This window comes from Hypanus sabinus, unplaced genomic scaffold (assembly GCF_030144855.1).
Source record: "Hypanus sabinus isolate sHypSab1 unplaced genomic scaffold, sHypSab1.hap1 scaffold_311, whole genome shotgun sequence".
Lineage (NCBI taxonomy): Eukaryota > Metazoa > Chordata > Chondrichthyes > Myliobatiformes > Dasyatidae > Hypanus > Hypanus sabinus.
Genome location: NW_026781223.1, coordinates 131,505 through 275,683, shown reverse-complemented (window position 1 = coordinate 275,683; position 144,179 = coordinate 131,505). Strand labels below are relative to the sequence as shown.

The following is a 144,179-nucleotide window of genomic DNA, read 5'->3' as shown; positions in this document are numbered from 1 at the left end:
GGGGGAGCACACCCTGATCTCTTTGAGGAGCTTTCCGTGTTAAGCCACATATCCAAGACACATTTTGTAAGGTCAATGAGAGCGGCTGCTGTAAAGTAGGAGGAGCTCACCAGCAGAGTCGCAGAGCAACTTCTACCAAACAGACGGAATGGCTTCAAGCTCCAGGAGTCAGGTACTGCAACCACCAACCGCGACTTCCTAGATTGGTGTGAGTGGGATAGTTTTAGCGCAGCATGCGAAACAAAATGCGGAGTTACCGCTGAGGAAACTGCTAGCTGGGAGGCAAAGGAATGACTCTTGCTGAAGAAAGGGAAGTTGTAAGAAGAGGCCTCACCTATGTCACGGGTGACCGACACAGCAAGGAACCACATTGGCATGCCAGATATCCCTGGTTAGAAGATACAGGTTATTTGAAAAGCAATAAAATGACTGTCGAGGTTGCATTGATCAGGACGGAAAAGCAACCCGAGACAATGAACCCGAGTGGAAAGCTGCCTACACTGTTCAAGTGCATGATATGGTCGATCGAAGGGCTGCAATGAAATTGTCCAAAGACACGGTTATTAACTGGAAGGGGTCAGACTAGTACATCAGTCACCTTCTTGCTCCAAACCCGCACTCTGTCAAGACCCCAGTGAGACTCGTGTGGAACGGCAGCCAAAAGTTCAGAGGCGTGAGCTTGAACGATCTGCTAATGAAAGGTCCAGACCCCCTAAACCAGAATCGATCTGTCCTACTCCGATTTAGTTGTGGAGTTACGCTGCTCTGGGTGACATAAAAAAGATGTACAATTCGGTTATGTTGGAAGACCGAGAAGCGCACCTGAATAGATTCCTCTGGCGAGACTCCGAGGACGAAGAGCAAGGGGAAGATGCAATCACAGGAGTGAACATTGGAGATAAACCAGCAGGGTGCATTGTGCAGCTAGAAATGCTCGATACTGCTAACCTCTCTCATTTTACCCACCGCAAAGAGGAGTAGCAGATGCTCCAACACGGCAGATACGTTGATGACAATCTCACATCCCACAACAACCTTGACCAGCTGAGATCCATCACAGCAAATGTGGAGCAGATCCTGAAGGCCTGAGGTTTCGTGATTAGGCCGTGGGTACTTTCTGGGCAATGTGGGAAGAAAGCGTGCACTGATAAGCTGGAGAAACCCAAGGCAGGAACCATTGTCGTGCCAAACCGTCATAGTCATTGTCGTGCGTGATGATGACAACAAGGCACGTGGACTGGGCTACATAGTAGAAGAGGAGAGTTTCAGGTCGTGATTGCAATCAATTTCTCAAAGAGAAAGAAAAATATGACACTTGACAAATACCTTCTACAAGAGCAGTTGAGAGAGCAGGCGCCAAACCCCCTGACACGAAGAGAACTGCTCATCCAAGTATCAGGGCTGTATGACCCAGTTGTCCTTCTAAGCAGAAGGGAGCTATTCTGGTACGAAAGGCGCTCCGAGAGCAAAAGGGCGAAAGGTGTCCAGTTAAAGACACATGGAACAGAGCACCTCAGGGAGGATGCAATTAAGCACTTCGAGGAATATGTTCAACTTGGCAAGATAAAGTTCACCAGGGCACTGACTCCCCGAAGCTTCACTGAGGAACACTGGACAATCACGTTCTTTGATGGAAGCAAGCATGCCTATGGACCAGTGGTGTAACTAAGTTGGAACTCGGACCAGGGCTCAATCGTCAGGCTAGTGGAGTCTAAAGCAAATTAACTCCATTGGATCACAAAGTTGATGCTGTCAAAGCAGAGATGTGTGGAGTGGTGTTTGCGTTATGCCTGAAAAAGTACTTTGAGCTGCATAGCCGAATCCAAGTTTAGATCTGGTACCATTTCGTTGATAGCTAAACAGTCCTTAAAGCAATACAGCGTGAAAGCTACGGATATCAAACATTCCTTGCGAATAGGATCGGATAGATTCAAAACGGCACAAGGATCCAGGACTGGCGATGGATTCTTGGTTTGCAAAATATTGCTGATGCAATCAACAGAGGAGCCAGCCCTCATTTCCTGGATGAAGACACAGAGTGGCAAAATAGGTCAATGTTCTAGTGTTTGCCAGTAAAAGAGTGGCCGATGAAATCAGCCAAAGAACTTGCAGCCACCGCCCGGGAAAGCAACAACGTTGCAAAATAAGACCTTTTCTTGCTGCTTTGAGAAGGGCCAAGGCAAAGAAACAAGAAGCAGCACAAAAACAGTACCAAGTCGAAACAGAACAACGGAGACCGCCTGCAGCGTCAGCCATCTGTAGCTTTGTGGCCATCAAGCGGTTCAGTGTTCTAACTCGACAAGTCAAAACAGTTGCATGGGTCTGGAGAGCAGCAAAAAAGTTCATTGGACGAAATCAAGCCGTGGACAGTCCAAAGTGGGAGACAGTTTCTTTGGCAGGAGTCACCTCAGTGAGTGAACTGGAAGATGTTCTAAGAGATAGGTTTCTAGCAGCACAAGAGGGCGCAACCTTTCCAGGCTCCATTACAGACAGGCTGGTAATATACAATGACCAAGAATCTGGGCTGTTTGTTTGCGGTAGCCGAGTGCAAATCTTCAAAGAAGATCAAGCTGCCGTCCCCATCTTGCCCTATGATGCTTGGGTGTCCACATTGTTAACTCAGGAGGCTCACAATGAGAGTAATGACGGAGTCGCTAGAACCCTGCTCAGGGTGGGAAGCAGGGCATGCGTCATAAGGGGAAGGGAAATTGCCCAAAATGTTATTGATGGCTGCATGTTCTGCAGGACGGCAAAAGCAAGGAAAAGTCAACAAGTAATGTGTGGCTTGCCGCCAGAAAGAACGGAACTGCTGCACCGTTCCAGTTCACAAATGTGAACTTCTTCAGACCCTATCAGTTAGAAGACGAGGTCAAGAGTAACACTGAAAGTCTGCCGAGTGGTCTTTTGCTACATGGCCAGCAGAGGCATCCACATAGAGATGGTAAACACCCTATCAACCAAACGGTTCCTGATGGCCTATTAAAGGTAAACAGCAATCAGGGGACATCCAAGAAAGATCTGGTCAGAGCCAGGCACCAATTTCATTGGTGCAAAACCGGTCTTGGAGCAGCTGTACAGGTTCTTGGACGGTCTGGACGAAGCAGTCCTGCAGGAGACCGCGGGAAAAAGTGGGACGCAGTTGATGTGGAAAATCCATCCGCTGGATTCTCCAGACAGGAATGGTGCTACAGAAGCCGCTATACGCATTGTGAGGAGAGCGCTCCAGAGTCTTGGGACGGAGTCTGGGCTCAGTTACAGCGAATTCCAGACAACTCGTCACATAGCAGCCAACCTTGCCAATGAACGCCCATTTGACGCCAGGGTACAGAGTGGGGAAGATTGTATTCAGTGTGTCACTCCCAACACTCTTCTACTCGGTCGAGCTTCTCAAAACGGGGATTTCAAAACCTTTGACTTTACCAACTACCCCTACAAAAGACTCTGAGCAATGTAGTCATAGGCGACCAGGTTCTGGAGGTGCTGAAGCCAACCTGCAGATCCTAATTTGTTTGTCAGGAACGGGTGCCATAGAAATGCACAGAGGAACGTCACTGTTGGGGACATTGTCTGGTTATGCGACCAAAATGCACTGAGGGGACATTTCAAGCTTGGCAGAGTCGCCAAGACTAGTCCAGACGGCAAAGGTATCGTGAGAGACGTCAACGTCAGGATCTTCCCAAGCTACAGTGTTCCTATGACAAAAGATTTGAAAGTAACAACATGGAGTCTAATCGCTAATGGGAAAATAAAGACTGGATCGAAGCCACCATCCTTCACAGGGACGTCAGGTGGTTGGTTCCCTTGCTATCTGTTGAGGAACAGATGGAAAGTCAAGTCAACAATATATCGTAAGAACCGCGAATTCGTACCACCAAGTATGCCTTTGAAGCTGGCAATCTCCCCAGTGTTTTCTTGGGGAGATCGAGTGGGAGGTGTCAATTCAAACTTGAGTTTCTAGGAAGTATCAGAACCTCGAGGCAAAATAAATTAAACTTTAAAAGTAAGATCAAGAATTTACTGATAGACTGGACAGAACCTACTGCCTGAGGGCTGCTTCTGCCCGCGCATTTGGGCGGACCCCGCAGCGTCACTGTGGCGATCCAACAGCAGCATCGAAAACCGTGTTAATGGACAACAATAGACAATAGGTGCAGGAGTAGGCCATTCGGTCTTTCTAGCCAACACCGCCATTCACTGTGATCATGGCTGATCATACACAATCAGTACCGCATTCCTGCCCTCTCCCCATATCCCTTGACCCCACTATCTATAAGAGCTCTATCTAACTCTCTCTTGAATGCATACAGAGACTTGGACACTGCTTTCTGTGGCAGAGAATTCCACATATCCACCACTCTCTGGGTGAAAAAGTTTTTCCACATCTCTACTTTAAATGGCCTACCCCATATTCTTAAACTGTGGCTCCAGTTCTGGGCTCTCACCCATCTGCAGTAACATGCTTCCTGCCTCCAGCGTGTCCAATCCCTTAATAATCTTTTATGTCTCAATCAGACCCCCTCTCATTCTTCTAAATTCCAGTGTATACAAGCCCAGTTGCTCCAATCTTTCAACAAATAACAGTCCCGCCATTCCGGGAATTAACGTTGTGAAACTACGCTGCACTCCCTCAATAGCAAGAAGTCCATCCTCAAATTTGGAGACAAAAACTGCACACAATACTCCAGGTGGGGTCTCACCAGGGCCTATACAGCTGCAGAAGGACCTCTTTACTTCTATACTCAATTCCTCTTGTTATATAGGCCAGCATGCCATTAGCTTTCTTCATTGCCTGCTGTACCGGCATGCTTGCTTTCATTGACTGACATACAAGAACACCTGGATCTCGTTGTACTTCCACTTTTTCTAACTTGACTTCATTTAGATAGTAATCTGCCTTTCTGTTCTTGCCAGCAAAGTGGATAACCTCACATTTATCCACGTTACACTGCATCTGCCATACATTTGCCCACTCACCCAACCTGTCAAAGTCACCCTGCATTCTCATAACATCTTCCTGAGATTTCACACAGCCAACCAGAAATGTGTCTTTAGCAAATTTGCTAATGGTACTTTTAATCCCTTCATCTAAATCTGTAATATATATTGTAAACAGCTGCGGTCCCAGCACCGAACCTTGCGGTACTCCACTGGTCACAGCCTGCCATTCCAAAAGGGACCCGTTAATCGCTACTCTCTGTTTCCCGTCAGACAGCCAATTATCAATCCATGTCAGTACTCTGTCCCCAATAACATGTGCCCTAATTTTGCACTCTATTCTCCTATGTGGACTTTACCCAAAGCTTTCTGGAAGTACAAGTCCACTACATTCACTGGATCTCCCTTGTCCATTTTTATAGTTACATCCTCAAAAAACTCCAGAAGATTAGTCAAGCATGATTTTCCCTTCATAAATCCATGCTGACTCGGACTGATCCTTCAACTGCTATCAGAATCTGCCGTAATTGCATCTTTTATAATTGACTCCAGCATCTTTCCCACTACTGACGTCAGACTAACCGGTTTTCTCTCTCCCTCCTTTCTTGAAAAGTGGGACAACATTAGCCACCCTCCAGTCAGCAGGAACTGTTCCTGAATCTATAGAACATTGAAAAATGATTGCCAATGCGTCCACGATTTCCACAGCCACCTCTTTAAGTACCCTGGTATGCAGACCATCAGGTCCCGCGGACTTATGAGCCTTCAGTCACAACAGTCTATGTAACACCGTTTCTTTCCTAATATAGATTTCCTTCAGTTCATCCTTTACCCAAGTTCCGTTGACCCCTATTACATCTGGGAGATTGTTTGTGTCTTCCCTAGTGAAGACAGATCCAAAGTACTTGTTCAAATCATCTGCCATTTCGTTGTTCCCCATAATAAATTCACCCGTTTCTGTCTTCAATGGTCCAATTTTGGTCTTAATTATTTTTTTGCTATTCACATACCTAAAGATGCTTTTACTATCCTCCTTTATATTCTTGGCTAGTTTATCTTCGTACCTCATTTTTTCTTGGCGTATTGCCTTTTTTGTTATCTTCTGTTGCTCTTTAAAAGCATCCCGGTCCTCCGGTTTTCCGCTCATCTTTGCTATGTTATACTTCTTCACTTTTATTTTTATTCTGCCCTATACTTTCCTCGTCAGCCACGTCCGCACTTTACTCCCTTTAGGATTTTTCTTCCGCTTTGGAATGAACCGATCCTGCACCTTCTGCATTATTAACAGAAATACCTGCCATTGTTGTTCCACTGTCTTCCTTGCTAGGGTATTTTTCCATTTAACTTTGGCCAGCTCCTCGCTCATAGCTCCATAGTTCCCTTTGTTCAACTGTAATACTGACACATCCGATTTTCCCTTCTCCTCTCAAATTGTAAGTTAAATCATATCGTATTATGGTCACTACCACTTAATGGTTTCTTTACGTCCAGGTCCCTGATCAAATCCGGATCATTGCATCAGGATCGGTAAGATGCCAAGCTTTAAATAACTTGAGACTGTTACATGGCAAAGAGCACTGCTGTCATTGCGTTTGCGTAAGCACTAACTTCGTCACGGAATCATCGTGGCACTTCCTGGACAAACGGCGCGAGGCTTAAGAAGAGCTCGCGAACCTTCGAGAGGTTTCGACAGGTTTGGAACCATTACGGTCGGAGACCATTAGAGAAAGGGAGGTGCAGGTCCGAATTCCACTACAAAGTCCGAAACCCAGCCAGTTTGTTATCGTAACCTTAACCTAAACCTTACCCTTAACCTAATGCTTATCCTTAACCGTGTGACTTAACCTAATGATAACTTCACCTTAACCTTATGACTAATAACTAAGGACTGAGAATTATCAAACTGCCGCATCTGCGAAAAATAAAAGGAAACGTTGTTTGGTCAATGAGATGAATCCAGTTAAAATCCTTCGGGTAGGTGTATTCGATCCCTTTCAGATGGGGAAGCTGCACATGTTCAAAAACGAACTCTGACTTCACAATGCCTTTACAGTTAAACAGATTGCACCGAATGTCATAGATGTGGGTCGGTCAAGTTATTCACTAAGAAAGGTCAGGGTATTCGTGCCCCATAGCCCATGTGAGTGTGGGGAAGCATTATTCTGCAAACTGTCCACAGCAACTCGCTAATTTCGGAAAGACGCGTACACTTTTCGTGATCTCAGATCCCCTTGAATATCGCTGTGGATTGTTTTTAAAAGTTTCGAGGAACTTAGGTAAATATATTTTATTGCGATATATGCCGCCAGCTGTCACTGCGATATCCATCGTTGATGCCATTAGATATGACGGGAACAACCGAAAGAAAACAGTGAACGAATGTTCTCTATTATCAAAACAATGTTTTCCATTTCATCTGCGGGGCTCAGCTCTCTTCCTCAATGTCAGAGGCGGAGGTGCTCCGCTAAATATTACAAAATAAATCCAGCTCAAGATGATTGCGTATGTAAAACACAACATTGATTTAAAACTGTCACATTTAAGTTGCTGAAGTCAATTGTAATAGAAGTTAACCTGACAACATCAACATTATATTTTGATTTATAGTGCAGAAATTGAAATATCCCTGAGGATTCAAATTCTCTGTATGGTCAAAGAGTGAGTAAAAAAAAAAAAAAAACAGGTTAACTCAAGTGCTCGTGTAGCTGGTTGTCAGTAATGTGGCTGACGTCATAATCACACTAATTGCCTCAGTGGAATTACACTGAATTGTATAAAACTCTGCAAAATCAGATCGCCGGTCCATATGAGCAGCTGGAACGTACCAAACACCTGAACGCTGCTTTTGGCACAATATGGGATATCCAGCGATATACTACATCGCGGCCATTTTCTATCCTGCACTTGTAGCGATTGGTGTCCCTGGTAAGATACTGGAACTGGTCACTATATGTATGGTTCTGTCGTCTTGCTTTTGATCCGCTGCACTGTTCGAACTGATACTCAGCACAAATGCTACCGTTTTCTGAATTGTGTTTCCAGATGGAGGGTTCAACCATCTGATAGGTTAGTTTACGTTTCAGACTGCCTTGCAACAGGAGGCACAGATTCACGCTGGAGACTCGCTCTGTGACTCGCCTCTTAAAATATCCAGCTTTCTCTCCACACAGTGTACGGAGCAAGAGTAATAATGGTACATTGCCCGCTGAACGGGGAAATGAGTCTTCAGCAAGTCGCAGGATTATTAATACAATCCAGAAAAGGAACTCCACTTTATCATATTTAATTCGGCACTGTGTACCGGGTGCACTGATCGTCCAGGCAGCATCTTCAGCCTCTGGAGCAATGACCACAGTACTAGTGAAACCTCGACACCTCAGCGATCCCCTGCGAGTCAGACCATACTTTGCCGAGAAATAAATCTCCATCCATCACTGTTCTTTGGTCAACATCTTTCCGTTCGCTACTTGAAAGGCTACAATCGTACAGAAGAGAAATTATTCGGTTCTATCTGAAGAGCAATTGGAGAGAGATAATAAAGGATGCCTTGGTAACAACAGAGATATCGGAGAAGTAAACAAAACCAGTGCTGGCGTGGATGTATTAACCAATTACTCTGATGCATTGATTAATGGTGCCGCTGGCAATAAAATATCGGAGTAGGAATTCAGTGAACAGCTGTTGCAACAAAGAGAAGCTGTTCACAAGTTATGAATGAAAATAATTCACAAGAAAGGGTGAGTAAAAGGGGGAGACGGGTATAGTCAGTCTCACAAATGGTATTCAAAGTGTAAGAGTGGAAGGCGTGTATCAGCGCTGAGACATTGTCAAATGAGCCGAGGGCCAAGCTGTGGCCGCACCAAGGTGTTGTACAGCTTCACCCTAACGTCCCAACTCCTTCATTCAGTGAAATGATTGCAAAGGTCAATATGATTAGAGCTCAATACAAACTGATCTGCCCGTGACGCTGCTTACCTTCTGCACCTTAAATTCTACCCGTTCAATGAGCTTCTTAACCTGCTGTATCTATCCTCACAAAGCAGACGAACTCGTACTTGTCTCTATTAAATTCCATCGGCCATATTCCAACACATTTTCTAGCCAGTCAACAGCAAACTGCAACCTTGGATAGAGTTCCTTGCTGTATCAGCGCCCCAACCTAGGGTTTGTCCGATTTTTTTTCCCACTGATTCTGTTTTCTTAATCGACATCTAAGATATATCTAAAATACATGATAAGTAACAACAGATTGGACACCAATCCCTGCACTACACTTGTTGCATTCAAAGAATCAACCATCCCCTCGCTGCTAATCCAGAAGAGAACGTTCAACAATCCGTTCACAAGCCGTAGATAAAGTCTGTGGCGCGTAACTTTTTATTATGGAATGTCCCTGGAATATTGCTCTCGATCTCGTTTGTGTGCTTAGACGAACATACATACAGCGTATTTAATTTTGAAACATGTCATCAGATATTTACTGTGACTTTCATCATTCAAATGACTGGAAATGACAAGAACAAGTAAAAAAAAATGTCTTACCTCTCCCTTCAATAACGTGTACTCCATTTCATTTGCCGAGCTGATGTCCCGACACCAACGTTGGAAGCGAATGTGCTCCGCCGAGGTGACAAAACAAATTTAGTAGAAGGTGATCGTCCATGTTCATTGTTCAGGATGATTGTCTATGTTAGATACAAACACTAATCAGAAATTGCCCGATTTCAGCAGCTGAAGCCAGAAATTATATTGTCAATGTTCATATTATCATAGTTTAAAAGTTAGGAACTTGTAACGTCCCGTGGGGATACGTATTCATGGCACTATGACAGAGTGGAAAAAAAAATATATGTGTTTGTGTAGTTGTTTGTCCCTAATGCAACTCATGTAATAACCACGCTCATTGCCTCGGTGGAATTACTCTGAATTACATATAACTCTGTAAAACCGATCACCGGTCCATACGATCCTTTGAACGCGGCTTCAGACGGAATATGGGGCGTCCAGCTATTTACTACATCGCGGCCGTTTTCTATCCTGCAATTGTAGCGTTCGGTGTCCCTGGTAAGAGACTGGAGCCGGTCACTCAATGTTTTGCGCCGTCGTCTTGGTTTTGTTCAGCTGCACTGTTCGGAGAACAGCACAGATGGTTTCACAACTGAATTTTGTTTCCAGAATTGAGGATTCAGGCAGATGTTATATATTTTTTTATTAATTCAGTCTCCATATTTTACCGATGTGATTTTTTTTTCTTCTTTTTTTCTCAAAGATGTTGTTGCCAATAGTTTCGTAGTTGGACCCTGCTCGGCTTTCTGAAGTGACAGTGATCCCTTTTCCAGATCGGAAGCTTTATCGTATGACTGGCCAGTCGAATCATGGCACGTCGGTCTACTCTTCCATAAACCACTAAATTATAATTTATGCTTTAAACCTCCTGAATTTTACTTCAAATAATCCCTTCAGCTGTTTCATCTCTAATAATAGAAAAGGCGTTGTTCATGTTGATGTTTGCTGGAGCGATCGACCGCTCACCGGTAGGTAACTCGTGGAAATCAGAAGCCTCGCTCTAAACGGACGGAAAGTCAGCGGTCCACTGTGGTCCTCCAGCAGGAGTCTTCCGATGAGGCCGGTACACATCGAATTTCTGCTCTTCACTTCGAAAAATAAAACATATCCTGCACAGTATTGAAAGAATGGTAGGCATTCAGACAGTTGCCACTAATGATAATCCTGTTTTGTTTCTAATTTCCTGTAGTTAATATAACTGCAATTGTCATCCTATCTCGGGAAAAATGCGGACTCTCCAACTGCATCACCCGTTACCTGGTTGGAATGGCAACAGCGGATCTGATGGTGGTTATCGTTGTTGCTTTAGTGCAACAAACCAACAGTATCTACATGTATTCAAGATCACTGCTCATCACTCCTGTATGTGCTCTGACAGATATTTGTAGGGGTATAACGATGGACTGTTCTGTTTGGTTTACCGTCAGTTTTACCTTCGATCGTTTCATCGCAATATGTTGTCGAATGCTCGGGGAACGATACTGCACTGAGAGAACAGCAACGGTGGTTATGGTGACCGTGGTTATAGTGAGCTGCGGGAGATGTGCCCCGTTTTACTTTGCCATTGAACCTTACGTCATTATTGACAACATTCCGTGGCATTGCGCCTTCAAAGATGAATATGCTACTTTACCCGTGTGGAGAGGATACGAATTACTGGAGAGTATTTTAACACCTTTGCTACCAATCGGCTTAATTCTAGTGTTCAATTGGTTAACAGTAAGATATATAATTGCGGCAAACAGAGTCCGCAGAGGGCAACGGAACAGCAGTGATAATCAGAAGGATACCGAGGTGGAAAACCGCAGAAAATCGATGATTTTATTGTTTGCAATATCTGCAAATTTCATCTTATTTTGGATGCCCTATGTAGTTCATTCCCTGAAATGGCAAGTGGAAAACTTTTTTTTATGAGGACAAATATTTCAGTTCCCCGGTATATATACTTCAACAATTTGGGTTCATGTTGCAAATTCTGAGTATGTGCACCAATACTTATATCTATACACTGACACAGAGGAAATTCAGAAAAGAATTGAGAAATGGAATGAAGTATGAGTTTACATTAAATGGTCATCTGTGTAGATAACGCCCACTCTAAATGCAATTCAGCCCAGCTTCGAATAAAGTAGTTTTAAAATGAGTAGATTTGGCAAATATGTCATGAATTCAGAATTTCATGTCCCTGATTATCCTCAAATGATTAAATTCCAAAGTATCACAGAGACTTGAAAATCATCCGGGAAAGGGTACCGCAGCATAAATGTCAGGACCAGCAGCCTCCGGGTCAACTTCAGCCATCATGACATCGGTCTGATTAGCTCACGCTGATTTGACTGTTTTTTTTTTCTATGTTGCATTGACTATTCGATTTATTACAATTTAATATAAATGTCTATGATTGCACATTGTATATTTAGACGGAGACGTAAACGAATGATTTTTATTCCTCATGTATGAGCTGCCAAGCTTTTGCCCTTCCCTTGGAAAACATCGGTGTCATGCAGTGGGGAGACTTGCAGCAGGGGCAACTGTCGGTCTTCCATATAAACTTGCCCAGGCCTGCGCTCTGGAGAGGACACCCCAGTAGACATTCCAGGCACAGATCCATGGTCTCGCTAGACTAACGGATGCCACCATGTAGAGGAAATAATGTCAGTCCAATCTCAAGCGGAGCAATGACATCGGGACTTCTTGGAGTTCAAATATATCAATATATTCATAGTAGGGAAAAAGGAAAGCCTTTTTAAATACAGGGAGAGTGTGATAGTATCACAGCTGCGGAAAGGCAAGATACTGTGATGGGACTGCACGTTAATAGACTGTGAGTGGAACTCAGAAGTAGGACGGGAACAAGCACTCGCTTGAGAGTATCCTGTACAGTGTTCCTATCGCGAAAACGAAAACAACAATCAGAGGCAGTGACAGATCGGGGATGAACTTTGGACAGATCCCATATTAGCACGGCTGTTGTCACAGGCAACTTAAACTTCACTAATATTCATGGGCACTTACTCTGTTTACAAAGGATTAGATGAGAGAGAATTTCTCGGTTACCTCCGGGAAGGAGTCCTATCACATTAAGCGGGCAGGCGGACTAGCGAATAGTCCATCATAGAACTAGTACTGGAAAGTGAATCGAGTCAGGTAACAGCATTTCAGAACGATAGCTGAATCGAGTCAGGAAACAGCATTTCAGAACGATGCTGAATGCGGGTCAGCATTTCAGAACGATAGCGCACAGCTATTAGACATTTTGGTAGGACCAATCAAAATAGGACATACAAGGTAACTGGTAGGGTTTTGAAGAATGCAGTAGAACAGAGTGATCAAGGAATAATGGTGCATTGTTCCCTGAAGGTGGAATCTCATTTGGATAGGGTGGTGAAAAAAGCTTTTGTTATGCTGCCCTTTATAAATCAGAGCATTGAGTATAGGAGATGGAATGTAATGTTAGAATTGTACAATGCCAAATTCGTGAGGCCAAATTCGTAGTATTGCGTACAGTTCTGGTCACCGAATTAAAGAAAACATGTCAACAAAACAGAGAGAGTACAGAGGAGATTTACCAGAATGTTACCTGGGTTTCAGCACCTAAGTTACAGAGTAAGTTTGAACAAGTTAGGTCTTTATTCTTTGTGGCGTAGAAGGTTGAGCGGGGACGTGAAAGGGGCATTTAAATTTATGAGGTGGATAGATAGAGTTGACGTGGATAGGCTTTTTTCCGTTGTGAGTAGGGGAGATTCAAGCACGAGTACATGAGTTGAGAGTTAAGGGGCAAAAGATTAGGGGTAACACGAGGGGCAGCTTCTTTACTCAGAGAGTGGTAGCTGTGTGGAACGAGCTTCCTGTAGAAGTGGTAGAGGCAGGTTCAATATTGTGATTAAAAATGGATGGGTGTATAGACAGGAAAGGATTGAAGGGTTATGGGCTGAGTGCAGGTCAGTGGGAATAGGTGAGAGTAAGCGTTCGGCACGGACTTGAAGTGCCGAGATGGCCTGTTCCGTGCTGTAATTTTTATCTAGTTATATGGTTATATGGACGTTTACGAATACACACTGTGATGAGAGCAGGCAATAGGGAATGCATTTAATTGATGCTATTAGGTAGGAAATTAGTAGCCGAATTTGGGACATAATTGGTTCCTTCTAATGCGTAACAGAAATATGACGATTGTTAACGGACCATTAGTTTGCGTTTCAGGAGAAGCGGTTTCAATGAGGCGAGGAACGGATTGCCCCTAAAGTAACCCTGGTTGGTAAGAGATAAGGAACTCCTCTTCAAAAGGAAGAAATAAATAATCTTAAGGTTTGGGAAGAAAGGATCAGGCAGGGCTATGGAACGACACAAGGAAACCAGGAGGAATTTAACAATGGACAGAGAGTTAGAAGGGGACATGAGAAGCCCACGGAAGTGTAAAACAGGAGGACGACGAGATAGAGAGTGGGAGAGATCAGGAATTAAAGAGGATCCATGTGTCTGGACAGCAAGGAGGCAGTGAAAGTCTTTACTGACTCTTTCCTTCGGTATTCACTAGTGAGTGCGACATTGATGACTGTGGATACAAAGAAAAAGGACAGATGTTCTGGGACATGCAGACGCTTAGAACTACGAGCTTGAAATTGGGAAAACATGAAAATAAATCTTTCCCAGGATCTACAAGGTTTGCAATCCAGGTAATGAGAGAAAGCGAGCGAAGATATCACCCCACCAGCCTCCGGATCCAACACATTATCCTCGGCAACTTCCGCCACCTTCAACAGGACCCCACCAAGCACATCCTTCCCTCCCTACCGCTCTCAGCATTTCGCAGGGATCGTTCCCTCCGCGACTACCTGGTCCACACGTTCCTACCCACAGAACTCCCACCCGGCACATCCCTGTAAGCGCAAATGCTACATCTGTCACCACACTTCCACCCTTACCCCCATTCCGGGCCCGAGACAGTCCTTCCAGGTGAGGCAACACTTCCCTGCGAGTCTGCTGGAGTTGTCTATTGCATCTGGAGCTCCCGGTGCGGTCTCCTCTACATCGGCGAGACCGGACGCAGATTGGGGGACCACTTCGTCGAGCACCTCCGCTCCGCCCGTCACTAAAGACAGGACCTCCCGGTTGCTACTCACTTCAACTCTGCCTCTCATTCCCATCTAGATATGTCCATACATGGCATCCTCTACTGCCATAATGAGGCCAAACTCAGGTTGGAGGTGCAGCGCCACATCTACCGTCTGGGTAGCCTCCAGCCTGGTGGTATTAACATTGAATTCTCCAGTTTCCGGTAATTCACTCCCACTCACCTCCCCCTATCCCAGGCCCATCTCTGCCTCTCTGCCCTTTCAACTTTCTACTCCTTTATCTCTACAAGTTCTTTCATGCGTATCCCCTCCCCCCTTTAACTTTCCTCTGATTGGTTTTCCACCTGGCGCCTCTAGGCCCTCCCCCCTCCCCTATCTCTTTTACTGGGCTTCGGCCCTCTCTTCTCCCCATTCCTCATGAAGGGTCTCGGCCCGAAACGTTGGTTATTCTTTTCTCACGACTGCTGCCTGACCTGATTAGTTCTTCCAGCGTTGTGTACGTATTCGAAGATATTGCTGCGCTTCAGGACGTGACATTTGTGTCATCACTGGCCACAGAGAATGGCAAATGTTATTCCTCTTATCAAAAAATATAATGTAGTTCTGAGAGTTACGGGCCCGTGAGGCTGCGGTCAGTTGTGGACAAGGGAAACGAAATGTTTCTTAAAGACAACATTTCTCAGTATCTGGAGAAACGTATCCTGGTTGGGGATAGTCAGCATGGTTCTGTGAGGTCAGGTTGTCCCTTTAAACCAGAATAATTTCCATGAACAAATGCAAAATAGGCAGATGAAGTCTGAAGAGTTGAACTGGGGCATATTAATTGTTAAGGCGTTTGACTGGGCATGAATAAGCTAAGCAAGGGAAAGCGGATGAGGCAGTGCATGGAGATGTTCCCCAAGGAAGGTATAATCTTTAGTACACGCTGCAACTATATCTAGACTCTGCTATTATAGTGTTTTGAGAGTCCGGGATTAATTTAGTCATTCTACAGCATTTGTATAATTTACTGAGTTAAGGCTGATGATGAAAGCAAAATACTGAATCCGGAATGAAACTGTACGCTCACTAAGCTGAATTCTCCTGTTTTTATTACAGGGCAGATGCTGCGATTACATTAAAGCAATCTTTTCCCATGGAACCCTTCAACTCTCAACCAGCGTTTCAAAATCTTCTGCAGCATCCTCTAGTGTTTCCCAAATGAACCAGCTCCGAGAATGCGAATGTCAAATTCACAATTCAAGTACACACGAGTTTGTCTGAATGTCGATTTACCTTTGCACAGCGGGTGTATCTTACCAGGAATAGATACAATCATATCTCGATCATTTTAACCTTGATTTCACACGGCCAGTGTGGAATCTGTGTCTCCCTCTGAAATCAACACCAAAGCAAACAAACAAAAGAACACGATCTAAATACACAGGGAAGGCAAAACAAAAATCTAAACTCGAACGTTTGTTCATTCAAAACTGTCGACGTTAAATGGCGTATATAGAATAAACATTTACTACCTGGAGTGAAAATCCTTATCAAATATTATAAAGAACACAGGGAAACCAGATGTGGTTGAGGGCGGCCCACATACACTAACACATCATACAATTACGGAAAAAGAAGCAGTCTCTTATACTCACATGTTCCTGCAAATTTATTTCAACCGACTACAACAGACATTTATAAGCAGTGAGTTCCCGTTGTGAAAGAAACGATTAATTTAAACAGGTTTTCAATGCAATCCTAAGAATCCCACGACTGCCGTCCGTTTATTCACGTACGTATTACCTGTGTTTCTCTTTCAACTGAACTCACAAATGCCGAGTCCTTGTGAACTATTTAACACTCTCAATGCGTTCATACTTCAAACTATAGCAGAGCATGATATATTTTTCTTGAACAGCGAACAAATAATCTATGATTAGAATCAACCGTTATTTAATAAATCATTTCGAGTCTAAAGCAAAGGGACGCTGATAGTTATGTATCTTACGCAAGTTAATATTTAACAGATCATGACTTCATCACGTGACCAAATCTCCAATGACTTAAACGCCTTCTCACCTCCAATCAGTGACCAAAGATAGGATTGAGACTGAGTGATTGATTTGTTGCATAGTATCTAGCTTCCCACCGTTTAAGTAACAGACTTGCACTACACTGGGACCTATGTCACAAGCACCTCCAATCGGTAATTATTGTCCGTAACGCCTTAGTGATGGAGTGAACGTGTATTCCTTTAGTGTGATACTTCCCATGTGATTATCCTCATGGCAGAGCTGAGGATGATGGAGCCTAACGGAAACTGCATTGCTTGCATTTTCCGAAACAGCTCTATTTCAATCTTTAATATATATTTTCTTCCTTTCCAGGGGTCTTTTGAAGGTTGTGGCCTGGAGTTTCAGGCGATAGGAACATATCACATTATGAAACGGGTGGATACGATAGAGACAGGAAAGTTGTTTCCACTGGTAGATAAGACCAGAACTTAGGGATATAGCATCACCATTTAGATTTTGGACGGAGATGAGAAGGAACTGCTTTTCCCAGAGATTGGTGAATCTGCGGAACTCTCTGCCCAACTTTGTAGTGTAGGCTACCTCAGAGAATATATTTAAGACAAAGTTGGATAGAGTTTAGCATAGTAGCGGATTTAAGGGTTAAGGGGAAAAGACGGGTACGTGGAGATGACACCATGCTGAGATGGGGTAATACATTTTCTCATCATTGACTGTTCATGGTGAGTCAGGGAATCTCATGGGATACACACAGGCAGATAGTTTATGAACCTACGTTGAGACAATCAAAGTCATTTGTCGGTAAATACAGATTCTCTGTACCTGACTGATCATTATTGCACGGTGTGATTCAGACTTTACGTTCCTGGGTAGGCTCGAAGATAATTTTTTTCTTTCAGCAGGGGACTCGAGTCGGACCACACGGGTGAGGCACAAAGCGATCTAGCAGCATCTTTCTAACAGCATGAATTCGGAAACTCTGCAATTTCAAAGGACTTGGATTAATATAATTGGAGTGGATACCTTCAGAAATACGAGTTGGGATAATTGCCGCAGTATGAGGAGATTGTCAGCCACCCTGGCTGTGAAGGGAAAACTGCTGGGTATGCTACTATCGATCAACTATCAGAGAGGGGGCAGCAGGGGGAGCAACTCAAATCAGGACATACATAAACCACACCGTTCTGGGTGCAGTAGCTTAAGAAAATTGCTAAATATATCGGCACATCCTTGAGAGGCTTTCCAATCAACTGGTCATGAGAGAGCAATACATTACCTAGAATAGTACGAAGAAAGGAAATTAACTATAATGTGTTTGCATCCAAATATACACTCAGCTTCACGAGATATACAACGACGTGATGGAGGAACACGTGATGGTTTGAAGAACGCAATGATGATTGCTATGCGTCCTGACAAAGGGGACCCGGTAGAATCATTCGCCAAATATTACGAGGGGAGAAGCGAACGTCGCACTGTATTTGCATTAAGTTGACGGACCGTGTTCCAAGGTAGGTTTAGACCAGCATTAAAGCCGGACCATTTAAAAACAGAACCCTCAAATAGATCGTTGAGGACAGTTGCGTCTCATAGTACCGATGAAAATAGAACGATACTGGAACCCACAAATACTGAGGCGTGGGTGCTGAGGAACATGGGTAGAGCGTGTGAAAAGGAGATAAAAATACCAATAAAACTCTCTAATAGGAAGGTGATGTCTATTAAATATCCGTCGGTCTGGAGAAATGAGGGAAGAGGAATTCCCTGGCAGACAATCAAAGGGCAACTAAGGACAGACGAAATGGAACAGGGCTAGGAATAGGGATAACTAAAGGTGTGGTAATTAAATCCAGCAACAATGTTCAAGGGGGACACCTTAAGAAAGAATGCCCGAACCTGAGAGGTGAAAGAGCAGAGCAAAGCAGTTTGCCCTTGAAAGGGTCAGCAAGACCGAGATTACAAAATAATATGGTTGACAAACGACCATCCATGGAATTGCACGCTGAGGTTCAATAACTGTATCAGACCACACTTATAAGGGTGTGTGACAAAACTTAAGATGAAACCGGATGACCTCTGGTTAGTGGAAGGTTTAGGCCACCCTGTTAACTTGTTATGGACACAGCCAGATCTCGAAAACACCGTCAACACCACTAATGTAAAAAAATGCAAACAGATTGGAAGATACAATGTAATATTATCTCACGTGGATTAATGGGACATACTGTATGAGTGTACCATTGAAAGTTAGAATAGGAGACATAGTGTTGAAGCATTCAATAGTTTTCGTGAAGTTACCCAGGTAGCAGGAACATATAATAGGGGGTGATTATATGGCCAAATCCGGATTTGTTTTGAGCCAGTTAATTGCATGATTTGGAAGATGCAACTAGCATGAATAGATACACAACATCTAGATCGCAGTAGGAGAACATGAGGATAGAATATGCACAATCGTTGAATTGTGGATCAAATCGGAGGAGATGAGCAATGAACAGAAGGTGCAGCATATTAGTGTATAGAACTCAGACACATTTCCAGGGCACTAGCATGACTGCGGAAAGGTGGCCTGCAGCTTGTGCGTTCAAGGTACAGACCCCAAAGAAGCAATATGTGTTTCCCAATGAAAAATAGAGAAAGATATTGGTAAGGTAATACACAAGCTGCTACAACAAGGAGTACTGAAGTCAGTAGCCTCCACTGATACCTCACCCAAATGGCCAGTGAAGAAACCAGATCGTAGCTGCAGGTACACAATAGACACTCGACAGCTTGGAATCAGTGATGAAACTGCCTGTTCGATGAACACAAGAGACAATCTGCCAAAGATGGAGCTGTCCTTCAAGACTAAAAGCTTGTGGTTCCAGGGGAACCACATGGGACACCAGGGATGCAAACGCCCCCAGAAGAGATCCAGGAAGTGCTGGTGGCCGAAGAAGAAGGCTGGTGTTGATATTCCGTGAGGAATTTGCTTAATTTGTGCACAGTATAGTCCTCATTGAAATGTAAAGAAGAGAGGCCTTCAAACACACCTGACCGGTAGAAGTGTCATGGTCTACTTTACAAATAGATTAAATTATTCTCTTGCCGCCCGCCCCAGTAGGGTACAGATATGTCCTGTTAATAATGGATAGCTTTATGGCGTGGGTGGATAAAAATTCACTTACTATGTCTAGCCCGGAGTATCGAAACGGATTATGGCACACAAGCATTCTCAGCTATGACAGACACAGCAAAGGCCATTGCAAAAATCTTTTCGGAAAGGGTCTTTACTTGCTGGTGAAGACGCCGTATTCCAAAAACACACATTTCACGCCCCAGATAATGGAAAATGTAACGGTATTTTTTGCGATCATACAGAGATTTCATAAACCCTGTAGACTGCAATCAAGAGGTCGTGTGTGGAAAGGATGAATCGAACACAGAAAAACTATGATTTAACAATGGTGCAACAGCATGGGACATCATTATGCTTTTATGATAATATGGAATACTTTAGCATTTTCAACAGGTTACTCCCCTTATAAATTTATCACTGGATGGGACATGAAAGGTTTCGAGGAGATGTTTGGACGAAAGTTGTTGAAACACGAAATCAATGGAATTGTGTCATAAATGAGGGTACAACAATGATACAGTCCATGAAAGAGGACTGTTATGTGGCAGCCCACCAAAAAGGGATGATGAAACAACAGAGTAAAACCTACTTTGAATCAGAGGTCAGTCTGGTTTCGGAATTGCTAAGGACAAAGAGTGATGATTAGAATACATTGACCTTCATTATTAAATCGAAGCTTTTGAGGGGCTGGTTGAAATTATAGGCAAACAAAGTCCATCAGTGTACAAATTACTGGCCTTCACAGATCAAACGTGGGTGGTACCATATATTTACCAGCTGAAATATTTGGAGGGGAAACAGGAATGCTATCATCATCGGTACCAGATGTACATGATTGCTCTGACTTGGGTGAATTGAGAATGGAACAACTGTCCAACGAGATTGAGTCAGGTTCTATCAGTGGGGTGATTTTCAATTCACTCATGCTGAAAAAAAGAGCAGTTTTGTTAACAAAAAATCAAAAATAAATGAAAATATCCGAGTGCTTGTGCTCATCCTCTTTTCCGAAACAGATTTGGGTGAGGGAAAACGGAAGCCTTGAGTCCAAAGACAACTGATAGTCCAGATGAGACGGTCTAGAAAAAAATGGACTTAAAGTAATTTGAGATTTCCACTGGAAATAAGATCAGAACCCTCCCCCACCCCCGTTACAGATTTCATTCTACATGAAGAGAATATTGTATTTCGTTACGATGACGTTAACCATGACTGAGACGGAGTACGTTTGTCCCAGAGCCACTACGGCGGACCACTGTGTCAACAGTGATATCACTGCTTGGAAAACACTTAGTGAACAACAAAAACAATAGTATCTTCTCAATGGACACGGGTGATACGATCTGATAAAGGGGTACAGGACTGAAATTTATATTATGCACCGTAATGAGGGAGAACTTCCAGATCCAATGCACTGATACAAATGACTATCTGTGGGAATATGTTGTTACTCAGTTGCCACCAGTCCCTCACTTGACTGCAGCCTGGACATGTGTTGTGCAGGAGGCAAGGGAGACAATGCATCACTGGATGGAGCACACTGGACAAATTGACACATACGCTGGTAAGGCAAATGAAATATTCTGATACCAGGCTTTTGGTGTAAGTTTTGGAATTGTGGGACAAACGTTCAAATATATCCTTGGATAAGAATTGTAACACATGATGCTGTAATTCCAATTTAAAGTAGCCTCATAATTGATTGTTCAGTGTATATCAACCATTAAGATGGAAGGCAGAACTAATGGAAACAAGTCGAGGACAATTCTTTCATGAAATAGCAAAGAATGCGTACAGTATAAATTCCGCGAATTTAGTTAGTGAACGTTAATATTTTATATAGAATTTAATTATTCAATGAGGATCCAGAGGATTCCTCTGGGCAGGCAACTGAATGAGTGGGGAATAATGATTCCAAGATATTAGTCTTTGGGTGAAGAGGAGGCAGATGTTGGCCAGACGAAACTGAAGTCTAATTAAGGACAGGGGAAGCCAACAGGTTGTCTTTGTTTCCACGTTCTGGTGGTCTCTATACTGATACTTGCTCTGGGATAATGGAAATAGAAGGTTCATGGATGAGTAGCTGCAAACTCTGTAAACTGCAATACCAACAAAATAAACAAACTGTAATTTCGTTGGACTGTCTGGTGTCGTCTTTTAACTGGTCTGGACCAGTCAGATTTAAAACAAACAGAAATACGAAAAGCAGGGGTAGTAGGCAGAACCATGATATTATTTTAGCTGCATTCCGGGACAATTATCAGTGAGCTGAGCCAGTAGCTCAGGTGACGTAGAGCCAATGGAATGGAGATCCAACAGTTCAAATTATGAGAAACACTATATGAGCGAGGATTTCCAAATATGCCGGGACGTTAACACTTCAGCAACGAGAGACCGACATCGCAGTTACGGAGGAGTACACGGATATGTGGAAATCGGGAGTGCGAGGAATGTCAGCCAAGAGTAGAGCGCATTTCCCTATAGGGAAAACTGCTGGGGACTCAGTCCAATCCCTGTATAACCGCACTCGTCACCACTTCCAACATCGAAAACGGCCCATTTATTGTGGCTCTCTGTCTTTAACCTACGGATTACTTTGTTGTCCACAAAAGTACATTAACCGCAATCCCAAGTGCTTATCAGAAAAATTCTTACATTACACCTACACCACTTTCTTCATTTGCAATTTTCCATCTGTTTATCATTTTCTGAACCCACGCTAACTCTTCCAACGCTATTGTTGCTGTCCATCCAGCCCCGTGGGTGGGGATGAAGGTTGTGGGCTTGTCTGCCCCTGCCTGTAGCACACTGATGACAGAGTACAATGGAAAGATTGACTGTCTGTGGTTCACTTTAACAGTTGTATTGGAAACGTGTGTCTGAACTTTGGGCTTATTGTGGGACTGAATATCTCTGCTGTCCGTGACTGTGGAACTGATGAGCTGCCGGTCTGTCGGTGCTCTGTAACATACCATATGTTTGAGAGAGGTGCGGTTGTTCCGTATCTTGTCCCTGGACTGAAGGTCATATCGGATTCGAATGAAGTCTTTCCCTGTGGGCAGAAGGAAACTGAGTTAGTGAAGGAGAGCTAGAAGTCAGACGGCTGTGTGGAGCGGACAGTGCAGACAATGCCAGCATAAATCTATCAGTCTGTCAGTCCTTCTCTCTCTCTCTCTCTCTCTCTCTCTCTCTCTCTCTCTCTCTCTCTCTCTCTCTCTGTCCCTCCATCCCTCCCTCCAGTAAGTCGACGATCTCGACGATCTCTCATCGGTACGAGTACCATAATAGTCACCGAATATGTTCTGCACATTCTTAGATTGCTGACGAAAATGAGAAAACACTATTGACACTGCATGGAGAAATTAAAGGGAAATAACCATGGACTGATAGATCATTATGACAGAGAACTGCTTCTTTTTTTTCCACCCATCTAGATCATCCCGCTGTGATCTTGCGCCTTGTCCCACTTAGCAGCACTGTCCGTCTCTCATTCTCGTATCTACACAACCTTCACTGAAATGATACAATTGAATCTGCAACCAGCATATACGCTCACAGTTCCTTCCACAAACGCTCCACCCTCCCAGTGAATAGGATTTACCACCTATCCCTGTTGTATATTTCAACATTCCAGTTGTAGATTCACTCAGAGGATGCAGGAAACCTCCGGGCATTCACCCAGTCTGTATGTGACGCTCACAATTTTATATCCTCCTCTACGATCATCATTAATCTTCCTAAGTTCAATGGAATAAATTCTTAACATATTCAAGCTATCCTTCTAACTCTTGTCCTCAGTCCCTGAACTCCTCCTTTCAATTTACAGCTGCACACTTTCAAGCTTATTGAAATTTCAAAACTGTAGGTAGCGGATCGGAACGAACCTGAATGTTCTATCCACAAACTCGCCAACGTGTTTTACAGCTACAAGATAATGTCTCAACTCCTGTGCTCAGTGATCTGATTGTGAAAGCCACTGTGATTCGAGCTCAGTACGAGACGATCTGCCCGTGATGCTGCTTTCCTGGAATTATCGCTCTGTAGCCCCACATCTCTTTTTTTTTAAATACTGCACACTATTCAATATCTGCTTCTTAACCTGGTGTATCTTTCCTCACAGACCACCCCATACATGCGTGTATTAAATTCTATCTGACATTTTTCAACCCATTTGTCAGCCAGTCAACTTCAAGCTACAAGCTTGGACAGAGATCCTGCCTGTAAAAACCCTCCCAATCTCGGGTTCATCATCAATTCTGCAGATTGTGTTTTCCACATCGTCATCTAAATCATTAAAATACATGATAATTATCAAAGGACCCAGCATGAATCCTGCAGACCCCTTGTTACAGTCAGTCAAACATCCACTCCCTGCTCATCCAGAAATGAACGGTAATCAATCTGTCCACAATCCGCAGCTAAATTCGAGTGGGAGCGTAACCGGAATATTGTTGTCCATCTCTTTTATATGCTTAGAAGACCGCACATGTAGAGTGTTTTATTTTAATACATGTCATCAGTTGCTATCTGTGCCTTTCGAAATGACCAGAACATGCGAAGGAAATAAATGATGCTATCTCCCGTTCAACAAGGTGAACTTAATTTCACCTGCCGAGCTAAAGACAGGTACCCCAATGTCACAGGCGGATGTGTTCGGTTGAATGTGAGAAAATAAATCTGTTTGAATTTTGATTGTCGATGTTAATTGCTTAAGATGGTAGCCTATGTTAGAAAGAAAACTGATCTGAGAATGTTCTGCTTCTGAAGCTGAAGCCACGTGTCTTGGAAATCACATTGGCAATGCTCGTATTATATTTTGGTATAACTTGGAACATCTCTTGAGAAGACAAATTCATGACTCAGTGACAGTGTGAGAAAAAAAAACATTTAATGTCAGTGTCTGTGTGGCTGTTCGTCCCTGATGTGGCTGTCATGGTAACAACACTAATTGCCTCAGTGGAATTCCTCTCAATTGCTTATAAATGTATAAAACCGATCAACAATCCATAAGAGCAGATAGCGTACAAATGAACGCTACTTCTTTCGGAATATGGGATATCCAGCGATTTACTACATCTCGGCCATTTTCCATCCTGTACTTGTAGCCATCGGTGTCCCTGGTAAGATATTGAATCTGGTCGATATATGTCTATCCAACGTCTTGCTTTTGTTCCTCTGCACAGCTCAGACATTCCGCTAACACAAATTCTATCCTCGTCTGCTTTTTTTTCTCTTTAGCATGGAGGGTTCAAGCATCCGGTAGCTTTGTTTTCATCTACCATATTTTTCCATGTATATTTTTTTCCTGTCAATTACGTTGGTGCCGATATTGGCACAGTATCATAACTTAACCTTGATCGGACTTCTGAATCGACCCTGGTCTACGGTTTTCTAGTTCTAAGTCTTTGTCAATACAGACACTTCGACTTTACAACAACAATATGACAGCTTTTTCAAATGATCGGCCAGTCTATTTTCGAGACGCAGTTCTGCTCTTCAATATGTCAGGTAGAGAGAACGTGTGTTTTCTATCTCATTATTTCCACTTTGTTCCCACTGCATATAATCCCTACAGATGTTGTTTATGGAGCGGTTGATCGTTCACGTGTGTGCTGGAAATCAGCTCTGAACTGTCGGAAGGTCGCCAGCCCGCTGTGTCTCCAGTCCATTATAGTCAACTCGCGGTAGTGCACTGACGCAGCCCAGACAGCCTGGATTCCTACTCCCCAATTCCCACAAAATGCATACCCTGCATAACATCGAAAGAATATTGGGAACTCAAACAGTTGTAGCTAACGATGTTTCTGTTTTTTCCCCCTCTCTCCAAATTTCCGTAGTTAATTTAGCCACGATTGTAATCCTATCTCGGGGAAAATGCGGACTCTCCAAATGCATCACCCGTTACCTGGTTGGAATGGCAACAGCGGATCTGATGGTGGTTATCGTTGTTGCTTTAGTGCAACACACCAACAGTATTTACATGTATTCCAGATCCCTGCTCATCACTCCTGTATGCTCTCTGACATTTATCTTTGTTGTTGCAACAATAGATTGTTCTGTTTGGTTTACGGTCAGTTTTACCTTCGATCGTTTCATCGCAATATGTTGTCGAAAGCTGCAGGAAAGATACTGCACTGAGAGAACAGCAACGGTGGTGATTTTGACGATGGTTATAGTGATCTGCGGGAAATGTGTTCCCTTGTACTTTGCCATAGAGCCTTACATGATTATTGACAACATACCGTGGCGTTGCGCCTTCACACACGAATACGCTACTTCACCGCTGTGGAAAATATACGAAACACTGGATAGCATTTTCAGACCGCTGCTACCGATCGGTTTAATTCTAGTTTTCAATGGGTTAACAGTAAGACATATCATTGCAGCAAATAGAATTCGCAGAGGGCTTCGGAACAGCAGTGATAATCTGAACGATATCGAGGTGGAAAAACGCAGAAAATCGATGATTATTTTGTTTGCTATTTCAGCTAATTTCATATTATTGTCGATACCTTTTGTAGTTCGTTCCCTGAAATGGCAAGCGCAAAACTATTTTTATCAGGACAAATATCTCAGTTCTCCTGTATATATACTACAGCAATTTGGCTTCATGTTGGAATTACTCAGTGTGTGCACCAATACTTGTATCTATGCACTGGCTCTGAATAAATTCAGAAACGAGCTAAAAAATGGAATGAAGTACGTATTTACATTAAATGGCCATCTGTGCAGATAACACCTATGTTCAATTGCAATTCAGCAGTCTCCAAATAAAACTGGTTTGGCAAATATGTCATAAATTCAAACAATCGTGTGACTGGCCATCCTTCAATCGCAAAATCCACGGATGATTGCACACGTCATACAGTTAAGGCAGGCCCCTGGGCAATGATTGTTACATTGGTTGATTTGGACCGCACTATCGCAGAGTCTTGACAATCACATGGGCAGGAATGGCTTCTGGACATTTCCCGGTTCAGATGTTTCAAAATGGACAGAGTCGATTAAAAGACGGTAAAGGGAGTACCACTGAAACAGGTGCGTTACCACTTCCATCGTTAAGGCCCCTCCTATTTCACATCCAAAAGCAAAAGCCATTTTTCTGTGAAAGAGCAGGTTGATCCTACTGCTTTTCTGTCTGCTTTACATACATCCTCATGTGATCTCTAGTCTTTTTTTTTCCTGATAATGATTCGGAATTACAGTCAAAATGTGTTTAAGTCAGTGCACAAGTTCCCCAATCCTTCCACTTCGATACAAGCTGATTATCGCTCAGACTTTTTTAGTTTGTTTAATGAAATTAATTCACATGCATCATTTCTACGCTCCTCGCATCCATCACTCCCGTAAAAAATTTGCTTTCGATTTAAGGTCAAGACTTTCTCTTCAAGACGGATTATCACATCATGCAATGCTTGAATGCTTCTTCTAATCAGCCCCGCTCTACTTTAGCTTGCTGGCGACATTAACAACCCCTCTACTCTGGCTTTGTTTAAATTCCACACGGCATACCTACCCGTGATTAATCATCCAAATCTTTATCACAGTATTATAATTTTCCTTTATTCTTCCATGACAGCATTTTCCAAACTGAGAACAATTCAACATTTCCTACGTCTCCATCAGACTTTTAGGAAACAAGTTCTGAGTGCGATGTGATAATTATGGATGACTTCAAATTCTCAAATACTGGTATTAAGAGGGAGAGCCAGTGACGAATGGATCCGAGGAAAAAAGAATTCATTGACAGATTGATAAATTGTTTTCTGACTACTTATGTTAATGCACCAACAAGAGGGAAGTCCTGACAGAATTTGATATTCTGTATCAATTAGGATAGAATTTTGAGTACGGAAGTTGCTGATCCTTTATGAACAAGTAATCATAACGTTGTTAGTTTCGAAGTTTTCAGGTACAGTATAGGAATAAAAATCAAAGCCAGTGAATTGAATTTTAGAAAAGCAAAGATAGTGCATTAGAAAGAAAAAAACTGGGCGTTCAATCAGTTGAGCTACAATGGGGCCGATTTAAAGACGGAATACACGCAATTCAGGAGCCTTTTATACCCATGGTCGGGAGAAATACTATAAGCCACAGATCAAAGTCCAAAGCAAAATTTATTATCAGAATACTTGCATGTCTCCACCTACACCCTGAGATTGTTTTTTTTCTGTGTACATACTTAGCAAATCTATAGAAAAATACATGATGAAAAGACATACATAAAATATCGAAGAAGAGACAGAATTATAAGGGATATAGAACAAATAGTAATGATCTGAACAGTTGAACATATGAAAAATATGAGACCTTTTGCCCTGAGGGACTTTTGGATGGCTAAATGTCAGGTTGAGAACGATATTCCCGATATTCTAACATCGACTCCGACAGATATTTCCAATTATTCAGCAATAAACGAAAAAGTCAATGGTAAAGTTTTGTGTATTAGAATTATAAATTCTAATAATTATAAATTCTAATGCGTAATTCCCTGGACGGCGGTTTATCCACTATTTTGCGTTGTGTTCTCGCTCTTTCTGGTCCCTCCAAGAGCAAACCGCCTTGCTCTTCACTTTCCCGTTTCAGGTTGAGGCATTCTCTCTTAATATTTCTCCTGTGACCACAAAAATACCATTTAATTATTGCACCTTTAGCTCTCCCTGTTTCTCTGCTCTTCATTGCGACATGATAGTGCGGCAGAGAGCTCCCGTCCTCTCATTTCTCCATTCAGACTGATATTTAATAATCACCATCTTCCCATTAGAAAGCGGTGTTGTTCTTAATAGAGTGTTTTGATGGGAGGTTTTTATTTCACAGATATCGATTGGCATCTCTCTCGAGCAATATGTTTAAATAGGGTGGAGATAGTTATCATAATTCTAGTGCATTTACGACAGCATATCGGGGAGAGTTAGTAACAGACAAGTTCGAAAATCGTTTCGTTAGAGTAAGCGAAATTATGAGGCTATGAGGAACGAAATTGGAAGCTTAAATTAGAAACAGATGTTCTCAGGGAAAAGTATGGATGAAATGTGACAAACATTCAGGGGTTGTTTGTGTAGAGCTCTGTATAGGAAGGTTCCAATTAGACAGGGAAGTTATGGTACAGCAACCGTGGTGTACAAACGCTGTAATAAATCTGGTCAAGAAGAAAAGAAAACCTAACAAAAGGTTGAGAGCTAAGCAATGTTAGAGATTTAGAAGATTAAAAGGCTAACAGAAAGGAGCTTAACAAGGAAATTAGGAGAGCCAGAAGGGGGCATGACAAGATCTCGACGGGCGGCATTAAGGAAATCCCCAAGGCATTCTACAAGCATCTGAAGAGCAGGAGAATAAGTCGTGAAGGAATAGGACCTAAAATTTGTGTCAGAGGAAAAATGTTTATGGAACCGGAGGGATTAGCAGCGGTAATTAATGATTTTTTTGCTTCAGTATTCACTATAGAAAAGGATCTAAGAGATAGTAGTCATGGGTTGCAGCAGATTGAAAAGCTGGAGCATATAGATATTAAGAAAGAGGATGTGCTTGAGGTTTGGCAAAGCATCAAGTTGGATGAATCGCCTGGGCTGAATCAGGCTACAGTGGGAGGCGAGGAAGGAGACTATTGAGCCTCTGGCAATGATCTTTGCATCATCAATGGGGACGGGAGTGGTTCCAGAAGATTGGAGTTTGCGGACGTTGATCCTTTATTCGAGAAAGTGGGTAGAGATTTTATGGCCTTTAAGGTATTCGTTTAGTTTATTATATTTTCGCTTTAATAATTCGTTTGTAATTATTCTTAGCTAAAGTTAAGGTTGTTTAAAGTAAATTCGTTTTCTGTGAGATATCGCAGCATGCGATGACGTCACACCCGGTTTCGCCGTTTCCTGTGGGAAAATACCGGTTTGGAGAAACGGGAAGGAGGGAGTTGTGTGTGCAGGATCAGCGCGAGAAAAGTTTTCTTTCTACGCACTAGAAACATCAGAGAAGCAACGCCGTAAGTTCATAAAATAATCAATATGTTGAAGTAAAAATGTTAACGCTGATTCTGTTAAAAATAATGACGGTTGATAAAGTATATGTTCTTTGTTATTAAAAGAGTTGCGGACAGTTTGTGTTGAAGTGTATTTAAAGCCAGTCAATGGCGTAGGTAGATTCTGCCTGTATGTTGCACTTTAATGTAATACAGTTGTTGTAGTTTTACTTTTGCAAGTATTTATAATGTGAATGTGATGCCAACAAGGAAACAAACTGTATATATTTTGTATTGTTTTATCGACAGTTTTCACCATACGTTAATGTGGAAGAGCAAACACTAAACGGTTAATCTTACTGGGACAGCCTCTTTGATTGGTTTATGCTTGGTGTTTATTTCAGAGTTATTTTACACCTTTGCGAGAACACTATAGTGAAAAGGCGGCATTACCAGTTGTTTCAAGTGCGACGATGGCATCGCCATCCAACATCAAGTCGTTGACATCCAGCGCCAGGAGCAGTAGGGCATCAGCAAATAAGACTACCCATGCAAGCTCTAAAGCAGAAGCAACTAAGGTCCGAGAGCTGTATGATGAACAGGAAGCAAAATTAAAAAAAGCAAGCGGCTGTCAGAGAAGCCGAAATCCAAAAGGAAGCAGCTGTCAGAGAAGCCGAAAACCAGTTGGAAAAGGTAAGGATGGAGTCAGATTTAGAAGTGCTGACGCTGCACCAAGATGCAGAAACTGCCAGGGTGGAAGCAGAGATAATAGAAAATGCTGAAGAAATGCATGTTCTGAATGACGTCAAATCTACTTCAGAAAGGACCAGATTGGATCGCACAATCGACTACGTCCGATCTGAAATGGACTTGAAAATTAGTTCTTCCTCTCCATGTTTATATGCTAACGTCCCACCTTATGAGCAGTCACAGAGAGGCCCAGTTGCATCACGTCCATCCGAAGAAGACAATTTACCCTTGCGACGAATTCAAGAATGAAAGGGCTGATAACAAATATTTCTCGACACCAAACTTACCAGATTTGGCGAGAGGAGAGGCAAAGGCTGAATTCAGAACAGCAAATCCCGTAGCAAATGTACACCCTATATCTTATACCCGCCAACATATTCCACCAGCCAGCATGTCACTTGCAATTGAACCCATGACACAGTATTTAGCACGACAAGATCTCCTCACTTCAGGACTGTACCAGTTTGACGATAAGCCTGAAAATTACCGTGCATGGTACTCCTCATTCGCCAACGCTATCGGCGGAGTCCAGCTCGAAGCAACCCAAGAGTTGAATCTTATGACTAAATGGCTGGAGAAAGAATCATGCGATCAGGTGTGACGCATACATTCAGTGTACATCAACAACCCAAAGCTAGCCTTACACAAAGCATGGGAGAGACTTCGGGAGTGTTATGCGGCCCCTGAAATTATTGAAACGGCACTATTTCGACGAATGGAAAATTTTCCTAAGGTGTCAGCCAAAGACCACACTAAGCTAAGAGAGCTCGGTATCTGCTCATGGAGATTTCAGGCGCTAAAGAAGATGACTATATAACTGGCCTGTCATACATAGATACTCCATACGGAATTAAACCAATCGTGGACAAACTTCCATTTGGGCTGCACGAGAGGTGAGTGTCTGTTGGCTCAGAGTATAAGGAAGAGAGCGGTGGTCGATTTCTTCCCTTAAGTATTTCACTAGGTTTGTGTGCAAGGAGGCGAAGAAGCGAAACGACCCTAGCTTCATGAGTCAAGGTACCAGTACAATTCACACCAAGCCAGTTAAATACACTTCGAATAATTTTCACATCAATAAACCTGTCTCGGTGCGTAATACTGAATCTCTACAACTAACAATGCCCCTAGCAAGAATTATCCATTGCACAACAAACCTCACACCTTCAGAAATGCAGAACGTTTAGGAGAAAATCCGAAAGCCATCATCCTCTGCTGCTCCCTCTGACTATATGGGAGGTATCACATTAAACAAATATACATTAACTCCATTACTAACGAGGTAAAAACCATCGTTACGGATTGGGGGTCAAATGTGGCAAAATGTGACATTTGACATTGTCAAATGTCAAAATTTTCTGAATATCATTAATTAATATTTTTTTTCTATTAGAGCTGGCCCGCCGGTATATTGCATGCATCACTATTATTACAAATCCCACAATGCACTGCCAGTGCATTGCTCGCGCTTGCCTTATTCTCTCATCAGCATCCATATGGCGCTAGTCACGTGTGGTCAACGTTCAGCTATCCCTCACCCCAAAAATGGCTGAACGAAAGGTGGACTTTGAAAACAGGGGTTTTCAAGGCAGGTGGGAGGCAGAGTATATGTTCGCAGATATAAAGGGCAAACCTGTTTGTCTTGTGTGCGGAGCCGGTGTGGCTGTAATTATAGAATGTAACGTAAGACGACACTATGAAACGAAACACCACGACAAATACAAGCATCTGGACAAGAAACAGAAGCTCCAGAAGGTAGAAGAGTTGAAAAGAAGTCTGGCGTCACAGCAGGCTATGTTCACAAAACCAAAACAAAAAGTGAGGCTGCTGTAAAGGCTAGGTTTATTGTGGCAGCAGAGATCGCTAAATCAGCCCGGCCCTTGACCGAGGGAGAATTTGTTAAGAACTGCTTGATGAAAGTTTGCGACGTCGTGTGCCCAGATAAAAGGCAAGCATTTTCAAATGTGAGCCTGAGCAGAAACACCGTTGTTGACCGTGTACGAGAGCTTGCCACCACTCTACAACAGCTGGTGGGGAAGTGAAGAGATTTCATCGCATATTCCCTTGCTGTGGATGAGAGCAGGGACACTTCTGATACTGCCCGATTGTCAATTTCCATTCGTGGAGTGGACTAAAGTCTGTGTGTAACTGAGGAGCTTTTGGGATTAAGATCAATGAATGGCACAACTACTGGAAAAGATCTCTTTGATGAGGTATCCAGATGTGTAAATATAATGAGGCTGCCTTGGGATAACCTGGTGGGACTGACGACAGATGGAGCGCCCGCGATGTGCGGTCAAAAGACTGGATTGTTGTGCAGGATCCGGGAGAAGATGCGGGAGGAAAACGGCGCAGGTGAGTAGACAGCTTATTACTGTATCATACACCAGGAATCGTTGTGTGGCAAGCCTTGAAAATGGAACATATAATGAGCACCATAACACGAGCAGTTAACTTCATGAGAGACATGGGTTAAATCGCCGCGAGTTCAAGTCGGTTCTGGAGGAGTTGGGTTCAGAATATAATGATTTGCCCTATCACACAGAGGTGCGATGGTTAAGCCAAGGAAAATTGCTGAAAAGATGTTTCGAGTTGCGTGAGGATATCTGTCAGTACATGGAAAGCAAAGGGAAAGACACAACAGAGCTCCGGGATAAAAAGTTGCTCTGTGAAATGGCGTTTTTGTGTGACATCACGAGCCATCTCAATGCGCTCAACCTGCAGCTTCAGGGGCGGGGTCGTGTGATCACAGACATGTACGCTGCAGTGAGGGCTTTTAAAACCAAGCTGCGCCTGTGGGAGACGCAGATGCAGCAAAAAACCTTGAGCCATTTTTCCGTGTTGCCAAACTATGAAAGAGCAGGTTTCTACCGCAGTGTTCCCACATGCAAAGTTTGGTGAATATCTTAGCATACTTGGTGCCGAATTCACACGGCAATTTGCCGACTTTGAAGCCCAAAAATACAGGCTTGAACTGCTCAGTAATCCATTTGCAGCCTCAGCTGATTTTTTATTTATTTTATGTTCAATGTTGTTTTAGTAGGCAATAACCTAAGCTTTGTTAGTTCCAGATTAATATGTGTAATAAATTCATTTCTATTAGTTTTGCAATAAACGCCGAACCAGTCCGGCCCTCGACTTGTACCGTTTTTTTATTATTATTATTTTGGCATTTATTTCAGTTTAAATCAGTTTAAATTTAAATTTACTTTAGTTTAAAGATTGACATTTAAATCAGTTGCATTTATTTCTTATGGCTTTATCTGCAGCTTTTCCGGAGTAATTTCTAATGAAAACAATTTTCCAAAGGCCAACACTCTGTGATTCACACTAGTCTAAGCAAGATACTTAGCATCGCATCTTGGATGCAAGTTCATCAATGTTTGGAGGCAGGCTCTGAGCTGAAGAAATCCTCAGAACTGAGTGAAGGTGTTCATCAGAAAGACGACTCCTGTGTGATGTTTTGTTTATCTTCATCAAAGAGAACAGTTGTTCACACAGATATGTGCTGCCAAACATAGAGAGCATTTGAGCAGCTTGGGTACGCAGCTGGGGCATTGTGTCGGGAATGAAACGTAGAAACTGTGCAGCGCCCACCGAGTCATACTTTGCCTTGAGTGTGTCACTACACTGGAGTTCCATCAGCTCCATTTGTATGTTGGTTGGTGCGCTTTCCACGTCAGCTGCAAATGGATTACAGAGCAGTTCAAACCTGGTAGGACACTTGTAACGCCTGCAGTGATAAGTGCCAGAAAGGAGATCAGATGGAAGGGATCGTGGACATGGGAGTAACGTGAAACCTGCAGAAATCGCAGACGGGTCTGGGGGCCGTGCAAGTAATTTTACCCTCGTAAGATTCCCGTTGAGGACGGAGGAAGTTACGGAGAAGAAATGCAGGAAGTACTTTGGGTAACAGCAGGAAGATTTCATTTTCCCAAGCTATAGGAAGTATGTGGAAAACAGAGAAAGGTTGCAGACAAGATTTATAATGATGCTGCCTGGATTGGGGAGCCTACCTTATGAGAATAGCTTGAGTCAGCTCGGCCCTTCTTTCCTTGGAGCGACGTATGATGAGAGGTGACCTGACGGTGGTGTGTAAGTTGATCAGAGGCTTTGATCGTGTGGATAGTCAGAGGCTTTTTCCTCGGGCTGGAATTGCTAGCACGAAAGGGCACATTCTATATGCTTGAAAGTAGGTACAGAGGAGTTGTCAGGGGTATTTTTTTACCAGAGCGTGGTGAGTGTGCTTAATGGGTTGGCGGCTACGCTGGAGAATACGGATACTACAGGGTCTTTTGAGAAAGGTATCGATATCTATTTCTCACATTCTCCAGAAAGTGAGGCATAGATGTTGAGAAATATTTACTGTTTCAGGGGCATAATGTCGTTCAGTCAATCGAACGTCAGGCAAATGATTTGTAAAATCAAACAATGAAACTTGAAAAAATGACGATCACGAGATGAAGTAAATGGGAATGCAGGAAAACGACCAATTTTCAAAAGTGAGGATGGTTTTTCAGTATCTTTAAATGGAGTTATATAAGGGCTCGAGCTAAACGGTATATTTACCTGCTATGAAGTGTTGTTCTGCCAACTCTGCAACAAAATTCCAAATGGTGTCTCCCGGTGTGTACAATCACTGTCATTCCCATCATGAAAATGCTGATTTTGTACTCGTCAAATAAATACCCTAAACAATTAATATGCTAAATAACATCAGCTACCACCAGCATTGAAGTACTCGCGGCTCAGTGAAACTTGGCTCTTCCACCTTCAGTAACGCATATACATATCCTTCATTCTACCGGTTTGAAAAAGTAACTCCCTGTCCTTTACAGGGAACTATTGTGCTCTGCCAAAGCTCAGAGTTGTTACTTATTTAGTGCACGTTGTACAAGCTCAGAAAGAGACTAATTATTTATATTTTTCAAATTAGCAGCTCAAGTTTCGTGCCAAAGTAGAATCTGCAAGACCCATTTAAAAATGTTATAAACAGTAACTTATTTGCGCCTCTGGTGGCGGGCCTGTCGTACTCTACCTGAAAGCAGCTCATCCACTATTATTTCACTCCTGACGCTCAGCTCTTATTGGTGGCTCCGAGTAACTATTTGTATCGGACAGTGGCAAACCCTGGTCCGGCGCTTCGACAGACGGGCTGAACCAGGTGAGTGTAGCCGGGAAACACAAACACCTGTGAGTTCGAGATTTGCTTAACCCAGCATGTGCAGATAGTTCCCGGACTCGGCGGATGAGATCGACTACATGATCAAACACCCCAGAAGGCGGTGCAGCAACGCTTCATGAACAGCGAAGGGCAAAGCAAGGTACAAAAAGCGTCATGAATATCCGCCATAGCCCAGGAAATCTCCAAGTTTTTTTTCCTGCCATTGGATCAAGCATCTTGAGGCCGAGAAAGCAGAACTGCCTCGGCACAACGGACTTTTTTCACTGTGAAATTCATCCCTCAAAAGTTAAATCATCGTCGGAAACGACGGACAATCAACACCGATAAAAAAAAGGAATTAGAAATAAAAGAAGAAACAAAATCAGCTGGGACATAACCCATTGATATTCTTCCAGTATTTTACTTTGCACGATTTTAACAATCATTTCAAGTATACATCCGTTTGCTCTTCTGATTCTGCATATTCCATGGAAATTGTCAGCACGGCTATTTCAAAGAAAGACGTTTTCTGTTCATTGCCAATGGGGGCATATGAATTGACGATTAGATACTGAAATAGATATATAGATTGAGAAGGAAACACCAATGAAAATCTGATTCTCTCTCTCGGCTGTGGGGAGTCAAAAGGTGTTATTTCCTTGCTTCCAAATAATCCATAACTGCAATGAACAGGACTGTCACAGGTCTACAAGAACATCACTGACCACATGGTGTTTTCAGTGCTTATTCTGACATGTCAGCGACCACGTGGATAATGTTTCTGCTTGTCCGGATCCACCAATTCTACAACGTTACTATCACATCCCATTCGGTCGCAGGATCTCTCACACAGAGAGTATCACTGATTATTCAGAAACATCTCCAAGTCTGCTGGTAAAGTAATTGCTTGTCCAACATCATGATGGACGCAGCGAAAGCAAGATGTATGACCATTAAACCATATTAATATCTCTCTCTATATAAAAAAATGCTCTTCAGCAGAAACCACACTACCAGTGATGATGCCCTGCAATCAATGATGACACTGTCGCTGGATATCAGAACATATTGGTTCTGTATTTATTTGTCATTGCCCGCTCCCTTGCAGCAAATAAAATAAAACAGGAATTCCAGTCTGCAGAATCAAAACTGCACATGTCTAATTATTAATGACATTTATAGTAGCATGCACAGCGGAGGATGGCTATGTGATATGAACAGAATACCCGTGCAACTTATCGTTCAGAGGGGAGAGTTAGGGAAGGTCAACGTACCAACGAGTGACTGAAACATCAGTGAACATAAAGACATTTAACCTCGGCTTTTGTTGTTATTTTCATATTCATATCAGGTGTGACCCATCGGATAAGGAGAAATATTCACTGTATTTTTCGATCATCATATTAGGCCATGTTTATATTTCCGGGCACCCACACATTTTTATTATTGTCGCTTTAAAATAAATTCAGTGCTATTTATTTGCAAGTCCTGGTACACACTAATATTTAGTGGGTTCGCGGGTAAAGAAGCTCAATGACAAAAATGGATGCAGCTTGTTTTCAGTAGGTTTGGATAATGGAAATCACTGGGGAACCTGAGAATGGCGAGCTTTCATCACCTTTACACAGCCGATATGATTTCCTCTGATGTCTCATACCAGCAATAAAATGGTGAATATAATTGTTGAAATACCCTGTATACGTGTAAATATACGTTAGGTATTCTTAAACTTTGGGAAAAAAACGTGCTTTATGCGGCAAATAAATGTGTAAGCATTCTGATGCTTCAAGCAGATGCTGTAAAATAAGGGAGAATTATTGTACATCACTAGTCAGATTAATTACAGTCAAGGTGAGGTGTAGTTAACCCGTTATAGTTCGGAACTTGCAGAATTACGAGATACGCTCAGTTATATGTTTGTGTACAATAAAATTGAGACTTTTTAAAAATACATTGAAATATATATTTTTTAAAATATTGTTCAAATGAGACAAAACTTTGCAAGTACCACAAGAAAGCGGTCTCTGCAGGATGATCTGTAACCTGAAACACAACCGGATGAATATAGAAAGTGAGTGATGAAAACAGGTGGAGGAAAGATCCCCTTTTCGTTCAGCTCTTTGCCTTTTCCGCCTGCCATTTCCCAGCTTCCGACATACATTGTCCGAGGAAACAGAATCGGAGGTTGTATAAACATATGCCGCTTGTATTCAATGGCTAGAAGTAATTGTCTGGGAATCAAGAAGCGTTTTCATTGAATCACTTACTGTGCAATGATGGGTAGCGCTTGATATTGCACAGTAAACCGAAGTTTACTGTGGTTTCCTGTCATGAAGAATATTTTAATTGCTGTTTTTCCAGAACAATTCGTGGTTTCCTGTCATGAAGAATATTTTAATTGCTGTTTTTCCAGAACAATTCGTAGACACATTCTGACAATGTCATTGCTGACCATGATGATGAAGACATTGATAATCCAGGCCCATCCCTGGCCAGACTACTAATACTGCATTGCTTCTGCTGACTTGCCAGCGTCAAGCAGTTTAGAGAGAATCATTTACTAATGGACATTGATTTAATGTGACGAGAGAGAATTAATAGGAAGTGGAGATACCACTTTAACAGATTATGTGGGTAGGTAAATAGAAAGAAGTACCCGAGAACGTGTTTGAGGGAAAACACTTTCAGAGCATTAAAAATGTATTTGGACAGTCCATGGATAGGAATCCCTTAACGGTATAAGGTCCAGAGTGCGGCAAATGAAGATAGCTTAGATGACATGAACAGCTTGGGCCGCCGTTTCTCCATCACGTAACTAAGACTATTTACTTTAAGAACGAGAACATGAACAACTTCTGTGATTCTGTACCTGAGTTGTGCTTCATTTCTGATTCTCGGCACTTGCAACAGTTGCATTTCTGTGATCTTTCATGGAGGGCAAATTATGCAAAATCACAACAATCACATGAGTTTATTTTACTTGTCAATATATACAAGGTCAGTTCGAAGCTTGAGACTGATGCATTGGGATAAATCCTGTCCTCTTAGACTACTGGTTTGTATCCATGAAAGCAGCACCAGGTGCCATACTCCGGAGTCCTTACCCCGGAAAGGGATACCGCTTCCGACGACGACGATTCAGATGTGTGGCTCCACTTTCCGTTCGCTAATTCCCCAATACCGGAAGTAGAGGCTCCTGGCCCTTCCTGTGCTGTTGAAGAGGAGGGAGGGTGTTGAGGGGCAGAATGAGATACAGCCAGCATTGGGGGAGAGAGAGTGGAGGGGCAGACTGAGGTACAGTCAGCAGTAGGGGGGGCGAGAGAAGGTGGAACTTGAACACAAAACAGTGGGCTCTCGGCTGAAGAGGGAACCAGTGAGGGTACAACAGGTAGACCTGGGATGTCCCCCGTGGTGTCTGAGCCGGAAGGGTCGGCAGTGGATGTACGGAGGTCTCCGAGAATTAGGGACTCCACGGAGCGATTGACATATGCAGCACCGGGAGAACTGAATGTTGTGATCTCTACCGCCCTGCGAAGTTATGTCACTGTTTTCTGCACCTTGGTTGGGTTTCGTGTCTTGCAACATACTTTGGGGAACTCTGTGAATGTCATGAGGGCATGGCTTTTGTTGCTGGGTGAAGAGAGTAGGGAGTTTCTTATTTTACTGCGTATGTTAATCAAAACGGCTTCTTTGTTAAGTTAAAGTAGGAATGCTTTCTGCTGAGAGAGTGCTTTCTCTCGCAACCTGTTTGGGTTATACTTACTGATAATGAAAATTGTATTCATTTGTTAACCAATTGGGATAGATGTTAGTCTTACTTTTGTGACTGTGAGCTGTTGTTGGCGGGTTTTGGGGGAGTTAGAGAGGAGATCTCGAGGAAGGCGGACGGTGCTGGATGCGCACTGGTCGACCGCCGAGGTTGGTCTCAGGCGCTCGGGTCGTGGAGGTCGGAGAAGATTGAAGAGCATATTCTAGATCTAGTTGTCAAGTGTACTGAAGATCATACCTTCATTGAAGGTCATCTCCACACACTGCCTCATCAGCCTTCCCTTGGTTCGCCAGTGCTGAATCTATGCAGCCTGGTCCCACTAGATCCCAGGCTATCTGTCTTTGTGAATGCTTGCACCAGAGTTAAGCATCATAACAATTAATATTCCAAAACTCAACTGTTCTGCCTCTTTCATGGAAATTACTCTGGCTCATAAGGGACGACCTGTCCTCACAAAACCATGTTGTCTATTCCCAACCAGAATACGTTTCTCCAGGTACTCATAAACCCTGTCTCTAAGAACCCTTTCTTATAGCTTTCCCACGATTGAACTCTCAGAAATGCATTAGATTTCTTGAGAAAAAAAGAGGAATAAATTTGCCAATATGGTTAGGGTTCGGTGATGACGCAAATGTCATGTCCTAAACTGCAACAATATCTTCACTCACTTTCTAGAAATACCTGAATTACAAAGCTTGTAGCACCTTGGAAAGATATATTTTCATTTTTATTCCAATGTTCCAGCTTGTAATTCTAAGCGTCTGCATGCTCCGGCACATCTGTCCTTTTACCCTGTATTCATATTCATCAATGTCGCACTCTCGGGAGAGAATCAAAGCAAAGTATAAGTACGGACCTTCACTGCCTCCTTGCACTCCAGACACATGCTTCTTCTTTCATCGCTGATCTCTCCCACTCTCTATCTCGTCATCCTCCTGTTTTACACGTACCTGAATGGGACTTGAATTCTCATGTCCCCTTCGAACTCTAATAAGTTCATTGTTAAACCCCTTCTGGAAGCACTGTGACTTTCCATAGCCCTGCCTGATCCTTTCTTCTCACGCTTTTATTTCTTTCTTCTTCTTGAAGAGGTGTTCCTTATCTCTTAACAACCAGGGTTACTTCAGGAGCAATCCGTCCCCTGCCAGAATTAAACAAGGCTATACTGCACCCCAATCTAGTGTTCCATTAACTATCTCAATATTTCCGTTGTGCATTTGAAGTAACAAACCACGTCCCATATTCCACTAGCAAGTTCCTACCTTATAGCATCAATTAAATACATTCCATACTGTCTCCTCCTATCCCAGTATAAGGTATCTGTAAATGTCGGATAGCTGCGCTCTTTCGTTTTGAAATACTGATCCGCGGATCTGTTTCACTTTCCAATACTAGATCTAGGATGGACGGTTCGCTAGTCTGCCTGCCCGCTCATTGTGATAGGACTCCTTCCGGACGTAACCGAGAATTTCTGTCACATCTAAACTTTTGTAAACAAAGGAAACGCCATGAATATGAGTGAAGTTGAAATTGTCTGCCACAACAGCTGTGTAAAAATGGTACCTGTCCAAAATCTATCTTCCGATCTGTCACTTTTTGGGTGTTTTCTTTTCGTTTTGGTGATGGGAGCCCTGTACAGAATATTCTCAAACGAGTGTTTCTTCCCTTCCTACATCTGAGTTTCACTCACAATCTATTATCGTACAATCCCGTCACAGTGTCCTCCCTTTCCTCAGCGGTGATACTATCACACTCTCCCTGTGTTGAAAAGATGTTCATTTAAACTCTTTTTCCCGACTATAAACATTTTGAAACTTCTGTCCCCCGAGATGACGGGAAGTCATTCCTTCCCTGGTGATTGAATTGACATTATTTCCTCCACATATATGAGAAATAAAAGTATTTAGGTTACATCTTCGTCTAAATGTACAATGTGCAATGCCAATCATTTATAATAAGTTAATATCAATGGAAAAGTCAATGTAGCATAGAAAACCATTCGAATCAGCGTGAGTTAATCATTCTGATGGCATGGTGGCTGAAGCTGTCCCGGAGACTGTTAGTCGTGCCTTCTATGCTGCATTACCGTTTCCCGGATGATTGAAAAGTCTCTGTGATAGTTTGGAATCAATTTATTTCAGGATGACTCGGGACACGAATGTTTGAGTATATGACATAATTTCCAAATCTACTCCTTTTGAAACCGTTTTATTCGAAAGCTGCACTGAGTTGTAATTGGAGTGGGCATTATCTACATAGATGACCATTTAATGTAAACACATACTTCATTCCTTTCCTCAATTCCTTTCTGAATTTTCTCTGAGTCAGTGTATAGATACAAGTATTGGTGCACATACTCAGAATTTGCAAGATGAACCCAAATTGCTGTAGTATATATACCGGGGAACTCAAATATTTGTCCTCAAAAAAAAAAGTTTTCCGCTTGCCATTTCAGGGAATGAACTACATAGGGCATCCAAAATAATATGTAATTAGCTGATATAGCAAACAACAGAATCATCGATTTTCTGCGGTTTTCAATCTCGGCATCCTTCTGATTATCACTGCCGTTTCGAAGGCCTCTGCGGACTCTATTTGCCGCAATGATATGTCTTACTGTTAACCCATTGGAAACTAGAATTAAGCCAATTGGTAGCAACGGTGTTAAAATGCTATCCAGTAATTCTAATCCTTTCCACACGGGTAAAATAGCGTATTCATCTGTGAAGGCGCAACGCCAAGGTATGTTGTCAATCATGACATAAGGTTCAATGGCGAAGTAAAACGGGGCACTTCTCAGGCAGCTCACTATAACCACCGTCACCATAATCACCGTAGCTGTTCTCTCAGTGCAGTATCGTTGCCCGAGCTTTCGACAACATATTGCGATGAAACGATCGAAGGTAAAGCTGACCGTAAACCAAACTGAACAATCCATCGTCACAACATATAATACAACTGTCACTGCGCATACAGGAGTGATGAGCAAGGATCTGGAATAAATGTAGATATTGTTGGTCTGTTGCACAAAAGCGAAAACTATAACCACCATCAGATCCGCTGTTGCCATTCCAACCAGGTAACGGATGATGCATTTGGAGAGTCCGCATTTTCCCCGAGATAGGATCACAATCGCCGTTAAATTAACTACAAGAAATTAGAAACAAAACAGGATTCTGGTTAGCTGCAACTGTCTGAATGCCTACCATTCCTCCAATACTATGCACGGTATGTTTTCTGGAAGTGTAAAGCAAAGGTTCAATGTGAGCCTGCTCCATTGCTAGACTCCTACTGGGGGACAACAATGGACTGGCGACTTTTCGACAGTTTCGAGCGAGGCATCTGATATCCACGACTCACCTACCGGTCAATCGCTCCAGAAAACATCACCATAAGCAGCGGCATTTCCATTATAAGAAGTGGAACAGCTGAAGTGATCATTTGTAGTGAAATTCAGGAGGTTTACAGCATAAGTCATAATTTAGTGACTTATGGATGAACAGATCTGCGTGACGATATTCGACTGGCCAGTCATTGGAAAAAGCTGCCGATCTGGAAAAGCGGCCACTGTCGCTGCAGAAAGCCGAGCAAGGCCCAACTATGAAACTATCGGCAAAAGCATATTTCACAACAGAGAAGAAAAAAACATCGTACCTGGAAAATAAGGAAACTGAATTAAAAAGAAATATCAGATGCTTGAATTCTCAATTCTGGAAACAGAATTCATGCGATGGTACCATCCTTGGTGTTCTCCGAACAGCGCAGCGGAACAAAACCAAGACGACTGCGCTATACATCGAGTGCCCAGCTCCAGTATCTTACCCGGGACACCGATCGCTACAAGTGTAGGGTAGAAAACACCCGCGATGTAGTAAATCGTTGGATATCCCATATTCCGTCTGAAGCAATGTTCAGGTGTACGGAAAGTTCCAAAGGTTCATATGAACCGGTGATCTGTTTTACAGGGTTATATGCAATTTAGCATAATTCCACTGAGGCAATTAGTGTGGTTATCACATAAGTCTCATTAGGCACAACCAGCTACACAAACACATGCATTAAATAGTTTTTTTTTCACTCTGTCATAGTGCCATGAATTCGTGTCCCCAAAGTTGTTACAAGTTGTTAGCTTTTAAACATAAATTAACATGAGCGTTGCCAGTTTAAATTCCAAGGTCCCAGGCTTCAGCTGTTGAAATGAGACATTTCTGATTGTGTTGTCTCTAACAAAGACAATCATCCCGAACAAATAACATCGACAATCACCTTCCAAAAGAATAATTTTGACACATCGGCGGAGTGCACTCGGTCCCAACGTTGGGGTCGGGACAGTAGCTCGGCAGGTGAAATGGAGTACACGTTATTGAAGGGGAAGATAGGTTCATTTTTTCTCGCTCGTTCTAGTCACTTCCGGTCATTTGAATGACGAAAGTCACAATAATAGCTTGTGGCATGTTTCACAAGATGTCCTACGTATGTTCTTCTAAGCAGATAAACGACGTCGAGAACAATATTCCAGGGACATTTCATAATAAAAATTTACGCGCCCATACGACTATATCTGCGGCATGTGAACGGATTGACGAACGTTCTTCTCTGGATTAGCAGAGAGTAGATGGTTGATTCTTTGATGGTGACAGGTGCATTGCAGGGATTGGTGTTAAGTCCGTTGTTATTTATCATGTATTTTATTGACTTAGATGTAGAAAAATGAATCATAACAATAATTAGGATGAATCTTAGATTGTGGGCGTTGTTCCAGCCAGGCACTCTATCCAAGTTTATAGCTTGATGTTGACTGCCTGGAAAATGGGTTGAAAAACGGCAGACGGAACTTAATCGAGTCAAGTATGAGTTCGCCTGCATTGTGAAGATAGATACAACAGGTTAAGAAGCGCTTTGATTAGGTGGAATTTAGTTTGCAGAAGGAGACCTGGGGATACAGATCGATAATTTCAGGGAAGCAGCGTCACGGCAGATCGGCTTGTATTGAGCTCCAATCACATTTACCTTCACAGTCAGTTCACTGAGCACAGGAGTTGCGACGTTAGGTTGAAGCTGTACAACACGCCGTAGATCGTGTTCAATAAGCTTCAAAGTGTGCAGAGATAATTTGAAAGCTGGACTTCGGGAACTGAGAACAAGAATTAGAAGGAACTGTCGAATTGGAATTTATTCCCTTGACGGCAGGACAGTGAATGGAGATCTTACATAAATAACACATTTGTGAGAGTTACGGACAGGGTGAATGCTCGCAGATTTTCCACATCCTCTGAGTGAATCTTAAACAACTTCATAGATGCGGGGTGAAAGCTGAAGTATTCAATATTCAGCTGAAATATGTGTTAAAGCTGACTCGGTAAGAAGTTCAAGAAATGTGGAAGGATCTTCCAGCGTCAGTGTTAGATGCGGATTCAATTGTATCATTATAGGGAAGACTGTCTAGTTAAGAGCATGAGAGACGGACCGAGGGTGCAGATAAATGGGACGAGGCGAAGAATCACAGAGGGATGATCCAGATGAGCGAAAGAGCCTACTTCTCTGTAGTAACAATCTATGACTGCATGACTCTCTCTGTCCCATTTTTCCATTCAGTGTCTTCTGATTTTCGCTTCGTCACAGAATGACGCTAGTCAAACTAAAAGGACAACAAAACAACCTCTCTATCTTTCAAGCAACTGCATCCACAAGGGAAAGGTCAGAGGAAGAAATTGAAGCTTTCAACTACTCCCTAGACATATTACTAGAACAATGCAAATTATAAGAATTCATCATAATCATGGGCGACGTCAATGCAAAAGACGTTGCGGGAAGAGAAGACCATATTGTTGGAGACCAGAGATTGGGGGAAAGAAACGAAAGAGGAGAAAAGCTTATATCATGATGTAAAACAAACTATCAGATAACCACCAAGACTTGGGTTAACCAACATCCAAGAAGGAAATGGACATGGAGAAGTCCAGATGGGAAAAACAAAAATCAAATCATTACATAGCAATCCATAACAGATTCTGTGGGAGCACCCACATACTAGTCATTTGCAAAGAGAAAATAAAGATGAGAAAATTAAAGAAACCAAAAATATCAGAGTTAATGAATTATCAACAACTACAAAACACCCCTCATCTGAAAACAGAATACACAATCAAGGTGAAAACCCGTTTTCAGTACTGCAGAATGAAGGAGGCATATCTTCCTGGGACATACTGAAAGAATCCATAGTTAAAGCTGCAAAACAAACCATCCCACGAAAACAGCGGAAAATTAAGAAGATAACAGAAAATATAATACAATCGATGCACAAAAACAGACCATCAAACCCAGAGACATCGAAGAATACAAACAACTTGATAAGATAATAAAAAAGAAAATGCAAAGAAGTTAAAGAAAGATGGCTAAATGCGTAATGCTGAGAGTTAGAAATGCTACAAACCCATAACTCTGGAACAAAGATGATGCACAGTAAGATTAAAGAACTAACGTGGAAATTTCCTTGCTCAGCAATTGGATGCATCGAGGCAAATGACGGCAACTTAATTATGAGTAAAGATGAATTCCTAAGCAGATGGACAGGATATATAAAATAACTTCTTGAAGACGAAAAAGAAGAAAAGAAACTGAACATAAAGAAGAATCTTGAAGGAACTAACATTGTAAAATCAGAAACTTAAACAGCCATAATCATAACAGAGCAACTGGTCCAGGCAACATCGCTGTTGGAATGATATTGGCCTCAGAAGGGTTTGGAATAGGGAAAATTACAGAAATGGCAAATGCAATCTGTGATCATGGGGAGATACCTGATTGTTTATTTAAATCAATGTTCATCACACTTCCAAAGAAAGAGGGAGCCACAGTCTGTGAAATACAGCGTACAATAAGCCTGATGAGCCAAATGGCAAAAACTATTCTCATAGCAATCATGATGACAGCAACACGTTATATAAATCCTAATATCAGTATGGAACACTGCGGCTTTGTGGAAAACACTGGAACCAGAAATGCAATTTTCATGCTACGAATGATCTGTGAACGAGCCATCCAGGTACAAAAAGCAATCTACCTATGTTTCATCGACGATACAATAGCTTTTGACACTGTCAGACATCAAGATCTCCTGCAAATGGTTCAAGATCCTGACATAGTTAGGAAAGAGATTCGTTTCTTAAGAAACTTATACTGGGACCAGACCAGTGTTTACGGACGTCAGCACTTCCACGTTGCGTTATTTCATTGCAATTACATACCGTTGTCGAATCATAAAGGGAAACTAAATTGATTTTAAAATATATTCTTTTCAGCGAAACCAGTACAAGACCCCACTCTACAGCCGTAAAAAAAAATAGTTCCGGAGTCTGGCACCTGATGCTACTCGCTCAGATGCAGAGAAGTAGGATGAAAGGACACGATTTATCCAGATGCATCATTGCCTTTCTTCAAATTAACCTTGTACATATTACGAAACAAAATTACCTCATTTGTCATCGTTGTAATTCATCACAATTTGCCCTTCATGACAGATCACAGAAATCCAACTGCCCCACAAGTGAGTGAAATCGGAAACAATGCTCAACTTATGTACAGATTCTCTGGTTTTTAATGTTGCAGTTCTGAAAGTAAATAGTCTTAGTGAACGGATATGGAAACGGTGGCCCAAGCGGTTCATACCATCTGAGCTATACTCATTTGCTCCGTTTTTGACCTTAGCCCGTTAAAGCATTCCTATCTGTGGGCTGTCCAATTACATTTTGAATGTTTTGAAAGTGTGTACGTACCTCAAACACATTGTCCGGCATCTCGTCCCATAAACATACTCACTTTATTGGTCGAAAGTTGTCCCTCCACTTCCCATTAATTCTCGTTCGTCACCTTAAATCAATGACCATTATTAAATGATGCTCATTGGTAAGTCTGCAGAGACAACAGTATTATTAGTCTGGTCAGTGATGGGCCTGGATTACTAATGTCGTCATCATCATGGTCAGCAATAACATTGTCAGAGTGTGTGCAGTAATTGTTCTAGAAAAACACCAATTAAAATATTCATCATGACAGGAAACCGCGTTCAAGTTCAGTGGTACATTATAAAGCTCTACACACCATTGCGCAGTAAGTGATTCACTTTTCAATTCCCAGATCGGAACCATTACCTCTTGCCACTGAATATAAGTGACACATCTTTATGGAGCTCCCAATTTAGGTTCCACTGATCCGCACAGGAGCCCAGATTTGAATTTGAACTGATTTAAATGACTGTGAGAGTACATCGGTGTCAATCTACCATACTGCGTTTAATCTTAGAAAATAAAGAATGTGTCCGAAGCTGGGAAATGACAGGAGGAAAAGAGAAAGAGCTAAACAAGAAGGATATCTCCTCCACCTATTTTCATTTCTCACGTTCCTGAGCTTGTGCATATTTATGAGGTTGCGTTTTAGGTTGCAACTTATTACAAAATCCTTAAAAACTCTCTCTATTTTATTGTACACAAACATGCAATTGAGCGTATTTTGCAACTCTGCAAGTGCCGATCTATAACGAGTTAACGACATCTCACATGACTGTAATTAATCTGACTAGTAATGCACAATAATTCCCTCTTGTTTTTCTAAACTATCTGCTAGAAACAACAAAAAGCTTAAACGTTTATTCCCTGCCCAATAAACATGGGCCATTATGATGATAGAAAAAAAAGAGTGGAACTTTCTCCTTCTCCGCTGGGTCACACCTGATATGACTACGAAATGAGTAGAAAAGCCAATGTTAAATGGTCTTTATGTCTACTGATGTTTCGGTCTCTCCTTGGTACATTGAGCAGACAACTCTCTCCTTTAAAAGACAAGTTGCACAGAAATTCTGTCCACATCGCAGAGTCATCTCCTGTTGTTGAGGGTACTACGAATGTCATTAATGATTACATATTTTAGCCATTGATTCTGCAGTTAATAATTTGTGTGTTATCAGCACTTTACTTGCTGCAAGAGAGTGGAAGTTGAAGAATAAACACATAAATAATATGTTCTGATTTTCAGCGATAGTGCGATATCTGATTGCAGGGAATCACCGCTAATATAGTGATTGTGCTGAAGAGTATTCTTATAAACATGGATGTTGATATGATTTTATGGTAATGCACACTGTTTATGCTGTCCATTATGAGATTGGACAGGCAATGAATTCAGCAGAATACATGAAGATGGTTCTGAAGAAGCAGTGATATTCTCTGTGGGAGAGATCATCGGAATGAATGTGATGTGATAATAACATTGCAGATTTGAGGGATCTAGAAAAGAAGTGACGTGACATGTGCTCGGGTGGGCAGTGATGTTCCTGTAGTCCTGTTCATTGTAGTGCTGGATCCCTTGGAAGGCGGGAAATAACCTCAGTTCCTCCTCACAGCTCAGAAAAATCAAATTATCTGTCTCGTTAATCTAATCCTTCTCAATCCAACTGCCTATATATTTATGAAACTATCTATCTATTTATATAAGCCCATTGGCGATAAACTGAAAATTTATTTCTTTGAAATAGCTGAGGTGAGAATTTCTATGGAATATGCAGAATTATAACTGGAAAACAGATGTATTGTAGAGATGATTGTGAAAACCGTGCAAAGAAAAATTCTGAAAGATTTATTTATTTATTTATGCATTCATTCATCCATCCATCCATCCATCCATCCATCCATCCATCCATCCATCCATCCATCCATCTATTTATCTATCCATCTATCTATCTATCTATCTATCTATCTATCTATCTATCTATCTATGTATTTATTTGCCTATTTATCATCTATTTATTTATTTGTTTGTTTGTTTGTTTGGCACTGGTGTTTGTCTGTCTTTCCGCTGATGGCGTAATTTGTTAAGGAAGAATTTCATAGCCAAAAAGCTATTGCTTTGGGGCAGTTCCACGCTCTCGGCCTCAAAGGTAGAACACTACAGCACAGAAGCAGGCCATTCGACCCTTCTAGTCTGTGCCGAAACTTTATTCCGCTACTCCCATTGACAAGCACCCTGTTGATAACCCTCCAGACCTCTCCCATCCATATACCTGTCCACTTTGTTCTTAAAACTTAAAACAAGTTCAGCTCTAATAGTACGAAAAAAAACGTGAAGATTGGAGAATGCCTCGGTTGCAGTGGTAGCCATGACGCCTTCTGTGCCTTGTTTTGCCATTCGCTCTCCATGAAGCTTTCTGCACCGCCTTCCTGGTGAATGCATCTTGTAATTGGTCTCATCCACCGAGATAGGGAAATGCCTTCAAATGCTGTGCTAAGCAAATCCTTAAACCACGAGGGTTCAAGTATCCAGAATACTCTCACCTGGCTTAGCCTTCCTGTCGAAGCGCCGTAATAGGTGTTGTCGCTTTCAGATGCAAACAGTAACTCGGAGTCACAGTTAGGAGCTGGATTTTAGGAGGGGGCGAAAGTGGACGATCTGCCTCTGGGCAGAGTACCACAGGCCCGCCACCAGAGGTGCAAATAAGTAACTGTTTATTACATTTTATATTCAAGAGTCTTGGAGATGTTATTTTGTTACAATACATAAGCTGCTAATGGGAGAATTATTAATCATTTGTAAATTACATAGCATGTATATCATGCTATGAACACTATCGCTTAGCATTCACCCTCTAATACCCATGCTTTCCGACGTTGGGAAATAAACGTGTAAACATTCCCCAGAGCTCCTATCCAGACTGATCTGCGGCCAGACTGTAAGAATGATCAGTGGATGCCAGTAGACTGGTAAAATGAGTTTCAAACTGCCTTGCAACAGGATGCATAGATGCACTAAGTAAATAAGTATCTAGTGCACAATGGCTCTTAGCTAATGACAGGGAGTTTCTTTAAGCGGGTAATATAAAGTAACTGTATATTGTGCAAAAACCAACAATGAAACCTGCAAAACAATGATGATCACTATCGCAATTAAAGGAGAATGCAGGAAACTGACCCATATTTCAAGCGTGTGATGGAAGTTGATCAGGATCATCAGATGGAGTTACCTAGGGACACAGTCTATTTACTTGCTAGAAAGTCTTGTTCTGCCAATTCTGCGACAAGATTCCAGATGGCGTCTCCCCGGTGAATACAATTACTCTCCTTCCACCTTCAGGAACATATATTCATGTACTACATTTTACCTGCTTTAAAAGAAACAACAACAACTCCCTTTCATTAACAGAGAGCCGGTGTAATGTGTTCCTGATGAAGGAAGACCCACGATACACGAGCCGTTAGTAATTCAATGCTGGTTGCAGTTGATAATATTTAGCATAATAAATGTTTACGTTATTTATTTGACCGGTACAAAAGCATTTTCAGGATGACAATGACAGCAATTGTATTCACCGGAGATAAACTACCTGGAAACTTGTAGCAGTTGGCAGAAGAACACGTTCTGGCAAGTAAATACACCTGTGTCCTTAGATAACTCCCATTCAAGATCCTGAACAACCATCCTCACACTCTTCAAATTTGGTGCAGGTTCCTACATTCTCATTTAATTCCGATAGTAATCATTATTATTCTGCCGTTTTCATTGTTTGATTTTGCAACCATTTGCCTGACCTTTGCTTTACTGAACGATATTATCACCCTGAAAAAGTGACTATTTCTCGACATCTATGTCTCATTCTCTAGAATTTACACTTACCTTCCTCCAGCGTCATAGAAACATAGAAAACCTAAAGCACATTACGGGCTCTTCCTCCCACAATGCTCTGCCGACATTGCCCTTACCTTGGAAATTACCTGGGGTTACATATAGCTCTCTATTATTCTAAGCTCCGTGGACCTGTCCAGGGGTCTCTGAAAGAGCATATCGTATCGGCCTCCACCACCGTCGCCGGCACCCCATTCCACGCACTCACCACTCTCTGGGGATAAAATGCCGCTGACATCTCCAAAGTACCTACTTCCAACATAAAACTATACCCCCCGTGCTAGCCATTTAAGTTCTGGGAAAACCTCTGACTATACACATGATCAATGCTTTTCTTCATTTCATACACCTCTATCACCTCTCATTTCAGTCGCTGTAAAGGAATAAAAGGACAAGTTCACTGAACCAAATTTTACAAGGCATGCTCCCTGCTCCAGGAAACATATTTGTAAATTCACTCTGCATGCTTTCTATGGTTTCCACCTCCTTCCTATAGCTGGAGAGAGAGAAAAAAAACATCTTCATGTTGTTACCCAACACATCTCCAGCATTCCTCCTTCGTAACACCCTCCGTCTTCAAACGACTCGAAATAACTAAAACCAGCGACAAAGAAAATGAACCTATCTTCTCCCTCAATAAATTGTACCTTCTTTCACCCTCCGAGCTGGTTACCCGCCCTCAATGTCAGAAGCGAATGTTTTCATCTGAATTGGACAAAATAAATATGTTTGAAGTTGATTCTCCCTGTTGATTATACAAGATGATTGTATATGTTAAAAATAAGACTGATCAGAAAATGTCCCAGTTCAGCAGTTGACATCAGATCTCTTGGAATGTACAATGGTAACGTCCATATTATCCTTTGTTTAAAAGTTAAGAACTTGTAAAATCTTTTGGGGATGCGAATTCATGGCACGGTGACAAAGTGAGAAAAACAATTTAATGTAACGGTCTGGGTAGCTAATTGCCCCTCACGCGGCTGATGTCATAACCACACTAACTGCCTCGGTGGAATTACTCCGAATTGCATATAACTTTTAAAACCTGCCACCAGTCCATATAAGCAGTGGGGAAGATCCGTCCAACTAACGCTGCATCAGACGGAATATGGGATATCCAGCGATTTACTACATCACCGGCGTATTCTATCCTGCAATGGTAGCGATCGGTATCCCTGGTAAGATATCTGGAGCTGGTCACTCTATGTATGTAGCCGCCGTCTCCTTGTTTTTGTTCCACTGCACTGTTTGAATCTTTACTGAGCACAAATGCTACTGTCGTCTGAAATGTGATTCTAGAATTGAGGTTTCAATTATTATCTGATAGGAATCAACTTCAAGGAGATTTTTCTTTCACATTCAGAGGAGCACATTCGCTTCTGACATTGAGGGCGGGACATCAGCTCGGAGGGTGAAATAGGGTTGAATTTATTGAGGGAGAAGATAGGATCACTTTCTCTGTCGCTTGTCCTGACGAAGAGTCTCGGTCCGAAAAGTCGATAGTGTTTCTCCTTATAGATGCTGCCTGACCTGCTGTGTTTCAACAGCATTGTGTGTGTGTTGCTAATAGTATTGTTATTCAGTTTCCTTATTTTTTACTATGTGATGCCTATTTTTTTTTTCTTTTGTCAATTGCGTTGGTGCCGAAATTGCCTTAATTTCATAGTTTCACCTTACTCGGTTCTCTGAACCGATATTGGTAGATTTTCCAGATCGGAAGATTTTTCAGTTGACCGGCCCGTCGAATATCGGCTCTCAGGTCTGCTCTTCCAAAAGCCACTAAATTATAATTTATGCATTGAATCTCATATTTTCACTACAAATAATCCCGTCAGCTATTTTAACTCAAATGATGGAAATGGTGTTGTTTATGGAGAGACCGACCGTTTTTCTGGTACATGAGTCGTGGAGATCAGATCCCGGCCTCTAAACTGTCTGAAAATCGCCACTTCTCTTCATTATAGTCCACCGGCAGGAGTGCATTGACGGAGTCCGCACACATTGAATTTATGCTTTTCACAGCTAAAAATTCCATACCCTGCATAGCAATCAGGCATTTGGAGCTGACGATAATACTGTGTTGTATCTTTTTCTCCAAATTTCCTGTAGTTAATTTAACGGCGATTGTGATCCTATCTCGGGGAAAATGCGGACTCTCCAAATGCATCACGCGTTACCTGGTCGGAATGGCAACAGCGGATCTGATGGTGGTTATCGTTTTCGGTTTACTGGAACAGACCAACCATATCTACATTTATTCCAGATTCCTTCTCATCACTCCTGTATGCGCAGTGACAACTGTATTATTTACTGTGACGAGGGACTGTTCTGTCTGGTTTACGGTCAGTTTTACCTTCGATCGTTTCATCGCAATATGTTGTCGAAAGCTACAGGAAAGATACTGCACTGAGAGAACAGCTACGGTGATTATGGTGACGGTGGTTATAGTGAGCTGCGGCAGAAGTGCCCCGTTTTATTTTGCAGTTGAACCTTATGTCATGATTGACAACATACCGTGGCGTTGCGTCTTCTCATACGAATACACTACTTCCTCCGTGTGGAGAGGATACGAATTACTGGATAGCATTTTAACACCGTTGCTACCAATCGGCTTAATTGTCGTGTTCAATGGGTTAACAGTAAGACATATAATTGCAGCAAATAGAGTCCGCAGAGGGCTTCGGAACAACAGCGATAAAGAGAAAGATACTGAGGTGGAAAACCGTAGAAAATCGATGATTTTATTGTTTGCAATTTCAGCTAATTTCATATTATTTTGGATTCCCTATGTAACTTTTTCCATGAATTGGCAAACCGTAAATTATTTTTACGAGGACAGGTATTTCAGTTCCACGATATATATTTTACAACAATTTGGGCTCATGCTCCAACTTCTGAGTATGTGCACCAACACTTGTATCTATACACTGACACAGAGGAAATTTAGAAAAGAGCTGAAGAATGGAATAAATTATGTGTTTACATTAAATGGCCATCTGTGTAGATAACGACCACGTCCAATTGCAACTGAGAGGAGTTTTCGAATAAAACAGTTTTAAATGTGTGTGAGTTGGTCAGATATTCAGTCTGTCATTTGCCTGATAATCTAGAAGTTGCAAAATCCACGGAAGATTGCATACCTCCTGCAGTTAAGGTAGGAATCTGGACGAGCGTTAATTGTTCTGGCTTGATTGTTACATATGTTGTGGTACACTCCAATCTATCACAGAGACTCGACAACCACAAGGGTGGAGATGGCTTCTGAACCTCCCCGGGTTCAGATGTTTCAAAATGCACAGAGTCGGGTAAAGAGTGTAAAGGGAGTGCCACTGAAATACAGGGAGAGTATGATATTAACACAGCGGCAGAAAGGGATGAAACTGTGGAGACATTGGCTATTGATTGGCTGTAAGTTGATCTTAGAAGGAGAATTCTGTAGAGACTCCACCCCCTACCATCCAATCAAAAAAAAAATAAGGAGAAGCGAGGAACTATTCGGCAGCTGACATACTAAACAGTGACATACAGAGACGGTTGCTGTTATAGGCAACAATCTCCCTAATATTCATTGGCACTTCCACAAGGGGAAAAGGGTTTAGGTATGACAGAATTTCTCAGCTGCGTCTCGGAAGGTATCCCTGGACAATAAGAGGACTGGCGAAATTGAAAACTGTCCATCCACGATCACGTACCAGAAAATGAAATGGATCAGGTGACAGGTCTCATCGCGGGTCAACTATTCGACATTTACTGTAAACTTACACTGGGATAGGAGCTGATAGTATGGAATGTATTTAATTGATGCTTCTAGGTAGGATCTTGGGAGCCCAAATTGCGAAGTGGACAACCGTGTAGAAACTTCCAGGTCCAATTTTAAGAAAAAGTAAGCTTGGCAAATATGTCATAAGTTCAAGCAATCATGTGCTTGGGGATATTGAAATGAATAAATTCCAAACTATCGCAGAGACTTGACAACAGTCCGGGAAACGGTACCTCGGCATAAATGCCAGGACCAGCAGTCTTCGGGAGAGCTTCAATCACCTGGCCATCATACTATTTAACGCAGGCTGAATTGAGTGTTTTTATATGTTCCATTTATTGTTTTATTTATTATAAATGAAGATGACTGCACATAGTACCTTGAGACGGCGATGTACCGTAAAGAGCTTTATACCTCATGTACGTGACGGATGTAAGAAATAGTGTCAATTCAATCACAAATGAAGGAATGACTCTCGGACTTTTCGGGGTTCAGATGTTTCAAAGTGGTCATAGTCGGGTACAACAGTGTGTAAGAAGTTTCTTTGAAACAGAGGGAGAGTGTGATAGTGTCACAGCTGTGGCAAGGGGGGACACTGTGGGGGGATTGTACATTAATAAACTGCGAGTGGAACTCAGAGGTAGGAAGGGAACAAACACTCGTTTGAAAGTATTCTGTACAGAGCTCCCATCACCAAAATGAAAAGATCAGACAGACACAGTGACAGATCGAGAGATAGATTTTGTTCAGGTGCCATTTTAACAGCGTTGCTCTGACAGGTAACATAAACATCACTAATATTCATTGGCACTTTCTCAAGTTAAGGGACTAGATGTAACCGAATTTCTCTGTTGTGTCCAGGAAGGGTTCCGGGCATAATATCCGGCCAGGCAGACAACCGATCAGTCTATCCTGGATCTAGTACCAGAAAGCAAAACAGGTCAGCATTTCAGAACGAGACGAAACAGCTATTCCACATTTACTAATAGCTTACACTGGGATAGGAGGAGACAGAAAGGAATATATTTAATTGATGCTATTAGGTACGAACTTGGGAGCCGAGTTTGGGAAATGATGTGTTCTCTCAAATGAACAACTGAAATATGGAGATTGCTAATGGAGCACTTGATTGGGGTTCAGCATTGGCTTGTCTCAGTGACCCGGTGAACGGATGGCCCCGTGACGTATCCCTGTTTGACAAGAGATATGGAGTATCTCTTCAAGAAGAAGAAAGGAAAATACTTAGGTTTGGGAAGAAAGGATCAGACAGGGCTATGGAAAGTCACAATGCAGCTAGAAGGGATACAACAATGGACTTGGAAGGGGACCTGATAAGGCCTAACAGCCCATTCAGATCGGTGAAGAACAGGAGATGACGAAAGAGGGAGAGTGCGAGAGATCAGCGATAAAGGAGGTAATATGTGTCTGGAGTACAAGAAGCAGTGTATTCTTACTGATATTTTTCTTCGGTATTCACAAGTGACCGAGAGCTTGATGATTTAAATCCTAGCAAGAGGCGGAGAGGGAAGAGGTAAAAGCTCGTAGAGAAGCTTTTTTTTAATGATCACAGCAATAAGTCTAGTCTGCCGCAGAGGCGTGAGGTAGCACGACAAAGGATTAAAAAGAAAGACCGCCATATACTACGTCCATCGTCGGAGTGGACTAAAGCAGAATGGGTCGGCTTTGGCTCAATCAGGCTTTGGCGAGAACAGGCAGAGGCGAGGTTTTAACGGGGCACAACTGCTCAAGCGCGTGAAACTCGCCCCTTGAGGCAACTGGAGAATTTAAACAGCGAGCAGAGGCTGAGTACAAGCTTCACTCCAGGAGAGGTAAGGCCGGGTAAACTCCTTTAATTAATCTAATTAGATTAGGAGTAGTTAATGGAGGCAGCAGTTAGGGCTGTCGAGTGCTCCGTTTGAAGTGTGTGGGAAGTCAGGGCGAGCACTGTTGTCCCTGATGACCTACGACAGGTGCATCCAGCTGCAGCTCCTGACAAACCGAGTTAGGGAATTGGAGCTGAAGCTGGATGAAATTCCGATCATTCTGGCGGCAGAGGCAGAAGTAGATAGGAGTTTCAGGGAGATAGTCACACCCTAGGGGTCAGGAAGCAAGTAGTTGGGTGACTGTCAGGAGAGGGAAGCGGGATAGACAGGAAGATCAGAGCATCCCGTGGCCTCCCCATCAACAATAATTATACCGTTTGGGATACTGTTGGTGGGGACGACCTACCAGGGACAAGTTGCAGTGGTTGCGTTTCTGGCACCGAGACTGGACCCTTTGCTCAGAAGAGAAGGAGGAAAAAGAGGATAGCATTAGTGATAGGGCATTCGATAGTTAGGGGGACAGTTAGTAGTTTCTGTGGAAGACATCGAGAATCCCGGATGGTCTGTAGCCTCCCTGGTGCCAGGGTCCGCGATATCTCTGATCGAGTTCTCAGTATTCTCAAGAGGGAGGGGGAGAAGCCGGATGTCGTGGTCCATGTAGGGAACAATGACGTGGGTAGGAAGAGCGAAGAGGTCCTAAAAGGTGAGTTTAGGGAGCTAGGTGCCAAGTTAAAGGACAGAACTTCCAGGATAGTGATCTCAGGATTGCTACAAGTTCCACGTGCAGGTGGGTTTAGAAATAATAAGAAAGTGCAGATCAACACGTGGCTGTAAATAGGACGGAGGGCTTCAGATTTATGGATGACTGGGCAATTTTCCAGAGAAGGTGGGACCTGTAACGGCGGGACGGTATACGTCTGAACTGGAGTGGGACAAATATTCTTGCTAGAGCGGCTCCAGTGGATTTAAACTAGATATGAGAGCGGATGGAAACCAAAGTGTAGGAAAAGATGTATGGGAAAGGAAGAAAAGGAAGACAGTAAAGTTTTATGTACTGTTGGAGATAAACAGAGCGGAAGAGGTGGGGAATATCTTAAATACATTTACTTTGAGGCTAGGAGCATTATATGAAAGGTGGATGAGCTTAGAACATGGATTGATACCTGGAAATATGATGTTTTAGCTATTAGTGAAACGTTGTTGCAGGACGGCTGTGATTGGCAACAAAATATTATTTGATTTTGTTGTATCACGTGTGATAGAATCGGAAGGACAAGAGGGGGAGATGTTGCAATGCTTGTCAGAGGAAATATTACAATTCTGCTCTGGCAGGAGAGATTGGAGGTCTCATCTAGGGAGACTATTTGGGTGGCTTTGAGGAATGGGAAAGTTGTAATATTTATAGGGGTGTATTATAGACCACTTAATGGTGAGCGAGAATTGGAGGAGCAAATTTGCAAGGAGATAGCAGATATGTGTAGTAAGCACAGGATTGTGATTTTAGGAGATTTTAATTTTCTACACATAGACTGGGAAGCCCATACTCTAAAAGCGATGGATAATTTGGAGTTTGTAAAATGTGCGCAGGTTAGTTTATTGCAGCAATACATAGAGTTACCAAATAGAGAAGGGACAGCTTTGGATCTTCTGTTAGGGAATGAAATAGGTCAGGTGACGGAGGTATGTGTTGGCGGGCACTTCGTGTCCTGTGATCGCAATGCCATTAGTTTCAATATAATTATATTGAAGGAAAGGACCGGACCCAGTGTCGATATTTTTGATTGGAGAAAGGTTAACATTGAGGCGATGCTAAAGGATTTAGAAGTAGTGTCTTGGGAAGATGTGTTTTATGGGAAGGATGTAATAGAGAAATGACGGTCATTTAAAGGTGAAATTTTGAGGGTACAGTATCTTTATGTTCCTGTTAGGTTGAAAGGAAATGTTAAAAATTTGAGAGAGCCATGGTTTAGGTTGCTTTGGCAAGTAAGGAGAAAATAAATTCAAAGGGTTTCTACAGTTACATTTATAGCAAAATAATAGTGAGGAATAAAATCGGTTCCTTAGAGAATCCGAGAGGACAGCTATGTGTGGAGCCGAAAGAGATGGGGGAGATTTTGATCAATTTCTTTTCTTCGGTATTCACTAAGGAGAAGGATATTGAATTATGTAAGGTGAGGGAAACAAGTAGGGAAGTTACGGAAAGTATGACGATTAAAGAGGAGGAAGTACTGGCGCTTTTAAGGAATATAAAAGTGGATAAATCTCAGGATCCTGACAGAATATTCCCTAGGACCTTGAGGGAGATTAGTGTAGAATTAGCAGGTGCTCTGACAGAAATATTTCAAATGTCATTAGAATCGGCGATGGTGTCGGACGTGGTTCCATTGTTTGAAAGGGGTTCTAACAGAGTAGGTAAATTAATGAAAAGTATTCTCAGAAATTATTTATATAATTATCTGGATAGATATGATCTTATTAGGAACAGTCAATTTGAATTTGTGCGTGTAAGATCATGTTTGACAAATCTTGTTAAATTTTTTGAAGAGGTTAGGAGGAAAATTGATGAGGGTAAAACAGTGGATGTTGTCTATATTGACTTCAGAAAGGCCTTTGAAAAGGTTCCGCACGGAAGGTTAGTTTGGACGGTTCAATCTTTAGGTACTTCAATTAATATTGAAGTACAAACGTTTGTAGTGAAATGGATTCAACAGTGGCTTGATGGGAGACGCCACAGAGTAGTGGTGGATAACCGTTTGTCAGATTGGAGGCCGGTGACTAGTGGTGTGCCTCAGGGATTTGTATTGGGTCCAATGTTGTTTGTCATATACGTTAATGAACTGGATGATGGGGTTGTAAATTGGATTAGTAAGTATGCAGATGATACTAAGGTAGGTGGCGTTGTGGATAATGAAGTAAGGTTTTCTAAGTTTGCAGAGAGATTTAGGCCAGTTATAAGAGTGGGCTGAGCGATGTGCAGATAGAGTTTAATGCTGGTAAGTGTGAGGTGCTACATTTTGGTAGGAATAATCCAAATAGTAAATGGCAAGACACTGAAGAATGCAGTAGAACACATTGATCTAGGAATAATGGTGCATAGTTCCCTGAATGTTGAATCGCATGTGGATACGGTGTTGAAGAAAGCTTATGCTACGCTGGCCTTTATAAATCAGAGCATTGAGTATAGAAGTTGGGATGTAATGTTAAAATTTACAAGGCATTGGTAATGCCGACTTTGGAGTATTGTGTACAGTTCTGGTCACCGAACTGTAGGAAAGATGGCAACAACATAGAGAGAGTACAGAGAACATTTACTAGATTGTTGCCTGGGTTTCAGCACCTAAGTTACAGTGAAAGATTGAACAAGGTAGGTCTTTATTGTGTGGAGCGTAGAAGATTGAGGGGGGACTTGATAGAGGTATTTAAAATTAGGGGGGGATAGATAGAGTTGACGTGGATAGGTTTTTTTTCCGTTGAAAGTAGGGGAGATTCAAATAAGAGGACGTGAGTTGAGTCTTAAGGGGCAAAAGTTTAAGGGTAACATGATGGGGAAATTCGTTACAGAGAGTGGTAGCTGTGTGGAATGAGCTTCCAAAGGAAGTGGTCGAGGCAGGTTCGTATTGGCATTTAAAGGAAAGTTGGGTAGGTACATGGACAAGAAAGGAATGGAGGGTTATGGGCTGAGTGTGGGTCAGTTGGATTAGGTGAGAGTAGGCGTTCGGCACGGACTAGAAGCGCCGAGATTACCTGTTTCCTTGGTGTCATTTTTATATGATTATATGATTATAATAGTGCATTAAAGCTTATTTTGCAAAATACAGATGGGAACGAAACCATATACTTACATGCTTAAGGAAGGGGAATTGTAGAGTCTTGTTCTGGAGTCTTAGATTGAATGGCGGAGCTGACTCGATAGACCTACTTCTGCCCCTTTATCTTACTGTCTTACTTACATTTTGTCTGATAACTCCTCATGGGCGTGTCGTTAAAGTTATTCGAATTAACGGTTTGGGTGAATTTGTGCCAGAAGAAATGTGTAACGTCCTGAGAAATGTTTTCGTGTTCTACAACAGACGCGGCGATAACATACAGGACTAAAACAGGCCATTTAGCGATTCCTTGGTGTGAATCGGCCAGATTCTAAACTAAGTTCTTTTCCTCGTTTTACATGTAGAGGACAACACTTACAACCTAATATTGAACACGCTGCACAAAGAAGTGTCCGTACTCATTGAGCAATACAATGACACAACAAGCAAAAACAAAGTTAATTGTGCTTGGTCAGTGAATTGTGTCTGATTGCAATGATGAGTTGTTCCCCGGATTGTCCCAGTGGATCTCCCTTCTACTGTATAAAAGCTGGTTTAGCACTTTGCCAGAACGTAGGGCATTTCTAACAGCTTTGAAGAACTGCTCGCAGATTCTTACTGAAAATGCCGTACTTAACAATTTACAATGTAGCACGCATCTATTATCCGATCCTTGCAGCGCTCGGCATTCCAGGTAAGATATTGCGTCTAGTTGCTATTTGAGTGTTTTCATCGTCCTATTCCTCAGGGCACTTACAGCAATTTGACCAGGTTGCCGTCCAGTTGTCAATTTTACCACTTTAGTTCGTGGTAATGCTGAGTACTTTTTTCGATTACTAATCAGACTTGAAAATCGGAGAAACATTTTGGATGCATATCTTCAGTCTTGGTCCCCATTAAGGACGTAAAAATTGTTATTTTAGGGATAAATCATTAATATGCAACCATAGCAGAGCTAACAAACAGATTTACTGTTAGCTGCCGAATTGTGGATACATCTGCCGTAAAACAACAAATTATTCCTTCTTTCATCGCCGTCAGGTAACTACACAAGACCGAACTAAATTTCTACTAGATTGGCACTTCTCTTCCAAACTACGTCATTTCGAGTACAGAGGAATCCCGGTCGATATATCCATCCGTCAGACATACTCCGGGTTTGCTCGGGATGAAACATTGGATGCTTTGGACTTGTATGAAGTGGCAGACCTCCACAAACACGAAGATAGCCAAAACCATCATCTAACCTTGGTTCTCACTTACGGCGATCAAAGTGATCAGATCCGAGTGATCAGAGACAGTCCATCGTTTTCGAAAAGAAAATCAGAACATGGCAAATGCAAACAAAATGGAAATTAAAAAAAAAATGAAAAAACAAATGATATAGGAAGGAGAATGCAGAGTACACGAAACTTTTTAGATGGAAAAAGGACTAAGTGCTGGAGATGATAAACTTCGTCAGCACTGGTCAAGCGAGAAAACTTGTTTCCTGAACAGGAGAATGGAAAGATAAATGGGCTGATATTTTTGCATTAGGAAACATCAGGGCGACTGTAAATGAGGCTAGCCGATGATTTTGTTCACCGTGTTTTCTACAAATATGGAAACTTTAATGTTATTGCAAACACACAGTACAAGTAGAGTGCAAGTTAGAGGAATGTGACGGTTGTAAAATGCAGAGCTGCCGGATGTGCCTTTGACCGACCGTGCCAGTGGAGAGGGATAGCTGAGTGAATGTCACAGATAGATGAATGTTCATTAATATCAGATGGAGAATGGGACAATTTGCCGCTGAGTAGTAAAATCCTTTCCAGTGTTACATGCTATAGTTGTACGGTGGAGAGCATTTTGACAGGCTGGTATGGAGGGGCTACTGCACAGGACCGAGTGAAACTGCAGAAGATTGTAAATCTAGTGTGCTCTATCTTGGGCACTAGCCGACAATGTACCGAGGACGTCTTTATGGAGCGGTTCTTTAGAAAGGCAACGTCCTTTATTAAAGACATCCAGTACACAGGGTACGCCGTTTTCTCAAAATTACCATCAGGTAGGAGAGAGCGAAGCCTGAAGGCACACACTCAGCGATTCAGTAACAGCGTCTTCCACTCCGCCATCCGATTCCGAAATGGACATTGAAGCTTTGGACTCTACCTCACTTTTATTCTATGCACTAGTTCTGTTTTCTGCACATTTAAAAAATCTATTCAATACATGTAATACATTTACTTGTTTATTTCTTATAATGTTTTATTTTATTTATTTATTTTTATTTTTCTCTCTGCTAGAACCTGTATGGCAATGAACTGCTGCTGCTAAGTGGACACATTTCTTTTCTCATGCCGGTAATTATAAGCCTAATTCTGATTCTGACATTCTGTCTATTTCATATTTTGAAAATCTCTGTCTGTGGTGTCATGGTTCGTTTGAACGAGGCTCAACTGAAGCCACACCGTACCGGGAACAGCCGCAGCACATCTTCCGCTTCAGCAACACTACAGCCTTTACGAACAAATATGACATTTCTGATTCCAGTTCTCTCGGACTCCCGCCTATACCGCATTAATCTTTCTACCGCAGTCCGGTCACCTGCAATATTGAACCAGTTTCTTTCGTTTTCTTGCTCTATCAGCACAAACGCAATATCAGGTGAGTTGGCAGCTTTGTGTCCTGAAACTCTTGGAGTCGGTTTTTATTTTTAATTGTGTTTTCACAGCATTTAAACACTTTGAGAGCAAATGAACCTGTTCTGACAGTTCGGTTGAATCCACCAGACAAAAATATTCCTGCACCGTAGGCTTCACGGGGTCGAAGACACCCTCTCTAGGTCTTTTATTGCTCTCTCTAGCTCAACTTAATCCGGCTGTAAAAAAAGAAACGACACGTTTCCTATCGCTTCGTATTTTGTTCACGGATTTATCCCCTGAAACATTAGTCATTTATCAACATGAAATTAACCATTTATTGGACTTCAGAAATATTTTTCCGAAGGCCACCCCACTGCTCATTCTACAAACCCGTGTAACTAATCTCCACTTGAATTCGCATTAGCCACATCAGTTATTTGCATTCAGATTTCTTTGGCACAAATACGGCGGTAAAACAGGTGAGGATACTGCTACTGGCGTGCGCTCAGTGCAATCTGCATCTTTCTCATTTATCAATTGCGCGAAATGATTCGTTTGAACTTCTGGAAAAGTAAGCTATTTTTCCTCTTTATATATTGCAGTGAATTTAACAACGATTGTGATCCTGTCTCGGAGAAAATGCGGACTCTCCAAATATATCGCTCGCTCCCTGGTGGGAATGGCTGTGTCAGATCTCATAGTGGTTGTCATTGCAGTTGTTGGGCAGGATATCAATAATCTCTACTTGTACGCCAACTTCTTGCACCTTACTCCGGTTTGCACTCTGACGCTTGTGCTTAAAATTGAAAGCCTGGACTGCTCCGTGTGGCTAACAGTTGTTTTTACAATCGCTCGCTACGTTACGATCTGCTGTCAAAATCTTCGGAAAGGATACTGTACCGAGTGAGCAGTAATCCTACCCCTGTCGTGTCCCCAGTCCTGGTTAATTCCATCACAAAATGAAAACATTTGCATTCAGAATTAAAACTGTAACACACAAGGGTAAGCTGTGTGATGTGTTTCCATCAGTGTGCATTGGTTGATTTTGGTAGGTCAAATATGATAGCAGTGTGCAGGATCAGAGGGATCTTGAGTCCGATACATCAGGACGTTTAACGTAGCTGCGCTGGTTGACACTGAGTTTAAGTAGGCATACGGTGTATTGGCCTTCATCAATAGTAGAATTGAATTTAGAAGCCAAGAGGTAATGTTACTGCTATATAGGACCCTGGTCAGAAACCCTTGGAGTACTGTGCTCAGTTCTGGTCGCCTCACTACAGGAAGGATGTGGAAGCCATAGAAAGGCTGCAGAGGAGATTTACTAGGATTTGGCGGTATACCTTACGAAAACAGATGCCTTTTCTCCTTGGAGCGATGGAGGATGAGAGGGGACCTGATAGAGGTGTAGGAGATGATGAGAGGCATTGATCCTGTGAATGGCCAAAGGCTTTTTCCCAGGGCTGAAGTAGTTGCCAGAAGAGAACACAGATTTAAGGTTTTAGGGAGTAGGTATAATGGAGATGTCAGCAGTAAATTGTTTTTTTTTTAATCAGGGAGTCATGAGTGTGTTGAATGGGCAGCCGGCAACGATGGTGGAGGCCAATACGACAGTATATTTTAAGAGACTTTCTGATAGGTACCTGGAGCTTAGGAAAGTAGAGGGCGATGTGTAAGTTTGTAATTTTATGGTAGGGACATGTTCAGCACAACTTTGTGGGCCGAAGGGCATGTATTTTGCTGTAGGTTTTCTATGTTTCTCTGTTTAATATGTACTCATATTTCCTGCTTAAATTTTATAATATCGTTGTCCATTTTTTCTCTTTGGTTTTTGTTACACTATACAACGCAGCTTCCGAATTTTCTTTCAACTCAAGATTTTCATTTTTCCTCACCCAATTTTGTTTCAGGATGGGAGAGAGAGCTCTGGCATATTCTCTATTCCTTTTATTTCTTGAAAAAAAAAAATGCCGTTGTTCGCTGACGAGGAAACTGATAAAAACATCACCTTGATAGGATCTGTCTCCATCTTCTTGGAAGAGTTGCTCCATCCTGGAGACTCCCGAATCGGAACCATTATACATATCAATTTATATGTGTCATTGCTGATAATTGCATGAAGCAGTGTACTGTCAGAATCGTAAGCGGAATAAGTTGCTCTTACTTCCGAAATTTTGTACCGCCCAGAAAACAGCTGGCACCTTTTTCACATATTGTATACCCCTATTCTACGGGAGAGAGCATGCCCACCTTATTGGTCTGAAATTCCCAAGTGTTTCCCGAAATAGCACCGCTGAGAGAATGCTATCAGGTGTGGCCCCCTGCAAAGATTCGGGATTTTTAGCGCAGGAGGAGTGGCCAATTACTTCTTCAGAGCTATAATAGCCAGGGTGTGATCTGATTTCCAATCCCATGACACATTACTTTTCAGTGGCTCCATTAATGCAGCGTTGTTAGTGGAAAATAAATCAATGTGATTCTTTCAGTATCCTGGAAAACCTTGAAAAGACCGCAGCCCTTTCACATCTCAGGGAATTGCTTGTGGCATAACCTCTTGTAATCTACGCTTTTCATTTTCTCATGTCAAGGTCATTTCCAAATAACTAGTTTCCTGCTTCATCACATGCGCTTTTTGAGGGTTTACCTTTCGTCCCAACGCAAGTAATTATCGCAACAGTTCTGTCAATAGCTAATAATGCTTCTGCTTGCTTTCAATCTTCAGGAGTTGATAATCTACCAATTGTACCAAACAATGGGGTTTGAAAACTGTTTTAAACCTTCCCCAAATCACTCGTGAAACATAGATGGGGAATTATCGATCTGCAGTAGGGAAGTCCCTGTATATTGCTGTCCCTGAAAGGTAAACACAAATGTGCTCTGACACTCTCGTTCCAGCGGGATAGACTGAAACCCATTACTTATGTTTAGAACTGTGAATTATTGCTCTCTTTCATTCTGTTTGACTACTGTTTCTGTGTAAGTTGCTCCAGTTGCACTCACTAACAATGCTATTTAATTCAGTTTTCGATAGCCTGTTGTCCATGTCCGGATACCATCTGGATTCCATTCTGGCTAAATGATTGAGTTGTTAATAGAGGGTAACGATATTAATACCCCTTATAGGACAAGACTCTACTGCCTTACCTACAACTTCCTTTGTTCTTTTTGTGAAAACCATATTATTTTTGTGCTTTCTGGTCTGTACCTTGTATGGACACACTACTAGCCATCTTTCCGCAGACATGCTTGTGCCTTGCAAATGTACTTGAGTACTTTGTAATTATTTGATGGATCTTCTGAACATTACACATTTCTTGAGGTTTTATTCAGTTTTCACCCATTATGCATATATTTCCTGATATTCTTCTTGTGGGTCCTCCGTATGGTAGACGTTATTCATGCAAGTTGGCTAGTGCCAAATCGTACAATTAATTAAATCAAAACAAAACCCAATTTTAGTCATGTAATCACTCCCCAGTAATTCCTTGGGTAATTCAACTAGTACTATTGAATCTTCGCATGTTATGTTTCCGATTTAAACTTCAAATGGTGCACTCAGATGTCCCACTTGTGAATGTCCTGTGAATTCACCAAAGATTATTTTACCTTGTATATCCCAGCTTGCTTTATTTATGATGACGAGTCAGGATCCTTCATTGTCCCATAAAAAGGAAACAGAGTGGCCACCAAATGGACCAAACCCCAGAGGTCTTCCGGTTTCGTCCCACCTATTATCACACACCCACGTTGATGAGCCTGAGATGGTCATTGAGGCTCAGCGTGAAACGCCCTGCTGGTGGCGTTTCCACCTTGTTATTTTGTGGGCTCAACACAAAGGACACTGCAGATGCTGTGGTAAAAGCAATATGAACAACAGCCTGGAGGAACTCAGCAGGTACAGCAACATCCGTGGAAACGAACAGTCAACATTTCGGGCTGAGTCTGAAGAACTGAAGAAGGAGGGGGCAAGGGCACTAAAAGAAGGTGTGGGGGTGTGGGAAGAAGAGGCTGGTAGGTGCCAGGTGAAAAACCAATCAGATGAAAGATCAAGGAGTGGAGGAGTGGAAGCAGGGAGGGGATAGGCAGGAAAGGTGAAGAAGGAATGTAAGAGGTAATGGGTAGTAGAAGAAGGCAGAATTCTGAGACAGGTGATTGGCAGCTGGCAGAGGAAGCAGAGTGAAAGTGGGAAGGGGGATGTAAGAAGGAGGGAATCACCGGAAGTTGGAGAATTCGATGTTCATACCAAGGGGCTGGAGACAACCCAGACGGTATATGAAGTGTTGCTCCTCCACCCTGCGTCTGCAGCCAAACCTGAGACCAGATGACTCCGCAGAAAGCAAAATGATTCCAACGTGTTGGCATCCGCATATGCACTCAGCTTTCCCCAGATACAGAACGATATAATGGCGGGGCAATTGAGGAATTACATAATGCAACATTAACGGTTATTGGTATTAACTTGAGGCAAGGAACCCTGCAGCCAAAATCACCAGGGCTTTGGAGAGGTGAACCAATTATGCAAGGATGTATGGAACAGCATTGCATTGAAAGAAATTACGGTCCCAGGGCTCAAATAAATGGTTGAAAGCATCCAAGACTGCAGTGAAAATGTGAACCTACAGATACAGAGATATGGTTACTGAGGAAAACGTGCAGATCATGGGAAAAGGAGACACAGCTACCAAATAAACTCTCTGTTGGTGAAGTAGTGCTTATTAAAAGACAGACGACTGCTTGAAGATGTATGTTTAGGGGCCTCCTCTTATTGTGGACACTCCCCCAACACTGTTCTGGAGGTATCCCCTCTAATCAAGAAAATGCAGGTACTTCGGAATTGCAGGATTTCCAGAATATTTCGTTCTTGGTCAGTAGCCGTTAACTACCCAGCAGCAGATCATTTTGCCCCTCCCCAACGTTTTCCGATTCTGTTATCCCGCTGAACGAATAGATTTACCATCGAATCCCGTTAGGGGCGCCAATTCCATGATCTACCCGTTAGTAAAACAAATGCTCAGAGAGGCACAGAACGAATTTGTGTTTGCCATAAAATACCCTTCATTACCTAAGCTAAAAACCCCGTGTGCATCCACACTAGAATGTTCCTCTCACTCCCGGGCAAGGAGTCTGCGGGTTCCTTCTGGTTCTGATCTCCACGTGTCAGTACGATCCGCCTCTTATGCAAAGATTGTTCTCTGGTTATTGAAGATTCACCGCTGTTAAGTATTTGGAAATTCTGATCCATATAGGATTCCCCAGTAGCTGAACTGGTGTATCACCATCCCAATGTTTCAATGTCATCAGAACTACCTGGGACTCCACGTACTGCTTCTAGTCCAGGGGGACAATCAACGGAGTCTCTGGTTTCTTCTGCTAGAATTGTGCCTTTGTTAAATTCAAATGTGACCGTTTAAAACACTAAGTAAATCAAACGCTGTCTAACGAGATTACCGGTCAATTCCATCGTAGGTGTTACCATTTTACATAATGGTTATCCCAGATCAAGAATCGGTTCATAAGGGGGAAATTAAAATAATTACTTTGGCTGCTACCACTGATTCATCGGAATCCACTAATTTGTAGCCTGTAGTTCCTTTTGTCGACTTCCACTGTCCCGATGTTGTCAAATCTACCAATTTGTGCACTGTGGTTCTTTCTGGACAACAAAATTGCAATGCTCGGCGAAGTATTAATTAATTTGAAAGTTCTCGCCCGGAAACATCGAAGTTTATTAATTTACATTGATGCTAGCCTGTTGAGCACTTCCAAACTTTAGTGTATGTTGCCATTAATTTAATACGAGTGGTATGCGTTCAGTATCTTCGTAAGCCAGCATGCTCTATTTCTTTAAGATTCTTCATTATATTTATAGAACGTAAAGTCAACATGCTCTTTTAATATATTACTATGGCAAAATGTGTAACGAGACTCGTCTCAGAGTGAAACACAGCAGCCCAGTGACAGGAGAGCACTGGTCTCTGTTAACAAAGTCTGTGGGGTCAAGGAATGAAGAAGCTCAACAAGATAAATTATGAAACAGAGAGGTGAATCTGAGAGTGCTTGTCAACAATTCTCACACACATCTCAAATCGTTGTTTTTCGTCTTCAAGACTTTGCAATTTTGTGTCATGCTGTGCATACCACATCACAATTGGGATTGTATCTGAATAACACCATATTTATTTTTACCCGAACTGCTGGAAGACACGTCAGCCTTCTGTAGTATTGAATACTCAGTGTATCGGAGCGAATATAAATTAATAACCGTAGATATCCATCAGCTCAGAGTTTCTTCAGCAACATCGCGGGTAGTTAAAAAGACGGAGTCAACTTCAGACACCATGCTTGAAATTTTTTACAGTGTGCGAAATATATATTACATGATAATTGCCGTTATTGGTATTCCTGGTAAGAACAGAGGCGATTTGCGGCGCTGTATTTGCGGTCTTTATGCTTGTTCATTTACGGATAACATTTAGATGCCGATGTATCAGTAAGTGCCGTTGCAGGCATTGTGACAAAACTCTGTGTTTAAGAAATTGTGTTGTAGTTTCATACGTGGTTTCAGTTGCTAATAAATTGTCAGGTGAGACAGACGTGAAGTTGAACATCCCGGAAATGGATTAATTTTGTGGACTAATGACAGGCAGTTTTGATTTATCAACGCAAAGCCGCTGTCGAATTAAACTCCAATAACCCCGTTCGCTCGATCCCTTCACTGGCTACTTGGTGCTATTCTGTATCAATAACGCAATTGCAATTTAAACATGTTGCATTGTTTTAAGAAATGGTTGCAAGTTTGAAGGGAACGCAGAAAGCAAATCACCGATATGAATCAGGGAATAGTGTTAGTAACAACTTGTGAGTTAGATTCCGAACCATCGGGAGTTACGAAAATTCAAGTAAGCGTTTCCACGCTTACTTAATGATAATGCTAATGATTCGTTTCAACGCATCATTATCTCCGAAGTGATAAGGTAGTCAAGAATCAACCAGCGGTGTCTATTAGAGGTCAGACGGGGTAAGGTACATGCGAAACTTCACTCTGGAATAATAAGGTCGAAATATTCGGAATGATGCTACATTAATTTGAAGCAACTTCTAAAGATGTTTCAAACTTTCTTTAATAACTTTCCTTTGGAAATTGGATGGGTTAAGCACCAGTGTGCAAAATAACTGAAACGTTCAGAGGTCTGCGCTGAATTTTTATACGCGAAAATGAGAAAGTCAGATCGAATTCCTTACCACAGCTTGACGGAATCCCGAGTAGGTACAGTTGCAGAAATTAAAAGAAGCTTATCAAGCAGCGCAGATATGGGCAGGTGACTACCGGGGAGCGGAGGAGGTGACGAGGACATGCGACAAGGGGAGATATTTTTCATTTGGATTATGAACTTGTAAATGGACAGATGGCGTAGGAGCGGGGCTTCCTTCTATGTCAAGCGTGTCAGAACTTCGTTGGCAATCACCGCCGCTGATAAAGATATCCATGCTTTGATATCAGACGAAAGCCTAATGGAAGGAGATTTATTTTGATTTCTCCAAAGCGACCTCGGTGATCAGCAGACACTGCCTCTTCCCAATTGCTGCTCCTCTTCCAGTGCCGAGTACCGTGCCCCTTCACCCAGCATGTACATGTAATACAACAGCGACAACCGCTTTACATATTTTAAAGCTCCAGAACTGAATTGACCGCAGAGTTTTATTGTTCTTAATTTTCAGATTATCTCTGCACTAAGAACCACGGAGCGCAGAGATAGTAATTAGTTCATTCTTTTTACTGTTCCCCTAGTGAATTTGTCGGCGATTGTGATCCTATCCCGGGGAAAGTGCGGCCTCTCCACCTGCACGACTCTCTACCTGGTGGACATGGCAACTACGGATCTATTGACCATTACTTGTGGGGTCGTATTGTGGCGGATTAGTTATTATTACTTCCCAGGGACGTTCCTGGACATCACCCCCGTGTGCAGTGTGATCTCTGCGTTGGGTCTGGCAGCCACGGATTGTTCTGTCTGGTTCACCGTCACTTTTACGTTTGACCGGTTTGTCACCATCCGTTCTCAGAAGTGGAAAGCAAAGTATCGGACGAGGAAAACTGCTGCTGTGGTTCTGTCAATAACCGGTGTTCGGCTCTGTTTTAAAAATGTCCCCATCTTTTTTTTATGTATCATCCTTTGAGAGTGATTGACAACATACCCTGGGATTGTCTCACAGAAGCCGGTTACTATAGGGATCCCGGGTGGGAGGGATATGAGTGGCTTACTAGCGCTCTGACGCCGTTGCTCCCGTTCGTGTTAATATTACTGCTCAATGCTTTGACAGGCAGACACATTTGAGAAACTAGTCGCGTCCGTAAGGGGCTAAAGGGACAGAGCAAGGCGAAAAACAGCAGTGACCCAGAGACAGAGAGCAGGAGGAGGTCTGTGATCCTGCTTGTCACCATCTCTGGGAGCTTCATCATCCTGTGGTCGCTAGAATTTACTGGAAATACTGCGCGGACTGACAGAGCGGTCGGAATTAACAGTGAGCTCGCCGGAGATCAGATCTGACCTGATCCATCTCCGAGACAGTTGGCAGGACCGCAAAACGATTCAGCTGATAGCATCCAACATCTACACTTCTCTGAACACGCAATGTGCAGCGAACACCCACGTGTTCAGAGACCTTAACTTTAACGGTGAGTGTACTTGTTTCAAATGAGTTGGTATCAGTTTTGTGAGATGTGTACCAGCACAGGGAATGTCTCAATGATTTTCATTTGCCTTCTGTGGAAAGTCAATTTCTAAAGGTGGCTGTTATGCCATTGCGAGGAAGGAGTCTATCTTCCTCATTTCCCTGTCTACGGAGATGTTGAATTTAATTGTACGTGTACCTGTGTCACTAAGTTGGTATCAACACTATCACGAAAAAATCTGCAGATCCAGGAAATGCAAGGAAACAAACACAAACTGCTGGAGAAACTCAGCAGGCCAGACAGCATTTCTGGAAAATGAGTCTCAGCCCGAAACGCCAAATGTTTATTCTTTTCAATGGAAGTTGTTTGGCCCGCTAGGTCCCTCCAGCGTTATTTGTGTGTTGTGTTATGTTGGTATCAAGTTAGTCGGAAGTTCAGATGCACAGAGAGTGCGTCGACAATGTTCAATCGACGTCTGCATGAAGTCTATTTTAAAGGTGTTTTGCATGACTTAGTGAGGGAAGAGTTTCTTCCTGTTTGTCTTGACGGTTTTTTTTTCATGTAGTAGAAAAGAAACATAATGAACGCAACATTGCAGAAGCTGCCGAAAGACATTTTATGAAGGCTCTGGGAGAAGGCCCGATACGTCATTCAGACTGTCGAATGACATGCCACTAAAACACAGGATATAAAATTGGGCTATTCGTTCCATCGAGCTCTTCTGCCGTTATTTTGTTTCTCAAACCTTATTTCCTTCCTTACCCAAGAAACTGTTAACCCCCTCACCAATAAATAACCTGTTAACTATCTTCTTAACTACACCCAATGACTTGTCCTCCAGCCAATCTCTGCATATAATTCAAGTAATCGGGAAATGAATGCCACTATTGAATTTATCACTTTTGCTACCGAATTGATCTGCATGCTGGCATTCAGTATATCCATTGCACGGACTCATGTTCATTTGAATCTCTTATTTTAGAAACATTTCTGTGCAGTAATCCTTCCTTCCAAAGCCCTTCCCACACCTCTATACGCGATATCCACATGCCACTTACGCGATCACTGTCAAACTGACCGCCTGCCACCGACGCCTCTTGTTTCTGCAAGTAAATTCTGCTCATGCGAATCTCATCGGTTCCCTCCCCGCTATAAAGCTCATCTAGCAGCAGTTCCCTGACTTCCCGATGTAACGACGAAACGTTAGCTATCTGCCTGAATCATCTCAATCCCGCAATGGTTAGCTTACACTCCTGTTCTTCTTCCAACCGGATATCTGTAACGGCTCTAAGTGTGTCTGCCTTAACTGTATCCACCCTGCTGTGAAATAAACACGCTTCTGGCCCGCGGGACCACCGTGCTCATAAGCGCGTGGCCCCACATCGAATTCATTTTGCCATTCCTCGTCCGCGTCTCTACTTTCCTCTCAATGCTCTTTGCTGAATAGTAGCATTGGTCTCACTGCACACCACACACTGCCCACCCCCGCATGCCACAGACACACAATTGGAATTTAGTGAGGCAAGAGTCCCAACAATAGACTCAGGCAGCAAGACTGGAGGACAGGGATTGATGGAAACTTGACATACTGAATTTGGAACTATCTTGCCCGGAGAATAAGGGACTAACGCTAAATGTGATCTGTTCTGTAACCATGCTCTTTCTGATTTTTGTAAACGACTTGAACGAGGAACTGAATATGTGTGTCGGTAAATTGCAGGTTTGGACGCCACGTGACGTAGCAGTGACAGCGGCACTATTCCAGCTCGGGAGGATGGAGTTCAGTTACGGTTTCATCTGTACAGAGTTCGTTCATCCTCCTCCTGACACCTGCGGGTTGCTCCCAAGTCCGACAACGGGGGATTAATCGTTTATTATAAATTGTACTGCCATTGGGCTAAGGTTAAATTGACGAAGGGCGCCGCCGCTCCTTGTCACTGCTGCATCTCTAAATAAAGTAAATTACACGAAAGGGGTGTTTTTGTGTGGATAGTGTAGAGTCTGTTCATAGATTACAATCGGATATCGACACGGTGCAGAGGTGGTATGAATAGTGGCAGATGGATTTTCCAACCGGAAAAGAGTGAGGTGATCCACAATAAAACAAATCTAACTACATTACAGAGTATAAATGGGACATCTCATCGCAATGTGGAGAAACAAGGGTCTCGTGCTGTGCCAACCCGAGATCCCTCAAAATTACCAAGCAATCAACTGAATGTTTAAGACGGTTTATAGGCTGAGAGGTACGAACACCGGGGTTTTGACCTCGGATTACCTCCGACGTCACAATATTGCCAAAGTAAGAGATAGTGAGTTACCACAGTTAAATATGTGGCTAACTATCCGGTGCAATAGAGAGGGTATTAGGCACACAGATCACGGTGCTCTCTACCAGGATAGATGGAGGATGAGTGAAAACTGTACTGAAGTGGAGATAATTCCCTCACTCAGCGAAGTTTTCGGGAGTTGCGTTGGGATAAGCTTAATCTATGGCATGCCCGGAGAAGGGAGTGTGCGGTGTGCAGGGAGACCAATGCTACATTTCAGCAAATGTCGTTGAGCGGAAAATAGAGACGTGGACGAGGCTTGCCAAAATGAAGTCGAAGTGGGGCCGTGCGTTTATGACCACGGCGATCCCGCGGGCCAGAAGTGTGTTTATTTCACAGCAGGGTGGATAACATTTAAGGCAATTACATTTAGAACCATTACAGATATCCGGTGCAAAGCAGGTCAGGACTGGTAGCTAAACATTGCGGGATTGAGATGATTCGGACAGTTCACAGTGAGGTATAGCAGTTTGGGCTGCTCCCCTGCTGATCAGGCAGTACGACACAGGGGCACGGTCATCCCACAGGCTCAATCAGTATGCCTAGGTGGGTAGAGCTCAAAAATAAGAAAGATGAAGTCGCTATTATGTGATTATACTAGTAGTCCTCCCAATATCCTGTAAGAGAGAGGAACCGATATGTCAGCAGTTTATGGACTGATTTAAGAATAATTTAGGACGTGAATAACCTTCGGTGAATGAATAGGAATCCCCGTCTACTGAGGCCTGGATGGGGCTTTATGAGTTCGATGTTTTCAGGAAGTTTTCCTGAAACAGCATGTAAATGAACCACAACGGAGGGAGAGCCACGATCTTGTATTGGGAAAAAAAAGATTTGCGACTTGATTGGACTTTCGTTGGGAATTCTGGAGGTATTCAAATGTTTATTGATAAGGAATAGACTAGACCTGTAGTCGAATAAATGCAAATTTGGAGAAGACTAATTACAGAAGAAATAGTTTGGAATCGCAGAGAGCACTCTGGTTGCCGGTGTTATGTCAGACATGTGAGACTCACTTACCGTCAAGCCGGTCAGACTTCAGTACTCGCCCGTTGCTTTGAAGAAATTGGAGAATGATGGGTTATTCAGGAACTTAGGATGATATGGTATTCAGGTCAACAATTAAGCCGAGTCATATGCAAGCCTTGGAATCTGAGACTGTGTATGTTTTTGTAGGAACATTTAGGAACCCAGAAACAAGTCCCACAGTGAATCAGGAGACTGAGCAGTCAGCAGGAGATGTCACAGAGAATCGTGGGTACGTGGAATGCACTGCCGGTAGCGGTGGTGAAAGCTGATACAATCCGGCTTTTTAAGAACCTATTCAGTAGTTCATCGAGTTTGGGAAACTAGATGGTTGTGCGCTAGGGAAATTCTACGCAGGCTGTAGATCAGGTTACATGGTTGGCACTACATTGTAGGCGGAATGTTTCTATGTTCTATGATCACCGTGAAGAGGATTAACTTGAGTCCCAATGCAACGTATGTATACTGCGAAAACAACAGTTTACTGGGAGAGTTTACAGGACAAAGCAAGAACAAAAATGGAGTCTATGCCTGCTGACAGGGTTAACATGTCATGTAAAAAATTTATTCATTTGCACTCGTTGATGTTCACTACGGAGAATGACATGGAGGAAAGCGAGATCAGGGATGTGATGTGGTGATATGTTCAGACGGACAGATACTGTGGAGGAGATGGTGCTGTGCATTAAGATGTGCAAATCCTGTGGGTGATTCAGTCCACTAGGGACACACGCTACATTCAGGCAAACATGCTGTATTAATGTTCATCATGGTCTGCTCACAGACAGTGTGCAGAAGGGGTTTGTTCCTGAGCTGTACTGTTCACAGTTTATTGCTCAATGAATTGCAGCCCAGTGGGCAAAAGGAAGAATGGTGCCTGTGACAGTGGTTTTCGACTGGGACACAGTGGCTGTAGGTTTGGGTGAACAAACAATTAGAGGAAATGTGCACGTTCTTCAGGAAAATAAACCTGTCATGCTCTCCGAAGAAAGTGGGGAACTGGACGGTAGGAATGTTGTAGCAGGAGCTAGTATGGGTTTGATAGGCTGGATGATCTACCCCGCCCGCAGTGATCTCGTGGCTACCAATGATATCAACACTTAGTCCGATCTCCTGGAGAATTGTAAACTATCTGTGCCTGCAAGATCAGTTTATTAAATAAGGGCACACCTCTATAAATTTTCTTACACTGTATTCGAAGCAGACCCAGCTGCCACAGGATGCACTGGTCAGTAAGGGCACGGACCAGTACAAGAGTCCAATACAAGGGAGAATTTTTTAAAAGCATAACACTGAATACCAATATCTGGACAATCTCTGTTTTGCACTGCAACTGGGATTAAAAAAAGAAACACCATCAGTATTGTGTTCTAATGGCACAAGCCTTTGCAACATCATGCACGATGTGGGAAGAACACAGACATCTAAAAGAGCTGACACCAGACTAAAGACAGACATCTCTGCAATAGTCGCCAAAATTCTGTAAGGCCATTGATCCTTACAACAGTTTGCCCCGCACTGCAAGGTACACATGTTTACAGCAAATGACAACGTTCTGTAAGGACAGAGATCTTTACGACAACGGCATCTTAATATAAGAGTTGAGACCTTACTAATACCAGCACCATGCCCCAAGGGCTGACACCTCGGCAAGAGCTGGCACTGGACTGTAAGGTGAGAGATCTTTTTAATTGTTGACAACATGTTCTGAGTTGACGGACCTTTACAACAACTAGACAGAAAATGTCTTGCACAGCCGCGGATAAGGTGGATGCGCGACGATATTTCTAGTGGTGGGTGTGTCCCGAACTAAACGGGACAACCTCAGAATTGAGAGGCTAACTTTTACAAAGGACGTAAGGAGGACATTTTTATTGAGACAGTAGTAAATGTGTGGAACACCCTATCACAGACAGGTGCATAGCCCAGGTCCGTAGGTAAATTTAAAGCAAAAAGCCGGCAGTTTACTGAATCGTCAGGGCATCAAATTTCATGGAGAGAAGACAGGAGTTTGGAAGGAGCGAGGTATGGAATCAACCATGATGGAATGGATGAGCGGACTCGATGGGCTAAATCGATATGGCCTGTTCCTATGTTTCAAAAGCTTCTTCAAAGGAAAATGTAATGATAGAGAATTTCATATAATATACATACTGAAATCCTTTTTCTTCGCAAACATTCACGAAAAATGGAATCCCCCAAAGAATAAAAGACATTCAAATGTTAGAATCCCAAAGTCTCCACGTGTAATCGGCAGCAAACAACGATCCCTCTCCCCCACACCAGTAAAAAAATACATCGCACGGGTGACCGAGCACTCAAGCGTGAACAAAGCAACAGCAAAGACACAGACTTGCAGTACACCAAAGATGCTCGTTCACCCGGTATTCAACGTATCAGTTTCTCTCTCTCCCCCAAGAAAGGAGAAGGGTGTCTCCGATCCGCAGCTAGAGGGGGGATATAACAAACAGCTCGATGGTTTACGAGATAAAAGTCGGTTGCGTCGTTTGTTGGTTTGTTTTTCTTTTCCACGAGTTCTGCGCCCAAAGAACTCGGGTCTCTCTGGGCACACAGACTTGTAACTTCTATCTCCCACTGCAAAACAGTCTCCAGCCTGGACACCGACCTCCGATTCCCCGTCTCCAGTGCCACTAAATCCCGAACCACACAGATGTATCCCCTGATATTGTCCCTGATTAAAAGTCCAGCTCCTCGTTCTTCTACATTGACCTCTGTGTTTTATAAACTTAGAAAAACCTGTTACAGTCATCATACATTCTAGCCCTCCTCTCCACCTGGGCTCTGTAATGTAATCGCTTTAAATTGCAAATTTAAAACAAATTTGCATCCTAATTGAACTTTGCCCTCTGAGAATTTCCCTTACATCTGTCGTTCTTCTTTTTTCTTTGATCTGGTGCCCTGGTTCGTAGCCCACGGGAAAATTAGTTTAAACCCTCCCACAATAAGCACTATCTAACCTTCCGGCCAGGATATTAGTTCCCCTCCAGTTCAGATGCAACCCGTCCCACTTGCACGAATCACTCATTCCCCGAAGAGAAAGTGCTCCAATGACCCAAGGACTTGACACCCTGCAGCCGGCACCATCATCTCCTCAGCCACCCATCCATACCATCCCTACTTGCGCTAGCTCTTGCCAGCGGAAGTAATCCGGAGATAAGTTCCTTGCTGGTCCTTCTCTTCAGTCACTTTCCTAACTCTATATACTCACTATATAAGCTCTTCCTCATTTTGCCTGTATGCCACTCATGCCAACTGTTCAGCCTTCATCTTGAAAATACCCTTGAGCTACTCCAATGCACTTATAGACAATAGACAATAGGTGCAGAAGTAGAGCATTCGGCCCTTCGAGCCTGCACCGCAATTTTGAGATCATGGCTGATCATCTACTATAAAGACCCGGTTCCTGCCTTGTCCCCATATCCCTTGATTCCCTTATCCATAAGATACCTGTCCAGCTCCTTCTTGAAAGCATGCAGAGAATTGGCCTCCACTGCCTTCCGAGGCAGTACATTCCAGATCCCCACAAGTCTCTGGGAGAAGAAGTTTTTCATTAACTCTGTCCTAAACGACCTGCCCCTTATTCTCAAACCATGCCCTCTGGTACTGGACTCTCCCAGTATCTGGAACATATTTCCTACCTCTATCTTGCCCAATCCCTTAATAATCTTATATGTTGCAATCAGATCCCCTCTCAATCATCTTAATTCCAGCGTGTACAAGCCCAGTCTCTCTAACCTTTCTGCGTAATACTGTCCTGATATCCCAGGAATTAGGCTTTTGTATCTACGTTGCACTTCCTATACACCAGGATGTCCTTCCTTAACCCTGATAAACAAAACTGTACACAATACTCCAGGTGTGGTCTCACTAGGGCGCTGCACAAATGCAAGAGGATTTCCTTGCTCTTGTACTCAATTCCCTTTTTAATAAAGACCAACATTCCATCAGCCTTCTGCACAGCCTGCTGCATTTTCTCATTCACCTTCAGTGACTGATGAACAAGGACTGCTGGATCTCTTTGTATTTCTACATTACCTAACTTTACACCGTTCAGATAATAATCTGCCTTCCTGTTCTGACACCCGAAGTGGATAATCTCACACTTACTCACACTTGTGCCCTGATGGTCCCTGATAGGTGACAGAAGAAGGAAAGTGGCGATGGGCGATAGGGAAATTACCGTGTTCAGCGTCAGAGCCATATCCGTGGCAGTTATGTCCTTCTGAGACGGAGAACCTGTTCATGTTCAGAATCGAACCTTTTCTCTTGTATGCGGAGCAGCAAGAGCCGGTGCCAGATTCCAGGAACAACTTTTTGCAATTCCGGGACCAGGTGAATTGCTCCACTGTGGCTGAATGGGACTGGTGTACTGGGAATGCGATTCATTCACAGTGGGTTGTTCTGCCATTCCGCCACCTGTGTGGAAAGGAGCTCTCCGTAGAACGAAAACTATTCCTCATTTCTAATCAATCCTGTTGGAACAGTAACTTCGTTATCAAGAGTCCTGTGAGATTATGTTACATTGGAAAGAGATGTTTAGATCTCCCACTCAGTATGTACAACTTACAACAACTCGCTGCTTTTCTGATCGCAGGGTCCTTTTGCCTACCGTCACGGGAGCTCGCAGCTTTTGCCTACTCGCCATGCACTATGACAGAATTCAACCATCTTGCAAACACCATCTATATAGGGCAATGTAGACGGGCTGAATTACATTCCCTCCAAAAGGTGATCTTTCAGAGTTAGTATTCTGATATGATATGAATTTTAATATTTGAGTATTATTCGCCAAGTGATAGTTTGTTTTTCTTGGAGAGGAGGAGGGTATGGTCGATGTTTGAAATTTTAAAAACGTCATGAAGATCACAGATAGAAGTAAAACGAGAAACTTTTTCCACTGAATCTGGAGGATACATGACAATGCAAAAGTGAGGCAATGCAGGCAAAATGTCTACGTTAGGCCAGGAGATCCATATCAAATGGTGGAGTATGAAGAAAGAAGGTGGACTGGAGGGATCCCGGAAAGCACGTGGACAGATCTCTGAAGACAGGGGCCTAGTTCGGTCGGAAACTCAGCAGACGAATGGAGATCTGATTCTGTTGACTGACGGTACTGAATGCCAGAGAGGTAGCTCTGCAGGCTGTATAGAAACACTTGTCTGCATAATCTGCATAAAGTGTTGTGCGCAGTCCTGTCCATTACGCCAAAGGTACATACAGACATAGAAACATTAAAATTAGGAGGATGAGATGTGCAAGCGCACTTCTACTTTCAATGTCAAGCATGAATTCACAAGAATCCAAACTCGATATCCCGATATACATTCTGAAAACGTTTAACACTTTATTTGTGAAATATCTGCTGACAGCTGTCTGAAAATACACAAATCAACGCTCTTTTCTCTATTTTGAGAGGGAAAATCAAAGATATAGAAGTGAACATGACATCACCCTGAAAACACGTAATACGGAGCTTAATTACAATATTTCTTGCACTATTATAGGATTAGTATTTTATGATGTGCTGTTGGCTTCAAAATCTACCAGAAGGCATAGCTTGATGGTGCTTGGAAGGAGGTACAGATGAGATGTTAGTTGTTTTTTATGCAAAAAGCGGCGATTGCGGGGAATGGGCTGCCAGCGGCGGTGGTGGAGGCGGAAACGATAGGGTCTTTTAAGAGTTTCCTGGATAGGTACATGGAACTTAGAAAAATAGAGAGCTATGGGTAAGCCTAGGCAATTACTAAGTTAAGGATATGTTCGGCACAGCTTTGAGGGCTGATTTGCCTGTCGGTTGTGCTGTAGGTTTTCTATGTTTCTATGTTTGTCGCTTCATGGTTATGAACACTGTGAAATGTATTCTATTATGTCTATATCTGACACTGTGACATACACGGGACTGTGGCACCGAGATCATTGCAGGACACAGAATTCCTCTGGTGATGGATTCTATGGGATGAGTCATGTCTGTCTGTGCGGCTGGGTCAGACTGCGCTGTCTCTGTTGGAATCAGTCAATGTTCGTTTGCAAACTGTGAGACGGCAAATTGGGGAATAGGAAACACACACGGGGAATTCGAAAAGCACTACGCTCCAGACAGCCCGTATGGAAAGAGAAACCAGTTAACACTCGGGTCAGCTTTCTGTCTGAGAACAATTCTGAGAAAGGACTCTTTACCTGGTTTTCCACATATTCTGTTTTTTCTGGATGAGTGTTCCCAGCATTTCCTGTTTTTTTTTTTTTTTTTTTTTTTTTTGTTCATTCCTTCGGCTGTTCTGTTGCTGACAGGGAGCGTCAAGGAAAATGAAGGATGTGAAATAGAAAACTCTCACCATCATCTTCGGATTTATTGATTTCATACACACGAGATTCGGAATGTGCCTACATGAAGTGGTTCATTTAGCATTGACTACAGAAAGTAGTTTCCCAGTTTTCACTGTCCTTGCCACTTCACATTTCCGTCATCAGTGAGAAATCTGTAATCAGACTGTACTAATTTTACTTTACTGATAAACTTCCGTGTCTCCGCCCGCTCTGCATTCTGTATCGATCCACAACCGCTAAATGCAACAATAAAGCGGAAATATTACACGATCCACTCAAACCGTTGCATTCGCTGCTGCTCAATATTTTCTGAACTTTTCCAACGAACCTGGTGGCGATTCTGATCCTGTCCCGGGGAAAGTGCGGTCTCTCCAAATGTGTCACTCGCTACCTGGTGGGAATGGCCGCGGCCGGTCTATTGGCCGTTATTTTGAATCCGCTGTTGAAGTGGACTGCTGGGATTTACTTTCCCAGATGATGCCTGCGGATCACTGCGGATTACAGGTGTGTGTAGACCGCGTATGGTTAAGTTTTGCCAGCACTGTGACCTCCGTCTGGGTGACTGTCGCTTTCACCGTCGATTGATTTGTGACTATATGCTATGAGAAGCTGAAAACAAAATATTGCACCGAGAGAACGGCGGTTGTGGTTGTAGGGACTGTGAGTATGCTGGATTGTTTGGAGAGTGTCCCCTGGGGCTTTGCATACGAGCCTGAAGAAATAATTGACGGTGTTCCCTGGGGCTGTGTTGCTACAGCGAGCTACAGAAACTCTCCTTCAAGGTTGGCATTTACACTGATTTACTGCATTTTAACCCCTTGTGTACCATATATTCTGATCTTGCTGTTCAATATTCAGACTGTCAGGAGGATTCCAGCGGCAAGTCGAGCCCGTAGAGGGCTCCGGGGACAAAAGAGTGGGAGAGAATAACAGGGACCGGGAGATTGAGACCCGTCGCAAATCCATTATTTTACTCTTCTCCAATTCTCTGACATCATTGGATAAAAGAACTGTTTCTTTCCCTAATTATTCACTAACTTGAACGCTGACTCTCAATGACTTGTTTCCAAGCACCCTATGTACCTCTGAACCGTTATCCCTTCCCCAAAGTTAAAAACAAACAAAAAAAATCCAGTTTGTTCCTCTCGGAGTGGATGGAATCACGTTTTCCCACATGCTGTCGAATTGGAGTTGCTCACTCAATCACTTCTGTCTGCATCCACACACTCTCACTACCTATCGCAATACTGATTCTGACACCAAGCTCTGTAACTACAGGAGACACAAATATAATACACTTGGCCCCATATCCAAACTTCGATGTCGACAGCAAACAGTTGGGGACCAAGACCCAATCCACCAGTTTCCGTTCTAACCACAGAATCCCAAATTGAAAGAGCCCCTTTTATTCCCATTTCTGCCTTTGAACTGCTGCTAGTTGTCAGTCCACACAAACGCCTTATCCAGAACACCATGTGCATGTCAGTATATTTCCACTCACACCTGAAACATCGTTTCCCAATTTCCCATCTGATTGTCCTTTCCTGCACCGCACTGACACTACGAAAGCTGTGTTCCTGTCCCCACCACCAAAAAAAAAAACCTCGCGTGGGTAAATGGTGTCCAGGTCTGTGTCTCCTCCTGTAGGACACTGGTATGGTATACAATGAAAATAATTGCCACCTCTGTTTGCGTGTAACAGCTGTATTAAAAACGTGCATCTGGTGTTTGTGCTCAGTGTGGGACTGAATATCTCTTCTGTCTGTGAATGTGCAACCCATGAGCTGTCAGCACTTCTCTGTTCTCTAACACACCTTGCCAGTGAGAGAGGGGAGGCTGTTCTGTGCCTTGGGCCTCGATCGGAGGAAAGTCGGAGGTGGGTGGGAGAAGGAAACAGGGCCAGCGAGGGAGCAGGTAATAGTCAGACGGTTCTGCGAAGTGGACACTGCAGTCAATGCAAGAGTCAACCTGTCTGTCTCTTTGACGCTGTCTTCTGTCCCTGAATCTATTCATCTCCACATATAGAGTACCATTTTTATTAATTAATCGGACTACCATTTCTCTGCCGGTTGAAAGAAATATTTTCAATGTTCGTTTGACCTCTGGCTGATTTGAGACGCTCATGAAAGTCTGTTAGATCAGCAACGTCAAAAAGGGCGAGAGGAACCGCAGAGTTTATGCAGCATTCTGTGTCTTTTTGTTGTCCACAATTCCAGGATCTGCAGATTTTATCCAACATGGTCATCTGACCGTTGCTGTGACGACATTGTTCCGTCTATTTTATCTCTGTTCGCGCGCGCGCGCGCGTGTGTGTGTGTGTGTGTGTGTGTGTGTGTGTGTGTACGTGAGTGTGTGTGATGTGTGTCTTTCTATCTTCGTGCACGTGTATGTGTGTTGTACAATGTGTGTGGCCAGGAGGGATGTGAAGTACTGAAGGAGAGTTTAAACTGGGAAATCGCAAAGAAAGACGTTAGGGATCGGACAGTATTGGTGAATTCCTTACAGATGAATATCAAACATCAAAAGCGTGAACTCAGTGAACGTGGCTGCTTGGTGACAACACTCAGCCTTTGGCATTAAAGCTCCACCACATGAGTGGAAAATGGCCAAGGTAACGCCCGCGAATTTTGATGCGCTTATCTTCAATCAGCCCGGTATTTACATCAGAGTCAATGGTGCAGAATTCAAGTGTTCGTTCAAGTGACTGTAACGAAATGAAATAGTCAGGGGCATAATCGTATCTCTGGAGACCGATCCTCTGTATAAATCGAGGTGTTTGGAAAGGATCAGCTCAGAGTGTCTGCCGGAGCTGTAGATTCAGCGCCCACACATTCTCACGGAAATGGTGTATCCAGTCATCTGGCGGATAGAGGACGTCTACTATCCTTTTATTTCAGCCTTTGGAATTCCCGGTAAGCCGCAGTGGTAGCAATTCTAATATTGTGATTACTTCTGTCGCTGGTTTCTACTGTTTCCACAGTTCGCAAATATTCCAATTTTCAGGAATTGAATGTAAGCACAAAGAATGTGGATTGTGGCATTTGGATCTGAAGACCGCTGCAGAAATGTCGCTATTCCCCCAAAACCTGTGGAACGCAACGGGTCAGGCAGTGATCTCTCAGTTGCCTGTGTTCGATGGTCGTTTTTTGTAGCAGGTGACCTGCATTTGGAAATATCGTTCCGCATAGATTATACCATCAGTAGGAATCTGTATTCAGATCATATTCTTCTTATTTTACTGCATAAACTCCTCTCCGTCTCCGTCAGTTCTGCGACTTCACTCCACCTTCCCACCGGTAAAGGCAACAATAAAGTGAAAACATGAAAGGATCCGGTCACACTGCTGCATTGCTCTTTGTTCAGTATATTCCCTACAAACTTTTCCCTGTTTCTTTTCCAGTAAACTTGGTGGCGATTGTGATCCTGTCCCGGGGAAAGTGCGGTCTCTCCAAATGTGTCACTCGGTACATGGTTGGAATGGCAGCGGCCGATCTCCTGGTCGTTATCTCCGACCCGCTGCTGAGGTGGACAGCTTTGATTTATTTTCCCCGTTCATTCCTGGACATCACCCCGGTGTGCAGACTCCGTACCTGGTTGATATTTGCGAGCACTGCGACCTCTGTCTGGCTGACTGTCGCTTTCACCGTCGATCGATTTGTGGCTATTTGCTGTGAGAAGCTGAAAACAAAATATTGCACCGAGAGAACGGCGGCCGTGGTTATCGGGGCAGTGAGTGTGCTGGCCTGTTTGGAGTGTGTTCCCTGCGGCTTTATACACGAGCCTAGAGAGATAGTTGATGGTGTTCCCTGGTACTGTGTTTATACCGCGAGCTACAAATCCTCTCCCTCATGGACGGTATTTACGATGTTTCACCGCATTTTAACCCCTTGTGTCCCATTCTTTCTGATTTTACTGTTCAATATTCTGACTGTCAGGCGGATTCTAGCGGCCAGTCGAGCCCGCAGGGTGCTGCGGGGACAAAAGAGTGGAGAGAATGACAAGGACCGGGAGATGGAGAACAGACGCAAATCCATTATTTTGCTCTTCAGCATAACCGGTAGTTTCATTATGTTGTGGGTTACACAGCTGGTATTTTATATCTATCAACAAATTTCAAGGAGTTTTGTTTACTCTGTCACGGATCCCCGTTACGTCACAGAACACACATCGGGAATGCTGCAGGTTCTCATTTCCTGCATCAACACGTGTATTTATGCCCTGACTCAGAGCAAATTCCGAGGGGAACTGAAGAATGCGGTGAAATACCCAATAAGTCGGATTTTGAAATTCATTAAACATTAGAAACAAATGGTGTACGTTATGAGGTTTCAGCTACTATCCTGTCCCCTATTCTGCATCCCCAACCCCCCACTAACGGGTAAATAAATATATAACCATATAACCATCACAGGCCATCTCGGCCCTCCTAGTCTGTGCCGAACTCTTAATCTCACCTAGTCCCACCTACCCGCTCTCAGCCCATAACCCTCCACTCCTTTCCTGTCCATATACCTATCCAATTTTTCCTTAAATGACACAACTGAACTGGCCTCTACTGCTTCTACAGGAAGCTCATTCCACAAAGCTATCACTCTCTGAGTAAATAAATACCCCCTCGTGTTCCCCTTAACTTTCTGCCCCCGAACTCTCAAATCATGTCCTCTCGTTTGAATCTCCCCTACTCTCAATGGAAACAGCCTATTCACGTCAACTCTATCTATCCCTCTCAAAATTTTAAATACCTCGATCAAATCCCCCCTCAACCTTCTACGCCCCAATGAATAGAGACATAACTTTCCAACCTTTCTCTGTAACTTATGTGCTGAAACCCAGGTAACATCCTAGTAAATTGTCTCTGCACTCGCACTAATTTATTGATATTTTTCCTATAAATTGTATTGATATCTTTCCTATAAAATGTATTGATATATTTTCTATAAAATTTATTGATATCTTTCCTATAAACAATGTAAACAATTTGATGAACAGTACAACACAACAAACACGAGAAAATCTGCAGATGCTCCAAATGCAAAATAACGCACACAGTCAGAGTCCTGCTGAGGCGTCTCGACCCGAAACGTCGACTGTGTTCTCTTCTCAACAGCTACTGCGTTGTCTGATGAATTTCCTCAGCATTTTGGGTGTGTGGATTAGAGTTTGCAATGACTGTTAACAGCCGATCCCGACGGTGTCACTGGCCCTAGAATCCCAGAGTAATTTCCTACCCCCACCAAACACGCCCCCCCCCCGCAAACTTCCGATCCAATTAAATTGAAGTTTGAATCTAACCCTATACCGTTGATTCACAGTTCTATTGAAGCTGCCTGATCTGCAGATTATTTCCGTCTGTAACGAGTGCTCCTACTCACGCCTGGGCGGTTCCTTCTTGCAGACACTCCTTATCCTCTTCCTGTATCTGCAGGCTTTTCTTCTCTCTCAACTTGGTGTCAGCCAGAAATAGAATTCAGAGCTTCAACTGGTTTATACATGTCGAGAGAGAGAGAGAGAGAGAGAGAGAGAGAGAGAGAGAGAGAGAGAGAGAGAGAGAGAGAGAGAGAATGAAATTTGTCTTCAATGGGTTCTTTGTTTCCTGACGGACTGCATAGAGACGGATTTCAAGGATGCATATAGAAAATATTCTTTGAAAATAAATTTACTTTGAACATTTGAAATCTGATTTTGTTCTTTTTTAATTTAAAAGCCAATCATATCGCTTCCCACCTTATACTGTTTTTGCAATTTATATGCCCCCAATTTTAACTGACATATCTCAACTCTGTCTTCTGCAATAATCCCAGGAATTCCAACAGTGACGTACACTGAATCACTGAAGGTGCACAAACAAGTGGAAAGAATGAAGGCATCCAATGGGATACCTGTCTTCTGTTGCCGGGCACAAGAAGATGAGTGTGAGTTTCTGTGGCGTTCCGAGGAATGTATGCTTCATAAAGTAAAAATCCGGAACACAGAGCCTTTGCGGATTATGCAGACAGGTATTTAAGGACCATTTTCTTGAACACTTGATTCATCAAAATAGCTGGCAACAGACCAAATGCTGAATTGAAAGAGAGAGATTTTCGATGATCAGCTTTCACACGATGGGCTCTGTCTCTGCATTGGGAATCTGCAACAGAGAACTTCAACCGAACTGACCTGAAACATTCGAAAACATTGTAATAAATTTCTATTGATCGAGGGTAAAATAATGAAACATCATTTTACATGGGAAAGGGGTGAGGCATAGTGGATAATACTGGAGAGAATTCTGAAAGATTGGTCAACGGATGGGATCAACCACTGTACAGCATAGAAACAGGCCAATCGGTCAATCATATGTGTGCGCCCACTATCAGATCTATCTATACTAATTAATTCCTTGCTCATTGAAATGTCTGTGCAAATGCCTCAAGAGTTGTAGGGTCATAAAACACTACTGCATATAACCATGCACATTATCCTACCTAGAAACCCCGAACCATTAATCTGTCAACTCCTATCAACTGGAGCCGATCCAGAGAGCGAGCGAGAGAGTGAGAGATCGTAAGGTAGAACTCAAGGTAGAGAAAACGAGTTTGGGAGCTAAAGTGAAAGAGCGAGAGAGAGAGAGAGAGAGAGAGAGAGACAGAGGGAGAGAGAGGGGAGAGACAGAGAAAATTTCAGAGGCAGACGGACAGGCAGCCAAATGGACAAACAGATATTAATGTTTTGAACCTAACAACAACATACACCGTTCAGGGAAATAGGACCTAATCTGATCTTATCCTGATATCTATCAATATGATATTTGGCTGTGCCAACACTGTTCCTATGCAAAGAACTCTTGAATAGTGGCTAAAAATACTGTAAAAATATAGCAAAAATAAAACAGAAGCAGAAACGTGATGACAAACAAGAGAAAATCTGTAGACGGGATAAATTCGAGCAACTCACACAAAATGCTGAAGGAGCTCAGCAGGCCAGGCAGCATCTAGGTAAATTTATCAAATGCACGGAAAATCCGCTGAGTACCTCCAGCATTTTGTGTGTTACAACAGAAACAAAATAATTAATGAAACAGCGTTTCTGTTAATTCTGAAATCATGTTCGTTGGAGGATAATTAGAAAGAAGTCACAAAAAGCAACGATTTATATACAGAACGACCTGCTCGAGATGAAAGTGATTTGAGGAAAAGTTCTAACACGAGGTCAGGGTGAAAGTTAGAGGCATAGTTAATGAAGTCAACGAGCTCAGCATGCGTGCATGAGACAGCACCAATGCTGTCGTCGCCTCTTTCTATTTTTTCTTTTCAGCTAGTCCTGACGAAGAGTCTCGGCCCGAAACGTCGATAGTGCTTCTCCCTATAGATACTGCCTAGCCCAGGCATGGGCAAACTACGGCCCGCGGGCCATATGCGGCCCGTTAAGCTTTTTAATCCGGCCCGCAGAACTTGATGAAATTATATTAATAAACCTTGTTAACATTTTTTCCACGCAATTCTGGCGTTTTCCCAACGGATGACGCACTCTATATACATTGACCTTTGTTGAGGTGCAGCGTATGACTCCACATTTGCGCTTTACTCTTGTCGGCTCGACCTATTTGTGTGAACAGGCGTTCAGCGTCATGAACATCAACAAAGCCAGCCACAGATCCAAGTTAACAGACCAAAACCTCAGATCCATACTGAGAATCGCCACAACAATACTAAATCCAGACTTTGATGCGCTGGCTAAAAAGGGAGATCAACAACACTATTCCCACTGAAATTAAAAATAAGTTTATTCGTTGTGTTATGTAAAAAATGCATTTGAAAATATCTTTTTCAATAAGTCTTACATGTTACATGTCATTTCTGTTAAGTGATGGACATGAGTAGTGTGCAGGTGCACGTACGTTCTCAAAATAAAAAAATGCGCTCCAGATCAAATAATGCGCTCCGCATACTGGCACACTATCATTGTTCTGTCTTTTTGCTGGTCGTTGTTGAGTTTTGGCGCAGGGGACAATTGAATAAGAAGGAGCAGGACAAGTAGACCTGCATCTCCTACCGTATTTGAAATAAAGACAGTCAGGAGGAGAGTGATGATGATAAAATCTTGAAGGACAACAGAACTTTCAGTGCATTAAAATAATAACTGTTACTATTTTAAAAAGCTGTATTTTATTCATTTAATTTTCAGTGTTTTAAAAGTCATTTCAATAAATAGCTAAATACCATGGGACTTCAAAGACAGATATTTTGTTGTAATGCTTTTATTCATTTTCAATTGAAATTAAAGCACATGTTTTCTACATATCCCATGATATTTTAGTTTCTCTTATGAGGTGTATTACCAAAACACTCCGTCCATCTGCTCCTGGTCCGGCCCCCCTGTCAAATTTTAGAACCCTTTGTGGCCCACACGTCAAGGATACACATTATACCGAAGGATAGGCAGAAAGATAGAGGGACGGCTTTGTTCTGTTGTCTAAAGATTAAATCAAATCATTAGAAAGAGGACCTATAGGATCGGAAGGTGTCGATTTATTTTAGATAGACCTGTGATCGAATTCATCCTGAAACAAGAAGGAAAAGCTGATGACGGATGTATCAGAATGTCAGTGGAACAAAGGAAATTACAGACGCACGAGAGGAGTTACCAGAATTGATTGGGGGGGGGGGGATTCTAACAGTCGTAGCAATGACTGCTATTACGGAAAGGTTTTAGAAGGCACGCAATACATGTGTTACAAAGAGAAGAAATATCATAAAGGGGAAATGACAGAACTGTGTCGAAAAAGAGAAGACAAAGCCAACTTATTAGTCAAACACTAGTCACGTAAAAGAGAAAGAATTAGTGGGGTTAGAGAACTGGGATGTTCTTAAACTGAAGGCAACCAAAAAAAGTCAATAAGAAGGCATTGAACAAATAAGAAATTACGCCAGCCAATCATATTAAAGGAGATACCAGCATTTATTTCGATATACAAAGTGAAAGCGAAAGAGTCGAGAGTAGATATCGGACAGCTGTAAAGCGATGCTGCACAGACAGTAAATGGGAACAATGAAATGGCGGTCGCGCTTTAACATATTGCATGAGTTTTCGCCGTGGAAGACAGTAACAGTGTGGTGGAAGTTCCAGATGTCAGGATTCATGAAAAATTCCACAATCAGAGTTGTTATGTTTCATTATGTTCTGCATACGTACGAGTAATTTTCCTGTCACATTAGACGTACTTCAATGCTACCTGATCCTTCATGGCAGCAATCGTTTAGTAGTCTCTTTATCATAGTAGGACATTAGCTGGTGCTCGGTGTTTAGCCCTCTGGATTTAGGATATTTAGAAATGCTTTCCGCAGACATGCCAAGGGAAAGGACTCAGCGACTAAGAATAGGAAGCAAGTGTTCGGAAATAGAGCGGGTAAATTGGACAGCAGGGTGGAAGCTGTTGACTTGTCCGTGCTCCACATGGGTGCCGGAAGTAGCATCAATAGAGCCGTCGATATACCGCTGAAGAATTTTGTAATGTCACGAGTGTAGGCCTGGAACATGGACTGCCCCACCTAACCAATGAAACCAGGACATTACTGAAGCCCATGCGGTGACCATGGTGTGAAGAAGGTTAATGAAGCAGAAGGCAAATTTAGAGTTGGAAATAGTTCTCGCAGAACAAGAAGTGTTGGCCATGAAGAAATGAAAATATGGTGGAAGAAGACATAAAGCTGGAATCAGGAAAGGAAGGTCGATGTAGACTAAGAAAATATCTTTGGTTTTGCCATCTTATTGGATAAAATAGGGATCCGAAATTATTCAGACTGTGATGCAATCTTCATTTTCTGATCTGTCTTTTGATCTGTCTATTTGCATATACTCTGTCCAGCCGGCTGACTGTTTGAAAATGTTCCTTTTATTCTTGTGAATACAGACACACAAAACATGAGAATTTTACCTGTGTTCTGGCTGGTGCTCAACCTAGAGAAAACGGGAATAAATGCTGCACTGGAAGCTGGGTCAGTGAATGTTTGGAGATCTTGACTCTTGCTGAATACTGGGTGTTCAGTACTTTCTCAGCAACTGGGGTTGAGACGGCGCAAAGCAGGGGCCTGGTCCTGGGCGGGTGGGCTGAGCTCAGTTCGCAGCTTTTTTTTTTAAGAACCGGACTACTGAGGTGACTGGATCTTTCAACGAGCTCTTTCACTGCTCCCTGAACACGGACTGAGTCACTGCGTAGTTAAAGGTATCGGTGCTGTAACTTAAGTTCGCTAACACGTAGCCAACTTGTGTCAAAATATTTCCGGAACCAATGCTCTCCTCTTTTGCCCATTTGCGCGGTTACAGACGAATTATACGACAACCGTCAGCCACAGGAGGTTAAAGCCTCCAGAGAGGGTGAAGAGCAAAACCACAGACCTCTTCCTGTTCTCCATCTCTGGGTCTCTACTGTTCGCTCATTTACTCTGACCTCTGAGTCCCCTCGGGACACGACTGGCGACTAATAAGTGCCTGACCATCAGAATTATAGCGAATGGCAGCAGTGGTGTTAAAGCGGTATCGAACTAGTCAGGTCCAACACTACATTTGTCAGTGAAATAACTTGGCTTGGGATCGCAGTATCACGGGATATTTTCAATAATTCCCCATGTTCCGTTGTGAAGTAAAACGGAATATTTTTCAAATAATTATTCCAGTTGTTGTTTGCAAAACAGCCGCAGTTTTCTCGGTGCAACTTTTAGTTTTCAGCTTCTGGCAACGTATGGCACAAATCGATCAAATGTAAAAGTGACGGTGAACCAGACTGAGCAATTTGTGGTTATTGGACTCAATATGGGTATAACAACGCACACTGGAGTGATGTCCAGGAAACTCAGTGAGAAGTAATGATAATTAATTTGAATCAAGATAACTTCAGTAACAATGACCAACAGATCCGCCACCTCCATGTCCACCAGGTAGCGTCTGCAGATACCGCATTTACCCCGGGACAGGATGATAAACGCCATTAAATTTATTGGGGTGTCAAAAACGAAAAAAAAACAGACATCTGTTGAACTGTCATTCATTGGATCTGAGGGCACATTCAGATCTCTTTGTGAAATAATATGCATCAGTGCAGGAAGTATTTTAGTTCAGAAATACCAAGGTGTCATTGGTATGTTGGACTTATAGCCAAAGGGAGAAGATGAATGCTTTGATCGAATCAGCAGAAAGCATCAATAATTACAATGGGTCAGAGGGGCAGCTTCAATACTAACAAGAGGTTACAGGGAAAGCACGAATATATGATGCAGTTCATTTAATATTTAATATTTATTGAGATTCAGTATGACAGCATCAAAATGTAAACGGGGGAGAGCGAGAGAGAGAGAGAGAGAGAGAGAGAGAGAGAGAGAGAAAGAGAGATGGGAGTGAATATTTAAAGTACGTCAGAAGGAGATCGCAAGTCAACGAGATAGCGTAAATATTTCTGAGGGCTCACCGTGAAAGGGTCAAAGTTTAGGGGCAGTCCGGAATGAGCGTTAAAATATACAACTGTTCACAGAGTGCGTATCAACATTTTCAGGGGATTACCCAGACAACGCTGATCTTTACTGACTGTCATCGGGAACACAACAACTTTCAGACGGCATTACCCTGGAGAGCGACAATATATGCAGACAGGGAAGATGCTGTGAGCAACCTATGCATCAGAGAATGACATGTGATGGTCTGGGGAGAGACAAATGTCCTTACACAGCCGCAGAACATAGGGACGTCCCTTTAGAACGGAGAGGATGAAGAATTTAATTAGCCAGAGAGTGGAGAATCTGTGGAACTCTTTGCCACGGTCAGCTGTGGAATTCAACTTGTTGTATATATTTACGGTAGATTTGGAGAGATTTTTGATTGTTCAGGGCATGGATGGATACGGGAAGAAGGCGGATAGATTAGAGCCGAGAGAAAGCTTAAATCAGCCAGAATGAAAAGGCGAATGCAGACTTATTGGGCCAAATGGCCTGATTCTGCTCCTATACCTTATGGTCAAACAATGAGCTCAGATCAGCTGGCATATCCAGAGGTTGCAAAAGGAAAAGGGTAAGGTTGAAGAGCGGGTATTTACTGGGGTCTCACGATCAGAAATGATCTACAGGAGCTGTCTGATAAATCGTTTTAATTGATGTTTATAATTTCACAGGAGGAAACTGAGGAAGAGTTTTGTTGAGAAGAAGAGTGATCCAGGAGGATACCCAGAAGTGAGCAAATCAGACATGGTATCAGGAGAGTGACCGTGACGTGGTTTCCTGTGTCACGGGTACAGACAGTCGTCCCAAGTGAGGAGTTCGTGTGGAGATGCAGCTTCCCTGGAGGTGGAGGAAAGAGAACACACCAACAGATGGTACCAGCTGTGAGAAAGCTTGTCAGCTTTGACCACGAGCCAAATGTACCATAACCTTCAGAATTAATTAAAAAATCATTCTGAGTGTTTTTGAAATTTCAGAAGCAGGAGAGATGTGATCACATGTGCAGAGGGCAGTGGTTGGGTCTCCACCAGACCCTCAGTGAGATGGTTCAAGTTTATATATTACCTGGACAGAAACAGAATTTAGCAGTGGCGACAAATGATGCAGTCTGGTTTATTCCAAGTTGGGGAGGGGTGTGGAATTGGAACTCAATGCCTTGCAGTACCACCATCGTTAATTTATCATGTCCGGAGTGGTGGATCGCACAGCATGGAAATAGGCCTTTGGCCGTCCATACCTGTTCTGACCATCCTCTTACTGTCTACACTGGTCCTGTTTATCAGCACTGGGTTCATAGCCCACTGCTCCTCTGCAGGTTAAATGCCCTTTCACGGCTTCCCCCACCACCTCGGGTAGATTGTTCTAAATTTTAACTACCCTTTGGCTAAAAGTTTTTATCCTCAGCTCCTCTGCTTAAATCTATTCTCTTTGACGTTGAGACCCTGCAGGAATATGGCTTATATGGCAGCGGTGAGGCCTTTGGTAACGTGTAGCATGAAAAGTTGCTGTTGAAAGTCAGATGGCATGGGGTCCAGGGAGAGGTGGATAACTGGATGCACAGTTGGCTTGATGGTAGGAAGCAGAGAGTGATGGTGGGAAATTGTCTATTGGATTTGAAACCTGTGCCTATTGATGCTTCCCAGCGTTACGCCCATTGCTACTTATCATCTATATCACTAATTTGGTTGTGAATGTTCCGGGTATGGGCAGTAGGTTTGCAGTAAGTAAGCTCAAGTATTTTTTTTTTTTTGAAATATGGTAAGTATAAACAAACCGTTCGGTTTCCCTCTCCACACTTGGCCTCTTCCTTTCTCTACCATTATCTCGTCCTTCCGGCACCTGCCCCTCGACACCCGCTTTCTTTTTCAAACCATCTTCTACCTTCTTCCTCCAGATTAGTATGGATGTGATTTATTTTAAGGGAAATTGAGGAGGGAGCTTCTTCACTCAAAGCTGGTGAGAGTGCGGAATGAGCTCCCTGTGGAAATGGTGGATGCGGGTTCGATTTCGACACTTCAGAGAACGTCAGGTAAGCACATTGATGGGAGGTGGCGAGAGGACCTTTGTGCAGGCAGATGGGACGAGGCAGAAAATCAATTCGGCATTAATCAGAAGGATCGAAGGGTGTGTTTCTGTGAGTTTGTGCTCTGTGACTCTAATAATATTCTGATTTGTAATTTCCACAGTTCTTTGTTGCTAATGACTGAACCCAGAAATTTACAGAATAGGTGAGAAGGCTGCCCAGTGACTGTTCCTGTGCTCAAAGTCCGACGTCCCATCACTGAGCTGATATTTGTTTTTTAATTTCCATTTTTCTTCACTCTGTCTTTCACTCAACAAGTTCATTGTTCACAGAAATCACAGAGCTCACAGAGAAGGGAACCCCGACAGAGGATTCCCGGCTCTTCCTCGGCCTGGTGATGGGGAAAGGTTCCCAGTCGCTGGGGTTGACTTTGGTGTGGAAATCGTTTCTGGAAGTGAGGAATGGGTCGGCAAAGTTGAACAAAATGCTGAAAGAAGTTTTGGAGTTCCGTATGGCAAACAATAAAAATAACACATGCTGAACTGAATATCGCATTGAAACATTGTAAAGTGAACAATGTTACAGAACATAGTCATAGAACATGTATCTGCCTCAACACCACACCTGGTGCGTATTCCAGCCACCCAACATTATGTGTCAAAGAACTTGCCTCATCCATCCTTTGAGCGTATCTCCTCTCATATAAAATTCCTGGCTTCTGGTAGTAGATATTTCAACACTGGGAACAAATTAGCGTTTGTCTACTTTATCTATGTCTCTCAAACATCGTTAAAACCTCTTCCAAAACTACCCGCATTCCCCACTACGCCACTTCGAGAAAAGAACGTAAGTTTGGCCAAACAATCATTATAGCATGCGCCCTCCAATCCAGGCAACATACTGGTAAATCTCATCGAGAACCCTCTCCAAACCCTTGACATTTATATATAATGGGGTGAGGAGAACTGTATGAAATACTGCAGATGTGACGTAACTTCAGTTTTATAAATCTGCAACATAAACTCCTGACAATTAAACTCAATTTCTTGACTAGCAAATGCGAAGATGCTATATGTCTTCTTCACCACTTGATCAAATGATGTAGCCACTTAAAGGGAATTATGAACTTGGTCATTGAACTTGATCTTTCTGCTCATCACCACTTTTAAGATTCTTTCATTTAACAGAGTAATGTCTCTTCACACTTGCTATAAGTAGTAGTAGACAGGCGTCGGTCCCAGGGGACAGTCGGGTAGCGTCTCTGGTGTATTGTGTGCTCTCCAGGGCGCAAGCCTGGGCTGGAAGTTTGGACACGCAGGGTCCTCCCCCTTTGCACATCGCTGATGTAGTCCAAGGGAAAGGCAGGCGTCGGTACAGCTTGGCACCAGTGTCATCGCAGAGGCTAATGTTGTAGGTAACATAAATCTGCCTTAGGGACCCCGGCTCCGGATTTCTTCCTCGGGGTTTAATCCCGAATAGTTTCTCACGGGTGGGTGTGGCTGTAAGGATGCAGAGTTTTAAAATCAGCGTTCTTCTCCTAGGCGGGCTGCTGCCCAAGGCTGACAAGCCGCATTTTCCCGAAGTAAATGGTTTTGAGGTGCCAGTGGTCCGTCTTTGCCTCTTCTCTTGTCAGCAGTAACAATTCCACCGGGCCTAATAACTAAGTCAAACGTTGAGACTAAGAGTACATAGAGGCTGTTAGTGACGCACGCCAGTTGGAACACTTTATAGGTAATGGGAGCTTATCCCCACTATGACTCCCGGCTCTGAGAATCCGTGTCGAATTGCAACGTTTAATATTTGGCTAGGTACTACTCCAACTGCCACTTCCCCAACAATATCTGCAACTGCAGAGGTTCCAAATCAGATCCCTTCGGAACACTACTAACCACAGACCTGCAGCTCGAATAAGTCAATTCGTTTACATCCCTCTGTCTGTTACGGCATCGCCAGTTATGAATCCAAATGGCCAACACATCTTACATGTTTGGTTGAGGCTCTGATATCACTGGCCACAGAAGTAGCTTCAGAGATTTCGAGCGTGGAACATATTAGACCTTGGTTCACAAAAGGCTGTAGGAATAAGCTTGTAAATTAATGCCCAGTGAGTCTTACTTCAATGTTGACAAAATATTGAACAGTATTCCTAGAAATAGGATTTCCGACAATTTGGAGAACCATAACCTGATTATGGATAGTTAGTGCTGCTTTGCGAAAGCAGGTTATGCTTTGCACACTCGCTGAATTCTCTGACGTTCTGACAAAGCATAGAACCATAGAACACTACAACACAGAATAGACCCTTCAGCACTCCATGTTGTGCCGACCAATATAATAATTAAAAATTGTACTAAACCCACACTACCTCATAAACCTCCATTTCTCTTTCATCCATGTTGGATGACCCAGGGTAAGACAAGTGAAGGGATTGCTGGGGACTTGCTCAATTTCTATATGACCTCTCTAGCCACCGGCGAGTTACGTAAGGACTCGTGAGAACCCATCCATTATTCCAAACGGGAATGAGGGAAAAACCTGCAAAATACAAAAAGGTTGAGTTGTCGTCAGTGCTAGGGAAGTTATAAAGCACTGGTGAGGCCTCACCTTGAGTGTTGTGATCACATTCGGGCCCCTCGTCTTAGAAAAGTTGTGCTGCCATTTGAGAGGGTCCAGAGGAGGTTCACAAAGATGATTGCAGGAATAAACAGGTTATCATATGAGGAACTTTGATGGTTCGCGCTCTGTTTCTCCTCATCCTTCTGAATGCCCGTGAACACAGGCCCAGAGCCATCAAGCGCAGTCTGACAAGGCCTTTTCTTGGCCCTTTCTGGCTCTCCTAATATCATTCTTAAGCTCCTTCCTGCAAACCTTATAATCTTCTAGATTCATATCATTAACTAGTTTTCTAAACTTTTCGTAAGTTCTTCTTTTCTTCTTGACTAGATTTGCAACAACCTTTGTGCACCACGGATCTTGTACCGTACCATCCTTTCGATGTCTTATTGGAACGTACCTGTTCAGAACCCCAGGCAAATATCCCCTGAAGAGTTGCCACATTTCTTCGATACGTTTCCCTGGGAATATTTGTTTCCAATTTAAGCTTCCATGTTCCTGCCTGATAGCCTCATATTTCCCCTTACTCCAATTAAACTTTTTCCCTAATTTGTCTGCTCATATCCCTCTCCAATGCTATGGTAAAGGAGAGAGAATTGTGATCAATCTCTCAACAATGCTTACTCACGGACAGAGTATTGACACCTGACCAAATTCATCTCCCAATACCAGATCAAGTGCAGCCTCTCATCTTGTAGTCCAATCTACCTATTGTGTCAAGAAACCTTCGTGAACGCACCTAACAAACTCTACCCCTTCTAACACAATCACTCAATGGAGATGCCCATCAATATTTTGGAAATTAAAATCTCCAAGCACAGCAACCCTGTTGTTATTACTATTCCTTTCGAGAATCTCTCTCCCCCTCTGCTCCTCGATATCCCTGTTCGGGTTGTCTATAGAAAACACCCAGTTGAGTTATTGACACCTTCCTATTCGTAACATTCGCCCATAGAGACTCCATAGACAACCGCTACATGACTTCCGCCTTTTCTGCAACCATGACACTGTCCCTGATCAACAGTGCCACGCCCGTACCTCTATTGCCTCCCTTCCTATCCATCCTGAAATATTTAAAGTCTGGCATTTGAAGTAACCATTCCAGCCGCTGAACCATCCAAGACTCCGTGATGACAGCAACTTCATAGCTCTAAGCGCTGATGCACGCTCTGAGCTCATCCGCTTTATTCACAACACTCCTCGCATTACGATAGACACATCTCAAACCATCGGAATGAGCTCGCCCCTTCTCTATCACCTGCCTATCCTCCCTTTCGCACTGTCTCCAAACCTTCTCTGTGAGCCAAGCTCCCTCTCCACCGTCACTGCAGTTCGGTTCCCAGCTCCCAGAAATTCCAGTATAACCTCAACCCAATAGCCTTAGCAAAGCTTCCCGCAGGGGTATTTACCCCTGAGATTTAACTGCAACCCGTCTTTTTTGTAAGATCACATCTGTACGAGAAGGGGTCCCAATCGTTTAGAAATCTGAATCCCTGCCCTCCGCTCCAATCCCTCAGAAATGCATTTATACTCCACCACGTTTTATTCCAATACTCACTGTTAGGTGGCACAGGCAGCAATTTCGAGATTACTACCTGTAAGGTTCTGCTTCTCAACTTCTTTCCTAACTCTCTGTAGTCTTTTTTTCAGGACCTCCTCTATTTTCCTACCCATGTCGTTGGTATCAATATGTACCACGACCTCTGGTTGTTGTCTTTCCTACTTTAATATTCTGTGGACGCGATCAGAAACATCCCGGATCCTGGCAGGATTATCGCTGTATTGCAGCTGGTGCTGTTCTGCTGGGTGTAAAGTGTCGGTTATATTTAAAATTGTCCTTCCCGGATTCTGATCGATGGCAGAACCGGCTTTAATCTAGGGGCATCATTGGCAAGCAAAGGTGACGCTCTAACTTTGAACAATTTAGCCTCCGTTGAAGATCACAGAAAAACAAACCCAAAAAAAAACACCAGAGTTCTAAAGCAGTTATTAGGATAAGTGTGTTATTCTGTTAATTGAGCAGTAACCTATTCACATCTTATTTGTAAATACTTGCTAACTGGTCTTGTTTTCATTTTCTCCAGACTAATACCATAGCATATCTGCGAGCGTGCAGAGATCGAAAAGAAACTGGTGAAGCACATCTCCTCTGGACAATTATTAATCTCTTTTGTGGTTTGCAATGAGCTGCTGTTAAATCATAGGAATGTCGAAAGTGCGGAGGTGTCACATTGATTGGATTTGTTCTTCGCAATATATTTGAAAGAAAGGTTTTTAAAGGGGCTAAATGTTTGTTTGAAAGTATATAGGTTACATTAAAATATATTTCTTTTTCACACAAAATGTCAGGCAAGCGGCGTTGTGTAATGTTCTATAGATCATTCCACAGTCAGAGTCGAAGTAAAGATATTGTTAGATTCTCCTGTCGGATTCTTCCCCAACATCTTGGGAGTTTACTGATATTCTTGTGAAAACAAAATAAAATCATATAATCTTAATGTTAATGCGCTAGAAATCTCGTCAGTGATGCCAGATTTGAGGCATCGTCTGTGCAGTTTTGTATTATTGCTAAACGAATAATCGTTATATTTGCTGGTGTGAGCGGGCATTAACAATTCAATATAATACGAATGTTGTCACACTAACCGTGCATAACGGGCGAAAATGCGATCAATGATAATTGAAAGCAATCAAGAGGAAATCTGCAGATGCTGGAAATTCAAGCAACACACACATAATGCTGGTGGAACACAGCAGGCCAGGCAGAATCTATAGGGAGAAGCGCTGTCAATGATAATTGAAAATCGACTTTGGTTTTATAGTTGTGCTGAGTGACGTGTTTACAGACAGACTTTCACTTTGTAACTGATGGTGATCGAGTAGCAGCGACATTACTAGAAAGCTGTCACGTTTTGATTATTTCTACCACTAATAATGCTTATCCCGTGTACACGATTATGCTACAGGCGTGGATATTGCAATATTGACTGCACAGAAGCTAAATTAGAAATGTTCAACCTCTGTGCCTCCAAATTACATTACTGCGTTCTTCAGTCGCTCTGCTCCGCCGTCCGAGCGATAAAAACAAGTTATTTCTCTTGGTGTTCATATCATGCAGTTCCCGCTCTGCTGTGTAGTGTCTTACCCATATGGAAACCAGACCAGATGCAGACCAGATGCATATCACTGAGACCACGACGTAGCCTGGAAGACCACTTCGCCTAGCACCTACATTCCGTCTGCCCGAACAGGCGGGATCACCAAGTGGCAAACCATTTTAATTCTCCTTCCCATTCTGATATGTCCATCCATGACTTCGTAACTGTCGCGTTAAGGCCACACTTACGTTGGAGGAAGAATAGCTAATATTCCGTTTGGGAAGGTTTCAACCTGATGGAATGAATATTGATTTCTCAAAGTTCCAGTAATGCCTCCCCCTTCAACATTTCCAGCCTTTCTCCCTCAGACATATTAGCTCCTTACACGCCACACCTCCCTCTGGTCCTCATCCCCACACCCGTTTTTGTCTTTCTTCCATGGCCTTCTGCCTTTCCACCAATCAACTTCCTATCTCTTTACTTCATCCCTCCACCTACAAGTTTCACCTATTGTCTGTCGTTTCTGTTTCCCCTCATCCCACCTTTCGAATCTACTCAGCATATTTTACCTCCAGTCTTGTCGAAGGGTTTCGGCCCGAAATGTCGACTGTACTCTATACCATAGATATTGCCTGGCCTGCTGATATTTCCATAATTTTGTTTGTGCTGCTGGGATTTCAGCATCTGCAGACTTTCTCTTGTGCAGGTGCATTTTGACAAATTGCAATCTATTGGCTTTGCAGCAAAAACACATCAGTTGCACCTTTAACATAAATAAAGCAAACTGGTGTACGGCGTAAGCGGTGATCCTGCCTTTGAGATTAGCGCTGAAGCTATAGGAGAGTAGCATTTGGACTAATTCTCCCACTGTTTTGTGAACTATCCAGTTATATGGGGCAGTAATACACAGAATACAGGACGGCATTTACTGGCGACTTTGATCCAGTTCATAATTATCAGCTGAATGAAGGAGATGCTTAATCTCCAATTGAATTTCATGCACAGGGCTTTAAAATGTGGGTGTCTAAGGAATGCATTTCAGTGAATGATAGGGACATGCTGTTCCATCATCATTGTGGTCAGTAGTAAGGCTCCAGAGACAAATCATTGTGGTCAGTATTAAGGCTCCAGAGACAACAACGTTATCATCGTCACGATGGACGTCGGTATCTTGACCGGTCAAGATTTCATCATCTCAGCTCACTGAGCTGGCTGACTTCCAAAATTACAATGACAACATCGGTACGGTCGGTGACGTGTTTTCAAAGTGCAGACCATTCTACACATCGCATACAATAACCCGTCATTGTTCTGACTTTCCAGCATTGCATTCAATGTGCCTGTTCGTGTCCGCTGTTCGGCAGTTCCATTCCAGGGATTGACTCTCCTGGAGGCCAGAGAAATGACTCTGAGTGTGATTAATGGAGATTTCGGGCAGATTCATCAAGGCTGTGTCTCAAATCCGTCCCCATCTGCAGAGAACTCTGCATTGAAATGTTTACTCCTATTGGACCAAGTATTTCAAATTATTGCAAAATCTTTAATAATCACATCTCTTATTGTCATCTTATAGGAGCACGTGGCGTATTACATATTTCTGCCTGTGCAGGACTACAATTAGTTAACTGCATCTATTTCTGACTGCAATTAATCGGATTTGCGATGTGCAATAATTCTCTTTGTTGTTGTACACAGCCTGGTTGAAACAACACAGCCCTGAACAATTATTTGCGGCAATCGTTTCAATATTTTAAGTGTTTATGTATGTTTCAGGGCATAGAGTATATTTAGACAATTCTGTTTACTGTGGTACTGCCATTTTGTGAGATCAGAATAAGCAGCAGCTCTATAAAGCTGCAGGTGCTGGAGACTCAATATTCTTCGGATCCCCAGTGTGTTCCATTATCCGCATCACTGAATACAAGCTGCACCTCTTTTCATACTTTCTCTTCTTCATCCACTCTGAGAAAAAGTTCGAAATTATTTTGAGCAGATAGACCAAATAAAAATGTTGTAAGTCGCTGCTTCACTCTGCTAGCCTTCAGGTGACACTTGAGCAAGCTGTAGCCCCTGATCATGGAAAAACCCCAGACCACCAGTCACGTCCACGTGCAGCCATGGGAGCTGATGAAGGATGGCCGTTGTTCTACATATCACAAGTACTGGGTTAACGACCACTGACGCCAGACAGACAGTCTCTGTAGGGTCCTAAACATCGCTCGGGTCATCGAACACAGGGGTGATTTGTTTCCGTATTGATCAGCGGCATTAACGATTTTGAATGAGATTGTGGAGGCGATTCGTGGTAGGGTACGACCAGGACAAAAGGGACGGGTTACTCTTGAACCCGCGAGGTGAAACGTCCTTTGTTAGAACGTTGTCTGATTGGTCGGAGGCAGAGAGTGGGAATAAAAGGATCCTTTTCTATTTGGCTGCCATTGACTAGTCGTGTTCCGCAGGTGGCGTTGTTGGGACCGCTTTTTTTATACTGTATATAAATGATTTAGATGATGGAATTGTTGCCGCGTTTGTGGAGGATACGAGGATTGGTGAAGGGTCATGCAGTTTTGAGGAAACAGGATGCAAAAGATTAGGAGAATGGGCAAGAATGTGACAAAAGGAACATATTCAGGGCATGCATGGTCATGCACTTTAATAGTAGAAATAGCCGTGCGGGCCACTGTCTTCACGGGGAATCTGAGATGCAGAGGGAATTGCGAGTCCTTGAGCAGAACTCCCTGCACGGGAACTTGCAAGTTGAGTCGGTGGTGAAGAAGGCGTATGCCATGTTAGCAGTGATTTCAAGAGCTCTCGAATATAAGAGCAACAGCGTGATGCTGAGGCTTTATAAGACATGGCTGAGGCCTCAACTGGAGGATCGTGAACAGTTTTGTTACCCAAATCTTAGACAAGATGCGCTGGCGTTGGAGAGCGTCCAGCGAATATTCACATGAATGATTCCAGGATTGAAAGAGTTATCATACGAGGAACGTTTGAAAGCTCTGGGTCGGTACTCGCTGGAAATCAGAAAGATGGTAAATAGGATCAGCCACGATTGAATAGCGAAGCACACTCGGTGGGCCAGATTACCTAATTCTGCTCCTATCTTTTATTGGTCTGATAACCTTGCGGGCAGGTAGGCCGTCTGTTTTGTGCGGGTTTCAGTTAATTTGTCAGTGGACTGTGAACCGCCATGATAATGCTGAAGAAACAGTAGTAATTTGACAAATCAGATGGAGTGTGTAGTGAGACCCCGAACAAGGAAGTGCTGTTGTTTCGGCAAATTGCAAGCAAGGGGATGAGTTGAAACTTAATAGTTGGACAAAATCGAAATGGCAGACTTAAGGCGTGAAATTTGAATGCGCGAGTTATACAAAACATGGCAGAAGATCTTGTAACACAGTCACAGACTGGCGTACGTGCATGTGATGTTGTATGTTTCAGGAGAAAATAGCTAGGAGCTATATGCCTCAAATCGTTGTTTTTTACACACTGGATATACTACCCGTGTTGGTGCCGCCTTTCATTGTTTCTACAATGGTTAATGGTTTGATTGAATATGCTGGCCAGCAAATGTATCTCACTCTTCTACATTTATGGTGACATACATGTTCATTGTTAATAAGTTTACATTGTAATTTTAAATATCGTAAAATTGCAATTTGGGTGATTCATTTTTAAATTGGACAGAGAAGAGAGGGTCGTTTTCTCCATAGATATATCTTCTGTAAACAACCATGAAGTCCTCCACAGTCACGCGTGAAACACTTCCCCTCACTTAATTTAACCTTTAGCTTCATGTTCATATCCTGGAAGCCTGAGATGCCAATCGTGTGCATACATCAACCATACCTCCACAAAAAAGTACCCGTAATTGTTATAACTCACAAACACCTGAAGATTTCGGAGGATTCACTGATCAAACTCTCTCGGTGATGAAGAAAATAACGTTAGTAGTCTCAAGAAAAGCAAGTGCAATAAAGTACTGTAAATAATTGCAGGATCTTAAAAGCACGATGAGTGTAAGGACACTTTACTTTCAATACAGAGACCAGGCTGCAGGGTGTGCAGGATTGGGAATTAAATAGTCAGGGATATTGGTCAATACGGAAGGACAGACAGGAATTAAGTGAAGTGGGTAAGTGCGGTTAATTAAAGATGAGTTTGGGGCGGTGATGAGAGACCATATAAGAACTAAGGAGCAGAATGTTGATTCCATTTGGGTGGAGATTAGGAATAGTAAAGCAAAAAAAAACAAACAAACAAACACCGGTGGGTGTTGTCCATTGGTCACCGAATAATTACATTACAATGGCACAGGGAATAGACGGAGAAATATATGAAACATTTAAAATTTGAATGGATGGTATCATTGGGGCTTCAACTTGCACATAGATAGGGGAGGGACGTCTTGAAGAGGACTTCATAGAATGCGTCCGTGATAGCTTTCTTGAACAGCATGTGACTGAACCTACAAGATCATAGATCTGGCCCGTGAAATGAGACAGATATTATTAGAGATGATCTAGTTAGGGATCCTGTTGGAAAGTGTGATCACAGTATGATTGATATTCGCAGGCAAATGGAATGTGTAATAGTCCGATCAAAAGCCAATGTATTAAGACTAAACACAGGAGGCACCAATGGGATGAGGAGGGCTTTGGTTAGAGTGGACTGGGAACACAGTCTATATGCTGGGAATTCTGAGGAACAGAGGAAGTCATTCGCAGAGAGTTTTATCGCTGCTCAAGAAAAGTATATTCCAGTTAGAAGCAAGAATATCAAGGCTGGGCAGGGACAGACTTGGATAAGTAAGGAAATAAAAGAAAGCATCGAATTAAGAGCTCTTGTATCCAAAGTCGCAAAGAGTATTGAGAAATTGGAGTATTGGCAAAACCTAAAAAAGCAACAGAGAAGACAAAGTAAGCAATAAAAAAAGCTAGATTATGAAAATAACTCGCAGAAATATTCTTATGAATATATAAAGCCGGAAAGGGTTTTAAATGTGAACATAGGTTCCTTGGAAGACGAGTACGGGAACTGATATTGGGTAATGAAAAAAATGACAGAGGCTTTGAATGACTATTTAATGTCGGTTTTCACGGTAGACGAAACGTCCACCATGCAAATGGAGATGTTATGGATGTTATGATGAGGTAGTTCCTCAGCAAACTTGTAGGTCAGTTAATACATAAAGCCCCTGATCCTTTTCGAGTGCATCGGAGAATACTGAAAGAAGTGGCAGAAGTTACAGTGGAGGCTTTATTGATAATTCACGATTTAAATTAACCATCTGGAAGAGGAGTCCGACTGTAGTATATCTAAGTTTGATGATGATACAAAATTGAGTGCAAATTCAAATTGTACAGAAGACAGGGATTTTCTGCAGAGAGATATAGATAGGTTGTTAGTGGGCAAGGGTCTGTTAGATGAAGTGAATATTTAAATAGTGAATAGATGAAGTGTTGACGTGAATAGGCTGTTTGTTGACGTGAATAGGCAGTTTAGTTGACGTGAATAGGCTGTAAGTTGACGTGAATAAGCTGTTTCCATTGAGAGTAGGGGAGATTCAAACGAGAGGACGTGATTTGAGAGTTGGGGGCAGAAGTTTAAGGGAAACACGAGGGGGTATTTATCTACTCAGAGAGTGATAGCTGTGTGGAATGTGCTTCCTATAGATTTAGTAGAGGTCAGTTCAGTTGTGTCATTTAAGGTAAAATTGGATAGGTATATGGACAGGAAAGGAATGGAGGGTTATGGGCTGAGTGCGGGTAGGTGGGACTAGGTGAGATTAAGGTTCGGCACGGATAAGGAGGGCCGAGATGGCTTGTTTCCGTGCTGTGATTGTTATATGGTTATATGGCTATAAGTACAATATTGGTAACTGCGAAGTCATCCATCTTGATAGGAAACATGAAAGAGCATATTATTGTTAAATGTTAAAAGAAAATGAACCATGTCGATGTGCTGGGGACTTGCGAGTGGTTGTGCATGAATCACAAGAGGTTGGTTTGCCGCTGTAATGGACTATCAAGAAGGTAAGCGAAACCATCCTCGCATTTTTGTACTAAATATATTAACTAATTTTACCAAGATTTTCTTGATTTATAGTTTGAATTGTTATGTATTGCAAAGTACTGCTGCCGCCTAACAACACATTTCACAACAAATGCCACTGAGATTAAACATCATTGTAGTTCTAATTTTGCATATTTAGCGATTTGCATCTGAGATCCGGGGCTGATAGAATTATTGATATGGAAGATCCGTTTACGAAATAATCTACGCCCGTGAAAGCTGTCAGGTTCCCGAAGGGAAAGCAAGTTGCCTTTCTCCTACTTGGTAACCTTCCCAATTGAATATTTCTCAGTAGTTTGTGTTCACCCGCTACAACATTCACTTTATTCTTTGCGTTCCAGTTTACTTCTGACCCATGTTTAGAAAAGATTTTCCTCAGAGCCCTCTATAGTATCAATTCCTTTGCACAATTTTATTGTCTAAACACGTCTCGCAGGGTGAGAATGCTGTCCCGTGTTGATTATTTCCACCGCCGGATATGATGAAGAAAATGTTGATTATGATTTATCTAGTGCATAAGTTTATGGAACACACGTAGAGTTTGAAACATTATCGGAGCGGAGGCTAAAGTTGAAATGAGTAACGTGTCTACAACAAATTGCATTACTGCGATCTTCAGTCATTTGTTCCGTCGTCGATCTGTAAAAGCATGATCAATCTATTGTTATTCATTTGATATAATTTCAGAACTAGTCCGTCGTTGTTTATCTATATAGAAACAACAACAGATGCATTTTGGCAAATTACAATCTATTGGCATCATAATACCCCAAATGAGTTGCACCTTCAAGGTAAAAGCCACAATAGCATATAGGTTGTATCCTACTTCAGAGATTAGTGGCGAAGCGGCAGTACAGCAGCATCTGGAATAATTTTCTAACGGTGTTGCTAGTTACATTGTCATTTTGGGTCGTTTTGCCATTGCAGTCCACGCAGTGAACAACGAAAGAAGTAATGTACAGAAAACAGTATTACACTTAGCTTATCACTTTCATCTGGATAATCGAACATCAGCTGGCTGCAGGGATCACAAAAGGAGAGGATAATTCTCCAACTAAATTCTGTGCACGGAGGTGAAATTTAAAATATTGGTGCCTTTGGAAGGCATTTCAGTCAGTGACCAGGATACGTTGTGACATAATCACTGTGGTCAGATTTATGACTCCAGAGACAACAACATCATTAACATGGTCAACGATGGTCGGGGAATAGCAATGACGTCAGCAGATTGGCCAGTTCTCAGATCATCATCTCTGTACAATGGGCTGAGGTCCTACATCAGTGAGAGTGATGTTGTCATTGAAGCAATGACAACATTAGTGTGAGCAGTGGCCTGTTTTGAAAGTACAGAATATTTTGCTTATTGAAATCAAGAACCAGTAATCGGAACCGTAATCGTAATTCCGCTGTCCTCTAGTTCCATTCCAGGGAGTGACTGTCCAAGAGGTTGGAGAGATGTGTCTGATAGTGATTAGCGGAGACTTCGGTCCGATTCATCAAGGCTGTGTTTCACATCCTGCCCCTTTTGCAGAGACCTCTTCATAGGAATATTTATTCCTATTAGAGCAAAAATATTGATTATTGCAAACTCTTTATAATAATGTATGTTATTTTATTTCATACACGTGTGGCGTATTCCATATTTCTGCATGTGCTGAACTAGAACGGGATAACTACATTTATTTCTGACTGTAATTAAACTGATTTGTAACGTTCAGTAATTCTGTCTGTTGTTGTACACGGCCTGGTTGAAGCAACGCGAACCTGAATATTTATTTGCAGCATTCCCCACAATATTGCGTGTTTGAATGAGTTAAACGTTTTTACATGCATTCTGTATTTGTTATCAACTATAATTACTATATTAATGACAGCTCGGAAAATCTTATAATAATACATCTCATAAAGCTGTGAGTGAGGTGGACTCCAAATTCTTACGTTCCCCGGGGTGTTCCATTACCTGCACCACTGAATACAAGCTGCACCTCATCTCAGACTTTAGGTTATCTATTCACTTATCCACTGACCAATGTCCGGAATTATTTTTCTGCAAATAGACCAAATAAAAGAGATGCAGGGCGCTCCTTTCCTCCGCTGTCCTGCAGGTCACACTTGAACATGGTTAACCCACTACTTCCATCAAGTTCACATGCGGTCATGGAGGGTGCTGGAGGATGGCCGTATGAGCAGGTGGTACATACCACACGTCATGGTTACGCGATCATTGAATGCAGACGGCAATTATTGCTGGGGTCCTCGAACACAGAGGCAATTTATTGCCGATTTGCTCATTGACATTACAGATTAAAGTGCGATTATATGTGAGGTTGTGCAGGAGATTCTCGAGAGATGACAACCTGTACCAAAGGAACGTACATTTCAACGGAATCCAAAGGGTCTAATGTCCTTTGCGGCCAGGTAGGCTGGAGTTTTCCGGTGGGTTTAAACAAAATTGCATTCAAGAAGATGAGTCGTAATGTAAAAGCAGGACAAAACAGAAATGAGTGAATACTGGACTGAAGGCCTTATATTTGAATGCACGTACTATCCCGGATATGGTTGAAGAAATTCTAGCACTGTTGCGTATTGGCATACGAGTTTAAGGTGTTTGCAAGAATCATTGAATTCTTTCTGAAAGAAGGTTATAGCTAGGAGCTTAATGTCAATGATACACATTGGAGCAAAAGGCCAGGCAAGAAGTTATTTTGGGCGGTGTCACTCTGATAGTTCAAAATGTAATCCTATCATTGCAAAGCCTTAAAAACATTGAATCAGTGCGAATGAAGCTAACGAAGTGTAAGGGCTAAAGACTTTGATGTGAGTTAGATACAGACCATCCAAATAAGAGTAAGAATGCGGTCTAGAAATTACAAAATGAGATAGAAGATGTCTACCAAAAGGGCAATTTATTAAGGGTCTTTGGTGAAAATGATCACAATGTGTTCGAATTCAATCTGGAATTTGAGAAACAGGTGCTGAAGTGGAATGCATCAAAATTACAGTAGAGTAGAGGGAATCATCAAGCCACCAGAGAGGAGTTGGCCAGAATTCATTGGAAAAGAACACTGTCAGCTGTGACAGTAGAACAAAGTTGGCTGTAATTTTCGAAAGGAATTTGAAAGCACAGGATATATACTTCCGAAAGAAAAGATGAGTTTTAACGGCAAGATGATAAAACTGTGACGAAGAAGAGAAGTCAAAGCCAACGTAATAGGCATAGAAAAATAATGCAACAGAGGAGGAATTTGTGCGAAGCCAGATGACCGGCACATTTGTAAATGCTAACAGAAGGCAACTGTTAAAAGTCATAAAGAATTTAGAGAATGAGTAGGAAGTTATGCTCGCCAATAATACTGAAGAGGATGTCAAAGGATTCTTTAGATATAGACGGTGTAAAAGAGAGGCGAGAGTGCATATTGGACGGCTGGAAAGCGATGATCGAGAGTTAGTAATGAGTGATAATGAAATGACGGACAGACTAAATAAGTATTTTGCATAGAAGTGGTATGATGGAAATTACAGGTGTCAGGGATCATGAAGAGAAACAAACACTGTACACAATAATGCCAAAATCAGAGCTACTGAGCGATAATTTTCTGCATACCTACGAATACATATCCTGTCACATTACGAACACTGCAGTGCAACCTGAACCGTCATGGTAGCGATCGTTCAGTAGTCCCTTTATCATAGTAGCTCATTAGCTAATGCATGGGTTATTAAATTTGCAGATGTTGTGAAGATTTATTCGAACGGAGAACATTATATATTGGATAGCCCATTCGGTGCATGATGCTTTGCCTTCGATGGCACCAATTTATACTGCGTGAAGGATTGTCCCTTAATGATAATGATCAGTTAGGCAGAGACACATTCTGTACTTACTGTATCAACTAAAACACAAGTCCGTTTACACAACCGAAAAGCTGTATATACAACTACTAATTTACCCAGACGCACTCTTCCCTCCCCCCAGCAATAATCAGCTAAAGAATAGAAAATATAATACCTGGCAAAGATGTATACGCTGGCCAGGTACCCTTCCTTGACCCGAACTAATACCCATGTGGCCAATCTGTGTTGCTTTACCTGAGGAGAGGTGTTGCTCCTTTGCATTCGAAGCCTCTCTCTGGAATCTACACTAACTGGAGACAGAGGATGGAGGTAACATGCCACCAGCGGAATCCTGTTTCGTTTGCTCTATCACAGAAGGAGGTTCACCTGCGACGCTGGTGAAATAAGAGCACAAATAACTAGATATATCTGCCGAATAGATATATCAGCCAGCCATACTTCAATCGCCAGTGGTAATTACGTTTTCCTGTGTCCGGAGCCTTGGTCCCCAGCTGGACATCAACGTCCACCCCAAAAAAAAAATTAGTTGGAGTCCTTGACTCCGTGGTGAATCCTACCGAGTCTGCTTAAAGATGATTAACTTTGTACCCATACTTTTCTCAGATTCTGCCTTGCAATCAATGATCCTCGTTGAAAGCTTTCTCTTTGTCAACGCTATGCATTGCCCTGACAGATATATTTGTATTGCAGCGAGCTGACAACGGCAAACTTTATCCTGTGTCTGAATGTCCCATTCTACTCATGTACTGGGCTTCAAAATGATGTTCTGACTTTTCATTTCTGATATCACTCATCCCTCACCAACGCTCACTCCACTGCTAACCATCCAATAACTGTACTGGACCAGCAACTAGAAATGTCGCTCGGCCACGCACGTTTGTGCTTATTGTGAAGTTGCTAAATATCATGGGTCAGGGAGTGATGACCGTGCCACGTAAGGTTAAAATCTCTTAGCAGCGTTGCTTTGAATTTAGTTCAATAATTTTAATTGAATAATCTAGTCTCAGAAACAGCGAAAAATCTCCTCGCAAAAGTCCTCGAATGCGGCCAACTATAGTTTCGTTTGTGCGTTTTCGGCATTATTTTTCCCTCTTTCATCAATCTGTACCTTTCTGTGACTACAACCCTATATCATTTCTCAAGATTTGGGATTGGTTATTGCCATTCCTCAGCCCACGAGCGTTAAGGAAAACGAAACGAGTATTACTCGAAACCGATGAGCTTTATAAAGTACATTACGTATAAAACCACAATAAATGCAAAATATAAACGCAATACTATAAAATACAGTGCAGAAGTCACTCTTAATGTGCTGTTAAATACATTAGATTAACTATATAAATAGACTGATTGTACGTACACAACGGTTCAAAAGTGGGGAAAACTTACGTTCAAATAGTACTAGCAGAGTTATCTGCTCCATCAATCAGTGCCGTCACCCAACAAGGACAAATTTCCATCCTTCTGCTGAGGGACAGACCGAACAATACCCGGATTTACAGAAATCTGCCCACGTGCTTCCCAGGGTTCCTCGGGTCCTCCAAATTTCTTCACATTACACCATGTGTTCGGTGCCACGCAGCCTTTCGTAGATTTTCTGCCAACATCACCTCACTTCTGCAGAGACATTTACCCTCCTGATTTAAATGGAAGAGGCTCCCGTTATCCTTCTAGCTATGAAGTTCACGCCTCGTTCAATCTCAAACATCACCATACGAAGTCACAGAATAGACCGTCTATTAAAATATTAATTAGTAGCACATCAGTAATGATAATAAAATACTTGTACAGAATGAGAACGGGGAAGGTGAAAATTTAATTCAGCCCCTGTCCATCGCCCTGTATAAATGGCGGTTGCGTCGTGTCCGAAATGTGGGATAGTACATGACCAGCAGGAAGAAGCCGCGAGTTCGAGTGACCGTGGGTAAAGTGACGAAGTAACCATAAGACCAGCAAACGTAAGAGCAGATTGAGGATATGTAATACATCGAGTCTGCTCCGCTGTTCCGTCATGCCTAGTCCCGGAACCCACTCAAAACCCATGCTCCTGCCTTGTCGCCAGGTCTTTCGATACACTGACCAATCAGGAAACGAACCACTTCCGCTTTAAGTCTACCCACGTATTTCGCGGAATTGGCATTCGCCGCCGACTGTGGCAGAGAATTTCACTATTCTGCGGCTATAAAAAAAAACTCTCAATTCTGAGGCTGTGTTCAGTATATCTGAACACAACACCATACATTGGAAACAACCTCTCGATATCCATCTCATCGTGTCCTTTCTGCATACCAGAAGTTTCAGTGAGACACTCCTGAACATATTCTTCTACATTCCAGTGACTACGGGCGCAACGTTGCCTAACGTCCTTCACATGTTCACAATTTTATTCCCAGAATCGTCCTCGTGACACCCCTCTGGAATGTGTACAATGACAATACATCCTTTCTGAGATATGCGGTCCAAAACCAGTTAACAATACTTCAACTGTGACCTGACTGGTGTCTTATAACATCTCAGCATTCTCTCCTTGCCCTTATCTCATGTTCCTCTTGATATACATTAGAACATTTCATTTGCCTTCTTTACCACAGACTTAATTTGTAAATTTAACTTACTGGAGTCCTGTACGAGGACTCCTAGGTCACTCCAGCTGTCTGATGTTTGTAAATTCACCCCATTTAGATAATAGTCCGCACCATTGTTCCATTTACCAAAATACATAATCTTACATTTTCCTACACTGTATTCCATCTGCCACTTTCTGACCGTACTTCCAATAAGTCCTTCTGCGATCGCATTTTTCTCAGCACGACCTAAAACTCCAACTATATCGGTATCGTCTGCAAACATTGCCACAAAGCCAGCTATTCGATTATCTAAATCATGAACGAACAACGTGAAAATTTGCGGTCCCAATACTGACCACTGAGGAACACCACTATTCACCGGCAGCCAACAAGAAAAGGCCACTTCACTCACACCCGCTGCCTCCGGCCTGTCCGCTATTCCGATACCTGAGCCAGTAACATTGCTGCAACGCCGGAGGAAGCAGGCTCATGTTTGGCACCTTATCAATTACCTTCTGAAAGTCCAAGTAAATGACATCCGCTGCCTCGTCTTTTTGCTTTCTGTTTATCAATTCCTCGAAGAACTCTAACTTAATATTCAGACAAGATTTCCTTTTACATAAACAATTCTGACCTCGACTTATTGTACCATTACTTTCCAAGTTCCCCGAATCCTCATCCTTAATGATAGACTCCTACAGTTTCCCAAGCAGTGAGGTGAAGCTGTGGCCAGTAATTTCCTTTCTTTTGACTTTCTCTCTGCTTAAAGAGTGCAGTGACATTTAAAATTCTCCAGTCCTCCGGGAACCTGCCATAATCAAATGTTTCCGGAGAGGCCATGACCAGTGCACCAGTTAGCTCTTCAAAACCCTCTCTCAGGACTCCGGAATTCTGTCGATCTGTTCTAATAGACCTTTGAGTTTGCCTCACACAATTTCCCGTTGTGATAGCAATGGCACTCACTGCTGTGAAGGCAAGTGTAAAGTACCCACGAGGAAATTTGCAGATGCAGGAAATTCGAACGATACACTCAAAATGCTTGTGGAACACAGCAGGCCAGGCAGCATCTAAAAGGAAAGATACTAAGAGATTTGAAAAAAAGGAGGGGGGGGAATGCGAAAAGATAGGAGAAGAACGGAGGGGGTGGGATGAAGCTAAATGCTGGAAAGGTGATTGACAAAAGTGATACAGAGCTGGAGAAGGTAAAGGATCATGGGACGTGAGGCCCAGTGAGAATGAAAGGGGGACGGGAGCACCAGAGGGAGATGGCGAACAGGCAGAGTGATGGGCAGAGAGACAAAAAAAAACAACTAAATATGTCAGGGATGGGGTAAGAAGGGGAGGAGGGTCATTAATGGAAGTTAGAGAAGTCAATGTACATGCCATTATGTTGGAGGCTACGCAGCCGGTATATAAGGTGCCGTTCCTCCACACCGAGTGTGACTTCATCTTGATAGTGGAGGAGGCCATAAATAGACATATCGATGGGAATGAGACGAGAAAATAAAATGTGTGGCCATTGGAAGATCCTGCTTTCTCTGCCGGACAGAGCGTAGATGTTCAGCGAAACGGTCTCCCTGTTATGGTCCGGTCGGGAGACGGCATTCCGGGACTTGTTCCGGTCAGCGGACTCCGGACTCCGGGTCTTGCATACGTCAGTCCTGTCACCATTAAGCCAAATAGGATCATCTTGGCTTACGAAGGCGCACCTGTGGCCTATCAGCTGGCAGGTGAATATAAGGGACTCAGCGACTGAGTCCAGTTGGGGGGTGGGGGCGGGGTCGTGCTGCTCTGAACCTATTTTGTCCTGTTTGCCACGTTCTGACGTTCTGATCTGTGTCGTCCGAATGGCTTTGTTCGTTCCGGTCGTACCGGCTTGGAGTGCCCCACTGTTCATCGTCAGGCTCGGAGTCATCCTGGACCTAGTTCCCTTCCGTTCCCTTTCCTCTATCGGGTAAGCAGGCCGGACTGCCGTTGCCAGGCGGGGCGATTCTGACCCTTTCCTACCCCTCTCCTCTGGAGGGTTGACCCCTGCAGCTGCCCAGTTTTTCCGCACCTTGCCCAGGCCTCCGTGTTCTTGCCTGTGAGGCGGCCCTGCAGTCCACACTGAGGTTTCTGCCCCTTCCTAACCCTTGCTCCCGACGGGTTGTCCCCGGTCCTGCGCAGGTGTTCCGCATCTTCCCGGGCCTCCTTGTTCCCGCCAGCGAGGTGACCCTGCTCAGGAGTTATGCGGCCACCCGGGGGGATCTCCTGCATTGCCTCGGACTCCGAGTTCCTGCCTTGCCCGGAACTCTCTATGAACCCCAGGATTACCTGGTCTCCACATCAGGTTCTACACTTTAGTCATTCCTGTCCAGCCGCTAGTACTTCAGTGCTACGTCCTGCACTTGAGTCCAGCCTCCTGTCCCCCGTGACGCAACGACCCCCCCCCCCCCCCAGTATGGACCAAACAACGCAGGCACTGGAGTCTATATCCCGTCACCCTGGGGTTCTCTCTGATCTGAACATTCCCCCCCAGCCACACACCCGTAACGTCCCTAGCCCTACAAACCCTCTTTGGTCAATAGGAGGCGCCATTTGATGGGGCGGCTGTGGGGATATACTATCCTGGTCCGGTCCGATGCCCGCATTCCTGTTCTTGATCCGGTCCGTGATCCAGGACTCCCGATTTTGCAGCCGTTCCTACCGTCACCCTTAAGCCAATTAGGATCCTTCGGCTTAAGGAGGCACACCTGTTGCCTATTCCGCTGGCTAGTGTCCTGGAACTGAACCCAGGCGGGGCTGTGGGATGGGTGTTTGTCCTGCTCTGGAACTGTTACCCTTCTCGGAACCTGTTCGCACGTTTGTCCCGTATGCAGTGATCCCGCTGCTAGTTCCGGTTCGCCTAAAGTGCGCCGCTCGCTTGTCTGCCCTGTTCCAACCCTGGTAGTCCTTTTCGCGCTGGTCGCCCAGTTTCTGCGCTGCCTGAACTCCGAGGTCCAGCCTCGTCTGACTAAACCCAAGCATTACCCCTGCACGCTACGTCCCCCCTGCACGCCATGGTCTCCCCATCTTGTTCGATCCTTCAGTTGTTCCTGTCCTGCCCCTAGTACATCAGTATCTGCGCCCTGCACTTCGGTCCGGTCCATGTCTCCATGTGACACACTCATACCTACAATTCCCGCTGACCGTAAAGCTCTGCACAAATCTCAACAGGTCACGCAAATCCCCATACGTTTTCTCTGAGACCATAATGACTGTGCGTTCAAAAGAACATCACAGGTCTTCTGCCAGTCCCCAGTGGCCCCACATATTTCCAAGTCTCAACGACCCCACATGTGTCCTGCAGTTCCCATTGACCCCACATTGCTCCATTTCCCCAATAACATAAACCCACTAGTCTTCCCGCTGAGCACATAATTCCTGAATGTTCCAATTAAAACTATATCTCCACCAGCAGTTCCCAATGATACCACATGTTTCTACGTTTCCAATGACGTCACACATTCAACGTATTTCGCGCTGACCAAGGCCCAGAATGACGCGTTATCCTCCACTAGCTCCTATTGACATGACACTTTCCTCGCATTATACCGGCACCACACCACTACCATGGGCCCCCAGTGACCTCACAGATTTCCACGTCCCCAGTGATCGTACTACATCCTAGCAGTTTCCACTGCTTCTAAACCTCCCACACGGTCCCATTGCCTTCACAATATTTCCACGGACCTCACTTCTCCACGTTTCCAGCGTCTACTCGTCTCCTATGCTCTATCGGTGTACACTACTCCACATCAACTCACACTGCGACCATATCTCCCGAGCAGACCAGGACGCTCTCTGGCGTCTGACATTGACCACGCATCCATTCAGCCTTTACCTCGACCCACAGATTTAAATGGTTTCCATTGCTCCCCAGCAATACTACAGCTGTACATCAGCTCCCGCGCTGTGAGTACCAGCGAAACAGGACTACTGTTCCTAACAATCCCATGCCCCCATACGTCACCATAAGCCGCTCCGTGACATTAAGTAAACGCTTCGTACTCAGTAACCAGAAACTCCCACAGGGATCTTTAACATCAGCAGAAATTCAAAACACTAACCTTTCCGCTCCCCGGCCCAGTACAACACACACACACAACACTTACCTAACTTACCTGCACTGCCCTCTTCGAATCTGATATATGTCAATGCTTGAGAGGATGCCTCTCGCTATTTTCACTTGGTGCTGATTTGCGCGGCATTCTGCGAATCTCATATCGGCAGTAGAAACCAACGCCGATTGGATGAGCATAAACCAGGTTTAGCAAAGCGATTAAAGAGAGACTAACCCAATTCGGAATTGGGATAAAGATGACAAAGAGAGAAGGTCAGTTTTCCGTCGCAGCACACAATCGCATCGAGAATACGGATCGAGCAGCGTCTGCAGAGGGAAAAAGAATGCCGACGTTTTCAATCGCATCCCGGTTTCAGGACTGAGGATTCATCACGATTTATGTTGTTCACATCTGTTGACTTACCTTTTTCCTTGCCGACATATCAAAATTTTCGCCCTCTGGGTCTGGTGGATACGGAATTATTTGAGATAGACGAAGTTCTTTGTATTATGTAAATCACTCACAATCCTTCTTTCTGGATGTCAGTTTGCGGCGTGTCTCTAAGGAAAGTCTCAATTTTGAGGATTAAACTCAGCGGATTGTTACGTACTGGTCCATTGAAGAGGATGAGACTGGAACGCAGAGACCACGGCCTCCAGAGCCCGCGCTGTTTGCCAAATTGACAGGGAGAGAAACTGTCACGACTGGGAAGGAAGAGGTTCGGACAATTGCATCTTTACCACACCCACGACGGTTTATTTTTCCCACCTTGTGTCCACTCTCCAGAAGTGCCGAGTCCCTCTTTGACATCAGCTCTACCTGATTATGTCTCCTTTCCAAACTGATCTCAATCTCCTGGCGACAATGACTTCCCGGGCTGGGGTGCGATTCAGCGTCTCGCAACTCAGGGGTGTGGAGTCACCTTGTTTTCTCATAGACTATTGAATCTATTTGGGCATTTGTGGTCGGAATCCCAGATTCATGATGCTGGTTTAGGGGAATAAGCACTAACCTGCTTCCAAGTGTGACAGGTCTACTAACCTGACAGCAATGTACGCTGACAGGCCGCTGTGCAGGAAGGCGAGGCTGAAGCTCTGCAGGATGATGGTCAGGTGATGTAGATACTGCACAGGAATCGCGACACACAGGGAAAAGAGCGCGAGGGGCGTGAAGGTGACGACGAGAGAGTGTACGTCGCACGTCAGCCAGTCTCTGGGTGCGGGGCAGCCGAGCCTGAGCAATAGAGGTGAGAAGCACAGATGGACGGCGGTTGGCAATTCCGAAGAATGGTAGAGGAAGGATTCAGAAAGAGACGGACCACCATGAGGCACGTGAGACAGAAATACGGAGAACCAGAGACTGGCGATACCTAAAAGCATAAAGACCGATCCAGTCGAAAGAAACGAGGGAAAAATAAAGAAAGAGTCGTTCCGTCAACATAATGCATGAAATATGCCTTTGATTTTATTCTGACAAAATATTTGCGAAATTGTAATCCTCGAAGATGTGGCATGAGTGTGGGAGAGCACAGGGGGATTCTTTGCTGGGAGACGACTAGCAATATTTATGTGCAGAGGCTGAGGTACCTGATGAGGACGGGTTAGGACGCAAAGCGCTAGATTGGGACATCACACCGCAAAGCGAATCGGGATATAGATCTTTTGCTTGGTAAACATATCTGAATGTGGAGTTGCGTTTGTGATTGTTGAGGATGGGAATGAGGGAATTTATTTCGACAGGGCCACATATCTACCGTACATTCTCCCACATTACACTTGCCTTGCACGCAAATCACAACTTCCTCACCAGCTTATCATTAGCGTTTGGCCACAGGGGCCTTATCTTGCTCGTGATCACAGTTCGACAGGGAGTCCAGCATCGAATTCATGGTCCTGATAAACAGGATAAATCACAACTTGATAACTTGATGAACGAGGACCAAGGGGAGTACGAGGAAGAACCTGAAAGAAATACAATTCCGAAAGGACTGAACTTCCTCCTTCTTTCTGGTCACTGACACAGCGAATGCGGAAACATGGAGAAATTCTCAAATAAAAGCACCGACTCGTCAACAAGGACAATTTTTCTGTGTTCCAGTATTAACAATCAATCACAATAACAATTACAATCAATCACAGCACGGAAACAGGCCATCTTGGCCCTCCTAGTCCGTGCCGAACCCTTAATCTAACCTAGTCCCACCTACCCGCACTCAGCCCATAACCCTCCACTCCTTTCCTGTCCATATACCTATCCAATTTTACCTTAAATGACACAACTGAACTGGCCTCTACTACTTCTACAGGAAGCTCATTCCACACAGCTATCACTCTCTGAGTAAAACAATACCCCCTCGTGTTTCCCTTAGACTTCTGCCCCCTAATTCTCAAATCATGTCCTCTAGTTTGAATCTCCCCTACTCTCAATGGAAACAGCCTGTTCACGTCAACTCTATCTATCCCTCTCAAAATTTTAAATACCTCGATCAAATCCCCCCTCAACCTTCTACGCTCCAATGAATAGAGACCTAACTTGTTCAACCTTTCTCTGTAACTTAAGTGCTGAAACCCAGGTAACATCCTAGTAAATCTTCTCCGCACTCTCTCTAATTTATTGATATCTTTCCTATAATTCGGTGACCAGAACTGCACACAATATTCCAAATTTGGCCTTACCAATGCCTTGTACAACTTTAGCATTACATCCCAACTTCTGTACTCAATGCTTTGATTTATAAAGGCCAGCGTTCCAAAAGCCCTCTTCTCCACCCTATCTACATGAGACTCCACTTTCAGGGAACTATGCACAGTTATTCCTAGATCTCTCTGTTCCTCTGCATTCCTCAATGCCCTACCATTTACTCTGTATGTTCTATTTGGATTATTCCTGCCAAAATGTAGAACCTCACACTTCTCAGCATTAAACTCCATCTGCCAACGTTCAGTCCATTCTTCTAACCGGCATAAATCTCCCTGCAAGCTTTGAAAATCCACCTCATTATCTACAACACCTCCTACCTTAGTATCATCGCCATACATACTAATCCAATTTACCACCCCATCATCCAGATCATTTATGTATATTACAAACAACATTGGGCCCAAAACAGATCCCTGAGGCACCCCGCCAGTCACCGGCCTCCATCCCGATAAACAATTATCCACCACTACTCTCTGGCATCTCCCATCTAGCCACTGTTGAATCCATTTTGTTACTCCAGCATTAATACCTAACGACTGAACCTTCTTAACTAACCTTCCATGTGGAACTTTGTCAAAGGCTTTGCTGAAGTCCATATAGACTGCCTTACATCCACTGACTTACCCTCGTCAACATTCCTCGTAACTTCTTCAAAAAATTCAATAAGGTTTGTCAAACATGACCTTCCACGCACAAATCCATGCTGGCTACATCTAATCAGATCCCGTTTATCCGGATAATTATAAATACTATCTCTAAGAATAATTTCCATTAATATACCCACCACTGATGTCAAACTGACAGGTCTATAATTGCTAGGCTTCCTTATAGAACCCTTTTTAAACAATGGAACCACATGAGCAATACGCCAATCCTCCGGCACAATCGCCGTTTCTAATGACATATTAATGATCTCCGTCAGAGCTCCTGCTATTTCTACACAAACTTCCCTCAAGGTCCTGGGGAATATCCTGTCATGTCCCGGAGATTTATCCACTTTTAAATTTCTTAAAAGCGCCAGTACCTCCACCTCTTTAATTGTCATAGGTTCCATAACTTCCTTACTTGTTTCCCACACCTTAGACAATTCAATATCCTTCTCCTTAGTGAATACCGAAGAGAAGAAATCATTCAAAATCTCTCCCATCTCCTTCGGTTCCACACATAGCTGACCACTTTGATTCTCTAAGGGGCCAATTTTATCCCTCACTATCCTCTTGTTTTTAATATAACTGTAGAAACCTTTCGGATTTACTTTCACCTTATTTGCCAAACCAACCTCGTATCTTCTTTTAGCTTTTCTAATCTCCTTCTTAAGATTCCTTTTACATTCTTTATATTCCTCGAGCAATTCCTTCACTCCATGCTGCCTATATCTATTGTAGACATCCCTCTTCTTTCTGAACCAAATTTCTAATATCCCTCGAAAATCATGGTGCTCTCAAACCTTTAACCTTTCCTTTCACCCTAACAGGATCATAAAGATTCTGTACCCTCATAATTTCACCCTTAAATGACCTCCATTTCTCTATTACATCCTTCCCATAAAACAACTTGACCCAATCCACTCTCTCTAAATCCCTTCGCATCCCCTTAAAGTTAGCCTTTCTCCAATCAAAAATCTCAACTCTAGGTCCCGTCCTGTCTTACTCCATAATTATATTGAAGCTAATGCTATTGTGATCACTGGACCCGAAGTGCTCCCCAACATATACATCTGTCAGCTGACCTATCGCATTCCCTAACAGGAGATCCAACACTGCCCCATCTCGAGTCGGTACTTCTATGTATTGTTGCAAAAAACTATCCTGCACACATTTCACAAACTCTAAACCATCCAGCCCTTTTACAGAATGAGCTTCCCAGTCTACGTGTGGAAAAATAAAATCTCCCACAATCCAGCTAATCCAGTATTCCAGCTAAACATTTCAGTCGATGATGAATGGTGCTTGTTCTGTGAGGCTGTCAGTGCGTTCGGCACGTGATTGGTGCGCGCGCATGCTTGTGTGCCGGTGAGTGACTGTCATGAGGTGTGGAATTTGTAGCGTCTGTGTGTGTTGCGTTTATCTATGCCTGTGTATTGCAGTATGGAGAGAGGGGGGAGGGAAGGACGGAGAGAGAGAGAGAGAGACGGAAACACAGAAATATAATTCTCTATGACTAATGTTGTCTACAAGAATATGCAATTTCACCATTAAAATGCTGTCATCTCTGTCTATCAATCAATTAAAGAAAAACTCTGACCTACGCCCTGCCCCAACTCCTCGAAAAAATGTTTATATCCCAGACATCACAGGCTTGCGAATCTATTTTCAGGAACCTAACGCATGCAATTGGATCCAAGGCTGTGACTCTTTTAACCTAAGCCGACCTTGATCAGTTTACAGGCTGTGATGCAAGTTCGCCCGTATTTCCATACCTTCCCATTCTTCGTCCTGGTCACGGTTATTGCGAACGCAGAGGCGCTTCTGTACTCACTGATGATGCCAGCTTCCTTCAGCTTCTATAGATGATACCGAATGTCTTCCTGCTCTGTAGGAGCCGGTTGCCGCGACCTTTCGCTGAACGGGGTGTCCTCGGTTATCCGGAGACGTGGAGAGTGCTCTTGGAAGAACCCACATCAGACTCGTCAAAGAAAATACACTTTCCAGGCTCAAAATCTTCTTTCAAACTCCTGGTAGCCGGGAGTCACAAAAGCTGAATGACTAGGGAATCAACTTTCCGTTTTTCGGTAAGGTTTTCTCCCTGGCTTGTCTCACAGAGACGTTAGACATTTCCGTAACCAGAAACAGAGGTGCCAAAGGCATCCCCCTCCTGAGTCTGCCGTTCCTCTCAGAAGTCTTCCTGACAATCACTGCCATCCCGTTCACCTGTTTAACCGAGGGCTTCTGCCGTATTCCATCCGGTAAGCATGAGCCCTCTTCGTGGTCTTTTGGAGCATCCAAGAAGAGGACCTCGGCGTCAGGGTATTCCGGGAGATTTGGGTTTTCCAGTCACTGTAGCTACAGTACTTCCCCAGACCGTAACACGACCGATTGGGACTGAGTGTTTCACAGAATCCCCCCTTTATGCTCATCATCCTGCCTAGCAAATCCACGCAATTCCTCAAAAGCAGCTCGGAACACAGGGTGATGGAGAATGTTTTCAGAAAGTTCTCTCCAACTTCCTCCTGAAGCTTGTCCTGAAACCCACTGGGCTTCCTGTCGCGCCAAACACGCTGTCTATCGCTTCCATGTAGCTTGCAGAGGTAGCAAAGGTTTTCTGTGTCTGTACGATTCTCCCTCCGTCAGCAGCCGGCCCATTTCAAACTTTCAACCAATCGCTGTGTTTGATGTCATTAGAGCACTGTCACTCAACCGGCTTCTGATAGGTCTGCTCCGTCCAAGTCTCAGACTCCTCTTCCCCCTCGGGGGAAGTCTTCACTATTGAGAACATAAAGGCTTTTATAGCGAGGATTCAAGGCATGTGCAATTAGCCTTTTATGGGCCAAGGAGGTAAGGGCTGACTCCAACTCAGAATCCTCATTCCTCGTTCGAGATTTATTCGACATTCTAAATCAGACCATTCCTTCCCCTCGCTCCGGCAAATAAACGAGAGCAACCTGTCTTTGAAATCCGCTTCCCCGCTATGGGAGACTCGGCTTGTGATTCCGCACGCTCGCCACACTCCCTTCCTCATGGGAATTATAGTCAGCTGATGACCCTTCCCTTCCTGCAGCATCCATAACCACGTATCGGAGAAATTAACGGAGGATAGTTTAACATAGGGTTAAACACACAACACACTCTATCAATGCTCAGGGCGATCACAAATTATCGAACTAAATTGATCCCGGACAAACCCCCTGGTTTCCTTGGCTTCCTAAGGCTAGGGAATACCGTCTTCCGGTCCGGAACAACTGGAGAGATTGAGACAGTCCTCATATTAAACATCGGTTTGCGTAGATGCTATGTAATGTGCTACTTGTTACAAATTAGTGGAACAAAATAACAGACAGGACACTGCATACGATTAAAGAAATTATATTTATGAATCTTAAATTAAGGGTCAGTAAATAAAGGATAAAATAAAAGGAACTATTAAAAACAGTCAAATATTTACAAGTACGAGCTCATCGTGAACGACTCTGCACTCACGGACTGGTCCGTCGGTTGCGTGAAAGTTCATACCACCTTCCCAAAGTCGGTCGCAATCCATCTCGAACAAACGGGGTCGTATCCTACGATCGGTTTTCCCCAGCGTTTTCTCTCTTCATGTCCCACCGAAAAAAAACCTCAAGACCGACCCTAGTGGCCCTGAACAAAAATCTCCCTCCAGTTCTTGCATCGTATTTGGATGGCCCAGATTCCTCATCATCCCTTACTTTCAACAGTAAACCAAACAGGTTGGAAGCAGAAGAGACTGTTCTTACAAACTAATAAAGTAAATATATATATATTAGAAGTTGGGGGAAAGACAGGAAGAATCACAGGGGATATATGAAACCAGGATGCGGGCATTGGAGAGGTAAAGATCTGGGAGTTGATCGCTGAAAGTAGTGCAGGGTGGAGAAGGGGAGTCTATTAGGAGAGGATACAATACCATTTAAGAAAGAAAAGGGGGAGAGGAAACCAGAGAGGGGTGACGGGCAGTTGTGGAGATAAGTTTAGAGAGGGAAATGTGAATAGGAACTGCTGAAGACGGAGAACATTACTGGTAATTCGAGAAACTGACGTTCCTGCATCACGTTGGATGCGCCCCATATAGAATATAAGGTGATGGTCCACCAAAACGACTGTGGCCTCATCCCGAGGGTAGAGAAGTCCATGGACAGACATGTCGGAATGGGAATGGTAGTGAAATTTAAGTGGGAGGTCTCCCTTTTTCTGATGGACGAAGCGTATGTTCTCGGTGAAGCAGTCTCCTAATAAACGTCGTGTCACACCGACATACAGGAGATCACACCGAAGCAGCATATACAATCGATGACCACAACAGACTCAGAGTTGAAGTGTCGTCTCACCTGGAAGGACAGTTTGATGACCTAAATGTCAGTCAGAGACAGGGTGTATGTAGGGGTAGGTGTAGCACTTGTTTAGCTTGCAAGGATAATCGACAGGAGGGAGTTCAGTGGCGAGGGGCGAATGGACAACGGAGTCTCATCCCTGTGGAAATCGAAGATTGTGGAGGGGGAAGGGAAGATGCGCATGGCGGTGTGATTCCGTTGGAGATGACTGAAGTTACGGATAATTATGTGCTGGACGCCGAGGCTGGAGGGATGGTCGGTGAGGACAAGCTGTTCCTGTCCTAGGTGGGGCAGCGGCAGGGTGGCAGTGAAAGGGGCTGGCATTTTCACAAGTAACAGAATGGGAAGAGGTATAGTCCAAGTAGCTGTGAGAGACGATGGATTTACAGTAGACAACGGTAGATATGATGTCTCTGGAAATAGAGACAGAGACCGAGAAAAGGACGGGAGATATCGGAAATGGGCCAAGTAAATTTGAGGCCAGGGTCTAAGTTGGAGGCGAAGTTGATGACGATGAGCTCCGCATGCATGCAGCAGACAGACCAATGCAGTAGCCGATGCAGCGCAGGACAGTTGGGGAGTAACACCAGTGTAGCTCGGAACAGACACTGTTCCACGTAGCCGACCAAGTGGAAGGCATACCTGAGATCCATGTGAGTGTCCATGCTACAATGGTATTCACAGTGTGGGGGAGTGAATACTTCTATAGGCACTGTACTTGTTACCGGATAAGCCAGAATTGCAAATTCAATACATTTAATCGAAAATAATCTGAGTTGGGACTGGAGAACCAGTGTCATTCCTGCTGGTGATATCTGCGATACGTCTTTAGTAGTATTGTTCAGCTGTCGGACGTGTTTAAACTCAGATATTGTCGTTATGTTAGTGATGCGACAGGATAAGGAGCAACGTTATTGTGAAGATCAAAAATATTACAGCGAGATTTTCTGTCAGCCGTCAAGGTCATTCCCGATAATATTTCAATAACAAAAGTGAATGATAATTGCCTCTATCTTCCTCAGTAAGTGAGGTCACTCGATGGGGCCCTTGTCTCTAATTAACTCTCTCTAAGCTCATGACGACTTTCAGAACAACTTTGTCCGCGGCCCCGATTATATTTTGGTCTGACAGGGATTATAAATGACATAATTGCTCATAATGGGTTTTGTAGATTGTAGCTGGATGGATAATCGACATTTTATTTTTCGCAAAGGAGCAAACGCTGTAAATGAGGTGTGTTACCAATGTGGTCTCCGTTATTCTTCAATAGCCAGAGCCCGTGTGGAAATAATGTCTAGAGAATGGAGACAGGAATAGGTGAGAATAGTGGACAACTACGAGTAAACAATGGGGTCGTGTGGAGAGCGATCTTCGGAGAAGGATGTAGGGGAGGGAATGTCGTGCCTAGTGGTAGAGTCGCTATGGGTGTGGTGGACGTTACGTGGCAATATTTTTCATGCAGAGACTTGTGACTTGTTGACTGAAGGCAAAGAAATCCAATCCCTTCTATTATTCTGGGTGGGATGGAGTGATGTTACCTGCAGGAAGCGCAACAGACGTTGCTGATGGCAGCATTGATCGGGCTGAAGGGAGCCACCGTTTACTATAAAATATCTTGAGAGGATATGCTCATCCAAGGAAATGATAGAATGGAACAGCACTTGGGCGATTGTCCATGTGGCTGGTGGTATCGTCACTATAACTGTGGGAGTCGGTAGCTTGGCTTTGTTAAAGATGTCTTGAATGGTCTATCTCTGGAATTGGGGACAGAGAGATTGAGAGACAAGAGCGGAGAAAAAATAGGACAGACTGATCTGCGGGCGGTGTGGGAAGTTGTAAGCAACGTAAATGAAATTGACAAGCTCAGCGTGGGTGCAGGGAGCTGCACTAATTGAGTCTTCAATGGTTTGTAGTACCAATTCAGTCACCACTGTCGAGAATGAACGGGTTGTTTCGGGAACACTGAAGCCCTCGCAAGAGTACGGCATTTGCAGATAGACCAATGTATCCGGGCAGTCAGAAGTGGGGAAAAATGTACTGAGATCTGTTGGGCAGAAATGGGAGGATGGACGGGCGAATGAGGGAAGTGCATTGTGCACCTGCTATGTTATGGGCCCTTGAGAGGAGTGAATGGAAGAAGGACAACGCCGGTTCCAGAGGAACAGGAAGTCGCCACAATATATGGAACTTTGGTTGGAATTGGGGCAGGGAGGCATTGGGCGGGTTGGGTGTCGGGAGACACCGCTAAGTCACCACTTCCTCACTACAAAGAGAGCGAACGGAGATTTTACCACATTAGTTAGTTGCACCCTGAACTTGGTCTGTGTAAAGGCGTAAAGGGCCGTGTTTGTACAGCAGCTCAGAAGCTGCAAAATGATGCCAATTTCTCGCAGAGATTCAGGCGGAAGCACAAAATTGGTAAGATCGCATATCCGATCCCACGCAGAGAACACAGTGAAAGGTGCCCACAGCAGGATGAAATTACCCGAGACGATCAGCAATAAAACGAGGGATTTCCTGCGTTTCTCCATCTCCGGGTCTCTGACACTCTGTCCGTTTCCGGGAACCCTGAGTCTCCTGCGAGTTCTGCTCGTGACCAAGACGTGCCTGACGGTGAAAGCATTCGTTACTAGAACCAGCAGAAATGGGAATACAGGGGTGAGGAAGTAATAAAATAAGTCAACCTGAAAAGTGAAATCCAAATAATCATCTCTCTCTTTACAAATGAATGGATTGATTGCCCATGTGTATATTTCTGAGAGCCGAAAATACCAGTAAATATTCTTCAAACAGCTGATTGCAGTAACTGTCCCCAAAACGACAGCCGCAGTTTTCCCGGTGCAATATTTTGTTTTCAGCTTTTGGCAACAAATGGCGATAAACCGATCAAAGGTGAACGTGACGGTGAACCAGACTGAACAGTCGGTGACGGTGTAAATCAGAGCAGCGTGGATATTGCACACCTTGGGCATTGAGAAGATGAAAACGAGGAACGGCGTGTACATAAGTGGAATCTTGCTCAATGTCAGGTCCAGAATAAGAACCAGAAGATCCGCCACTGCCATCGCAACCAGGTAGCAAGTGACAACTCTGGAGAGGCCGCACTTTCCCCGAGACAGAATAAATATGGTCACCGTGTTGACTGCCAAGCAAAATAAACAATCACTGTAAACACAGAAGGCAGAGTTCTCTTAAAGCAAGTATTATTAACCTCTGTTTGAAATACACCCAATCATTTGGCCTCGGCAACCGTCCAAGGCAATGAGATCCACAGACACACTGCCTCTGCAAATAGAAATTTCTCGGCAGCTCTCTTCCAAGTGGAATTCATCCGTGTTGAGTTTGCGCTGTCTGGCCCTAGACTCTCACACTGTTGGACGCATCTTTGGCGCGACGGCTCAATCTGAGACTTTCAGCTACAGGTAAGCTTCCCCAATCTTTCTGCCCTATTCCCATAAACTCCTGCTAATCCAGGCAATAGGCTATCAAACACGCTTCAAACATTAAATGTTTTATTTTCTGAGTCATTCTCGTAAACCTGATCTGGATCATCACAACTGTCAGAACATATTTTCTTAGACAGGTATCATCAGAACAGTAAAATGCCAAAGATCATAGGGTAATGATTTGCTTAGTCAACAGCTGGGATGTCCGACAGCAGCCTTAATTATTATTATGAAAGGAAAACGTGACAAGGAAAACGTGCGGTTCAATGCTGTTTCATAAGTTATCTTTGGAAAGAGACTCACCGGGAAGAGCAATGATAGCGAGGACGGGGAAGAAAATCACTTGAATGGTGATAAACACATTCATCATTCGAAAATCTACCGTTAGTGAATCATCATCTGCCAAAATATGTGGAACCATCCAGAAAATATTTTTCTCATTTCTTGTTATATTCCAAGCTGTCCATTCCGGTGTGTGATCCATGACAGAACCAAACAGTCTGTTCTAACTGTCCCACTTGGTGCCGCCCCGGATCTCTGTCCGTGGCAGGAGAGGCTGCTCTCGCTGAAACTGGGGGAACTGAGTGAAAGGGACTCTTATTAATAAGAGAGAGAACTCCCCGCTGACTTCAGCAGCCAACCCTGAATTGACGCAATTTATTTTCCACGAAATGACAATAACAGTTAACTGTTGTTTTACCCAGTAGCTGAGGGAGATGTGTGTAGATAAGTTCTGCTGTTATCACATATATTGGAATTACAAAAGAAAACAAATCACACGGTATTTCGGTAGCTTTTACTGTTTAAAGCAGAACAACATGTTCCTTAAATAAGAAATACATATGTATTTTCTTTAGAAGTCCGTTGTATGGAAAGAAGTAAATTAGTTAAAAATCACATATGAATCCGCTTTGGCGGGCGTAAAATGAGAAACTCAAAACGGTGGTGCTGAAACAGAGCTGCATTAGCTTGGAACGTGGAACATAGAACATAGAATAGTACAGCACATTACAGGACCTCGGCCCACAATGTTGTGCCGACCCTCAAACCCTGCCTCCCATATAACCCCCCCACCTTAAATTCCTCCATATACCCGTCTAATAGGCTCTTAAAATTCACTAGTTTATCTGCATCCACCACTGACTCAGGCTGTGCATTCCACGCACCAAACACTCTGAGTGAACAGCCTTCCTCTCATATCCCCCTTGGTCTTCCCTCCCCTTGCCTCAAAGCCATGTCTTCTTATACTGGGCAGTGAAGCCCTGGGAAAGAGGCGCTGGCTATCCATGCTATCTATTCCTCTTAATATTTTGTAAACCTCTATAAAATCTCCTCCCATCCTCCTTCTCTCCAAAGGATAAAGCCTTTGCTTCCTTAATCTCTGATCATAATCCATACAGATTAAACCAGGTAGCATCCTGTTAAATCTACTCTGTACCCTTTCCAATGCTTCCACATCCTTCCTATAGTGAGACGACCAGAACTGGACACAGTGCTCCAAGTGTGGTCTAACCATTGTTTTGTAGAGCTGCATCATTACATGGCGTCTCTTAAAATATATCCCTTGACTTATGAAAGCTAACACCCCATAATCTTTCTTAACTAAGATATCTACTTGTGAAGCAACTTTCAAGGATCTGTGGACATGTCCCACCCAGATCCCTCTGCTCTTCTGCACTCCCAAGTACTGTGTACTCTCGCCATGGGTTTTGACCTTTTAAGGTGCACCACCTCACACTTCCCTGGGTTGAACTCCGTCTGCCACTTCTCAGCCCACTTCTGCATCCTATCAATGTCTCTCTGCAATCATCGACAATCCTCCACACTATCTACAACGCCACAAACATTTGTGTTGTCTGCAAACCTGCCAGCCCTCCCTTCGGACTTCAAGTTCAGGTCGTTAATAAAAATCACTAAAAGGACAGGTCCCAGAGCAGATCCTTGTGGGACACCACTACTCACAACCATCTAATCGGAATGTACTCCCTCCACCACAACCCTCTGACCTCTTCAGGCAAACATATTCTGAATCCACCTGGCTAAACTACCCTGGAGCCCATGTCCTCTGACTTTCTGAATAAGCCTACAGCGTGGAACTTTGTCAAATGTCTTAATAAAATCCATGTGGATCACATGCACTGCACTACCCCAATCTATATGCCTGGTCACCTCCTCAATGGACTCTATCAGGCTTCTTTGACACGTTCTGCCCTTCACAAAGCCATGCTGGCTGTCCCTGATTAGACCATGATTCTCTGAATTCCCATCGATCCTATCTCCAGGAATCTTTTCCAACAGCTTCTCCACCACAGACGTGAGGCTCACTGGTCTATAATTACCCAGGCTAACCTCACTAACTTTTTTGAACAAGGTGACAACATTCGCCTTCCTCCAGTCCTCCGGTACCATTCTCGTGGACAACGAGGACATAAAGATCCTAGCCAGAGGCTCAGAAATCTCTTCCTTCGCCTCGTTGAGCAGCCTGGGGAGTATTCCGTCAGGCCTTGGGGTCTTATCCGTCCTAATGTATTTTAATAAATCCAACACCTCCTCTCCTTCAATATCAACATGCTCCAGAACATCAAGCTCAGTCATATTGTCCTCACCGTCATCAAGTACCTTCTCATTGTTGAATACCGAAGAGAAGTATTCACTGAGGACCTCGCTCACTTCCACAGCCTCCAGGCACATCCTCCCACTTTTATCTCTAATCGTTCCTATCTTCACTCCTGTCATCATTTTGTTCTTCACATAACTGGAGAATGCCTTGGGGTTTTCCCTTACCCTACTCGCCAAGGCTTTCTCATGCACCCTTCTTGCTCTTCTCAGCTCCTTCTTAAGCTCCTTTCTTGCTACCCTATATTACTCAATAGACCCATCTGATCATTGCTTCCTAAACCTCAGGTATGCTGCCTTCTTCCAGCTGACTGGATTTTCCACCTCACTTGCACCAATGCTTCCTTCAGCCAGCATTCTTTATCTTCCTCATCGGGACAAATTTATCCCTAACATCCTGAAAGTGATCCTTAAACATCGACCACATGTCCATAGTACATTTTCCTGCAGAAACATCATCCCAATTCACACCCGCAAGTTCCAGCCTGATAACCTTTTAATTTGCCATTCTGCAATTAATTTTATACTGTTTTCTTTGATTCTATCCTTTTCCATGATAATGCTAAAGGCCAGGGAGCGGTGATCACGGTCCCCCCGATGCTCACCCACTGAGAGATCCGTGACCAGACCCGGTTCGTTACCTAATACTAGATCTAATATGGCATTCACCCTAGTCGGCCCGTCAACATATTGTGACAGGAATCTGTCCTGGACACACTTAACAAACTCTGTCCCATCTAAACACTTGGAACTTATCAGGTGCCAATGAATATTAGGGAAGTTACAGTCACCCATGATAACAACCCTGTTATTTTTGCATCTTTCTAAACTCTGCCTCTCAATCTGCTCCACTGTATCTCTGCTGTTAACAGCGGGCCGATAGAATTCCCACAGCAGAGTAACTGCTCTTTTCCTGTTCCTGTCGTCCACCCATACTGACTCAAAAGAGCATCCCGCTACATTACCCACTCTTTCTGTAGCTGTAATAGTATCCCTGACCAATAATACCACATCTCCTCCCCTTCCCGCCCCCCATCTCTTGTAAAGCACTGAAATCCAGGAATATTTTAAATCCATTCCTACCCTGGTGCCAGCCAAGTCTATGTAATGGCACCTACATCATACTTCCGTGTGTGGATCCAAGCTCTCAGTTCATCGCCTTTGTTCCTGTTGCTTCTTGCATTGAAGAAAACACACTTCTGCCCTTCTAATTTACTAACTTTACAACCTTTATTCTGCTTCTCTTTCCTCAAAGCCTCTCCATATGTTAGATCTGGCTTTACTCCATGCACTTCTTTCACTGCTCTATCTCTCCGTGTCCCACCCCACTTGCAAATTAGTTTAAACCTTCCCGAAACATGCTAGCAAACCTCCCTACAAGGATGTTCCTCCCCCTCGAGTTCAGGTGCAACCCATCTTTCCCAGAAGAGATCCCAATGCTCCAAAAATCGAAAATCCTGCCCCCTGCACCAACTCCTCAGCCACGCATCTAAATGCATCTCCTCCAATTCTTACCATCACTATGACGTAGCATTGGCAGCCATCCTGAGAACGCCACCCTTGAGGTCCTTTTCTTCAGCTTTCTACCTAGTTCCCGAACCTCGTACATCAGTACCTCATCCCTATCTTGCGTATTTCGTTGGTACCAACATGTATCACGACTTCAGGTTGCTTTCGCTCTCGTACCAGGAAGTCATGCACCCGGTCAGAGACATGCCGGACCGTGGCACCCATTCGGATGTCCTTCCCACATCCACAAAATCTCCTGTCTGCTCCCCTGTCTATCGAGTCTCCAATCATAACATAACCTTCAATACCAGGGCTCAGACATATAAAACGCCGAACATAGTGCAATGAGCACATAGATCTATGCACGCCCAACACACTGCGCCGAAGCTAAACACTTGTATAAACACAAACCTTCAAGGATTGAGACTTATTTAACCCTGACACTGAAGTGTAATTCATGGACACTGTCAATAACGTGCCTCCCGCTGGGCATCTTTCAAGATGTAACGTAGAGTTGATAAAGGGGAGCTTGTAAATGCTGTGTGCCTCAATTTCCAAATGTTTTGAAGTGCAAGCAGGAGAAATAGGAACAGAAGCGTAGGCAGGTTATGGAAAGTTGTAAAAGTACCAGAGTGGTGTGTGATTATAATTTCCCCAAAATGGACTTGGGTTCTTAGTGTAGAGGCTTTAAAGTTCAGAATCGGTTTGCAGTGATACTGCTTGCAGGATCCTAGGAAGGTTTACCAGCACTTACAGATTATTTATGTCATTTTGTGCAGATTTTCCATGTCGTCCTGACTGGTCGCCTCTTGGTCCCTTCTGGAAATAACAATGCTCTTAGGTGGAATAACCATGGAATAGCTTTTGATACCGTGAGTCCATCACAGGTACAGATCTCCTTATCAATGAGTCCATCGACAAGAACTCTCGCTCAGAAGTAATTGACACTCTTGTAAAAGTTTGATCATGCACCGAATGTAAGATGCAAAAACAACGTCATGCAAAGTTGTATGTCTTGTTATCTAAATAAAGGCTATGTATAACCTAGAAACCAGAGCTCTGGTGGCGGTGGAGACCGCTACAGACTCTCCATGACATCGTATCAATAAACTATTAAAACGAAACTCGAAGTCTTTCTGGTGTCCTTAGTTAAAATTTCCACGACAGAATCTGGCGACGTGGAAGGGATCTCCATTAAACGAGATCCGAATAAAGGCTAGCTAAGAGAGCAGAGTTAAATAGGGACAGCTCTAGCTGAAAGGGGGTAGCGTCCGAATTACTACAGTCCTGTTCTAGCAGGAACGGGGTAGTTGCCAGAGGCCTCCCTGTGAGGAGAGGAGTTAATCGATAGCCTAGCGTCCGGCCGGTGAATCAGAATAAGCCAAGACGCCTGCACGGCTGAGGCTGGTGGGAGACCTCAGTCAAACGAGGATTACAAAAGGAAAAAAAAACACGGAAGGAAAAATGTAGGAGGAGCTTTCGTCTACGCAGATTGAGATTCAGTGGGCGCTCATTGTGAACATAATCTGTATAAAGAAACGTTCTGTCTTAACTGTAATTGAAATCTTAAACATGAAACGCCAGGAGTCGGCCGGCTAGCGTTGATCCTGCCAATAAACCGACAAGGTTCGGAAGTAAGGTGAAGACTTTGAACACAATTGCAGGCAGGAAAGAACACTGCCAAAAAGATTAAGACGATAAAGCTGCCCCGACGTCCAGGGAGTTTCCACCTCCGGCTGCGGGATCAGCAAATTTTCCTTTTAGTCAGCCTAGGGGTGCCGCGGAGAAAGTTGTACAGCCGGTGGTGATCAGTTTGCCCAAGAAAATGAAAGAAGAACCCATGACCTCTGTAAGAATAGGGAATAGTTATTTGAATTGTCGGATTGATACGGGTGCCACGATGCCCTCTGTAAGCCATTCCATGGACATCCTCTTGAGTGATACAATTGTTGAAACCACTGAATTTCCATGACTGAGCCTATCTCAATGACAGCCTTACTGCAGGTGAAGAGTAAGTTTTTAGCAAACACCTTCATTATATCTAAAACAGATACGCTTCACCTGTTGGGTCGACAGACCCTTTGTGAATTTGGAGGAAAAGTGCACTGCACGGCTGAAGGTACATATATGGAGTTTTCCTCAAATTAGGGACGGTAAAATTAAAGAAACGGGTAGCAAAGGAAAGAACAGGACCAATGTTATACTGTTGCAGGTGGATTGCAATCCCTATGCTAGGCAAGTCCGGAGACAGTATGACACAATGTTAGGACGAGCAAAATCTGCAATATTTGATTAATTGAAGCCGAGAAAAGAAGCAGCTCCATTGAACGACCTATTGTACGTTGCAAATTGACGGACACTACAATCATGCTGTACACCATTATTTAAACGGTAAAGAAAAGCTTAAGGCAACAGCTCATGTGTATTCTGGTCCCGACGTATTAGGAGTCCTGATAGACTTAGTGGAAGATCGGGATGTCAGATTCCGACAAGGGCACACTTCAAACCCTCATTTGACAGTGGCCATAAAACCACCAGCAAAACCCAATGGTATCGGGACGATCATAAGGCAAACAAACTAATGCTGTTTGCACTATCGCTCTGCCCGTACTGGGTCAAAAAGCGCGAATAGATTTAAAGAAAAGGAGAGACAGATTATGTTAAGGACATAGAGCTGGAAAGCAAGTCTTGAAAAACAGCAGCCACCAGCATGAAGACCTCTTACTGCATGCTACAGCCTTCGCGCGGGAACCAGTGGAGCTACGGGCCCAATATAAAATTCATGTGGGAAAATTCCAAACAGTTCCGGAGAATAATGTTACTCCACAACGAATTGTTCCACTGCCCTGCATTAAACAGTACCGTATAGCTAGTGAAGCCTAAGAAGGTATCACTCCAGCAATTGACTCATTATTACAATGGGTGCCAGTGAATACACAAAGCCCGTGTAGCAGCCCTATATTACTTAACCCAAATGCAGGTAGTAGAAATGAATGGCGTTTTCTGCAGGACCTAAGAACCATTAATAAGATCGTCATCCCTATCGCTCCGCTGGTGCCGGACAGCAACATTATTCTGACTTTCATACCTGCAGAAACTAATACCTTTACAGTAATCAATCTGTGCTCAGCATTTTCTCCAGCCCTTTGCACAAGGATAGCCCGTATTTATTTGCCTTTACTGATAAGAACCAGCAACATACGTAGACACGTCTGCCCCAGGGGTATACCGAAAACCCGCAGTTTATGCCTCAGCAGTTAAAACTGATTTGGACGAAAGCCAGCTGTCCGAATTTTGAACGCTCGTTCTGTATTCAGACGATATCCTGATCGCTTATGTTCCGGGGCCATATTGCCTGACAGATTATTTAACACTCCTTGAGAATTTGACGAGAAGTACACGGAGTGTCTTTCGAGAAATTGCGGTTTTGCCGAGAGACTGTCCGGAACCTTGGATTCCAGCTCAATGAAGGTTCGTCTCCCCCAAAGTGGTCCCCATGATGCAGAAATCAGAATCGCTGTCCCGTGCTCCAATCGCCCGTTCACGCATTGATCCTCCACCTATACTCACCTTCACGCGGCACAGAGAGAAACCCAGAGATTACTACCTTTGAGGTCCTGCTTCTCAACTTCCTTCCTAACTCCCTGTAATCTGTTTTCAGGTTCATCCTCCCTTTTCCTACCTATGTCGTTGGTACCAATATGTACCACGACCTCTGGCTGTCTCCCTCCCATTTCTCAATATCGTGGACGCGATCAGAAACATCCTGGACCCTGGCACCTGGGAGACTGACTACCATCCTGTTATTTTCCTGTGTCCGCAGGATCGCCACAGAACATAACTAATGCTACGCCGTCGTCCTGCAAGCGCCGAACTACGTCACAGCATGACTGTAATTGATCTGACTAGTGATGTGCAATAATTCCCTCCAGACCGCCTGCTTGAAACAATATAAAACATGCACTTTTATTCGCAGCAACCTGCACAATTTTTCAAAGTTTAAGTATACCTGACGTAAGATCACATGTACACATGTATTAATAATGTTATTTACTATTTTATTCTTGGTATGAGATATCAGAGAATAACATATCGTTTGTGTAATGGTGTAAGCGATGAAGGCGCAGTATTCTGACTTTTCCCGGTGGTTTCCTTCATCTGAATCCACTGAATGCAGGTTGAACCTATTCTCGTCATTGAGGTTCTTTATCTGCGAATCCACTAAACATGATTTGTGCGGTCTGACTAAATGAAAGTGTGTCTTAAGACTTGCAAGTAAATAGCACCGAATTTTATTTGAAACATGAAAATAAAAAAAAGTGCTTCGAAGTTTAGACACATCCCAATGTGATTAATGAAAAAGAAAGGAGCGAATATCTCTCCTTAACCTCCGGGTCACTCTCGATATCAGTATGAAAATAACAACAAAAGCCAAAGTTCCAGGTTTCTTTTATGTTCCACTGCTGTTTCGGTGACTCGTTGGTACATTCACTGTACGTCTGAATTGCATCACAGTTAAAATGAAATCCATAACTATACGATGCGCATAAAATCTGTCCACATCAGGTAGCCGTCTCCTGCTGTGCAGTGTACTGTGAGTGGCATTATTGACTGCACATTTGAGCTATTGATTCTGCCGTTTGTAATTTGAATTTCATTTGCTCCAAGGGCGCGGCCATTTGCAAATAAAGACATGAGTAATAAGCTCTGATATCCAGTGACAGTATAGTCAGTGGTGACTGGGCATCATCACTGGCAGTGCTATTGTGCTGAGGAACATTTCTTTAAAGAGGGGTATTGTTAGGGTTTAGGATCTTTTGGTCGTACTTCTTGTTTTCGTTGTGTCCATGAAAAAAACACTGGAAATACAATGAAATTTTCAGCATACTTATTGATGGCTTTGAATAAAGTGACATTCTCTGTGTGAGGTACCGTAGGACCGAATGAGCTGAGATAATAACATTGCAATATTGAGTGAACTGGCGAAGCTGAGCCATTATCCATGTTGTCGGTGGCATGTCAGAGTAAGCGCTTATAACATCAGTATGGTCAGTGATGTGCCGGTAGACCTGTTATAGTCTTGTTACTTGCAGTCATGGATCGCTAGTGTGGAGGGAATACCCCATTGGCCTATATATCTATCTATTTATACAGTTGCCTTGGCGATAAACTGAAAACTCTTCGGAATATATGGGATCACAACTAGAAAATAAATGCATACCAGCATGATTCTGAAAATCATGCAATATGAAATACCGGGTTAATCAATGTTAGCACTTCGTTTTCTCCAAACTGGTTTGATCTGTTATTTTATTTCTAATTCATCTTAAATTATTCTTTGCTGGTGTTAGTTGTCCCTCATGGCCAATGATGAGGTAGGGATGAATTTCATAGTGAAAAAGCCGCATTGAGGCAGTTCCACTCTCTCGACCTCAAAAACATTGACCCAATGGCACAGAAAATCGTCGAGATTGGAGACTACTTCAGCGTCAGCGAATAGCCATAACATTCTATAGCATTCTGTGCATTGTTTTACCGTACGCTCACTACTAATCGTTGCAGCACAGCATTCCGGGGCGTTAGATCTTGCGGTTGATCTTATCCGCACCTTCCGGGATATGGTATTGCATGTTAAGGTAAGGAATTCTCTGTCTCTCCAGGTCTGAATGTTCTCGGCTACTGTCACCTGGTTTAGCCCACCTGTCGAAGTGGCGTACCAGGGTGTTGCCATAGCGGCATGCCAACAGTTACTTGGAACCACAACTGAGAGCTCGGTGACAGGTGGGGAACAAAGCCCGCCACAGGAAGCGCCAAACAAAGTATTGCCTATAACATTTTGAAAAATAAAGTTTATTGGAGGTTTTATTTTGACACTGAGCATAAGCTGCCAAATTTGAGAAATTTTAAAAGTCATTTTTATAACATGAACAATCAGCAACAAATAAGTATCAGTTCTTCTCTTTGAAAGAGCACAATGGATCTCTATTAGAGGAAGTAAGGCTTTTGGCAGGTAAAATGAAGTAAATGAAAACCTGTTCCTGAAAGTGGAATACATACGTTTCACTGAGCCGTTATTAATTCAATGGTAGTTGTAGTTGATGATACTTAGCATAATAATTATTTATGGCATTTACTTGACCAGTACGAGATCAGTATATTCACGCCGTCAATGAAAGTAATATATTCAACGCCAGATACACCACCTGAAAATTTTGCAGCGTTGGCAGAACAACACACTCTTGCAATAATTTGGCCAGTCGGTCAGAAACACTTGCATATCTCCTATTGAGAACCGCACAAACCATTCTCTCACGCGTGAGTTTGGCGCGGTCGACGGTACTTTCATTCAAGTGACTCGAAATGACTAGAACAAGCGAAAGAAAAAATGATTCTATCTCCCCCTTCAATAAAGTGAAGCCCATTTCAGCCCCAATCTAATCTCCTGCCCTCCATGTCAGAAACGAATGTGCTCTGCGAATGTGAGAAAATAAATCTGTTTAATGTTGATTGTCTTCGTTGATTGCTCAGGATGATTGTCTATGAATAGAAACAACACTGATCAGAAAACAACATATCAACAATTGAATCCAGGTGTCCTTTAAATTAAATTTGCAATCCTCATACTTTGCTTAAAAGTTAATAACTTGTCTTAAAAGTTAATATCTCCCTTCGGGAGATAAAGTGAGAAAATATTTTAATTTAAGTTTGTTTGTTGCTGGATGTTCCTAATGCGACTGACGTGATAACCACACTAATTGCCTCACTGGAATTACTCTGAGTTGTATATAATTCTGTAAAATCGATCGCCGGTCCAGATGAACATTTGGAAAGTTCTGTACACCTGAACGCTGCCTCTGACGGAATATGGGATATCCAGCGATTTACTACATCGCGGGCGTTTTCTATCCTGCAATTGTAGCGATTGGCGTCCCTGGTAAGATACTGGAGCTGGTCACCATGTGCAGGGTGCCGCGGTTTTGCTTTTGTTCTGCTGCACTGTTCGGACTTTTAATCAACACAGATGCAAACGTCGCCTGAAATGTGTTTGCAGAATTCACGATACAGGCATCTGAAAGGTTTTTTTTTTCACATTTTCCATAAGTTTTCAATGTGATGTGTTTTTTGCCAAGTACATTGTTGCCGATATTAGCATACTTTCATATTTGACACGTCACATCTTTCTTAAGCGACACTGGTCGCTTTTCCAGATCAGCAGCGTTTTCAACTGACCGCCCAATCAAATATCGACACGCAGGTCAGTTCTTCCGTAATCACTCAATTATAACTCATGGCTAAAAAATTGTTAATTTCAGTATAAATAAACCCTACAACTGTTTCACCTCTAATAATGGAAATGGCGTTGTTCATGGTGATGATTACTGAATGGATCGACCATTCACCGGTGGGTGAGTCGTGGAAAGCAGATGCCCAGTTATAAACTATCGGAAAGTCACCAGTCCTTTATGGTCCTCCAGCAGGAGTGCACCGATGGGGCCGGCACACATTGAATTTCACCTTTTCTCTTCTAAAACCATACCCTGCATAGCATTTGAAGAGCAGTCAGCATTCAGACAGTTGTAACGAACGATAAGTGTCCCGTATTAATTTGCTTTTGAATCTTGCATCATAATTGACAACATACCATGCTGTTGCGCCTGTTCACATGAATTCGCTACTTTACCCGTGTGGAAAGGATATGAATTGTTGGATAGCATTTTATCACCGTTGCTACCAATCGGCTTAATTCTGGTGTTCAATGGGTTAACAGTAAGACATATCATTGCGGCAAATGGAGTCCGCAGAGGACTTCGGAAGAGCAGCGATAAACAGAAAGATACCGAGGTGGAAAACCGCAGAAAATCAATGATTTTTTGTTTGCAATATCAGCTAACTTCATATTATTTTTGGATGGCCTATTTAGTTCATTCCTTGAAATGGCAAGTGGAAAATTTCTTTTACCAGGACAGATATTTCAGTTCTCCGGTATATATACTACAGCAATCTGGGTCAATGTTGCAAATTCTGAGTATGTGCACCAATACTTGCATCTATACACTGACACAGAGGAAATTCAGACAAGAGCTGAGGAATGGAATGAAGTATGTTTTCACGTTAAATGGCCGTCTGTGTAGGTAACGCCCACTCCAATTGCAATTCAGCGCAGTTTTTGAATAAAACAGTATTAAAATCATTAAATTCAATCATTAAGTTCTTAAATTCAAACAACTATGTGCCTGGCGATCCTTTAATCGCAAAATTCACGGAAGATTGCACACTTCATGAGGTTCAAGTAGGAAACTGGCCAAATGGCCAATGAGCTGCAGTAATTGTTACATTGGGTGAATAAATTCCAAACGATCACAGAGGCTTGACAATCACAAGGGGAAGAATGGCATCTGAACCTTTTGGTGCCAAATTCACACGGTATTAATCAGTATTTCAAAGTCTTCAGCAGCATCCTTTGGTGCTCCACAAATGAACCAGCCTCCCAAAATGTCAATTTCAAATTCGCAATTCAAATACACACGAATTTGCCTTACTGTCAATTGCCTTTGAACAGTGGGTTCATCGCACACGGAATAGATACACTCATATCTGGATCTCTCTAGCCTTGATTTCACATGGCGAGTGTGACATCCATTTCTCCCTCTGTAATCACTGCCAAGGCAAAGAAACAAGAATAATCACAATCTAAATATGCAGGTATGGGAAAACAAAAATCTAAGCTTGGACATTTCTTCCTTCAGAACCGTCGCAGATAACTGCCATATACAGTTAATTACCAGAGTGAAAGTCCTTACTAAGTATTCTAAAGAACAAAGAGAAAACAGATGTGTGTCGTTGCCGACCCTATATACTAAAACTTTATACAATTTCGGAAAGAGAAGCAGCCTCTAGAATGCACATCAGTAGCTGCACGTTTACTGCAAGCAAGGAAGCAGGCATTTGCAGACAATGAGATCCTATTGTGAAAAAGAGGATTAATTTGAAGATTTTGTCAATACTGGCCTCACAAGCACAAGATTGCCTTCCGCTCGTTCACGCACAAATTACCTCTCTTTCCCTTTCAAGGGAACTCACAAATGTCCAGTACTGGTGAAATATTGTATATTCACAATACAACCACACTGTAATCTCTCGCAGATCACGCCATACGTTTAAGTATTGAATAGTTCACAAATAATCTATAATAAAAATCATACAACTGTAGGGTTCAAAGATTACTAACTGTATGTTAACTGCTAACTGCATATATAAAATGCCTGCTCTGTAGAGTTATAATGAAATTGCTTCTTTGTGGGTAACTGTTTAGTTGCGATGTTTGGGTTATAATTATTGATAACGGAGCAACTAACCAATGTCAGCAATGTTGTTCTATCTGCATGTGTGGACACCTGGAGTGAGTGCGCGGGCTTTTTCGGAAGGAGACCCGGGAGAGGACGGACGTACTGGACGCGCTCTGGTCGACCACCGAGGTAGGTCCCACGCGGCGGGTCGAGCAGGTCCGAGAAGATCGAATAGTGGACCGAAGGCTACGATAATTGAGCTCCAACGGTTGTGCACGAGTAAATTGATCTCTGATTAGTTTTGCGTCTTTTCATTTCTTTTCATACTGTATCAATATTAAATACCTAGTTCTAGTAAGTGTACTCTGTAAACGTACATGGTGTGCGGTCTAATATTATGTGTGCGAGTTTGGATCAATCTGCATTTCACAGCATCCACGCAAACGGCGCGGGGGTCGGGTGCAGGAAGGCAGGGGTGCGGTTAACTTCGGAGATGTTATCATTTATTCTAGTGGAGTTCTTGTGTCGTTGGGTTATACTGTAAAGATACTCTGATATTAAATGGATCTTTGAAACTTTGAACAATTTCTCCTGCCCGGTTAAGTAGAAGCTCCGGAGAAGAATCCCACCTATACTTCACAAGCCGATCCGTATTTCATTACTTACATAAGCAATGCAAAATGCGACCTATTCGGATGTTTTGCTGATTAGTCTGTTACTGCTGTACCCAAAGCAGCATGAAATTACAGATAGCTATTGTTACACCTCACGAAATTCAGCCTCCCTTCGACTTACATAAGGGTTTAGCATTTTTTTAATATTTACTGGAGTACTACTACTATACTACTACTACTATACTACTACTACTACTACTACTACTACTACCACTATACTACTACTACTATACTACTATACTACTACTACTATTACTATACTACTACTACTACTATACTACTATACTACTACTACTACTACTACTACTATACTACTACTACTATACTACTACTACTATACTACTACTATACTACTACTACTACTACTACTACTATACTACTACTACTACTACTATACTACAACTATTACTACTACTATACTACTACTACTATACTACAACTATTACTACTATACTACTACTACTACTACTATACTACAACTATTACTACTACTACTACTACTACTACTACTACTACTGCTACTACACCTACTACACCTACTACAACTACTACTACTACTATTACTACTACTACTACTACTACGACGACGACGACGACGGCGACGACGACGACGACGACGACGACGACGTCGACTCAGGCCTAGGGCGCCGGGATCTGGCACGGTGAAGGACTCTCCACTCCTCCCTCTCTCTCATCAGTGTTTTCAGTTCATCTACATTAGCCGAGCTGCTATCATCTTGGTGCTTGTTGACCATAGTCTTGGGAGGGCGTAGACAGTGCGCTGCTGGTTGCAGTCTTCTTGCCTCGATTAGAGTAGTGAGCATCGGTAGGTCGTCATAGAGCTCGAAGTTCGTCACGTGCTGTTGCCAAGTCACGTCAAGAGCCATCCGGAGCATTCGAGTATAGCATCCTTCTAGTGACTTTCTCATGGACTTTGTGAGTGTCCACGTCTCATATCCATACGTGAGAATGGACTCTGTGACTGCTATGAAGATCCTCTTTTTGAGCAGACTGGGCAGGATCTATCTCCTGATTTCCTTCACGTCGTTCATAGCCCTCCACGCCAGCTCCTTCCGTATCTTTATGTCCTTCTCCGAACTCAACATTCTTGACCCGACGTACATGAAGTCTAAGACTTTCTTAATGGTATCATTCTTTACGCTCTTCAGAGTACCTTCGTCGCAGTTGAACGCCATGAACTCTGTCTTTTTAGTGTTTAAGTGAAGTCTAACTTCATTGCACTCAATTTGCACTTTTGTCAGTAGCCGCTGTGCTTCCTCCGTCTGGTCACAGAGCAGGACTATGTCATCTACAAAACCGAGATCTCTGAGCTTAACTGGTCTGACACTTTTGGTTCGTTCGGGTTTCAAGGTAAAACCAAGCTTGTCAAGATCTTTGGTAGCTTGACGTAGAGCATAATCAAGGACGGTTATAAGGATGTAGGGTGCCTGCGTGTCTCCTTGCAGCACACCAGCTAGGTGCTAGAACACTGCTGATTCTCTCTCTGGTGATACAACTTTCGCCATGGTCTCGGTATAGCTGGACACTGTTGCTCTCAGTAGACGTTCTGGAACTCCGTAAGCTTTCAGCATCTTCAACATTTTACCTCGGAGAATGGAGTCAAAAGTTTTGCAAAAATCGATGGAAGTAAGCACGGATGGTAGGTTGTTCTTGACTTCCTCGGTGACTCTACGGAGAGCAAGTATACGCATTACTGTTGTGTGGTCCTGCCGAATACCATTCTGATAGAATCTTAGCTCAGGGGCAATGG

General features: G+C 43.2%; 1 pseudogene; it reads left to right on the top strand.

Moving 5' to 3' along the window:
• Positions 1-31,950: 31,950 nt before the first annotated feature.
• LOC132388381 (general transcription factor II-I repeat domain-containing protein 2-like) lies at positions 31,951-96,517 on the top strand (annotated as a pseudogene).
• Positions 96,518-144,179: the final 47,662 nt, after the last annotated feature.